Source organism: Eschscholzia californica, unplaced genomic scaffold, assembly GCF_041429995.1.
Source record: "Eschscholzia californica isolate CP2 unplaced genomic scaffold, dmEscCali1.0.p SCAF_4, whole genome shotgun sequence".
In the NCBI taxonomy this organism is placed as follows: domain Eukaryota; kingdom Viridiplantae; phylum Streptophyta; class Magnoliopsida; order Ranunculales; family Papaveraceae; genus Eschscholzia; species Eschscholzia californica.
In genome coordinates this window covers 8,586,744-8,725,881 of record NW_028238461.1, presented here as the reverse complement: position 1 = coordinate 8,725,881, position 139,138 = coordinate 8,586,744, and the positions used below count along the sequence as shown (strand labels likewise).

At 36.8% G+C, this 139,138-nt stretch overlaps 16 protein-coding genes and 1 pseudogene across 27 annotated transcripts in view; 7 read left to right on the top strand and 10 right to left on the bottom strand.

Annotated features, from left to right (window-relative positions):
* Positions 1–1,080, top strand: part of LOC147542328 (Pentatricopeptide repeat (PPR-like) superfamily protein) — a 3,956-nt gene extending 2,876 nt beyond the window's left edge. The window contains exons 2-4 of one of the 3 annotated variants that reach the window (XM_086637565.1): positions 3–63; positions 149–462; positions 787–1,080. The gene's annotated coding sequence lies outside the window, so the exon portion shown is untranslated. Of the gene's footprint in view, positions 1–2; positions 463–786 lie in introns of all 3 variants that reach the window. The other 2 variants (XM_086637563.1, XM_086637564.1) reach the window with 2 other exon arrangements.
* Positions 1,081–3,812: 2,732 nt separating this feature from the next.
* LOC147542327 (scarecrow-like protein 21 pseudogene) lies at positions 3,813–7,626 on the top strand (annotated as a pseudogene). Of its 3 annotated transcripts, none has more exons than XR_015223598.1 (3): positions 3,813–3,962; positions 4,819–6,630; positions 7,127–7,626. The product of XR_015223598.1 is annotated as a scarecrow-like protein 21 pseudogene, transcript variant X1 (transcript). The 3 variants fall into 3 exon arrangements; XR_015223599.1 differs by lacking the exon at positions 3,813–3,962 and adding an exon at positions 4,010–4,323 and having other exon boundaries at positions 4,789–6,630; XR_015223600.1 differs by lacking the exon at positions 3,813–3,962 and having other exon boundaries at positions 4,860–6,630; positions 7,253–7,429.
* A 199-nt stretch (positions 7,627–7,825) lies between these two features.
* On the bottom strand, positions 7,826–13,569 carry LOC147542326 (uncharacterized). Its single transcript, XM_086636010.1, has 8 exons — positions 12,941–13,569; positions 11,897–12,404; positions 11,123–11,809; positions 10,772–11,023; positions 10,294–10,680; positions 10,028–10,202; positions 9,771–9,929; positions 7,826–8,536 (listed from the first exon to the last, which is right to left on the bottom strand). The coding sequence occupies exons 1-8, from the start codon at positions 12,944–12,946 to the stop codon at positions 8,113–8,115; spliced, it is 2,598 nt and encodes an 865-aa protein (XP_086492136.1). The 5' UTR covers positions 12,947–13,569; the 3' UTR covers positions 7,826–8,112.
* Positions 13,570–14,335: 766 nt separating this feature from the next.
* LOC147542324 (thymidine kinase-like) lies at positions 14,336–18,636 on the bottom strand. The gene is made up of 4 exons (XM_086637783.1): positions 16,049–18,636; positions 15,508–15,652; positions 14,960–15,081; positions 14,336–14,841 (listed from the first exon to the last, which is right to left on the bottom strand). The coding sequence occupies exons 1-4, from the start codon at positions 16,345–16,347 to the stop codon at positions 14,565–14,567; spliced, it is 843 nt and encodes a 280-aa protein (XP_086493909.1). The 5' UTR covers positions 16,348–18,636; the 3' UTR covers positions 14,336–14,564.
* LOC147542325 (Tetratricopeptide repeat (TPR)-like superfamily protein) lies at positions 16,854–18,414 on the bottom strand. The gene has a single exon (XM_086637782.1). It carries the CDS (start codon positions 18,412–18,414, stop codon positions 17,074–17,076), a length of 1,341 nt encoding a protein of 446 aa, XP_086493908.1. The 3' UTR covers positions 16,854–17,073.
* Positions 18,637–20,193: 1,557 nt separating the features above from the next.
* Positions 20,194–22,820, top strand: LOC147542323 (small ribosomal subunit protein eS8-like). Its single transcript, XM_086636009.1, has 5 exons — positions 20,194–20,399; positions 20,500–20,572; positions 20,678–21,011; positions 21,987–22,156; positions 22,532–22,820. Exons 1-5 carry the CDS (start codon positions 20,396–20,398, stop codon positions 22,614–22,616), a joined length of 666 nt encoding a protein of 221 aa, XP_086492135.1. The 5' UTR covers positions 20,194–20,395; the 3' UTR covers positions 22,617–22,820.
* An 11,507-nt stretch (positions 22,821–34,327) lies between these two features.
* On the bottom strand, positions 34,328–43,152 carry LOC147542322 (putative MO25-like protein At5g47540). Its single transcript, XM_086633023.1, has 11 exons — positions 42,457–43,152; positions 40,862–41,023; positions 40,572–40,690; positions 39,962–40,036; positions 37,702–37,795; positions 37,291–37,350; positions 36,423–36,491; positions 35,848–35,946; positions 35,005–35,049; positions 34,796–34,898; positions 34,328–34,677 (listed from the first exon to the last, which is right to left on the bottom strand). Exons 1-11 carry the CDS (start codon positions 42,574–42,576, stop codon positions 34,607–34,609), a joined length of 1,017 nt encoding a protein of 338 aa, XP_086489149.1. The 5' UTR covers positions 42,577–43,152; the 3' UTR covers positions 34,328–34,606.
* Positions 43,153–51,467: 8,315 nt separating this feature from the next.
* EMB2761 (threonyl-tRNA synthetase, putative / threonine-tRNA ligase) lies at positions 51,468–57,620 on the top strand. The gene is made up of 8 exons (XM_086638598.1): positions 51,468–52,032; positions 52,694–52,840; positions 52,946–53,093; positions 54,116–54,369; positions 54,498–54,875; positions 55,620–55,928; positions 56,044–56,244; positions 57,248–57,620. The coding sequence occupies exons 1-8, from the start codon at positions 51,685–51,687 to the stop codon at positions 57,503–57,505; spliced, it is 2,043 nt and encodes a 680-aa protein (XP_086494724.1). The 5' UTR covers positions 51,468–51,684; the 3' UTR covers positions 57,506–57,620.
* Positions 57,621–57,889: 269 nt separating this feature from the next.
* On the bottom strand, positions 57,890–61,087 carry LOC147542320 (uncharacterized). Its single transcript, XM_086638599.1, has 8 exons — positions 60,767–61,087; positions 60,570–60,663; positions 59,732–59,851; positions 59,590–59,638; positions 58,956–59,055; positions 58,762–58,823; positions 58,585–58,643; positions 57,890–58,260 (listed from the first exon to the last, which is right to left on the bottom strand). Exons 1-8 carry the CDS (start codon positions 60,919–60,921, stop codon positions 58,147–58,149), a joined length of 753 nt encoding a protein of 250 aa, XP_086494725.1. The 5' UTR covers positions 60,922–61,087; the 3' UTR covers positions 57,890–58,146.
* A 2,921-nt stretch (positions 61,088–64,008) lies between these two features.
* LOC147542319 (SWIB complex BAF60b domain-containing protein) lies at positions 64,009–68,054 on the bottom strand. Of its 2 annotated transcripts, none has more exons than XM_086638597.1 (6): positions 67,409–68,054; positions 66,502–66,607; positions 66,230–66,401; positions 65,943–66,145; positions 65,365–65,512; positions 64,009–64,222 (listed from the first exon to the last, which is right to left on the bottom strand). In XM_086638597.1, the coding sequence occupies exons 1-5, from the start codon at positions 67,873–67,875 to the stop codon at positions 65,390–65,392; spliced, it is 1,071 nt and encodes a 356-aa protein (XP_086494723.1). In that variant the 5' UTR covers positions 67,876–68,054; the 3' UTR covers positions 64,009–64,222; positions 65,365–65,389. The 2 variants fall into 2 exon arrangements, with proteins under 2 accessions (XP_086494723.1, XP_086494722.1); XM_086638596.1 differs by having other exon boundaries at positions 65,387–65,512.
* A 4,918-nt stretch (positions 68,055–72,972) lies between these two features.
* On the top strand, positions 72,973–90,781 carry LOC147542318 (uncharacterized). The gene is made up of 34 exons (XM_086635294.1): positions 72,973–73,284; positions 73,432–73,568; positions 73,718–73,885; positions 74,161–74,414; positions 74,520–74,691; positions 74,806–74,844; positions 75,022–75,090; positions 75,192–75,308; positions 75,952–76,163; positions 76,299–76,454; positions 76,535–76,734; positions 76,942–77,099; positions 77,185–77,281; positions 77,679–77,770; positions 78,444–78,681; positions 79,363–79,447; positions 80,310–80,417; positions 80,706–80,845; positions 81,104–81,201; positions 81,280–81,446; positions 81,612–81,708; positions 81,847–81,945; positions 83,328–83,575; positions 83,643–83,738; positions 83,825–84,028; positions 84,231–84,378; positions 84,500–84,601; positions 86,135–86,227; positions 86,975–87,016; positions 87,564–87,674; positions 88,367–88,438; positions 88,583–88,701; positions 88,817–88,880; positions 88,949–90,781. Exons 2-34 carry the CDS (start codon positions 73,473–73,475, stop codon positions 90,377–90,379), a joined length of 5,592 nt encoding a protein of 1,863 aa, XP_086491420.1. The 5' UTR covers positions 72,973–73,284; positions 73,432–73,472; the 3' UTR covers positions 90,380–90,781.
* A 2,969-nt stretch (positions 90,782–93,750) lies between these two features.
* Positions 93,751–100,348, bottom strand: LOC147542317 (E3 ubiquitin-protein ligase UPL5-like). The gene is made up of 3 exons (XM_086638492.1): positions 98,404–100,348; positions 94,772–95,361; positions 93,751–94,232 (listed from the first exon to the last, which is right to left on the bottom strand). Exons 1-3 carry the CDS (start codon positions 99,989–99,991, stop codon positions 93,972–93,974), a joined length of 2,439 nt encoding a protein of 812 aa, XP_086494618.1. The 5' UTR covers positions 99,992–100,348; the 3' UTR covers positions 93,751–93,971.
* A 1,446-nt stretch (positions 100,349–101,794) lies between these two features.
* On the bottom strand, positions 101,795–104,756 carry LOC147542316 (alkaline ceramidase-like). 3 transcript variants are annotated; one of them, XM_086638489.1, is made up of 4 exons: positions 104,349–104,714; positions 104,218–104,254; positions 103,284–103,620; positions 101,795–102,493 (listed from the first exon to the last, which is right to left on the bottom strand). In XM_086638489.1, the coding sequence occupies exons 3-4, from the start codon at positions 103,535–103,537 to the stop codon at positions 101,977–101,979; spliced, it is 771 nt and encodes a 256-aa protein (XP_086494615.1). In that variant the 5' UTR covers positions 103,538–103,620; positions 104,218–104,254; positions 104,349–104,714; the 3' UTR covers positions 101,795–101,976. The 3 variants fall into 3 exon arrangements, with proteins under 3 accessions (XP_086494615.1, XP_086494617.1, XP_086494616.1); XM_086638491.1 differs by having other exon boundaries at positions 104,356–104,652; XM_086638490.1 differs by lacking the exon at positions 104,218–104,254 and having other exon boundaries at positions 104,323–104,756.
* Positions 104,757–106,188: 1,432 nt separating this feature from the next.
* On the bottom strand, positions 106,189–109,400 carry LOC147542315 (mitochondrial pyruvate carrier 4). The gene is made up of 5 exons (XM_086638488.1): positions 109,287–109,400; positions 108,208–108,306; positions 108,016–108,068; positions 106,809–106,882; positions 106,189–106,435 (listed from the first exon to the last, which is right to left on the bottom strand). The coding sequence occupies exons 1-5, from the start codon at positions 109,339–109,341 to the stop codon at positions 106,387–106,389; spliced, it is 330 nt and encodes a 109-aa protein (XP_086494614.1). The 5' UTR covers positions 109,342–109,400; the 3' UTR covers positions 106,189–106,386.
* Positions 109,401–110,842: 1,442 nt separating this feature from the next.
* On the bottom strand, positions 110,843–119,384 carry LOC147542314 (uncharacterized). Of its 4 annotated transcripts, XR_015224341.1 has the most exons (14): positions 119,166–119,370; positions 118,410–119,044; positions 118,126–118,286; positions 116,942–117,002; positions 116,777–116,842; positions 116,515–116,600; positions 115,401–115,467; positions 115,067–115,279; positions 114,419–114,484; positions 113,195–113,274; positions 112,732–112,856; positions 112,514–112,575; positions 111,078–111,512; positions 110,843–111,010 (listed from the first exon to the last, which is right to left on the bottom strand). XR_015224341.1 is itself a non-coding variant. In XM_086638487.1 (12 exons), exons 1-11 carry the CDS (start codon positions 119,302–119,304, stop codon positions 112,742–112,744), a joined length of 1,689 nt encoding a protein of 562 aa, XP_086494613.1. In that variant the 5' UTR covers positions 119,305–119,370; the 3' UTR covers positions 110,843–111,512; positions 112,732–112,741. The 4 variants fall into 4 exon arrangements, 1 of the variants encoding a protein (XP_086494613.1); XR_015224340.1 differs by having other exon boundaries at positions 110,843–111,512; positions 119,166–119,384; XR_015224342.1 differs by lacking the exon at positions 112,514–112,575.
* Positions 119,385–124,189: 4,805 nt separating this feature from the next.
* On the top strand, positions 124,190–126,392 carry LOC147542313 (ENTH/ANTH/VHS superfamily protein). The gene has a single exon (XM_086637647.1). It carries the CDS (start codon positions 124,468–124,470, stop codon positions 126,292–126,294), a length of 1,827 nt encoding a protein of 608 aa, XP_086493773.1. The 5' UTR covers positions 124,190–124,467; the 3' UTR covers positions 126,295–126,392.
* Positions 126,393–127,301: 909 nt separating this feature from the next.
* On the top strand, positions 127,302–134,482 carry LOC147542312 (O-fucosyltransferase 2-like). The gene is made up of 10 exons (XM_086632545.1): positions 127,302–128,111; positions 128,608–128,697; positions 128,795–128,894; positions 128,977–129,038; positions 130,081–130,169; positions 131,778–131,898; positions 131,994–132,137; positions 132,267–132,604; positions 132,751–132,991; positions 134,046–134,482. The coding sequence occupies exons 1-10, from the start codon at positions 127,488–127,490 to the stop codon at positions 134,370–134,372; spliced, it is 2,136 nt and encodes a 711-aa protein (XP_086488671.1). The 5' UTR covers positions 127,302–127,487; the 3' UTR covers positions 134,373–134,482.
* Positions 134,483–139,138: the final 4,656 nt, after the last annotated feature.

Below are 139,138 nucleotides of genomic sequence, written 5' to 3'. Positions count from 1 at the left end.
AGGTTTTGATGGTGAAAGGACAGTCTGATGATGTGGGTATTGCTCTCCAGCGAAGGGATTAATGTAGAATCTTGGTTGGTTTGTCTTTGGTGCTACTCTATTCACTATCGGTGCATACTACTCACTTAAAAGCATTAGGCCTTAACAGGACAAACTCAAGCTCGGTGAGCTCCTGAGAGCACATCTCATAAGAAAAGTTCGGCAAGGACATCATCGCCGAAGTCTTTTGTAGTCCACATAACTGAAGAACAAACGACTGAGGTTCTCTCACTAGTCAGCAGAGCACAGTTGATTGCTAATGTGGATATTGGTATTGATCTGCTCCCACCTTGCTTCAACCCACTTTGCAGTTCATGTGTATATTGGAGTTGGTGCTAGTTGACTTTTATTCATCTTTGTTGATTGGGTGAAGGAGGAAACGGAGTTTTCAGCACGATCATGCTGCAGCCAATAATATGCCAGGTGAGAAACTGAAAGGAATTTCCTTAGTTAAATAATTGGATCTTCTGCATCTATCATGGTCTGGGAAGTCTTGGAATGAGTGAAAATAGTTTGGTAGACGTCTGGCAACTTTAAGCTAGTTTTTGTTGATAAAATATCATTAGATTACATTTAAGAGCTGAGGAACTTTGTTTTGTAGTTACCTGTTGTTTCAATCTGAATATGTTTTTGTACTACGAATTTGCAGGTTTTAATGCAGTCAGTAGTTTGTGTATCGAAGACCATAAGCTCGTTTTAACGAGCAAGATATACTATTAGTCTAATACCAATAGCTAATCTTTGCAGGATACTGGCCAAGATCTCTAAAGAAGCAAAAGATACTTGCATAACTATAGGGGGGAGTTAGATGTCGATAAAGCAGCTTATAGTTATGAAAATAAGACGGCCGGTTATTATCAAGCAACCGATCCGAAACGAAGGCCGGTTAAGCGTGTTTAGTCTAATGAAGAAGTTATTTTTGTGTAAGAAACTTGAGGTATGTATTGATTTGCTTGATCTTGGTAATAAACTAGTGTTCAAAATATGGGTCATTTGTTCAAAGAGATAAAAGGTGAAAGAAGCCAACTTTTTATAGCTAAATTCTCTAGTTCAAGGGTAAAAACCAGACTGTGAAGGTTATTGGATAAGGGTTCACAGGAACGTCTCAAACCAGTTAACAGGGGGAGCAGCTCTTCAATGACTTAAGCTTACATTATTGGTGGTGAAATCCGATTTATATCTCAGCTAGGCGTAACGGAATATCTTGGAAGTGATTGAATAGTGGCTTAGTGAGAAGAAAAGTCATTGCACTTGGAATACCGGAGGTACATTTGTATTAAAATCATATTAATAGCTTAGGATAGCACGCTATATACATGTGTGGCCTATCACTTTCTAATTGGCTTAAGTACTTTATGATATTATTTGTGCCTGTACAATGTAGGCCATATCTTTCTTTTAACAACTTCGTACCTTGTTGGAGATCATTGGTTACGGCCTCGTTGTGTTAGCTAACAAGTGTAATTAGGCCGACCCTAGCTTCTTAAAGATCCAAAGTGGTTGATAAAATTGTCGCATCCTTTAGAAAGAACAAGACCTATTTTCCCTTCAACTACAACGGAATTTTCTTGTAGAATTCTAGAAAGAATGCGATGCATTAGTTAGAATAAATTTACTGGCAAAGTCTTTCAACAAAAAAAAAAAAATTACAGGCAAAGTAATTCCTCTTCATTTAAGTTCTTTGAGCTTTGGGGTTAGACTTGTCCTCTTATGTTTCTTGCCACATTCTACCTCTTTTCTTGAAATCACATTCTACTTACAGACTAACTAATTAAAACTTAGCAGGTTACATTACATCATCAAAATTGGTGTTTGTTTCCAAATAAATTATAGTTTCTTAACCTAGAACTTTTTTTTTTGATGAGAAACAAAATAAAGTACTTAAAATTCATGTGGCCGAGTTTTTTCGGGTCCGCTTCTCTGGTGGCTTCGACGAGAGTCTACCTTATTTGTTCTTAGTCAATTTTTTAACTTATTTACTTAGTAAAAATTGTTGATATAAAAATTTGTCAATCTGGTATCAATCAAAATGATGAGACCGTGATGCTGGATTTCGTTGTGATCAATCCTGCTTCTGCTACTGCTCCTTTGAACTTTGAGGGAAAATCTGCAAGGAATTTGAAAATCTCTCCGACGCTCAAGACAATCAGATTGTCCTTGCAATTTAAAGAACTGGGTATTGAGTGAAATGTGGAGTTCGTACCTTCTTCGAGACAAGTTAATTACTTTATATAGGTTTTTTTGGTTGACTGTTGGTAGGCTCCGTAATTGACAAGGGCGGGGCCACTAAGGGGCCTGTGGGGGAGCATGCCCCCACAAGCTCCTTAGTGACCTTCTTGTCTTCTTCATAAATGGAAACTAAACCTTTTTATATGGAAACCATTCACCCTATATATCCACCACATATTAACCAATTAATAGTCTAACTTAAGCCTATTTTGGAAATAAATCGATTCCTACTATTTTTCTACTTCAAACTCATACATACATTTATTAAGATCCTTAAGATAAGATCAGAAAAAGTTTTAAAGGCCCTTCTCATTCTTGTTAAAAGAGTCTCTAAGTTAAAAGTACTCGCAAGTCCTAAAATTAAAAAAACGCTCTTAAGTACGATTTTGTTTTGCTCAAAATCGATAGACTCGAGACTCAAGATTCAAAACTACCATTTTCTAGCGAAAGACAATGAAACCACATTTACCAAGTCAAAGAGAATGCGTAACAAGAAGGGCAAGATGGCGTTGTCAAAGCTTTTCTAAGATCAAACAACAACATATTAATTGAATTTTTTTCCAACGTTGTCGTTTTTTAAATATGGTAAACTTTTGTGTGACTTAAACTTTTTCCTTTAAGGCGACCCAGGAGGAATTCAACACGGTAAATTAAAATGTTATGAATAAATAAATAACGCTTTATTTAATTATGATACTTTTTTTTTACAATGAAAATGTGCCCCCAGAAAAGAAATTTTCCGGCTTCGCCACTGGTAATTGAGGCGGTTGAGATCTACTTTGTTGGATTGAAACTATTCTTTCGTAATTAGGAGATATTATGATTTTCTTTTGAGGTTATTCCCTCCCATGTTCAAGGATTCTTGAGGGATTATGTTTTGGAGTTTATAGATTCTTTAGGACATGTTTCCTTCTTGAAAGACTCTTGAAGCTCAACTGCTCAAGTTAGTTAAATATTTTAGATCATCACCGACTGAGATTTTTGATGGGAAGTCAGTAAGCTTTAGACATGCTTCATCCTCCATATTTCAGGATTGAGGTATTGGCCCTGCTGACATATACTCCCTAATCTTCACGTAAATCGGGCAGACGTGGTTGTATTTGACTGACCCATATTTTACTCAACAACCACTCGTCATAATATGTCATTAATTTCATAAAGTATACACTAGTCTGACGTCAACGAAAATATACATGTGAAGCTAGCTAATATAACAATTGGGAATCAAATACCACACTCTGTCCTTAAACTAATTAAATCATATTTCCTATTTAAAAAAAACAAATATATTTTCATTGACTTAGTTGACCATAAACGTCACTGATGAGAGTACACATCTTTGACTAAGATATTTGTGTTTGACTCTTTCATTTGTAGAGAAGTTTGGATTGGATTTCCATGTAATTGACATGAACTTGGAGTCTTCTGAATGAATTACAGTATTAAGAATTCCCATGGAGGGGCAATACTGAAATTTCAATAAACATTTGGGGTAATTGTTAATTTTAAGTATTATAAGTTCAGAACACGCGGCTCTTCCAACTGTTTTTTCTTTCTCTCAAGGAGGAATCTTCAGTTAAAAACTTTTCACTCGTCTCTATCTCTATCTGTTTTCTAATACCCAATAAAGTTTTCAACTTTGGAGCTTCAATCTCAAAATTCAGGAAAGTTTTTTTCTTTACCTTTTTCACAAGGTATGTCAACTACCCACTGATTTTATATTCACTTTTTCATTTAATTTGTTGTTGTAGTTGTTGTTCTTCAATTTGAATATGTTTGTTCTTCAATTTTACTTATGAGAAAGCAATTTGGACTTTATTTTAGTATAATTTGATAGGTTATAAGATTTGGGTATTTGTTTATTGAGGAGATCTCATAGTTTCTGAAAATGGGTCAGTGAAAGAGTTTTTAGAACTGAAGAAACTGAAGTGATAAGATAGGGGTTTCTATTTTACTGTGAAAATTGTAGTCTTGCTCTCTGAGATCTGTGGAAGGTGAAGTCTATTTGCAGTTTTCATCTAGGGTTATGTATTTCCTGAACTTTAATATCTCTGGGTATAATTTGTTTTCTATATTAGATTATAATTTTCAGAAGCTTGAGATTCAATTTATGATTTGGGGGTTTCTTTTTTTTGGGTGAATAGGGTGAAGTTGTTTAGTGAGAACCATAGGTGAACATTTTTATTCACTGTTCGACTAAATGACTCGATCAATTATCCCTCTACGAAAATAAGTAACGATATGCTCTTTTTTCGCATTAGTTGGTGGGCTAAGGGAACCCGATCTGAAAACAAGAGAAGAAGTAATAACTATAAGACCACTCCAAAATTCAGAGTTCAGGGTCTAAATTTAAAATACATCATGATAACCTAATCTTTAAAACCTTAGTTCCTCACTAAAAGGAAAAAAGAATTAGAAACATTCTTTCGGTACTAAAGCATCCATATATGTTATTATGCTATCACACTATAATCTTTTCAATTAGTTATCGAATTATACTTGGATCACTCTCTCCGTCAGCGTATTTAGCTGAAAACTTTTTGTCTGCAGATTATATCGCCTATTTGAGCACATTGAGGTAGATGTGGGTAGAAAGAGTGCATCATTAGATGCCGAAAACCAATAGCACTCCAATAAATGTGTTCTCAGTTTAAGGTAGTTGGGTAGTTTTGCTGGAAAGGGTCACCTGATATACTGTGCATTTCCAGCGGAAGGCTCATAAATCCGTAGGTTTTAATTCAATGCAGAATCAGGAAAATTCGGATATGTCAAACGGGTTGTATCATCAGTCTGTCCCAGATTACGATCTCTATTACTTATCTGATTACCTATCCTATGATGACATTGACAATAGCCAACATATTCATTTTGCCACTCAAAATTCTCTTGATCATAACCTCACCCCAGAGTCATCATCTACAAGAGGTGATTACCATTCACCATCTACTATCAGTTTTTCACCCAACGGGAGCCCGGTTTCGCAACAAGATTCTCAGGTTTACCCGTCTGATCAACGTAATTCGTCTGATAATACTTATGGATCTCCTATAAGTTCTTCGTCCATTACTAATGAAGTCATTGACCTAGCTCACAAAATGAAGGAATTGGAGACAGTGATACTAGACGATTCGGATATTGCAGAAAGCTCTGTTTATAGCAATATCCAAGCGGAAGAAAACCAATCTTCATTTGAGCAAAAGAGATCGAAACAAATGGTAGAGGTGATCGAAAAGAAGGACTTAAAGCAGGCTCTCATTCTCTGTGCCGAAGCAATATCTGAGAATGATATTTCGAGGACAGATTGGTTAATGTCTGAGTTGAGGCAGATGGTTTCAGTCTCTGGGGAGCCGATTCAGAGGTTAGGTGCATATATATTGGAAGGGCTTGTGGCGAGGCTCGCTTCCTCAGGTAGTTCCATATATAAAGCTCTTAGATGCAAAGAACCTGCAAGTTCCGATCTTCTCTCTTACATGCATATCCTGTACGAAGCTTGTCCATATTTTAAGTTTGGATATATTTCTGCTAATGGTGCTATTGTGGAAGCCTTGAAAGATGAAAACCGAATTCACATAATAGATTTTCAGATTTCTCAAGGAAGCCAGTGGGTTACCTTTCTCCAAGCTATGGCCGGTCGCCCTGGTGGGCCCCCTCATGTCCGTATCACCGGTATTGATGATTCTGTCTCAGCTTATGCCCGTAATGGAGGTTTACAAATTGTTGGTCAAAGACTATCACGATTCGCCGAATCATGTAAGGTACCTTTTGAGTTCAATATTGGCGCTCTATCTGCTAACCAGGTAGAGCTTCAAAACCTTGAAATTCGACGAGGAGAAGCTCTGGCTGTGAATTTTACAATGATGTTGCACCATATGCCAGACGAAAGTGTGGGAACTCATAATCACCGAGATCGACTTTTGAGATTGGTTAAAAGTTTGTCGCCCAAAGTGGTAACTCTCGTCGAACAAGAATCTAACACCAACACGGCTCCGTTTGTTCACCGCGTAATCGAGACACTAAGCTATTATGCAGCTGTTTTTGAGTCACTTGACGAAGCCTATCCTAGGGAACATAAGGAAAGGATCAATGTCGAGCAACACTGCCTGGCCAGGGATGTAGTCAACATCATTGCTTGCGAGGGAGGGGAGAGAATAGAACGTCATGAGCCTCTTGGTAAATGGCGATCACGATTTATGATGGCTGGTTTTACTCCATATCCGTTGAATTCTGTTGTGAACGGCGCCATTAAAAATCTCTTAGAGGAGAACTATAGCTCAAAATATAGACTCGAAGAAAGAGATGGAGCTTTATACCTTGGCTGGATGAACAAAGCATTGGTCGCTTCATGTGCTTGGAAATAAAAGTGTAGGTAAATTTTGTGTATTTCTGTTGTTGCGTACCTCGTTAGTAGTCTATAGGCAATGCTACTTGTACTTTAATATGGTGATACATGTTTCTACTTTCTACCTTAGATTTAACATTCCGTTTCTTACGAATCTCAGACATGTTCGAAGAATATTGTGCCTCATCTTCACCGAGCGAAAGAGAAAATAGTCTGATTGTTATAAATATAGAGAGTTGATTCCATAATTGCATTTGATTTTTTTCTTTGTTTACTTGTTTATGTGAAACTTGGGTACATTTTATAATGCGTTAGAAACTTTTCTACAATTTTGGAGAAAACATAAATATGAGACTATGAGTTAGGAAGTGATGTAATTTTCATATTGTAACCCTTGAGATAAAAAATTATTCGAGTATTTTTTACCGTCTACGATTCTTTTAATTGTTTAAATTTGAATATGTTTTCTTGAAAATGGGAAAACAACAGGGGCGTTGTGACGTATATTTCATTTTGCAGGATGTTCCATGTCTTCTCTCCATCTTTTTCATTCTTTAATTCAGCTTGCAAGTACTTGTTATTAAGCAAGAAACTGATATGAATCTTGAGATTTTTCGCTCTTTAATTGTGGAGAGGATTATGCAGAAGTAGTAACAAAGGGGATCCAATGAAATTTGCAAGTGAACCCGATAAACAAAAACGGTGACGAGGCGACTGTTTCCGCTTATATGTAACGGTGACGAGGCGACTGTTTCCGCTTATATGTAATGGTGTTTCTATGTGTTATTTTGGAAACTTATAGTCCTAATTTATATCTTTCTTTACTTTTCTATTTTATACATTCACAGACCAGGAGGAGAACCATGAAATCTTCTTAGTTTTTGCAGATATGGTTTTTCCAAGTAGATGTTCTATTGTTTTGGAAATTTCATTTTGACAAACAATTAGGAACTTATGAAAATATGTTGTATGATTGTTGTAAGTTAATTTTATATCAATAAAAGAACACTATTGTAAAACACCTCCGTATGCGCCTCTTGGATTTCCAAAAATAAAAACAATAGAGCATTTGTGATGTGAAGAAGAATGTGATTGCATTTCGCCACAAGTCGAACTTGGTGCATTATGGTGGTGGTGGTGGTCGGCATTAGAGTTACCGTTCATTTGGTTTCGGTGGTACCCTTTGTGGTGTTGGTGGTGATCTTTTAATGCTGGAGGTTTAGTAATGAAAATATCAATATATCTACTGCAAGCAAATATTATCACACACTCAGTCTTCAACTACTACAAGGTTAGGAAATTTACAGCAAGGACAAATATAAATATCAGAGACAGAGTAAGCTAACGATCAAAACATAAGATCCCTAACAATTATGTATTAAAATCACCGAGTCCTTCAGCAAGGGACGTTGCCTTGCTAAATTGCATATCCGAATCATTTTATTTGTAGCAAGCGATTTTACTAATCCATTGGTTCTTTGCCCAGTTTCACCTGTCACAGAGCCTTAAGGTTGAATAATCAAGGTAGAGCTCTCATCCTGGGGCTTACTCGGTCTTTCTACATCTGCACTGTTTTGTAGATCAACCGCAGTTGGTGGTCCTTCAACCATGTTACCTGAATCAAGTTCGGCAGGTTCTACAGGTTTGACAGGTTCGGCAGGTTTGGCAGGTTTGGCAGTTTGAGGTTGGTTCCGGACAGGCGGTTCAGGATTTGGTGAGTGCTGTTTCTCAATCATTTCATTATCAGGACTTGATTCTCCCACAGCTCCATGGTCAAGGTTGGCTGTATCACTGGTAGAAGGCCTAGGAGCAGGCGTATCGTGGTTATGCTTTCCCTCGTATGTAGTAATAAGCAGCTTTGGATTGCTCGATGACCTCTCCACATGTTTCTTGGCCGAGCAACCTAAGTTTGAGCATCTGTAATAATTTCTGCGTAAAAGCAAAGACACAAAAAAAAACATCATTTACCATATAATCCTAAATACATAGATAGCTAAAGAGTTACATGCATCTTTGATGCAACTCCCGTGTTCAATACCAGAAATATTGTCCCTGATATGGGCACCTGTAAACCTAGTTCCTTAGGGTACATGATTTCTTCTCACTGTTGATCTTCTTCCTTCACAACCCTAGGCTTTCCCACCTGAGCAGCTTAGGCCAAACCCACCCTGAAGGCCCACAGAACATGCAAGACAAAGGGCAACCCTATAACCCAAATCTGGAATTTCTCCCCAAGTAACATGAGAATGCACCGATTCACATCATCTTAAGGTATTAGTACCGTAGTCATGTAAATCAGATTTTCAAATGAACCAGGATATAGGGGGCACATACAAAAGGGAAGTGGAGAAACCTAAAAAGATGGTTTAGTAACCAGTTATCAGTACAAATCACATATCTTAGTAAAATACAATCATGTAATATATTATGTTAGTATCACAGTGAAAGTTTTAACATATGGAGGAAAGGGAGGATCGATGGGTGAGAGAAGGTAAAAGCATATTTGTTAATTTTTCCAAGGCTTTCTGAAATGATTAGAAAATGATACATATACAGTTTATAATTACTGAGATTCATACATCCAAGGGTTGTCAGATTTTGTGATAATGAAATCAAATATCTAGTATTTCGTTGACTTTGGTACTCTTTTATGACTAGCTATCCTTCAAAATTTAAAAGTGAACATTTGGAGCTGAAATACTAGAAAGCAATACTGGAGGATGAGCACAACCACCCAACAGGCGCTATTTGCATGAAACTAATGCTTTTTTGAAGTTTAGGGAACAGATAATCATAACTATTCTTCTCCAACGACCCCTATTTCTCCTATCTTAGACTTTGGGGTCAGAGCCCTATTGAGGCAGGTGGCTGCAAATATCTGTTGTAGTTGTAGGAGTGATATCAATACAGGCAATATATACTCCATTTTTACACAAGGCAGAAGAGGAAAAAAGTAAGCAATTTGAAACAAGAAAAAGAGTATATAATTGTTGCTGTGATGACTTGCAGGCAGTAAACATATCAGAGGAATCATTTGCTACATAGGAGGTTTCCCTTAACTGGAAGAGATGAATTATCCAATTCAAAATAATGATATAAAGAGACATTACAAAGCTATATTTTCTGGACAGGCTTATGATCATTCTAGTTAAGTGAAACATACCTTGGATTAGGATTGCCTTTAACCATTTTCCTCCCATATTTGTGCCAGCGGAACCCATCATCCACTACATCAACCTCACTCAGATTTTCAACTACTACACGTGGTTCACGGGTGGTTCTACCCATTGAAGTAACATCTAAATCATCAACATCTTTTTTCCTGCTTCCAAGTTTTTCAACAGTTTAATATTGTTTAACAAATGGAGTTATGGACGTATATGCGAAGTTTATGTAGGAACTTCGTTGAACATAAATCACCTGCGCTTAGACTGCCTATCATCATCACCCTCAACCCCGTCACTGACACTGTTGGATTGTGCACCTGCAGTTTCTATATCGTGATCACTTGCTGCTACAATGGCAAGTTCATTAGAACCAATTATCTTGATGTAGTGAGATGTTTGGGTCTGGCTATCTGCATTTGATGGGTTGTCTGCAAAAATAGGAACTTGTTAGAAAGAAAAACATAAGCAATTTTGTAATAAAAGTATCATTTGAACAGTATCAGGTGTTTCTATGCTTACCTTTTGTGTCATTTAAATGCAAAACATTATCAGATTTCTCTTCTTGGATAGAGAGAACCGCACCCCGAGGAAGCGGTTTAGGATGATTGTGCTTTCCCTTATAGATAATCTCTATAATCCTCCCATCACGAGACAGTCCTAGTTGCTTTTTCACCTGGCACTCGGGATATGTGCATCTGTAATAGCTCCGTGGGAACTCATTACCTTTAATAAGTTTCTGCCCATATTTTCGCCAGTTATATACATCATCTGGTAACCTCTCTGCTGGAATCAAAGTACTACTTCCTCCAGAAGTAGCTTGTAACCCACTATTTGTGGTTTCCCTCTGCCGCCTATCACCAGAATCAGCATCATTTGGTAAATCGTCTCTTGAAGTGACCATGTAAACTGGAAATTGTAAAAGATAGACCATAATTCATGTTAGAAACTCACACTTCCAAAATATACACGAATGTAAGTGACTGCGATTTGCACTAACCTTGGATTTGCAAAGAGGGCTCGTTTTGCTGGTGATTCGACCCTGGTGATGCAGCGCTGGCCTCAGTTTTGGATATCAGGCACCTGTTATTAGACTCTGGGTTATCGTCATCATTGACCTCCTTCCTTGTCTCAGGCAACTGGGGACCTTGACCTTCTACACCATTATCACTTGCTGAAACAAGAGAAGGATCATGGGAATTATTTGGGTTGCTATCACAAGATACTACACAGTCTCCATTTGATGCCTTCCCTGAAAAATGAAAATTACAAGAAAAGAAACCCATAAGCATTTATTCATGATATTCACCATACATATCAGACAAATGATTCTAGTGGCTTCCCTACATACCATTTTTGATGTTTGAAGAAACTCTATCAGATTCTTCTTGGATAGATAAAATAGTACCTACTACCATTTTACTACTTGGCTCGGGCTTAGGATGATCATGATTTCCTTTATAGATAGTCTCCGTAATCGTCCCATCATGAGACCGTTCCAATTGTTTTTTCACTTGGCAGTTAGGATGTGTGCACCTGTAATAGCTTCGAGGGAATTCACTTCCTGAAATACGTTTTTGCCCATACTTTCTCCAGTTATATCCATCTTCTGATAATCTTTCAGCAGCCATCAGAGGCCCTTTACGGTCAGATGGCATTGCTTGAACAATACTACCCAACACTTGTCTCCGTTGTAACTCATCAGGATCAACTTCAACAGGTACAATTGCTCTTGAGGTAACCACATGACGTGGTGAATTAGGTACATTTACGGATAGAGTCAGTATATTCGAGGTGGTCGTGGGAGTGCTAATTTTTGCCGAAGATGATTGTCCCAGTTGTGGGGACTCAGATTGACCTTGAATTTCAAGTGGCGATTTGCTTTTTCCAAGGTGATCATCATTACCTGCAACCTTACCAGCTTTCCTATTTGCCTCTAAACCTGCATCTTTATTCTCTCCATCTTTGGTGAGAGAAAGATCAGGAGCGTCTTTTGACTTAGTCTGAGCAGTTTGACTATGAGGATTAGACACCTTGACTGCATCACAAAGAAAATAATATCACTGTTGAAATTTATCCAAGTATGCAATTAAAACTAAGAAATTTCTCAGTTGAAGAGTTGTACCAATTGCCATTTCATTGTTAGTTTGTGGTGTCAGATGATTATGATTTCCCTTATATGTAGTCTCATTTGTTTGTCCATCATAAGAACGAAGCACTTGCTTCTTTGCTTCGCAGCCAGGATGTGAGCATTTATAATAGGCCCGTGAAGACTCATTTCCTTTGAGATGTTTCTCCCCATATTTTCGCCAGTTATATACATCTCCTAATGATTCTCCTGTTGCTAATGAAGGACTATTTTCTTTACGATTAACTTTTGTACCCTGAAACCTGTCATCTGGGCTCTGTCTCTTCCTCGATACACTAGAATCAATTTCCATGGGTACACTAGCTATTGAAATAACCCCATCAACAGGTGACTTTTGAGCGGCTTCAGATATTTTTTCTTTAAGAGAAGAGCCTTCTATACTATTTGTTTTCATCGGAGGTGATGTTGGACTCGTCTGAGACTTTTTTTGTTCTTGTAATTTCAGCGAATGATCATTTTTCAGGTGAATTGACCTTGCAGAAGCCTTCAATGTTAAAAATATGTTAGAAAACCACTACCCTAAAACAGGCTCAAAGCATACTTATCTTTATCGAAGATCAATACTAAATTTGAACTAGCATTTATCTACCTAATTTATCATCCCACAACGAAAATAGATCTGAACAAGAAGTGTAAAGAGGCAATTTTTCAGACTCATGATCAGGGTCGTATTTAGACCTAAAAGATATTTCTTTGATTATAGAGGAGTGATCACTGGTTAATATACACATATAAGCTTCTATTTAGTATAATTGACAATCAGTAATCAATCTGAGTGAAGAAAAAAAGTACAACATTATGAACAAATCAGCTACGAGTTTAAAGAGATCACAAAAAAAAAAAAATTGTTTCAGAAAGGACCAAACTTTTACAAAATTCATGGAAAATCAGACGACTCAATTCACTCGAATTCGATGAAATTAAGACATTAAATACATAACCCTTAAAACCCTAACTAGACAATTACTAAAGAAGGAAAAAAGTTAGGTCTGAATTAAGAGATTGAGTACGAAGACTAACTTTCATGTTAATTGAGAGAGAGAGAGAGAGAGAAAGAACAGAAGAATCAAACAAAATCCTTTCTCCGTTCAATCCACCAAATATCGTCAAATAAACTTAAGATCGGAAACTTTTAATAAGAAATCGATCAGTAATTCACAGCTCTTGATCCGGTAGCTAAGGAACCCTAGAATTTAAATTCTCTTTATAGAAAGTAATAATTTTCTTCTGCTTCTAAAACGAAACCCTAATTTTCATATGAGAGAGAGAAAGTGAAGTTGAGAACAAATTCTTTCTTCCATGATTTTTTTTTTCTTACTACTATGAGAATCAAAGAGAAAAGAGGAGTGAAGAAATCAAAGAAAATATCACAATTTGGAAAAAGAAAAAAGAAAATGGACACGTATTGTTATAGGGGTATTTTCGGTAAGTTTAAGTTTAGTTGTGTTTTTGGTAACCTATCGGAGACTAAGTGAACAAAGTTGACTAGTTCGCTTCCATTGATTTAAAAGATTCTTTGACGATATTACCCTCAGAATATTTCTTTATTGACTATTCCAACACTGGTTTACTTTTTCTGTTTTATATTTGACTGAAAAGCCCCTCTTTGTTGAAAAAGTCAGAGCTCATTGTCTCGGGTTGTGTAGATCGGGTTTCACACATGGACCCGTGAGTACAGGAAAAAGAACCCGTTTTTAACTCGTGACTAGGATTTAACCCAAACTGACCCAAACAAGTTCTTAGGATTCTTTGAGTGGGGTTTCTTCTTTGGGTTATTTAGGGGGGGCACTCTCAGTTGTTTTATCACAAAATGGGTGGGTTGATGTGTTTGTCAGAGAGGGTTCAGTGCTTACCCATTATACCTCAGTTGGAGGTCCAGTTTCAATTGTGACATTTTACCAAAACATAATGGGGCATACATTTGGGTAATTAATATATCAATGGACGAATTCTCGTGCAACATTTTCTTACAAATCGACGTAAATGTTGCTTTCAGAAATAAGATGAATCTAGTCTTGGTTTAGTCATTCATAATCATCACAATTCTCAGATCATCAAGACAAAAATGACAAAATTCAGAGCCATAAATAGTGAACAAGGAGAAACCAAGGCAATTCTAGAAATGTGGTGATCCAAAAAATAATCACAAGTTTATTGTAGTCGATAAGTCAAGAAGAAACCGAAAGGCCAACTGGTCAACCCGTATCAAGATATCAAGAAAGTTGAATTCGAAGAATTCTGCCACTCAAATCCAGAACTGGGAATCTGTACGATCTTCCTACGCACCTAAGCCCAGAACTGGGGATAGAGCGAAGGGAAACTCTATATTTTTTTTTTTTTGTTATTCCGAAGTGTTTTCCCATGAAAAGTTACTTCGAAAAAGAAAATGCTCCCTACATCTTCCATAACAAACACTTTTGTACCCAAAAACAAACTGGTAAAATGTTCCAAGTGTTAATATTTTGTATATATAATATAATATAATATATTAAAGAGGGCATCACATAAGTTATACCAGAAAAGAGGACATAACACAGACCATCTATCAAGGCCATGAAAGCTAGTAATAACACCTTCAAACAACACAGATATGAGAATCTTAAAGCTCCAATGCAATAAGTTGGGCTTTGATGACCAGATTGAACTAATTGGCCAATGGCACTCCTTCAACATACTCATCATCTAAAACCTTTTGAGATTTCAGCACAGCTCTTGTCGCTTCAATGGCTACTTGTCCATCGACATAATGTTGTCGACAAACTGGCATGTAGACATCAGCTCCACCGATCAATTCAGTTTGTGTTTCTTCAGTCTTCCTCAGGGTAAAGAAAGCACGCTTGCCGCAAAGATTGCATCGAGCAGTAAGTTTAGTTATAGAATCAGCTAGGGGCACAATATCAAGCACTGACCCAAAGGTTCTTCTACAAAAACAAAAAGAGTTCATAAGTTAAATAATGGTAATTAAAACTCGAAAGAGAGGTCATGGATACGTAACCGACAAATGATTACTCCAGAAGGGAGATTTCATATGCAAAATACCTCAAGTAATCGCCATCTAGACCTGCAACAATAACAGTCTTCCCATCATGATCAGCTGCTTTACGGCAGAAATCGTAAAGGTCTTCAAAGAATTGAGCTTCATCAATTCCTATCACATCCACCTACAAAGATATGTGGGTCCAATTAAAAACCTAATGCAACTCCATACTGTTTTAGTGTGGTTCACGAGTAACCTTCAAGACAGACCAAATTCTACAATAACCCAAGCCTAATCCCAGTTTGAAAAACTCAATAAGGCCCGAGTCCCTTTTTTCCTATGTTTCATTCACTCTTCTCTCTTCTTTTTCTTCTATATTATATGAAACTTTAAAATGGTAGTGAAAAAATGCATATATATATATATATATCTTTTACTATGTAATAGATGTTATATTTGTAATTTGTGTATATACAACTATACAAGTATGAAGTATGCATTAAATATAAACCGTAGCCAAGTTGGAAAAGTGATTCATAAGTCATTCGGCTAGTTCGCCTAGAAACAACATAATTGATTTTGTTAAATATTCCATACTAACAAAACCCACCTTATCATAAGCATCGGCTCCAAGCTTTTGTCTGAATGAAGATAGATCAGGCAAAGCCCAGCATGGCAATCTTGCCCCGTCATGAGTTACAACAGATTCGAGTCCGAATCTGGTATCCTTGTTTGATTTTATCAACACTACATTTCTGCACCCAATTAGAAGCCACAAGTTAAATTCTCTTAAATTCAAATTGGTAATTCAGATCAAAGACAGCCTATCAATGAATTGTGAGAATAGTCCCACATGGGAGAAGGGTGATAAAGCAACCAAGAATATAAGTTCAAGGTCTTCTCCACTCATTGTCAAGAATAGGGAAGGGTTTTCTTTTTCTTATCCTATCTACTTGTTGGTTCTGAGTAAATCTCATAAGGGACCTTAAAAGAACAAGTATATAGATAATCAACTTCTTGCATTCTCTTTTTCTTGCAAATTTACAACTAAGGTTTCTACACAAATTGAAAAGGAACATTTTTAACTTTACATATAAATTATAAAAAAAAAATTGGAAAAATAAAGCTTTGAACAGAGAGAAAATTCAGACCTTCCATTATCATTTTCAGATTGAATTCTCTGAAGAAGAGCAGTAGTCTTCCCTGCAAACATAGGGCCAACAATAACGTGGATTTCACCGCAAGAAATCTTCTTAGTCGGCTCCATTCGAGAACTTGAACTAGAAATTTTGAAAGAAGAGAAGTGTTTCAGGTGAAGAAAACCTGGGTTTCTGGTAGATTGATGGTTAAACAAATTTAGGGCAGAAGAAGTTTGAAGAGAAAGAAAAGGGATGATTTTGGGGAAATGAGGTGAGAGGGTAGAAAAAGCAGGAGAAAATAAAGATTTCATCTTGGATATTAATATGTATATCTCAAAGATATTTCAATGTTCGAATTTTATTTTATTTTCGTAAAGTTTCAAATTTATGAGGGAGGGAAAGATGTGGGTTTAAACCATTTTCTAGGGTTTAAGGTTTCTCCTATTTTTGGAGGGAAAGTTGGGAAGAAGAAGAGAAGGTAGACAAGAGGGGCAAAAGGTTTTGCCCTCTATTTAGGGGAGTGGGAGGATATTATTACTTCAGGAATCAGGAGTGACATTCCAGGCTTCTTACATACATATTTATTTGGTGATGAATGTACCCGAAGCCCCGGCCACCGGAAGCTCGTTTTACCCATTGGGGGGCTAGTACTTATGGCGAGCTCTATGCAAGACATCGTTTTGTATCCAGCCTGAGGGCCTCCGATTAAGTCTGTTGGTCTTAGACATTGGCTATCTAGAACGCCCAAGCACGAACATGAAGTACTCATGGGTGTCAGAGCTCAGCCTGATTCCCACCCTACATTCTACACAGAGTATAAGTTTTTCACCGCTTTAACAAAAAGGAATCTCCATAAAACTGTTACACTCACAAAAGTTCAGCCGATTGATTTTTCATCTAGTTTGCAATGTAGACATTTAAACCGTTCATTATGAATGTCGTTAAAGACTCGTACCGCGGATATGACTTCACAATTAAACCGCGTGAAACTTTTTAGTTCTCTTGTATCTTATCATGTATTTTAAAGGGAACAAAACTCATTCCTCCATGAAATCATATTCGTCTCTTAAATCAGGAACATAACCTGCATCTTTAAGAATGCAAGTTAGTTCTTCCATGATTTCGTATATATGTTCACAATTCGTATGAGATTTATCCCTAACAAGAAAGGTGTGAACTTCTTTCTGAATCTCAATCCAACTACACCCAGGCTCCTTCTTCACTCCTGAATCATTCATTTTATCTCTAATCTCTCTAACATTTTTCCACAACCCAAAAGCAGCATAAGCATTTGACAAAACAACGTATTTTCCAGCATTTTCAGGTTCCAAATCGAAAAACCTCTTAGCTGCAACTTTCAACATTTCTAGATCTCCATGAATCTTACAAGCACCAAGTAATGAACCCCATATTACAGAATGTTCTTTACAAGGTGAGTTATTCAAAAAGTTATACGCTTCCTGCAATCTTCCGTTTCGCCCTAAAAGATCCACCATTGCTGCATAATGTTTCTCTCTCGGTCTAATACCAAATTCTCTCGTCATAGACGAAAAATAACTCCAACCTTCACTTATCAAACCACCATGACTACAAGCAGAAAGAACAGCAAGAAATGTTACATAGTTTGGTCTAAACCCTTCGTTTATCATTCTATGAAAGAGCTCTAAAACTTCTTTGACTCGCCCGTGTTGGCCATACCCAGAAATCAAAGAAGTCCACATAACAACGTTTCTCTCCGTAGCCTTATCGAAAACTATATGAGCATCATTTATATTACTACATTTGAAGTACATGTCCATAAGAGCACTATTAACTACAACATTTTCACCAACTTTGCTTTTTAACATCACACTGTGAACTTGTCTCCCTTGTTCAAGAGTTGCTAACGAAGCACAAGCTCGAAAAATCGATGCAAATGTGTATTGATCAGGAATCAAACCACTCAATCTCATCTTATAATAAAGATTTAAACCCATTTCTTCCATACCCTTTTGCACATAACCAGAAATAATAGCATTCCATGAAACTAAATTTCTTTGATGAATTTTATCAAATAAGATATGGGCAGTTTCTAAATTTCCAGATTTTGAATATAATATCACTAATTTAGTCTGTAAATATTCATCAGGTGTTAAACCAAGAAGAATCATCTTTCCATGAATTCTTTTTCCTTTCTTGAATTCTTTCCTGTGAATGCATTCTTGCAATAAAAGCTTATAAGTTTGTGGGTCTAATTGGAAATTTGTACTGCACAGAACGTCTAGTGCTTCCATTAATCTACCAGAAACACAAAGACCCTTTAAAGTTTTATCCAGTTCTTGCAAGTTTTGGAGAATTGGACGTGAAAAATGGAAATATCTTAATGGCGGTAACCGCATATCGAATCGATTTCAGCTATCCAGAAGAATATCTAGCTGGAAGTTAATCCAGCATCCATGAAAACATATGATGGACATAAGGGGAACCAGTTCTTTTTTTTTTTGTTGAAAGAAGGGGAACCAGTTGAATATCATTCGCAACAAAATATTTTCTTTGTGCGTACTATTTCACCAATTGAGTCACATGTATCTAACATATTCGTACGTAACGATTTTCCACAAAGTGGTGACGAAACGTATAACTTGTACAAATCTTTACATTTTCCAATTCGATCCGGTCCCTTTCAACAAAAAAAAAAATCGATCCGGTCCATCCGTTCGTAGAGCAATATACTCGATCTCAGACATTTATGGAACACCTCTAACAGAGAAACAAATAGTCAATTTTGAAAGAACTTATTGTCAACCTCTTTAGATATGAATCTATCTGATTCAGAAGGGAAGAAGTAATATCTCAAATTCAATTCAAACAAGGGTTTGATTCACACTTCATGTTCTGAGAAATATTTACCATCCGAAAGAAGAAAAAACAGAGTCTTTGTCTAAAGAAATGTGTTGAGAAAGGGTGAATGTATAGAATCCTTCAACGAGATAGTGCTTTTTCAAATCTCTCAGAATGGAATCTGTTCCAAACATATATACCATGGTTCCTTACTTCGACAATGTGCAAATATCTAAATTTCACCCTTTTAAATTTTTTTTTTCCGACCTATTGCTGATACTAAGTAGTAGTCAAAAATTTGTATCCATTTTTCATGATATTATGCATGGATCAGATATCATGGCCAGTTTCTCAAAAAAAATTGTGGGTGATTCTATTACAATGGAATCTCCAGTTGGCCTGTTTTTATTTCTTGTTTAGAGTTATCCTTGATAATTTTGGACTAAAGGTGGATGTTTTGGAAAAACAAGAAAAATCAAAATTTTCTCTCTATTATCTCTCTCTAAGTTCGTGCAAAGGGGTGACCCCTAATTCCTTTTCTTCTTTATTATGTTCATCTCTCTCTCTCTCCTCTTTCTCTCTCCATCCCTCTCTTTGCCTTCCTCTCACTCTCTCTAAGTCAAGGGCTCTTTCGCTCGAACATAGAGAAAGAAAAAAGAGAGAAGAAAGAAGAGACAAGGAAAAGGGGAGAAAAAAGAAAGACATAGAGGAAGGAGAGTGGTGGTAGCACCAGAGAGTGATGGTGGTCTCGGTATCCAAGAGTTGATGGTAATGGTGAGAGGGGAAGATGAGTGAATAGGAAAATGAAATAATGACAAATGAAGAAGGAGGAGGAGAGAGAAGATAAAGACAAGTAGTGGGGAGGGGAGGAGGAAGAAGAAAGGGACGAAAGAAATAGTGGTCGGAGGTGGTTGCCGGAGATAGGTGGTCAAAGATGAGAAAAAAGAAGTTTTGTTGCCTTAGAAAATTTTACAAAATCTACAATTTATCTTTTAAATTTTGCATCCTAAAATAATTCACAAAACTCATAATATTTCTAAAATTTTCTGGAAATGGTACATAACCCAACAATTTCAACTCATTTGGTTGACAAGTACAACTGGACAACAAAATGAACTACCCGAATGTCTAAGTTTTTATTTCTTGTTCGAATCGTGATCCAATTGTATTTTTCAACCTAAGCAGGCTGAAATTGCTGGGTTATCTAGCATTCTCGAAATTTTGTACCCCCATAGTACTGGCCTTTAGAATGGAGATTTTAGGAAGAAGGTGAAGTGTTTGTGCACATGTAATGTGGGCGCCCTTTTAAAACACTCTCAGAAACTCTTTTTTTCTCATCAGAGGCCCAACTACAATGGGTTTGACTTTTGAGGGTTGGCTTGTCTTTAATAATTTGTCTACGGACAATTCTGTAAATCCTCAGAGTTAGGGTTTCAAGGTTTAAAGCGAACTACAATTCATCTCCTCCTCTTCCCTCTCAAAGCCCTAATCCAAATTTCAGACCAAGAGAGAGAAACTTGAGGGGTTCGATCTGCAATCATGGGTAAGTTTCCTTCATTTGCTGTCTCGAATAATCATTCCTAGTTTTTTCCCGTACTGAATCTCCTGCATTCATTTTAATGGCGAAACCCTAATTTCTGTAGGTATTTCACGAGATTCTATGCACAAGAGACGTGCAACTGGAGGAAAAAAGAAGGCGTGGAGGAAGAAGCGAAAGTAAGTATTTCACACATTTCAAATAAACCCTAATTTCGTCTACATATTCTCTCTGATTAATCTGATTTTCTTATCTTTCCTTCCTGTTTTTTGCTATAATTAAAGGTACGAGCTTGGAAGACAACCAGCAAACACGAAGCTATCGAGCAACAAGACAGTTCGAAGGGTTAGGGTTCGTGGAGGAAACGTGAAATGGAGAGCTCTTAGATTAGACACTGGAAATTACTCATGGGGAAGTGAAACTGTAACTAGAAAGACTCGTATACTTGATGTTGTCTATAATGCATCGAATAACGAGTTGGTTCGAACTCAAACTCTGGTGAAGAGCGCCATTGTTCAGGTTGATGCTGCACCATTCAAGCAATGGTATCTCCAACATTACGGTCTTGATATTGGCCGTAAGAAGAAGAATACTTCTGCTGCTAAGAAAGATGGAGAGGTATTCCTCCTTTTCTTTTTTTTATGATCAAGATTTTGGTTTTTTCATTTGAATCTGCTTTTGTCTATCTTAGTTAGTTTGATTTGAGTTTGTAGTTTAATCCAAAATTTCAATCCATGCTAGCCTGCTTGGGATGACCCTAATACCCTATGTACAATTAAAGTTTGTGGGAAGTCCTAAAATTGATTTTTATTATCAAGGTACTCGAGTTAGCTTGATGTTTAGTGTTATTGTCTGGATTCTCATTAATTGAGTCGTTAGTGTATGTGTATGGTGTAATTCTATGTTGTCGAATTCTCGAAGGTGATACTTTTGGTATGTACTTATAGGCTCTATTTAGCACCTTTTGAAGGGTGATTGGAGAACTTAGGTGTTCAGTCATTCAATTGGGTGGATGTTGTTTACAATGTATCTTTTATCAGTGGATGAAATTGATTAACTTTGTATATATATTATATGTCAGTTGCGTGATCATATGCAACTACGGAACATATCCATATAATTATAGACGTCTTACCCCGCCTCTTACTGATTTGCCCGACACAGTTTAGGTTCCCCTACCCTTCTTGCTTTTGGCCCATGACAATCTTGCTGGCATTATATACATGGTTATATTGTACAATATAAGCTAAAGTGCCAAACAAACTAGTATCCTCTTACGTGTTAGCTTCATCTTTTAGGCCATTCTTATAATCTGAAGTTGTATTTCATGCTTTTAAATGTCCTTAACTTGGTTTGTACCAAATTCGTGTACAAGTACATATTATTTACAAGAATTTTTCATTTCGTGTATCTTGTGTTTGTTTGGGTATCAGGGAGTTTTGTAGTCGTAGTTTTCGCGTTCTTCCTTATGTCAGCTCTATGTAATGTGCAAACGTTGAATTATTTGCCTTCTGAGACATGAAATAGGAAAGTAGCTGAACAAATGAATTTTATGTACTTCATTAGTCAACCTTTCTCTTTGCTATTTGATAGGAGGGTGAGACTGCAGTTGAGGAAGCAAAGAAAAGCAATCATGTAGTGAGGAAAATTGAAAAGCGTCAACAAGATCACAAGCTTGATCCACATATTGAAGAGCAGTTTAGTGGTGGACGATTGTTGGCTGCTATCTCATCGCGCCCTGGTCAATGTGGTCGTGCTGATGGGTATGTAACTAATCAATCTTTTCATATTCTTTCTATTGAGGTTTTGTGTCAACAAACACATTAAATATATCTGGCCAAAACAATATTTACTGCACAAATCTGCGTATTCATAGTTTCACACAATGTTCTGTATCTTTTGCTATGAGGTTCGCTACTTTGTAGTTTGTCTAAATAAGTTAAATGATTTGGGATCATCGTAAATGGGCGAAGTTGAAAAAGGTTATTTAATATAATTCACATGTCGATAAACATTAGAGATGACCGAAAGGAAACTACATAAGAACAAATAATCGCCAAATAAATTTGAAGCTTCAACATTGTAATACTTTCATTTTTCACTTGGATTTGATGTACAGTTACTTGTTTGTTTGACAGGTACATTTTGGAAGGTAAAGAACTTGAGTTCTACATGAAGAAGTTGCAGAAGAAGAAAGGCAAGGCCGGTGCTGGAGCTGCTTAGTTTGTTTTTCTTTTATATATTTGATAACTCTAGATGCTATTATTTTAATCAGATTTTGAGGTTATGTTTCTTATTGTAGTGTATTCGCCTCTTTCTTAAAGCCAAATTACATGGTTGAGAATTTTTTGATTGGCTAGTGTTTCTTTCACATCTTATACATTATTATCATATTTCATGTCTATTCTAGAAACTTTTTATTCTGTATTTAGAATATGTTTTGGTGTTCTCTCTCGATGGAGTATATACTAGTTATCGATTATATTATAGTTTTGTAGTTGCTTCAGACAGAACTGGTAACAAGGCTTATTATACTTGTTCAAATTACAATATTGCTATATGTAATATCTAAGTTTCTCCCTGAATATAAACAAAGTTGAATTAGTGGTGAAAAAATTGTAAATTATGAGGCCCAAAGTGATTTAGAAGAATCTGGCCCACATTCATTTCACAAAAAAACTTTTGTTTTTGCAAAGCCCTCTACATTCTCGTTACACATAATGTTTGGTTTAAATATAAATCTTGTGGAAAATAGCGCTTGCAGTAGATTGGAAAATCTCTCTCTCCTCTCTCTCCAAAGGAGCAACCGTTTTTCAGATCTGGATCTAGTCGATTTCCTCCGGCGAAGGGTCCTCCCTTCGACGGAACTTTTATGTTTTCTTTTATAGTTTCTTCCTCTCCTCTCTCTCTCTCTCATTTACAGTTTAAACCATTTTGTGGTGGTGATGCGAATGTGGCCTAGGGGAAGTTTTGGTGCTGTTGGTGATGTGGTGGTAGTGTGGTTTCAGCGGTGGAGTTCACTGATGGTGATGATTTGATGGTGAGGATAGTGTGGTGGTGGTGCGACTGAATTTCTGGACAAAATTTTGCTGATTTTCGAGAAGGTTATGTGGTGGCGGCGTGGGTTATGTGGGGCTTTTAGTGATGGTGGTAGTGTGGTGGTGGTGGTGGTGGGTTTCATGGTGTATTATGGTGATGATGATGTTTTGTGGATGGCACAGGGTGGGTTTCTTCGTCGGGACAGTGGGTGCTCGGAGTGGCGGCAGTTTTTTCTGTGGTGGCGACGGTTTTTCTGGTGATGGCAGCGGTTTTCCAGTGACGAAGGCGGTTTTCTGATGACGGAGGCGGTTTTCCGGTTACGTCAACGATTTTCCGGTGATAGCGGCGGTGGTTCTTTTACTATTATTATAGTGTTTGTCAGACCTTTAGAGTCTCTTTTCACGATCTTTAGGATCATTTGTCGACCTTTAGGGTCTTTTTTCTCGATCTTTAGGATCAATGTGTCTGTGTCTAGTCCAATTTCTTTTCTTCATGAAGCACTTTGCATTTAAAGGTATGCAACTCTCATGAGGTTTTCGAGAGAAATAAGAATTATCGTCCTTGTAAAATCGTGATTTTATCACTTACGAATGGAAATGTTTCCCTTGGCTTCAATAAATAAAGAAATATAAATCTTGTGTTCGCAAATACGAAGTTTCTCTCAAACAAGTTGAGGTGCCCAAGCCGATTCCTAGCCCAATCTCTGATTAAGTGGTTCAACAAGTTACTCGATTGACTCAGTTCAATCAAGTCGTGTCCTGTTTTTTTTTTCCTATAATAGTATAAAAGAGTCTGAACTTATAAAAAGGAAGGAACTAAGAAGTTCTGATTATCGGAGAGGATGAAAGAGAACAAGGATGGTTGACACGGTTGTTTAACTTGGTTCGAGCCTAACTACTTAGGGTTGCAGCACCTGTACTGTAGGGTTTTGTGTATCCTATACACTAACTAGTGTTGTAAGCGGAATCTCAAACATCTCATGTTTAACACTAGATTGCCTAGGATCGACATGCATAAACTAATCAATGAACTAGAGAGGGATAAATACCTTAACGCGTTTTTCCCTCGAACCATTCCAATCGCATGCAAAGATCGAGAGCTCCAACTGTAGCTCCTCTACTTGAGACACCGAGTGAATAGACTTGATCTCCCTTCCTTTCAGACTGCTAGGACTTACTAGAAGGTTGAGAAGAACTCTTCTTCTTGACTAGATTGATAGAATGGGAACTTTTTCTCTATATTCCTCTCTCTCCAATAGCTGTATATTCAGAGAGAGAGAGAGAGTTGTATATTTTTCCTTAGAGAAAAATCCACACCTTTTCTGTTCTCAACTGACCCAATATATAGACAAACCCTAATTAGAATCTCATTCAGATTAGGTTTTCTATTTTCTGGGTCACAGAAAAGATAATTACCAAAATACCCTTTTTGGGGTATTTTGATAATCCCCTTAAGTGTGGCCGGCCAGGGCAGCCCACCATGGGCCTTATGTGGCCGGCCCACTTACTCTGGTCGGCCATCTCATGGCCGGCCCAAAGAGCCTTCCTTCTATCTTGTCCCGAATCTCCATTCGGACCCTTTCGGCCTTTCCAGTTGAATCCCATCCAACTTTAGCCAGTTCCCGTCTAGTCAAATCTCTCCGATCAAGTTACCACTCTTATGTGTAACCCGTTGTAGGATCCGGTCTATGTTAGCCGCGAATCAACTCCTTGATCCACTGATCGTAGTTGGCTTCTAGCAAAGTATTACGACCCCTAATTGGACCGGACTGGATGATCTTTACGTGTGGTCATCGTTATCCTAACTGACAAATTGATCGCATTGCCACCTTGGTCGAAGGACACTCCTTCGGAAGGACATCTCCTTCAGACCGAACGGATAAATCCTTCAGTCTCCCACTTGTACTTAGAACAAGTGCAATGCTCGATTCCCATGTCGCTTAGTATCTCATCTGATACGTAACACCGTTCAGACTTTCTTGATCCAGAGAACAACTGTCAATTCAAATGATTAACTCTTAATCCATTTGAGTGCGGCCACACATTTTCCAGTTGCTTCTCCTCAAGTGGCCCGGAGATACTTATTCCTAACTTAATAGGAGGACATCATCCAGTCTTGTACTCCCACTTAACTTCATGTCTATCCTGTCTCCCCCAGTATGCTGCCTTTATAACCTCCTTTTACGGCGCGGCGTTTGACAGTACCAAAGTTCGACATTCCTTACATAAGATGAGTGGAGCACTCATGTTTACGGAATCTCTCCAATCTTGCCTATGAGAGTTTGTGACGCCTTTTTCAACTCCTTGAAAAAACTCTCATCTTTGGGTTAATCCAATGTAGATTCCCCAATCTACATCCATGTAATTGACTTAACTACCATATTCCTATAGCCCATGGAACTGCGCTATCAGTCAATTCCCATGCTAGTCTTCTTAAGTCATTGTTGTCCACGCAATGACCTGGACTAGGGACTCAATAATGAATCTATTCCACGTTCACTTAGTAGGGTTTCATTTACCAGATCACGTATCTGATAAACCTACCTAGAATTCCTTATTATTTTGGACCGTCATTAAACACTAAACCATTATTTAACGACAGAAATAACTCCTTTATTTCTTTTTATTGAATGTAGCTAATTGATTACATGAAAACCCCTTTTCATTAATCCAATTACAACTTAAAGCCATTCATCGATGCGCTTTATACCTATGCCCCTTCTATGACTCTCATACTTGGGCTGAGGCAGTGGTTTAGTTAACGGATCGGCAACGTTGTCGTCCGTATCGACTTTGCAAATGACCACATCCTTTCGCTCAGTGATTTCCCTAATCACGTGGTACTTCCTTAGGATATGTTTGGATTTCTGGTGTGCCCTTGGTTCCTTAGCCTGGGCGATAGCTCCATTGTTGTCACAATATAGAGTAACCCCATTTTCTATGCTAGGAACTACACCAAGTTCGGAGATAAACTTCTTTATCCAAACTCCTTCCTTAGCTGCTTCCGAAGCGGCAAGGTATTCTGCTTCTGTGGTAGAGTCTGCTACAGTAGTCTGCTTTGAGCTTTTCCAGCTTACTGCTCCTCCGTTTAGGCAAAAGACATAACCCGACTGCAATCGGAAATCATCTCTGTCCGTTTGGAAGCTCGCATCCACATGGCCTTCCGCGATTAGTTCGTCTTTCCCGCCATACACTAAGAAGTGATCCTTAGTCCTTCTCAAGTACTTCAGGATATTTTCGGCTGCGGTCCAGTGTTTCTCACCTGGATTAGATTGGTAACGACTACACATGCTCAGAGCATATGAGACGTCTGGGCGAGTGCAGACCATGGCGTACATGATAGATCCTATTGCCGAAGCATAAGGCACCTTCTTCATGTGTGCTAGCTCATCAGGATCTCGGGGACACTGAGTCTTGCTAAGCATCGTACCATGTGTCATGGGTAGGAATCCTCTCTTAGAGTCTTCCATCTTGAACCTCCCAAGAACCTTATCTATATAAGTCTCTTGACTAAGTCCAATCATCCTCCTCGATCTATCTCTATAGATCTTGATGCCCAATATGTATTCTGCATCTCCTAGGTCTTTCATTGAAAAACACTTCCTAAGCCACTCTTTCACGGAGTCAAGCATAGGAATGTCGTTTCCAACGATCAGTATGTCATCCACATACAGGACCAAGAAAACTAGGTTGCTCCCACTAACCTTCTTGTATACACAAGATTCCTCTTCATTCTTCAGAAAACCAAACTCTTTGATTTTCTCATCGAATCGAAGATTCCAGCTCCGACTTGCTTGCTTCAACCCGTAGATGGACCTTTGAAGCTTGCAAACCTTTCCAGCATTCCCGGAATTCTCAAAACCCTCAGGCTGTGTCATGTACACATCCTCTTCCAGTTTACCGTTCAGGAAGGCGGTTTTGACATCCATTTGCCAAATCTCATAATCGTAATGAGCTGCAATTGCTAGAATAATCCTAATGGACTTAAGCATCGCGACAGGGGAAAAGGTTTCTTCGTAGTCTATACCGTGGACTTGTCTGTAACCTTTTGCCACGAGTCTAGCTTTGAAAACGCTCACGTTTCCATCCTTGTCTGTTTTCATCTTGAAAATCCATTTGCATCCTATGGGTTTTACTCCATCAGGCAAATCAACCAAGTTCCAAACTTGATTCTCAGACATGGATTCCATTTCGAATTTCATGGCTCCCAGCCATTTTTCGGAGTATGGGCTCGTCATAGCTTCTTTGTAGGTGCTGGGTTCATTATCCTCTACCAACAACAACTCTTGCCGTTGAGATAACTCAATCAGCCTTGCGGACCTACGCGGGGCTTGAACAACAGGTGAGACACTCTCAACTCCTTGAGGGTTCTCCTGCAAATCACATTCGCTCTGCGCGGGAGGATCTCCGAGATCTACCATCTCATCCCCTCTTTCCTCTTCTATCGGCTCATAATAGTTAGGAATCGCGACTTCTGACATCGGTGCAACGGTGCCAGTTTGTTGCTCAGATCGAACCTCTTCGATCTCTATATTTCTCCCACTTGTCTTCTTGGAAAGGAACTCCTTTTCAAGGAAGACACCATCACGAGCAACAAACCCTTTGTTCTCTGATGGGTTGTAGAAGTAATACCCCTTTGTCACTTTCGGATAACCGACGAAGAAACACTTGTCTGATCTTGGTGCTACTTTATCTCCTTGTAAACGCTTTACATAAACATCGCAACCCCAGACTTTGAGAAAAGACAACTTTGGAACCTTTCCAGTCCATATCTCATATGGCGTCTTTTCTACAGCTTTTGACGGAGCTCGGTTAAGTGTGAAAGCAGCCGTTTCTAGAGCATACCCCCAGAAAGTGTTAGGAAGATCGGCTAAGTTCATCATCGATCGAACCATGTCCATCAATGTTCGATTCCTCCTCTCGGACACACCGTTCATCTGAGGTGTTCCTGGAGGAGTGAGTTGTGAAACTATTCCACAACTCCGAAGATGATCCTCAAACTCTTGACTCAAATACTCACCACCTCGATCCGATCGAATGGCTTTTATTTTCTTGTCAAGCTGATTCTCTACTTCATTCTGGAATTGTTTGAACACTTCAAACGATTCCGACTTATGCCTCATTAGATACACGTAACCATATCTAGTGAAGTCATCAGTGAACGTTATGAAGTAGCCATAGTTACCTCTCGCAAGTGTACTCATAGGTCCGCATACATCCGTATGTATCAGTCCTAAAGGTTCACTCACCCGATCTCCTTTCCCCTCGAAGGACGATCTTGTCATCTTGCCCACTAAGCATGGCTCACATGTATCGTATGATTCCAAATCACACGATCCCAGAAGTCCATCTGCATGAAGCTTCTGCATGCGTTTCATGTTAATGTGACTCAAACGACAATGCCAGAGATAGCTTTGGTTAGAATCATGAGTACGAAGCCGTTTCGTGTCTATGTTCAGGATTTCGTCTTCTATGTTCACAACATAAAGACCATTACGCAGCTTAGCACTGGTATAGAACATCTCACCCTTGTATAAAGAACAACTCTTGTCCTTTATTACAGCGTGATATCCCTCTTTGTCTAACACCGACGCAGAGATGATGTTCCTTGATATAGTCGGTACGTAATAGCAATTACGTAGCACTAATATCAACCCAGTCTCTAAACTGAGCTCGAAAGTTCCTACAGCCACAGCAGCAACTCTTGCCTTATTTGCGACTCGTAGAACCATCTCGCTCTTTGTCAGATACCTGACCTCCTTGAGCTCATCTAATTCTGAAATTATATGTGCTCCACATCCGGTATCATATACCCATGAGGGAGAGTCAGCCATATCTGCCAAATTGACCTCTATAACATAGGCACCGACTTCCACTTCCCTTTCTGGTAGCTCTATTACGCTTTCTTTCTTTGAAGCATCGAGAACTCTTCTCTGATCTTCCTCCCAATCTGGAAAGTCGTATAGATCTCTATCTAAACGTGAACTAATACTATTTGCCATCTCTACTCTACAGAAACAAAATAAGGATTTTGCTAAGTACTACATTCAATATTTACGCAAAAACACTTTTTCCCATATTATTCAATGAAAAACGTCCCCCTTTTGAATAATACGATTCCAAGACCCCATTCCTGTGAAGCTAAGCGTACTTTGGCACTGCCCTTAACTTCACCCTCCTGGGTGAGTAACTCCTTACTGATCATATCTCATATGACTCTTGGTTGATGAATAACACTTATGTGTTAAATTCATCCTTTTGCCTCGAAGTCCAAAACCCTTTTGCTGACTCGTTGAGAATAACCATTTAGACATGTAGACCTCTTCATAGGTCTACCCGTATTGTCCCGAGGTAAAAGATGGCACCCTGCTTTGGCATGACCCACCATCGATGAACAAGGGCGCAACATGTGTCTTAATCTGGGTAGGCATTACTCAAAATTCTTTTTGGGGACTCTTACGTTTTTGTTTGCATGCATTACTGTGAACTCTAACATAATCATACACCACACAAAACGTAAATAAGTAAATGCGCGCGATAAAATAAATCAAGCAGATATGATCCTAGTATGGCCCCTAACCTAAAAGATCTAATCTTCTTAGGTTATTTGCTTGTTTAGCCTCCGTTCGCCTGGATCTCCATCCTCGAACATCCATTGAATTCTCCCACTCGAACCACGATCTCATCCTTTGGCTCTTCAATGGACTCTATTGTACCCTTAACTCTAATTACAAGACTCAACGATTCGCAGATCGTATAAAACTTGAAATTAAATTAATTACATCGGGCACCCATCCGTGCTTAAAAACAAGATAGAACAATTCTATGGCCATACTAGAACCCGCATTCACATCCATACATACATAATAATATGACATTCATAAAACACCCAACTATGTATGAGATTCGCTTACTTAGGTCGAATCTAGGTTTGCTATGTTCTAGATAGCTTTTCGGGAGATACTACCGACATCTCTATGTCTAACGTGCCTTAAGTCTAATTATCTCATAATTCTGACTGATGGCTCGTTTTGTTTTGTCCTAAAAGATTTTGAAATCGTTTTGGAAAAACTCCGATTCAGGCTTTGGTTGGCCCGGGTCGCTTTCGGAAAAAATATGGTCAAAGTTGGAAGAAGAAAATAGAAACCTCCCACTTAAGTCAAGGCCCAAAAGACCCGAGTCTAACTCCAAAGACTTAAGTCAAACTTGGTCAAGGGACCCTTTGACTAGACCCAGTCAAGTTTCGGTCAAGGTCCAAACCAAGGTCGGACCCGGATTGGCACGTTCCAGACCGTGCCAAGTCCCTCGGGTGGTCGCGTCCTGGCCCTAGGCCAGACGCTTCCTAGCCCCGCAGATGCGTCCTAGACGCTCTGCCCAAGTCTATGCTTCTCGGACTCCCAGTCCGAGACAGCCTCTGGTCTCACCAGACGCGTCCCAGACGCGTTCTGGAAGGTCCAGTCCTGGTCGCGTCCGGATTCTCAATCCGAGACGCGTCCGGACTTCTCTCTGTGGTCGCGTCTGGAAGACGCGACCTCAGGTGCCAGACGCGGATCCTTCGGGATCCCTGTCCGAGAAGCTCTCGGACTCCCAATCCGAGACGCTCTCGGACGCGTCTTTCTGTCCGAGAATAGCTCGGACGCGTCCTAATCCGAGACGCTCTCGGATTCCCAGTCCGAGAAGGACTGGGACGCGTCCTGGTCAGTCCGGTCTCCTGGACAGCACCATCTTCCATCTATTTTTCGATTTCTTCCATCTTTTTGCTGCTGTTTTTGATGAATCTTCATCCAAAAACCAGCAATTTGAAAACTCTTTTAAAAAAAAAACCATCCTCTTTAAAATTTTATTTTGAAAACTCTTTTCAAAAACACCAAATTTTAAAGTCCTCCCATTGAAACTCTTTCAATTTTCTATCCGATTAAGTCTAAATCTAATTTAAACTAATCAATTTCATGTCTAAATCCCTATTTAAACATAAAATCATCTAATCAATCAAGCTCGAATCTAATTCGACTAGTCAGAGATAGTTTTATGCAACCGGCTCGTGATGCCACTGTAGGGTTTTGTGTATCCTATACACTAACTAGTGTTGTAAGCGGAATCTCAAACATCTCATGTTTAACACTAGATTGCCCAGGATCGACATGCATAAACTAATCAATGAACTAGAGAGGGATAACTACCTTAACGCGTTTTTCCCTCGAACCATTCAAATCGCATGCAAAGATCGAGAGCTCCAACTGTAGCTCCTCTACTTGAGACACCGAGTGAATAGACTTGATCTCCCTTCCTTTCAGACTGCTAGGACTTACTAGAAGGTTGAGAAGAACTCTTCTTCTTGACTAGATTGATAGAATGGGAACTTTTTCTCTATATTCCTCTCTCCTCCAATAGCTGTATATTCAGAGAGAGAGAGAGCTGTATATTTTTCCTTAGAGAAAAATCCACACCTTTTCTGTTCTCAACTGACCCAATATATAGACAAACCCTAATTAGAATCTCATTCAGATTAGGTTTTCTATTTTCTGGGTCACAGAAAAGATAATTACCAAAATACCCTTTTTGGGGTATTTTGATAATCCCCTTAAGTGTGGCCGGCCAGGGCAGCCCACCATGGGCCTTATGTGGCCGACCCACTTACTCTGGTCGGCCATCTCATGGCCGGCCCAAAGAGCCTTCCTTCTATCTTGTCCCGAATCTCCATTCGGACCCTTTCAGCCTTTCCAGTTGAATCCCATCCAACTTTAGCCAGTTCCCGTCTAGTCAAATCTCTCCGATCAAGTTACCACTCTTATGTGTAACCCGTTGTAGGATCCGGTCTATGTTAGCCGCGAATCAACTCCTTGATCCGCTGATCGTAGTTGGCTTCTAGCAAAGCATTACGACCCCTAATTGGACCGGACTGGATGATCTTTACGTGTGGTCATCGTTATCCTAACTGACAAATTGATCGCATTGCCACCTTGGTCGAAGGACACTCCTTCGGAAGGACATCTCCTTCAGACCGAACGGATAAATCCTTCATGTTCTTCTAGCTCGCGTCACGGTGCAACCTCCTCTGAAGTAGCATAAACCTTCCCAATTGGGTATGGGATAATAAGGTTTTGCTTGTCGCTGTTATATTGGATTATATTCGAGTTAGAATAATGGAAAGGATGAATAAGAAAAGAAGCAAAGGTGAAAAATGGAATCATTTCCTATGCCCGAAGATCAATATTGAACTTGAATATCAATCGCAAATTCGTGGGGGTTATCCCTGCTGGAGGGCTCATGTTTGAGGTTTACTCGTTCTCTACTCACTCTGTCAAGCTTATAGATGTCACATGTAGTTGCGGTAGGTGGTCAGTCGATGGTATCCCTTGTCAACATCTGATGTTGTGCACCAAGAATCATGATGGTGATACGAGTTGCTTCTTCGATTCTATTTTCACTAGATAGACGTTTGTCAAAATTTATTAATACTATGTCTACCCAATACCAAACTGTTTCGAGAGAATGGAGTACAATGATGAACAAGAACTCTACCTCTATTAACAAAGAGATAACAAGGCCAAAGACTGTTAGGAGAGTGAGCTCCGGAAACATACAGTAAATTTGATGGTTTGCAGCAGGTGTAAAAAACCGTCTTACCATAATAGTGCCTCGTGCACAACAACAATGTAGTAAAAGAATGACTTACACTCGTACAACAATAACTTTTTTTTTTTGATGAAGAATACAACAATTACTTATGTTAGTAGAAACTTAAATTTGCTACAAAGATCTATCAGATACAAAGTATATGCAAATAAGGAAATTTATCCTTCTTGCGGCCGCAAAAGCGTGGTCTCATTTAAGCCGGTAGATCTTCACAACATCATCACCGCTCATCACAGTAGGCTAACCGATCCTATATAAAGCAACAATTCTAATCAATCATGAAGGTTCAATTTCTAAACCCAGACTTTGAATTCATTTCTTTAACTGCAAAACAACCAACTGAGCAGAGAGGTTTTTGAATTTTTTACAAGTTCTATCCCAGAATCACGAAAATTAATTCATTTTTCGATTCGCTGAATCTTCACATCTGATTGATAAAATAAAACTCATGTTTAGACATCATTTGACTCTTGTTCATACACTCTCAAGTTTAGGGTTCTAACCAGAGGATCCAAGAATGAAATTTCTTTTCTATCTAAGGATTAGGTTTGGGATTTCGAAAAAAGAAGTTCTGCAAAACAAGGATTCGACTTGTGATTTCTTCACTTTTTTTTTGATGAAAGCTGTGATTTCTTCACTTCGGGTTGTGATTCTTTTTCCTTAATAAAGGTTCCGTACCTTCTACGAAATTGAAATGCAGTGGAAACTGAAAACCTTTTTCCTTAAGGTCATTTGGGCAACTGTGCTCAACACAAGGATAGGTTGGATAGTAGTAGAAGAAAAGAAAGATTAGACTAAGTTACTCTCAGCAAAATTATTGCCTATTTCAAACCAACTTTAGTTACACTAGACATTGATCCAATGATTCTAGACCCTAAATTCATCCTCTTAATCTATTTTTTCTTTTTTTTTTTGAGAAATCAACTAATTTAAACCTTAATGAAAGAAGCCTAAAACTCGACAATATAAAAGAGACCCAAAACCCGACAAATTTATTAAAATATTTACTTATATATTGCTTAAATTACATGAAATAAATTTTGATAACAAACTGCTTTCACCGAAACTCGATCCCACGACCTCATGGGCTTAACCAAACAGCGGTGGATGTTCATCCTCCTAATTAAAACTCTTTCTAAATATATAAATTCTATTGAAATCCAAGATAGAATAACATATATTTAAAATTTAGAGAGAATTTAAAATCTAGTTACACAAAAAAGTGCTTTAGTCTTTAAAATTTTTTGACATGAATAATAATTTTATGAACCTTTGTTTCATTGTACTTATTTTGAATATTGTTGACTCAAGCAAGAATAAACATTATGAGAATCTGCTATTGTATATAGATCTGACTAAACCTACATGCTGCTTACCAAAACCTATATGGCGCTTTTGCCGGAAGCATTGGAGGGGGAAAGAGAGATCAAATGCTAGTCTTAAACAAGAGATTTAACAATCTGATGACATGTACAACTAAAATAAAAAGAGATTCATCGGTATATGTAAATTATTTTCTAAGCTTCTCCACAGAGCTACCTATTCTTTCGGTTTGAGGGCAACAATCTCCTTCACAACTTGAGCTTTGTCGGCCTCAAACTGTTCATCCTCTGAGGAAAGTAGAAGAAGAAAAATAAGCAGCCGATCAGTTCCAATACAAGTCTAAACAAAAACAAAACGAAAGTTTTGTTTTCTAACTTTGATAATGTAAATAAATCGACATATTACCTTTGTCCATCTTGAAGTCAGCAAAAAACCGGAGAAGCTTGTTTCTATTCGCAAAAAGTATGCTTACAATCTCAGGAGTCTTCTTTTGGTTAGCAACAAACAACTGCCAAAAAGATCATAAAAACAGATCAAGAATGGAACCAGAATCACTTAACCTGAAACAAAAAGGGGTTGCTTAACAAATTAATGGAGCGGAGAAAGATACTGACCTTGAACACATGAAATGCTTCTAACTGAATGTTCTTGCTTGTTTCCTGCGAAGACAATCAATTTAACAATATAAAGATCCAAATGCAGAATAAAATGATTGACAGCCCGTGATTCGAGTGCTCCATTCATTATCTAAGGATGTAACTAGGCAAGTAACACGCATATTGTGCCCCATTCAGCCTAGTTTTCACATTTTCTTTGGGTCTGCCTGACCACCTCAGTACTCCCCACCTTTACCAACTTAGGTACCAAGCCATGCAAAGGCTCAGCAATAAGCCACTTTATAACCCTGGTATATAAAATATTTCCATGTGGGGACTAAGTTCAAGGCACGTGGCCTTCCAGCTCACATAAATCTTTATAACCTCAACGAAGTTTATGATGTACAAAATGCAGTGCGTCATAGGAGGTGACATTTGACTCTTGGTGAAAGAACTTGTTGACCAGCTGGAGTTTGAGTCTGACATGTATCTAGCTAGACCTACGGTTCTCTTCCTTGGCATAGAAATGTATCTCATGGAAGTGTATTCATTTGCACGAGTTCCATGGAATTGATTCCGTGGGGGAAGCACAAGAGTGTATTCCGGTGAACTTGAAACTGAAAGCGCTAAAAACCAATACCTCTTGCCACTGTTTTAAGCTAATGGGCAATCTGTGGATATAAACTTGCAACGAAACAGCAGAAACTAGCCCTATCTCTTTACAAATTACAACCCACATATTTCCGTAGAAATGCTATTACACACGACCTGATAAGCTAATAGCTCAAGGAAATGACTCAAACCATGCACATTCATTAGCTAGTAAACTGTATAAGAAACTTTTGGGGTTTAATGACATACTCTGAGAAGGTTCATCAAGATCCTCAAGTTATCCTTGGAACTCACATACCGCATCATTACGGCAGAATTGGAACGATCCAGTAACATGTCCCCCAAGAGCTGAAAATAAATACAGGTATCAGAAAAGGGAGTCTTTAAGGTGTAAAAGTTACCAGAACTGAGACCCATAATATCTGCTTTGATCACAGATTATGCTTCAGTACAAATAGATGTTCTTTCAGGTCAGTTTTTAACATTCTCTTTGGCAGAATTAGCTCAAACAGATAGATCTGGGAATTCTAACTAATAAGAACTTCTCCTAAGGTTGGACGGCTTCTCAACATCTCGATTACGAGGCATTGTCATTTCAAATAGCAAACTGGTATACACACTCAATAGGATAGAATATAGATATGATTAATTTATATTATATATCTTTACCAAATTCGCAGTAAAATAACCAGATTAAATTAAGGAACTATAAATGATAGACAGAAGCTTTTACAACGTTCTGCGAGGTCCACTTTGTTATATGACAATCTCTAGTAGACGTGATCCCCCTGATACTATTATAATATGGAATATCAAAGTCATACCTTCACGCCTTGCCTCCTAGTGATGTAATTGGAAGATTCCAGTAACTTCGAGTTATACTCGGCAAAAAACTGGAACAAGAAAATGATGGTTGAAAATTGAAAGATATCATAGCCAGACGGGAAAACTATATCAAATGCAAAAACATGGCAAAAAAATGTTGCAATATATTTCAATCCTCAACAACCAAAGGTAAGAATGTAAGATAAGTAGTATGCAAAAATAAACCATCACACTATCAGTGATTAACGATTTAGTGAGCCGACAGGAACCACACATTTCTCATGAAGTTAGTTTGCTCCTGAAAGAATAAAAAGCAGCTCCAACTCAAACTAAGCTAGCATTTATTTTATAAAATCTAAAATCCGAATCGATTTTGTTATGCATGAGTTTTTATGCTCATTTATCTGTATACTTGAGTTAGATCTTAAAACAAGACTCCATCTCAAGTATACAAACCTTTAGCCATAAAATATTTCTGGATTTGAAAAGAAGACTTGTTTTAATTTTTAAGATACGATTCTACTAAAGAGATAAAAATAGGATAAACTAATGTAAATATGTAAAATACACATAAACATTAATCATTTGCAGATGCAGATGCAGATGCAGATTTTATTTTATTTTGTAAAAAAAACACTACCTAAAGAATTGAGGCACTAATTTACTTGATGGCCTACTTGCCATAAGATTGTAACACTAACAAAAGAAACTAAATAAACATCGTGTCAAAAATATAGCTCAAGACTCTAGAATATACTTTTAGTTTTATACCGAGGAAATAATAAATGTTAAGGCTTACCACTAATACAAGTCATCAAGCCACACACATTAAACTGCTGAAAGAATAACTAAAAAACAAGCACTTACCCAGTCATAGTTTTTAGTAAGAAACTCCGCCACAGTAGATTTATGCCTGGTCAAAAGCTCCTGCAATAAGTGAGAAAACAGGATATTCAGAATTTTTAAAATTTTACATGGATAAAATTCTTTAGTGTACCATTATAGTGCCCTTTAACCTGAATATTGCTACAAAGGGCACTAAAGGTTGGTAATACTTCATTAGTATAATTATTATTGGAGAAACAAACAGTACATCACGTTTTAAAAAACAAACGTTCCCATATTTCGACACAAGTTGTAAGAAGAGAATTTGGTAAAAGGACAAAGATAACCAATTAAAAAAAAAAACTAAGAAACGTTTTCAAAAAAGAAAAGGGTGGAAGTGAACATATCTTGAACTTGAATGATTAATTATGAAATACATCCAGAAAAGTTAACCTTAAAAGTTGCAGAGGCATCTGAGGCGATGTCAAAATTTGGAAGCTGTATAAAATCGAAAAACCTCTTCATGTGCTCCGACTCTAAGACATACCTGTGAATAAAATCAGCCGACCAAAATACAAACTGTTTGACTAAGGGGAAAATGGGTAAAGAGAAGCAAAAACAGTATTAGAGAACTTAACATATAGTCAGCAAAAACTAAAAAAGGAAGAGCTGACACTGATGTGAATAGATGCAATCCACCACTGGTGTATCTAGCAGGTTTTACTACTCAACTGTTGTATATCAATTACATACATCAATTGGCACAGAAACTACAGTCATACCCACAGGCCACCCTTAAATACAAGCAAACATTAGCCACAAGAAAAGTAAATGGCACTTTAATCCTCGTCAACTGTTCCACAAATCCTGGCAAGTACGCAAAATCACCTTGTTTTATTCCACTATACTATTCAAGTTAAGAGTCACCAATTATTTCTTTGTCCCACTCTTGGGTAAAGGAATCGCAAAATGCTTTGGTTTTTAGTAAGCACCACAATCACCAATTAGAAGTTTAAAGGCCACACATTCTATTACAATCAAGGAATGAAACTTCGGTTTAAGTGGAAAATTCGGTAGACATGGAAATAGAAATATTTCGATCGTTTCGACAGAAATATTCGAAATGTATTTCCATGACAAGGCATTGTTAAGAGAAACTTGGTTAAATTTCGGAAGGCATGGAAATGGAAATATTTCGGTAATTTCAACCGAGATATTTCGAAATTTAATTCCTTGTTTACAATATACTTTTATGCAATAATTCTTGGATAGGTCATAGGTATTGGCATATAGCTCTAGTTGTATCAAACTATTTCGACCTTTTAACAGATACATGTGTGTATCGATGTTAAACATATTCCGCAAACCCAAAAGCATGTTTCATTCCTCCTTTTGTAACTTAATTTGCTCTGAAAACTATTAATAGCACCCATATCTTATTGCGCCTTCTATCACCTAATGTGCTCTAATATAGAAGAATGAACAACGGGATGAGTGAAAAATTAGTATGAGTAGACGTTTCATTGACCTATTACCATATAATTCTACTAGACTGAACTTATTTGGTTCGTCATAAATGAAAGTTCCTAAATTTTGACGAGGCTTATACATTACATGACAGTAAAAAAGCAGATGAACCAAATGTTTTTTTGTACCTTCACTATAGTAAAAGCATCTGCCTCAATTTTCACTTAAGCTTAAGAACCAATTTGACCTATGTTGTTTTGAAGCCTGCCACGACTTTAAAAGTCTTTATTTGTTAATTCTTAGTTCTTACATATTAGCTCCTTTAGTAACCATAGTGAGCTTTGGAGTTTGGTCAGTCACATACCTATACTTTATCGAACTAGAACCTATCTTTTGTTTAAAATATATACCACGCTAACAGCCGAATTCTATATGAGCTGTACATAACTATGTACATATATCCTTACATAAAACAGGACGAACTTTTTTGGGGAATCATCTGATTTATCTTCTAATATAGGCATCCCTTATATTTTCATCTCTGATCTCTTCATGATCTTTAATAACTTATCTCTCTTCCACCTTTCACGGTTATCTCCCACCTTTCACGGTTATCTCCCACCCTACTTAGTAATCTATCTCTCTTCCTCGTATTGGGTAACTTCCCACCATTTTCTCCCACTATTTTCTTTTTCTCCATGGTTACCTCTTTCTAAATTAACTATCCATCTCTGCTACTAAAATTTGGATGGGTTATTTATCAACATTTGATAGTTGAGATCACACATTATGAGAGGAAATCATGCGATGAGAAACAATGTGGAGATATTGTCCCACCTAACCGCTTCAAGCTACTTGGGTTACTATATGATGCGTGCTCCTAAAATCTCTCTCTTTCTCTAATTTTCTCTCCTAATTTAAATTTTAGTTCTTTTTTTATATTTCTTCAGTCTTCACTTGAATAGGTACGGGTTACACCTAGTGGTTGTGTGTGAGACTATATATATATATATATATATATATAATGTGGTCGACCTGCCTCCTAGTTTAGACTCATTTACAGTCTACCCTCAGTTTTCCTTTTAGTTGTTGACAACCTTAACCTTGCCTTTAACATATGCACAATGATCAGAAGAATTTGTAAAGCAATGGGTCTAGAGTTAATTTTGAGTTAAGTTATTGGACCATAAGGCCTTGGAACTTTGGACTCATTAGTTCAACTATCAAAACCCAATGATAATGGTACCTAGCAATTGTCTGGTGGCGTATGCACTCCCTTAACATTGCCCCATAGTGTAAAGCAAGGTCAGTGTCTTCATACCTACAGAAAGAGAAGAAGTAATACAAATAAATAAATAAATAATATCGGCATACACGTATAAATAATCCATCAAGAACAATAAGCTGAATGGAAGCCTCCAATATTGCTAAAAGTCAATTTAATGTTTATTTTAAAAATTCAATGGCCGCATCTAATAGTAAATTAAAATCCAAGTACAAAATTCCATTATCTCCCTTCACATTTACAACAAACATCTTAGAGCACATGAAGAATGAGGTCGCCTTCATTTGTTTTTTTAACTAATTTGAAAGACAAACAAAAGAAACTTTTACTTCGTCAGTAATCACGGTTGAAGTTTTTCGTTGAAAATTCACACTATCCCGATGTATATTTTCTCATCTTAAAGTGTGATCCCGAAGCCAAAAAAAAAGTTCCAAAATTTAGAGTAAGAGTAGCAAATAAAGGAAGATTTTAGAAACAACAATATTAGAATCAACTAAGAAGTTCAATAACTTAACCAGCACAAAATGGGAAATTTTAGATAACAAAAGATCTCAACTTCCAAGTAGCATACCCTGATATCAGAATATCCATAAGATCCTTGTTTGCCTCCAAATAATCACAAGCAATCAACTTGAACTGAACCAGTTGCCTTTGCAAATTTGCAACCACTTGAGTTGCATCTTTTCGGGCCTACAAAAGATGATTGTTATCCTCATATGCATCATGAAAGACAAGAAAGCTTCAAAGTAGAACATTCCAACTTAAAACAACCCTAGATCCTCAGGGCAATCACCACATCCTAAATATAATAAGTGTATTAGCTGGTGCAATCAACCAAAGCCGCTGCCCCTTCATCCTTACCTCCAAGTTCAGTTTTGGTAGACAAACAATAAGCATACGAAGTGTGTTTGCTCTAAAAAATTCCTGCGTAAGCTGCGTACAAGCTTCTGCAACAGGCTCTGTTTCACTATTTCCATAGAGAATACACTTCAGCTCCCGGAGCAGTTTACTTAACTCTGCCATCTGGAAGAAGGTCAAAGCATTGAAATAAGAAAATCTAAAAAAGACATAATTAACAGATTAGCACTCAGGGTAGCTCTACTGAACTAATAAGGTGCATTTTGTACAGCTAGAGTCGTGAACAATCTGTCTCAAGTCTCAAGAAACATATCAAAACAGAAAAACACTTTAAGCTGGTTGCAGCAAAAGCACTACGACTAAGAAGTACAAAACCTAAGAAGGTAAAACAAGGAAACAAATAATTGAACTATTCAATATGATATTTAAAAACTTCTCTTTTATTCATCACCATATCTTCCGAGTTGATTTGCCAACTGATGAAAAGCAAAAACTGGAGCTAACCAAACAATGGGAGATGGTTCTAACTCATCAACGTTCTTACTACGATTACCTTTCCTACTTTAATTTTTGAAAATCAAAGAAGTGCTTATTTAGAAGATCAGAAGAGCTCTATGAGTGAGGCCTGATGGTTTCCCGAACTCCTTCCTTAATAAGGGGGGTAGTTTTATAACAAAATTCGACCCCCCACCCTCGATGAATATGGCTATGCTACGCTCTGACTAAATTTGAATTCTAGAGTGGATAGATCCATTTCATTTGGGCAAGAGGGAGGTAGAAGTCATTGGACTACGGATTTGTCAGTTGGATCAAGAAAGGAAGTTATGCGATTAAGTTCCAAAACGGCAAGTCGTTGACCTACGCTTACATGGAGGATCCTGATCTCCGAGATCTTTCATGTGCGCGTTATCGATGGAGTCCAGCAGTATGAATCCAATTCACATAAAAAATTGAATTCTTACTAACGTACTATAAACAAGCACCTACTATCCCATTTCGGTATCAAAACTGCAATCGCTGTTTCTATTTTCATTAAACACTGACTCAATTTGACTTTGCACGCATGGATGTAGTGTCACACCCCTACCACCTATTTTTAAAATCTTCATCTTAACAAACAAGAAAGGAAGCATGAAAAAGTAATCGTATTACAAGAAATCATTACTTGGTATGTAAAATGATGGCAAAGAGACCATCAGGTAATAAAAAAATCGACAATAGGCACCACTATTCATGGGCTTCAACATTAACAACATATATTGAATTTTTCAGAATCCCCTTGAAAATCAAAAGTAGAACAAAGAAGCAAATAATATCTAAAATATTTTCCAGTCTCTCAATTTAACACAAAAAAATCGTCAAAATTCATAATCGCAACTGTTTTCTACCAAAAAAACACATACCCAAACTCCAATTTCATATAAAGAATCAAACTTTGTAACTTTTCCATTGATTTCACAACAAAAATCAGCAGAAAAATATTGAAATCAAAAACCGATTAACTGATAAAAAAGTTTAAAAGTGAAATTAACTGGTAGAATTGTAGATAATTAAGAAAAATAAAAGAGATCTATATATGAATAGAAAAAAGTATAGACCTTTTCTTCACGCTTAGTTTCACGGGTAGTGGAATTAGCATCAACGAAGATGAGAAGCTCCCGAGTTTGACGAACAACCTCTGCGGGTGTTTTTGGTTTCGACTTGAATAGACTCTTCATTCTGATGAAATTCTCCCGATTCTACCACTATACCTAACGAAATTGAGTGGTCTAACTTTCTCTCTCTTAGGGTTTTGTAATTTTCCAGATAGGATGGATGGCTCTTCCGAACGAGGAAGGGAAGATTTCCTCTGGGGGTTCTGAGAGAGAGAGAGAGATCGGATAACTAACACGCACCTAACTCTGCTTATTATTCTTCTTGGGGTTCTTTTTACTATACAAACCAATGTTTTTACTTGTTTACAGTGTCTAATTACAACCCTCATGCACCTTAACAAAAAAAAAAAAAAAAAATACAACCCTCATGCTATGCCCGACCACTCTCTCAGCTGAATCCCGATTGAGTGACGTGGCTGGTCAAGATTTAGAGAGAAAAGTGTTTACTGGGTGATGTGGCCGTTAAGATCTAGAGAGAGAAAGTTAAACACTTTCTCTACTTCACCAGCACGGGATTCAGTTGAGAGACTAATCAGACAATAATATTATTTTCCTTCTAATTAAATTAGACTTGAAAGACCTAACAAAACGTTTGTCTAGTTTCTAAATAACGCGACATTAAGAAAAACTATACCTAATAGTAAGTACGAAGCCAATTCGAGAGAGAGAGGTTTTTCCTTAACGTCTTTTTGTACTTTTGAGTAAGAGAACGATAGTTGGAATAAGATATTTGATAAATAAAATTTAGATGTTGAATTTAAATATAAATTTCAAAATAAATGGAGGGATTGACTTTTTTATGTTTGAACCTTGATCCTTTATAAATTTTAATAGTGGAGTAGTTTTTGGATTTTGTAAAGCAATATTTTTGTATACCTTCTTTTAATAAAATATTAGTCTAAAGTTAGCTTTTAAGATTATAGGGTAAAATTATTCCATTAAATTTGCAAAAGACAAAAGAAGAAAAAAAGTGTGATAGAGTCATTCGAATTTTAAAATAAAAGATTTTGGACACATAAAAATAAAATACAATAAATAGACATTTATTTTGTAGTTGTCTATTTCCATCGCACACAAGGTAGAAAATGGGCTGATTTTCATTCAATAAAAATAAATATGAAATGTTCAATCGTTCGATCATCTAATGAGTTGACTAACGTTAATTTTGGTTCTTGACAAAAGGTTAGTTCAACATTTTCAAATGGATCATATATATTTTAAGTTTGCACGGATATTGGTTGTCTTTGCCTTCTCTTTCTATATTTCTTCATTTTTCTATTAATAGCTTCTCCTTCTTTTTTTTTTGAGTAAAAGCAAATTACAATAAAACATAACGGTTACACTGTTTAGTCCAACACGGACGACAAGGACTGAAATGCAACACTAGTTAACAACAATGAAGAACTAAATCACAAGGGCTAACGAATGGATCTAGGTCAAAGAAGCCAGCAGCACACCTGCCTGATTGTTGCGACGTGGGAAATGAGAGAGAGAGTTACTCGTAGATGACGCGCACGCGTTCTAAGATCGATGATCTCGTTTGAGAGTCTCCAATGGATCTCCGGGTCTACAGCCGAAATCAAGTCCAATAAAACCCTCGTATCCCCCACTGCTATATAAGCTACTAGATTGAGCTCCTCTGCCAACTCCAGCGAATAGTTTTTCCTTCTATCTCAGTTAGTCTGTCCTACTGTCACATACTTAGTTTGGTTGTGGACATCCAAAATATAGTCTTCGGGAAGTAAAGACTTAGTCAATTAAAATTGACTTACGAGATTTTTCTTTAACGTCTTTTTGTACTTTTGAGTAAGAGAACGATAGTTGAATTAAGATATTTGGTAAATAAAATTTAGATGTTTAATTTAAATATAAATTTCAAAGTAAATGGAGGGATTGACTTTTTTTATGTTTGAACCTTGATCCTTTATAAATTTTAATAGTGGAGTAGTTTTAGGATTTTGTAAAGCAATATTTTTGTGTATCTTCTTTTAATAAAAGATTAGTCTAAAGTTAGCTTTTAAGATTATAGGGTAAAATTATTCAATTAAATTTGAAAAAGACTAAAGAAAAAAAAAGTGTAACTGAGTCATTCGATTTTAAAATAAAAGATTTTGGACACGTAAAAAAAATACAATAAATAGACATTTATTTTGTAGTTGTCTATTTCCTTCGCACACAAGGTAGAAAATGGACTGATTTTCATTTAATAAAAATAAATGTGACATGTTCAATCGTTTGAGCATCCAATGAGTTGACTAACGTTAATTTTGGTTCTTGACAAAAGGTTAATTCAACATTTTCATTTTCAAATGGATCATATATATTTTAAGTTTGCGCGGATATTGGTTGTCTTTGCCTTCTCTTTCTATATTTCTTCATTTTTCTATTAATAGTTTTTTTTGCATTAGTAAGCGGGTTAAAGGGCCCGACCCTGTATTAATAGTTTCTCCTTCTATCTCATTTAGTCTGTCCTCCCTTGCTACTCTCACTGTCTCACATACTTAGTTTGGTTGTGGGCATCCAAAATATAGTCTTTGGGAAGTAAAATCCTGATCAATTAAAATTGACTTACGAGGCATTTTTATTTTCAGTCCTAATGTAAATCTGATTACATTTTTATTATCTAGTCTATATCTTCATGTTCACCTCATCTCCACAATCACAGCTTCCAACCACTACCACCACAACTTGCGATCACCACTACCATTATAAACAATCGTCAACCACAACTACCAAAATTATTTCTCTCTTTTCATCTTCTTTTTCTTCTTCTTCTGAGCAGATCTGTTAGGGTTTTTAGAAACAGAAAATATAAGAAAAATGGTGTCGGTGGGTGTCACTGGTCGGAAGTGACGGTGGCGGTCGGAAGTTGTTTTGATGACAGTGAAGAGAATAGGAAGATCAGGAGAATAGGAGTTATATTATAATGAGATATATTTTTGGGTAAAAAATAAAGATGTTCCCTGAATCAATTTTGATTGAAGGGTGTTTGATTTTTGCACTTATTAAGTGTGTTTCATTTATTAAGTTTGAACCGACAATTTTAAGTCGTTTGTTGTTTCACTTAACAAGTGAAATTCACTTTTAAGTGGTGGCAAAGTCAGTCCAAAATATTAGGTCCAGCTTGGACCTAATTTCTTGCATTTTTTGAAAAAGACATTTTTACTCTTCTCCAAATATAATCATAAATAAAAAAAAAATCTTAAATTATTAATAAGTAGGAAATTTCTTTATGACTTTAACGACTCTTCTCCTTCGTCACCTTTTGTTTTACTTAAATTTTTTTCATCTCTTCCCTTCAGTAATCACAGACTACTCGAACTTCATGGTGTAACATTATCCCTTTCTCCTAAATAATTCTTAATTATTTGTGATTTATCTATGTTTTCCACACAAAATATCAATAAATCTTACTTGTTATTTTAACTAAAATCATGAGTTTGATGAATTATTAAGTAGTAGCACTTACAAGTGCAAAAAAATAAATACATTTAAAATGGAAGAATTACCTTGAAAGTCCAAAAAAATGACCACCTTTATTTAGTTTTGGGATAAGCTTTTGAGTTATTTTGCGAAATGATAAGTACTAGGTGATGAGTTTGGAACATGAAGATGTTCTATTTTGAGTTTAAGACATGAACTAACTTTGAGTAACTCGACCATCCGAAAATAACGACGTGAATGTTAGTTAACTCAGATGAAAAAACATAAGATGCTCCCAGACATTAAATTTTTGCACCTTTATGCCCCAATATCAATTTTCAAAATTTAGATGCTATAACAATAGTTTTGCAATTTCAAAATTAAAATTTTATTTACATTAATAAAATATATTTATATAAGCCGACAAATGAAACCATCTTCGTATTTAACGAGTGGAAAATGTTTCAAGTAGAAATTTCATAAATAGTTTCACTTGAAGCTTTAAAACCCTCGAGGGTTCTAAAACCCTTGATCGTGGGTTCTGAATATTTTGTTAGTAAAAAAATCGTTTGATGTCCCAGATACTAATTCTTTAAATTTTTAATGCTCCAAACACAATTTCTTAAATTTAGATGCCCCTAACACTAGTCTTGCCATTTATTTTCAAAATGATCTGAATAAGATAAAGCTAGGATGCGACTTTGGAAAATAACGTTTGTTTATGGGGAGTCCAAGATTTTGGTTGCGAAAAATCTTGGGTGCCCACCAGTTTGTCACTCTTTCCTCTCACTATTCTTGCAAAGGGAAGGGTTCTCCCTCCCAGAATCTCCTTCGCCTGAGTTGAAAAAAATGTTCGGGGCATCTTACGTTTTTTTTTTTACTAAAGTTAACTAAAGTTTACGTCATTATTTTTGGACGGTAAAGTTAATTCATGCTAAATAACATCTTCATGCTCCAGCCTCGTCAACTGGTACTGGTGTCCCCTTCCGTAAAACAACTCTAAGCATTTCTGTCATTTTCTTTTTATTGTGGAAAATATATTGACAATCAAATATCTTATGTGGACACAATTTTCCGGCAGGTGCAAGTCAACTATGATTGGCTTAATTGACTTATATTTAATAGGGGACACAAATATAAGACCTTAAATATTAAAACAATAATTAATCTGAGGACCATAAACACCATTCTTTTTTCTTTCTTCTCCTTCTTCTTTCATGACTACTAGAAACAAGATATAACTTCTATCACCTCACTGTTTTATTTCTCAACTCTAGATATATGAAGATAAAACTCTCGATCTCCACTTGATGAAGTTTTTTCAAGGAATTCTATAATAGGAATTAATGATATTGATGAGGTAAAATCCTACGGAGTAATATTTTTTTTTATAAGATTTTTATTTGTATTATCATTTTTGTAGTTTGGAATAATCAAATAAGATTTTTTATTTTACAAAATTATGGTGAAAAAGATGGTAACCTAAATTTTGTGAAAAACATACGGATATTCACTATTTTTTTTTTTACGATTTTGCCATGAAATTATAGGCAAATTTCATGTAATTTGTCATGAAAGTATAGGTAAATTTCTTGTAATTTCTCACGAAATGCGAGCAAATCCCCTCCTAGAGACCGAAATCATCTAGGGCTTCTAAATTTTCAAGAAGTAGTCGATTTTCCATGAATTGGTTCGTTTTCAAGAGTCCCCAAACCCTAAATATCGAGCTCATCTCTTCCACATTGATGCTTTTGTTAAACAAACTATCCTTTGATCAAGTTCAACAACAAAAAAAAAAGCTATCCTTTGATCCTTCAACAATAATACATTTGAATGAAATTTACTTTTTTTGTTAGTATACTTTGGTTTTCTTGATTTTACCATGTTAAACAACCTCTCGTCACAATTTATCTCTCTAAGATTTAGTTGTTGACGAAGATGAAGGTGCTCTATAGAGTTTGTGGGAGAGACTTTTTTTTTGTTGAACAATGTGGGAGAGACTTAGGGGGGGTAGTGGATTGGGACTTTCACAGAATTTCATAGACAAAATGTTCCGTAGACATTTCAAGACATTTCAAAACATTTCGGATGACTTTTTATAGACAACATGTCTTCATAGACATTTTCAAGACATTGAGTTTGTAGACAAAATGTCTTTATAGACATTTCAAGACATTTGATCCATAGACAAAATGTCCTGGGGATAGACATTTATTATTTTAATATTATTATTATTGTTTAATCACATGAAATAATATATGTAGACATCTGTGAATATTTGTGGACATTTGTGGACATTTGGTAGACATTTATTATTTTAATATTATTATTATTGTTTAATCACATGAAATAATATATTTATACTAACATTTCAAATATATATTTTTCGACTTTCGTAAACATCTGTGAATATTTGTGGGCATTAGTGGACATTTGGTAGACATTTATTATTTTAATATTATTATTGTTGTTTGATCACATGAAATAATATATTTATACCAACATTTCAAATATATATTTTTCGACTTTCGTAAACATCTGTGAATATTGGTGGACATTTGGTAGACATTTGGTAGACATTTATTATTTTAATATTATTATTGTTGTTTGATCACATGATGGACTTCAAATGTCTCTTGTTTTTTGAAAGACATTTTGGCTTCCAAAATTGTCCCAAATCCTTCACAAAATCCATCAAACTATGAAGTCCACCAAAGTCTGGGACATTTTGGAAGACAATCGAATGCCTCGGACTTTCATAGACTCTCAAATGTCTGGATTTGAATGCCTAAGACTTTCGTGGATTCTCAAATGTCTGGATTTGAATGCCTCAGACTTTCGTGGACTCTCAAATGTCCGGATTTGAATGCCTCGGACTTTCGCGGACTCTCAAATGTCCGCGAAAGTCTCAATCCAATACCCCCGTTAAAATAAAAAATTCTAATTTTTAGAGGACACCAGGGACTTATGTTAGCCTACAATCTCGGACAAATTGTTTTTTTTTTTTTTTTGAAGCCATGTGAACCATTACATTCATAAGTGATAAAATCACAATGTTACATGGAAGATCATTCTAATTTCTCTCCTCTGAAAACTTCATGAGAGTTACATACCTTTAAATGCAAAGTACGAAGAGAAAGAAAATGGACAAGACACTGACTCGATAAAATGAACGATACAAACACAAACAAAAGACCCTAAAGGCCGAGAATGAAAAGACCCTAAAGGTCGACAAGCGCATAACTGAGGCTGAAATAACCTAGCCGAGCGAGCCGCCTCCGCCATAACCAGGAAGTCGTCGCCACCACTGAGGATCCGCCAATTATTATACTTAGTATATGGAGATACTAAATACTCTCTCTTGTATTGTACTAATATATTAAAATATAGAAATATCACTCGCTAGTAACTGGAAATAAATTAAAAGAAACACCGCCGTTGTCGTAGGAACAACCGTCGTTGTCGCCGGAAAACCGTTTCCGTCACCGGAAAACCGTCGCCGTCACCGGAACACCGCCATTGTCGTCGGAAAACCGCCACCGTTACCGGAATACCGCCACCATCACATCACCACTGATATCACGTCACCACCACCACCACCATCATGAAAGCACCACCACGGAAGCTACCCACAACCCTCTTCTCCACCACACCCGCCACCGTCATAAAGCACCACCACAGAAAACCCACAACCCTCTTCTCCTTCACCACCCACCATCAGCATCTAAACCACCACCACCATCACGTCACCACCACACCCCCAATAAACCAGTCGCTCCACCAATAAATCCGAACCTGACGCCGCCATTAAGAAGAGGGAATCGAGTGAAGAGATACCCATTAATCGATCTTGAAAATTTGTTGGATCCGATTTCGCAGCATTCCTAAACCTATAGCGATGAATCTAGAAAACCCTAGGAACTAATAAAACTACTAATAGGCTAGTAAAATCAGGATCCGGCGAAGGGAGAACCCTTCGCCGGAGAGCCACAGATCAAGAAGACGGAGAGAAAACCAGATGTGGTTCTTGGAGAGAGAAAACGGTTCTAATCGGACAAATTGTTATTCATATTAGATTTCTAACTTTTTCACATGTCCTTCATAAAAAAAAAAAAAAAAAACTTTTGGGTGCTTCTAAAGGCACCAGGCCAAAAGGCTGTTAGCATCCAACTCTATTAGCACCGGACCCAACTGCTCTTTTCTCTGTTAGCACCGTCCAACTATGTAGGCACCGGTCAAAGTGGAGTTAACCCTAACCCCTCCATCCATCTCTCACAAAATCTGAAAATTGGGAATTCCAAACTTTCTCTCTCCTTTCAAAATCGACATTAGTGCATGTACATACCACAATAGAAATATAGCAGCGCAAAAAAAAAAAGATAACCCGAAACAAAATTATCAAGCAAAGAAGCATATGCTATATGTCTTCTCCACACATCCACTGCCTCAACCATTGAGTGGTTAACAAATTCATACTCAGTTCAACAAAAAAAAGAAAAAAACAAATTCATACTCAGAAAAACATAACGAAAACTTGTCGAAGTAAAACAAATTCAATTGATTATAACATACTTATCACAGGAATGTTTCTGCAACTATTCTTATTCGCTATCATGGTAAGGAGAGAAAATCCAGATGTTAATGGCAATTCCACTTCTGTCAAGACGATATCGATATGATGGGATCTTCCCTTGAGCATTTGCCATGCCTTTGAACCATCAGATACAGCTTTGACGGCTCGGAGAAACACAACATTCATGTTAATAATTTTCATTCTAACCAAGAGAACCTATTCTTTCATGAATAAACATATATTAAAAAGCATCAAGAAGAAGATTAAACATCCAATCGATAACTTTTTTTTACCTAAAATGGGTATGCACAAATCCTCAAATCTTGAATTGAAATTTCCTGGTTTATGCACCAGCAGGTTCTTGATCGACCACCGTAATTCAAGCCAAAATGTTGGGGGATTTCATTAATAGGCTTTTCCTGTATAATCTCTGTATAACTTTTTCTCTCTACCTTTGTGTGTCTGTATGTATTGATTTATTTAAAATTTGGATTACAGAATGCTTATCGGTTATGCCTATCCTGCCTTTGAATGCTATAAAGTTGTTGAAAAGAACAAAATTGAGATCGAACAACTTCGCTTTTGGTGTCAATATTGGTCTCCTCTCTCTCCCAAACTATCTTATTAATCTTTTATGGTTCTTATAATCTAGAATTAGTCTTCCTTAATCATGTTTGATACTAATTTGATTCGTTTAAATAACATATAAAGCAGATTGTTTCATTCTTAATCAAACTATGTCATAATAATGACTTTAACAAGGTTTCTTTAAAACTCCAATTGTATCATTCAATATTGGAATTCTTTTTGTTTTGGAAGAAGAAGATGGAAGAACCAAATGCAGGTGAACGTCACCCACATTAAAAACAGGTGCTTATAGAGAACTCGGATCAATGACCATTGACCTGAGTCAATAAAATTTCCGGATGCTAACATCCTTTTGACCCGGTGCCTTTAGAAGCACCCAAAACTTTTTCATATGTCCCTTTGACATTGTTGTTCACATAACATATTTGATTGTCCTTCAATTGGCCACCCTTATTCATTCTTCAAAACTTGTAGCCGGGTGAACCACAGGGTATTTCTACAGAAAGAGATAGGGTAGAGAGAGAAAGAGATAACAGAAAAGAAGAGAGAGAGAGCTAGAGAACAGAGAAGAGTATAACTGTATAACCATGGTGGTTGTTCAACGAATGCCGGCTTCTCACTCTCTATCCATTCCATCTCTTAGCTTCTCAAATTCTAAAACCATTCATTCTTTTGTTAAACCCTTTTTGTTTCTCCCTTTACCTCTAAAAACCTTCATTACAATTTCTACAAGAAACTCAATAAACAAAATTAGGGCTTTTGAGAGTAAGAATCTAAACAATAGAGAAATATCAACTCCTCCTTCAGCTGTTGCTACTCAGTTAACCGAGACTTCAATTGAAGCTAAAGATAACTCACAGAATCAAAATTCAGTTGAAAAAGTTGTTCTTCCTACAAATGATTCGTCGGAAACGTTGTTACGAATTCGTCACACTGTAAGCTTGAATTCTTTTTTATAATATTAGTTTTGATTGAATGAGAGATTTAGTAGTGAAAAAAATGAAAGAAAAGATCAAAGTTAACTCATTTAATGGATTCCATGTACTTGATGTATTTGAAAGTAAAGCTCAAATTTCATGAATTTGTCTGATAAGTGTGAAAATAGTCCCACCCACATGGGAGAAGGACGATCTAGCAATCAAGAATAGAATGTCTGGGTCTCTCCACTCATTGACAATTGGTTTTGAGTTGGATGACCACAAACTTAACATGATATCAGAGCTAGGCCCGATAGGTTTAAAAACCACACGTGCATGTTAAGCTCAAAAAACGCCACACATGAGGGGGCATGTCAGAATAGTCCCACATGGGAGAAATGCTATCTAGCAACCAAGAATATAATGCCTAGGTCCTCTGTACTCATTGCCAATTGGTTTTTTAGTTGGATGGTCACAAACTTAACAATAAGTTGCATGTAGTTTGATTTTATATTGCGCAAATATAAGATAACTTTAATCAAAATTGATCTTCATTTGCTTGGTCTTATATCTAATGGGGTTTGAAGTAGAAATTCAACATGTATTTTCATGCATCATCATTAACAAAGTAGATTGTGTTGGATTTTTTTTTTTGACTTGAGTTCATTTATTCTTATAGTGTGCACATGTAATGGCAATGGCTGTTCAGAAGATTTTTCCAGATGCAAAGGTGACAATCGGCCCGTGGATCGACAATGGGTTTTATTACGATTTCGATATGGAGCCTTTAACAGACAGAGATTTGAAGAGGATTAAAAAGGAGATGGCAAGTAAAACCTCTATACAGTTTCTCTTGTAATTGTGATTGAGGAAAATGTTTATTAGTTTTGGTTTTCAAGGGTATGCAACTTGTTTCTTTCCTTGTATGTAGGATCGCATTATCAGCCGAAATCTACCATTAGTAAGAGAAGAAGTTGATAGAGAGGAAGCGGAAAAGAGAATAAAAACCATAAATGAACCTTACAAAATGGAGATTCTCGAAAGCATCAAAAGCGACCCCATTACAATCTATCACATTGGTCAGTTGATGCAGTTCCTTATTTTATTCCGTTTCACTTCTTGGCAGTTGCATTTTTCCTAGTGTTCTACCTCAAGGCTCAAGGGCAAGGTTTACTGTATTTCATCTGCCTCCATTTATAGTTAAATGGTTATTTGTCGTTGTGGCAATATTATAGGTAAAAGATGTTAACTCTTAAGGATGAATAGGCTACATCCTCTTTGCTCAGTACAAAGATTGAAAGTGGAAAAATAGAGATACACACATATTGCACAACAACATTACAATTATACTACAAGATTCCAGCTATATGGACATGGTTTCTTTTTCGACAACCTTATTTATTGTTTTAGTACGTACTACGTAATGTAAGCAATCATGGCCACAGACAAAAAAACCTGTCGTATACTTTTGGTAAGCTTATTTTGCATAGACTAATTCTGAGGAAACCGCAAAAACTGTTTGCGTCACATTCCTAGGCAAAACATCCCTACTAGGTTCGCATTTGGCCCAAAAAAGCGGCATCATCTGCAGTAACAAGCTGGGCAAACTGATAATAAAGAGTCTATGAGTCTTGTAAGTTGTAACCAAAAAAGAAAGAAGGTCTAGTTACGTAAAGCTCCTGCAGTCTATTGTTTATGCTGCAATTGTTTGCAGAACAATCTGCAGCAAATTTAGCTTCTCCATTAGTATGACTGTATGAGCAGTTTCCTGAGTTGATGAAGGAAATGCCAGTTAGTTTTCATAAAGTTGCTTTGCTTTTGCCGGCAATGAGCCTATCATTTCGTTAAGTGTTTTTATCTTCGTCTGAGTTATATTGTATATAAGCTTCTTTTACCATGTTATCTTCCTTTCAAGTTATATTGCATATAAGATTCTTTTTTTGCTTATCTGTGGTTAATGTGAAACTGCTGTCCAATGTAGTTGTGGAGGATGTCCAATTTGTGTTTTGATGGATAATTCGTCATTTAGATACACATGTGGAAACATCCAGGTTTCTTCATTTGGAACTATGCATTTCTAACTTATCATGTGTTTGTCCAGGTAATGAATGGTGGGACCTATGTGCTGGACCCCATGTCGATTCTACTGGAAATATAAACAAAAAAGCTATTGAACTTGAGTCAGTTGCTGGGGCTTATTGGAGAGGGGATGAGAAAAAACCAATGCTGCAAAGGATCTATGGCACAGCTTGGGAGACGGAAGAACAGTTGAAAGCTTACCTCCACTTTAAAGAGGAGGCAAAGCGTCGAGATCATAGACGTCTTGGTCAGGATCTCGATCTCTTTTCTATACAGGTAGCACTAATTGGAAGTATATTTGGTGTTTCTCTAAATTATAATCATTTCATATATTTCTTTTATCATACAATTTGTAAGGGGACTACATTTTGTACAAACTCAAGCCTCTAGATGGTTTATTGCAGGAAGAAGCTGGCGGTGGATTAGTGTTTTGGCATCCAAAGGGTGCAATTGTGAGACACATTATAGAAGATTTATGGAAAACCATACATTTGCAACGTGGTTATGATCTGCTTTACACTCCACACGTGGGGAAGGCAGATCTTTGGAAGATCAGTGGTCACTTAGACTTCTACAAAGAAAACATGTATGATCAGATTGAAGTTGAGGACGAACTCTACCAACTTCGACCGATGAATTGCCCATACCATATTCTCGTCTATAAAAGGAAGCGCCACTCTTACAGAGATTTTCCAATTAGAGTTGCAGAGTTGGGAACAGTATATAGATATGAGTTATCTGGAAGTTTACACGGTCTCTTCCGCGTACGAGGTTTCACCCAGGTATGTTATCATGCTTCTACTCTATAATATGGTTACTGGATATCCTTATTCAGTTCTCATTCTTGACGGATCATGTATTGTTTCTCTTTTCCTATTGACATTCTTCCACTCTTCTGGGATTTGAATAACTTGAGTTTTACACGTATAGAACTTTAGCTAGATATTCCCTTACGGTTTTCTAGATCTTGACCCCTAAAATATATTAGGACAATTAGTTCCACTGAGTTATTATATAACTAGGTTTCCACCCCTAAGCAACTGACTCCAATTATGTTACTGTCATGTGGTATAGTATTTTTGTTTAATTAGATTTTTGTCTAATACCTTTTTAAAATGGAAAAATATACCAACAAGATTGTAATCAAGTACCCATTGTAGATATGGTAGGCTATTGAAGGGTGAAAACTTATTGTGTATTTGGTTACGATCTTCTGGATACTTTTGTCTATTTTGAAAAAGTATTTAAATAAAAAATATAATTAAATAAAAAGTGTTGTACCACATGACTAAAACTTAACCGAAATCAATTCATTAGGGATAAAAACATAATTAAATAAAAAATCGGGGTGAACCCCCAATTGACCTAATATGTTTGGAGTCTAGACCTAAAAAACCATTTCGCTCATTACTCCTTTGCTTGATATTAAAAAAGTATCTGATGCATTAGTAACGTCCTGTATCTCCTGCTGGGCGCTAAAAAACACAATCGTTATTGACTATATAGATTTATGCATGTAAATACAGGACGATGCACACATATTCTGTTTAGAAGATCAAATTGAGAGTGAGATAAGGGGTGTCCTGGATCTAACAGAGGAGCTCTTGCTTCAATTTGGTTTCGACAAGTATGAAGTGAACCTCTCAACAAGGCCGGAAAAGGCTGTGGGAAGTGATGATATATGGGAAAAGGCAACATCAGCTCTCAAAGATGCCTTGGACTATAAAGGTTGGAACTACCAAATTGATGATGGTGGGGGTGCATTTTATGGTCCGAAGATTGATCTCAAAATAGAGGATGCACTTGGAAGAAAATGGCAATGTTCAACTGTACAGGCAAGTTATATACCTCAACTAAAATCACCATGCGGAATGTTTTAGGTAATAATGTGCTAATGTAATGCGTATTATATATTATTAATTTGGTATTTCATGTATGGGATGTTTTCAGGTTGATTTCAATTTGCCACAGAGATTCGACATTACTTATGTGGACTCAAACTCGGAGAAGAAACAACCTATAATGATTCACCGAGCAGTACTTGGATCCTTGGAACGCTTCTTTGGGGTCCTCATAGAGCACTATGCAGGTGACTTTCCACTATGGCTTTGTCCGATCCAAGCTCGTATTCTGCCAGTTACCGACACCCAGGTGCGTACTGCTAAACAAATCTGACGTCTTTGTCTCCAATTTCTTCAATTTTGCTCAGTAAAGTTATAAATTGGAGTCTGGAGTTTATAGAAAGAAAAGGAAGATAACAAGTGCCATGACCCACCGAAGCTAAGTGGTGAGGGACAGAATCGGCTAACCCACAATCCCAATTCTCGAGTCAGGATCAACTCGGGTTCGACCTCCCTACGAACTATTACATATAAACAATAGCTGCAGTGCTGATCTTGAAGTTTTTGAACATCAAGTTGCTATTTTTACAGCTGCAGCATGATTGCTGCATTTACAGCGGCTGTTGTATAATAAGCTGCTGTTTTTATCGCTGCTTTAAAATAACTATTTTTATCTTTCTATTTCCTCAACATGAGAAAGAAAAATCTCTCTTTGCGACCTCTCTCTCTCTCTCTCTACTCTCTTAAGTGGGGACAGTCCTTTACTCGGGGGGTCGGCTTGGGAGCGGCTCAATCTATACCCCACTTTCGATCCGAACCACGAGTTATAAAGGTGGATCGTCCCATTCCATCTTCTTAAGAAAGAAAACAAGTTGTCTCACAAACAAGAATGCCCCTAACTCAAAAGTAAATAGTACTGCTGTTTAAAAACGACCATCACAATAGAAATAATGAATGTTTCTTTAGTAACCGTATCTCGTTGTTATCTTGTTTTAGTCATTCAAAGTGTTCCCTTTTTTGCCATGTAGCCCGTAATTGTCATTGTAATAACCGTACTTCTTACCATTGTAATAATCGTTTTTCTGTTATAATTTTATGTTTTCCAGTAGAATTAAGGAGTAGAATTAAGAAAAAGAAATAGACCACTACAACGGTTGTTTCTCACTCTTTCTAGACAATCTTTTTTATGTTCTCTTGACCAGTTCTCCGTAGTACATAGTTTGGACTGCGGATATAAACAATTGTATTTGTCGTTTCTTTCCGATAGGCAAGTAACTTTGCCGTTATTTAAACCAACGTATACGTATTTTCAGCTGGAATACTGCAATGAGGTGGCGAAACGACTAAAAGCTAGCAACATCCGAGCTGAAGTTTGCCATGGCGAACGCTTACCAAAGCTCATACGGAATGCAGAAAAGCAAAAGATCCCATTAATGGCTGTGGTTGGACCCAAAGAAGTTGAAGCTGAATCTGTGACAGTTAGATCTAGGTTTGCTGGAGAATTGGGAACCATGACAGTTGATGATTTTATCAATAGGATTAAAACTGCCATTGATACCAAAAGATTTTAGTTGAAAATGTCAGAATCTGTAAATTGTATGAAATCATGGTCATCTTATTTGTTTGTTTTTGACTATTTGTATACGTTATAGAGAAAATGAGAAATTAAAGAAACATTTATAGCCACTGTCAAACCAAATAAATAGCTGGAACACTTCAGTTTCATCTTTTGTGGTTTGTTTGGTAAGAAGAATTTGTGTTCGAGAAACTTCGACTTAACCTTAAACTATTAATCTTTACTATATCTTCATCAAATTTTTTCCTCTTCAACTCCTTCTTCTTTAACAAAGTTTACTATAGTCTATTGTCCGTCACTATTAGTTGAATATGACTAGTGCGAAGAAAGTCAAACAATCTATTCTGTTTAGATTTCAAGTTTGTGCTTTAACCAAAACTTACAACAAATCATCAAAACTATAATATAAAAACCTTTGTAAACAAAAAAAACAACATAACTTAGAGATCTACAAACCCCTTGACCCGATGATTTTAGACCCTAAACCATCCTCCATTACAAATTACAAGTGGAATTCACTAACACTACACTACTTCAATGAATTCAACCTTATCACTTCATGAAAAATTCTTGTAATCTCAACACCTTCAAGAGGAAGAATATTTTTTTTTTTTTTTTGCTTTGCAACAGATTCCTTCAGTTCAGCTTTTTTATCAGTTTTCTGAGGACTCCTTCAGCACGCTTCTCAAACTTGGGCAGAATCCATTCATGCTGGAATATGTCAAGACTGTCTTTCTCTGCACTTAAATTCTGTTAACCAGAAACAGAAAAGAACCAAATCAATCATGCCATTACAGATTGAAGCAAATTAATATGCTCGTAAAATGAGAGAAAAGAATTTTGACAGTATGTTGCACTATTGGCCAAATGGAATCATGAGCACTCTATCCCTAATAATTATTGTGGTATCAGGATACACTCAAATGTTTGTCGGGTACGGGGATACTCTCATCGCACGAGAATCACTTCAATGGGTGTAATCTTCAAGGTACACTTGGAACCTTAAACCCTGAAATACTGTGGGTCCATTTTACAAAAGTTAATATCAAAATCACCTAACAGAGGGTTAGGTACCTTGGTAGGATCAGCGCCGAACCCACTCATCTGCATCATCTTCTGTGTGTCATCAGTAGCTGCAAAACCGAAGGCATATCAACTTCGATTGAACTTCGAAATAGAAGTTCAAGTGTCACAAATCTTAAGTTGTCAATATGAAAGAATCAACATTTTGACTTAACATAGAGTACATACCATTCTCTTCTCCAAGAATAAGGCTGAAAAGACCCCTCAACCCAAACAGGTTCAAGAAATACCTAGCATGTAAAATAGTGGTTACGAGTTAATACTTAAGCATCAGAAGTGCTTGATTATATAAATAAACTCAAACTGAAACAATACTTGACGAAAAAGACAAAGCGAAAAAAACAGGATATAACAAAGATTACCATGAACGGCTGCTAACGTAGCTAACATCAACAGTACTCAAGTCAATTCCATTTTGTAACATTGATCTGAATCTCTGAGTAAGTGGAAAGGGTATCTTGGCTGAAAAGAAAAGATTATCCAGTGAAAAGAACATCAATAAGAGCAACAGGATAAACTCAAAATAATGCATTGAACAGAGAAGACAGAAACATAGGTTGTCAGTTACGAAAAGTGAGGAAGAGAGGATGGAGAACCCACGATAAAATACAGAAGAACATAAACACATATCATACAAAATTATATCATAGAATAATTTTTTAACTAGTTGATAAGTAAAAGAAAACTAAAACAAAGCCCTCAATGTCCTCAACCGGCGTATCCTGAGGTATGCAGATTTAATCTGCGACATAAAATATTATTATTGGACATATAACATTATATTATACATTATTGCATATTATTATTTGGATGACCAAACACCAAAGCATACTATGGCAATTCAAAAAGGAGACTAAATAAGAAAGGTGTGTGAGTGTGTCGAGCTATAAGATAGAGCCTTGGACAACATAGAATCTCAAACGAAATGATCCTCTTGCAATTATAGAATCACAACACAGAAGTTATGTATTTAACAGCAAGGTAGAGGGGACATACCTGCTACGAAACCAGAGAAGAAAAAGTTAACCCATGCAAAAGTGAGTGTCTGGAAATAAATGATAAGATAGGATTAGACGCTAAGAATCACACTTGAGAAACAAAACCAGATAGCAGTGGTAGTTTACAGTGAATGAAGTACCTGAGGAATAATCATGGAGAGGTTCTTCTTCATCATATCCATTGCCATGTTTGGATCAGATAACATCTGTGCCTGAGGATTTTGAGCTTCTCCTGCAGGAATATGGAGCAACCCATTTTCCTGCCATTACAGTAGCAAATAATTTTACTGGTTAGAATAAAACATCTCTAAACACTGAAATCATATCAGATGAAAGAGCGTTCGTCGAGCAATTATAAAATATGATCCTCACTTCCTCAGAGCTGGTCAAGGTTAAGAACTGATGTGAATCAGTTTTTGACGCTTTAGGTGTTTTAATCAAATTAGATTCTATTTTTGATTAGGCATTACTTTTTATTTTCTGCAAACTACGTACGTGCTGTTAGGAGGTATTTTTAGAGGGCGGGTAGTAAGTTTTATGTAGTTTAGTACTTCAGGAGTTTTTCGATGAAGTCATTACCCTAAAACCCAGACTGATCATGGTGCTAAGAGACTATAACACAGATTTCGAAGACAATCCAATAGTGTAATTGGATATCACCACTGCATTTCAAGATCACCCTAGAAGAACTAGGCCGACTTTTGTACAAGCCCAAAATTAAGAGAAAAAATTACACCCAAAGAAAGACAACTCCCAATATCAAGTACAACAAGTCCCAAGTAATGAAATTTCGGTTTCAGTGGAAATTTCTATAGGCATGGAAATAAAGATATTCTGGTCCTCTGGACCGAAACATTTTCGAAACTTAATTCCTTGATAATAACACCAAAAATATAATTAATGAAAACATCTAACAAAACATTAATGAAAACAATAATTCAACAATAATGAATAAATATACAAGAAAAAGGAAAAAACCTGGTTACTGAAATATGCTCTCCGAGCCCTAAAAGACTTGAAAGGGATGAAATTAGCAGCAGCACGTAAATTCCTAGCCCTAATGATAACCTGCCTAAAAACATAAACATACCCAAAAATCAAAATTGAAACTTGGGAAAGTAGAATGGAGGATAAATACAACTAAATTTTAGGGTTTGGAGATTAGAATACTAAACCCTTCTTTGACCATCTTAGCGTCGGATAATTGAGAAGAAGAACGCATGAGTTTTGAGACAAAGTAACGGAGGATTCCAATAAGTACCATGACTACTGATAGAGGGATTAGAACCCAATCCCTAATTGCTGTATCTAACACTAGATCTTCCCCCATTAACTTTAATTACTACCTCTTTTCTCTCTCTCTCTCTCTCTCTCTCTCTCTCTCTCTCTCTCTCTCTCTAAAACTCCAACTTCACTCTGCTTTCTTCTACGGAAATCGTAAGTGGATAAAGGATGTCATTTTTATCTTACACGCTGTTTACACCAACATAGTACTCGAAAAAAAAAGAGTTAATTCCTATATGGCCCCCTACTTTGTGACCAGCTTCCTTTATAACCCCCTATTTTCTGTAAATTCAAATTTGGCCCCCTATTTTCATGTAAATGCCATAACTACCCCCTCCCATTAATATAATTTTAAAATAAATTTAGTTAGGAAATATCTCTCTCCACCTTACTTCCACCTCACATCCCTCTCCACCACACATGTCTCTCCACCTCATCTCTCTCTCTCCACCTCACCTCTTTCTTCTCCGACGAAGGTCGCCGGTCGGAAAATTTTCCGGTCGGCAACCTTCATCGGAGAAGAAAGAGGTGAGGTGGAGAGACATGTGTGGTAGAGGTGGAAGTGAGGTGGAGAGAAATATTTCCTAACTAAATTTATTCTAAAATTATATTAATGGGAGGGGTAGTTATGACATTTACATGAAAATAGGGGGTCAAATTTGAATTTACAGAAAGTAGGGGGCCATAAAGGAAGCTGGTCACAAAGTAGGGGGCCATATAGGAATTAACTCAAAAAAAAATGTTATTTCGGGAAGATTGAGCTTTTTTTTTTTTTGTTGAAGAGGGAAGATTGAGCTTGAGGCATGGAAATAATTCTTTTGAGTTTGAGAAGCAGACTAACTTTGAGTGACGTTATCATCCAAATTCTAACGACGTCTAATAACTCTTAATGTTAGTTTAACTAACATCTACCCATCCATGTGTCAAGTCTACTAACCGTAGATGATATTGCACAACGACATTTTCTAACGAGTAAGATAAGATAACGTTAGGGATAATAATCTAGTTAGATTTAAGGGTCAAGCTTAGTTAAAATTAGTCTATGCCACAAACTAATAGAACAAAAACATTTTCATTTCCCAACTTAGGAGGAAATTTGATCAAAACGTATGGGTAACATATAGATTTTTTTTTTTGTTTTTTGTTGAGAAGGGTAACATATAGATTATGGTCTGAAGAAGAGTTGCAGTGTGTAGACGATTTAGCTCTAATTTTAAAAATACTAACTTGACTTTCCCTTATTTAATGTGATCCGTATTTAGGTTATAATGGTCCCAATCGACAATACGTCACGAAGCAGTGCAACCAAATCGGAAGAGAAACTAGCAAAGCGATTTTCTTTTTATGAAAAGCATTAAGAATTGATGGAGGATTATTTGTACAAAGAATTTCTTATTACTTTTCTTCTTATTATTACTTTTTGTCCTTATACTTGTATGTAAATTTTTATAATTGTTACAAAGAGAAATTTTGTTTGAGCGAGGGAAACAACATATTTATCCTCTTTCATTTTTTCAGGAATTATTGAAAGAAAACGAGAACTAAAAGGCTTTCTATTTGTTTCTGCTAAGAAAATGTTGTAAAAGGAAAATAGAATATGAATTTGATTGCTTTTTTTTTAATATTGACAATATAGTCATTACAAAGGCATTGATACATCGACACGATGTGATGAGCACCATGGAAAAAAACATATAATTTTACTCTGTCGACTTTGAGTGATTATGTAGGAATGAGCAAGTCCTGCTCTATCCACTTTCAGTGATTATGTGTAGGAATGAGCAAGTCTTTGTGCCAGGTAAACAAAGAGGGGGAAAAATAGAGGTTCAAGTCATCCTATCTCTCTCCCTTCCTCTTTCTCTCCCAGCCCTCTCTGTTCTAACAAAGTTGCCCTTCACTGCAACTTCCTCTCGATCTCGGGGTATCTGGTTTCTAGACGAAAACGAAGCCTTGTGAAAATTTTCATCAGAGAAAACACACAGGAATTAATAGTGGTTAAGGTGTATGGTAATTTTGTAAATAGATGGGTGTATATGGCTTATTTCCATTGACTTAATTGCATCAAGGAGGATGCAAGCTGAAACATTTTGGATGTGCCTTCATCTTCAACTTTAAAACTTCCCTTCTAAGGTTTAAAGGAGCCTCAGTCACTCACAAATTCTCCTCAAATTTGCCTTGAGGAAGCAACCTTTAACACTTATAGGGGTGTCTTTAAAACTCCCTCAAGATAAAGAATGATAAATGGTCTCAAATATTTTACAGAAGTTGGTGGAATGATGATGACAATGTTAGAGTAAGGTTGGGGAACCCAATTTTAGATACAATTAGGTCAAAACATTAAGGAGAAGAGAGCAATGTATGTCATGCTTGCTTTGTCCATCATGGTTGTCTTCTTGTTCATGCTCAACCCCAATAAAATAAAAGGAGAGAATCCCCTCACCCCACAAAAAAAACATATCAAGTCTGAAAAAGAGATAATACTATTACTCTAAATAGGATCTCGGCTGAGTCGGCTCATGACTTTAGATCCTATTTAGAGTAATAGTATAAAAGTCTGAAAGAAATGCTTGTTGCATACCCATATATCGTATACGAATTCAACTAAAGGACGTTGTTTCTCACTGTGGCTCTTAATAACTATGCAGTTGCGCTCACAAACTAGTTGCAGACTTCTCTCAAGCTCTGGTAGACCACGTCAATCATAAGTAACCCATTTCCTGAGTAACTCGCCAAAACTACCAATCCAGAAGACTAGAAGAATAACAATGCGAATCACTCAATAGTTAATGCCGAAAAAGTGGCCCATCATAGTAGGGTATTTATCAATCCTGGCTCTTCATGGTACTTTTGTTTCCGAACTTGGAACTAAGGAAAAAAATGTAGAACCATAGAACCTACAGTGCATATACTGATATATATATATATATCTTTGCCAAGTCACTCTGGAGTAACTCGACTTACTCAGGATCGGGCCTAGCCAATTGCACGTCGACTACGAAACCCAACTACTTAGCTTACCAGACCATCTAAAGCAACTCAATCACATATCCTAGAACATGTATCTCCTAGAATATTTTTGTTCCTTGATGAAGGTTAGGAATTTGTATTGACAATGCAATATATAATGCAAAGATAGCAAACAAGGGACATAATTAACAGCGTAACTTTTTCTTACAACTAACCCACAATACATCTTCATTTTGCTCATGAAGCAAATGAAGCTAGATAAAGGTTCTGTAGACATCGTAATGTATAACAAAATAAAGCATACTAGACTAATGGTTTACCTACAAGTATCTGGTTTACTGTGTCAGACCCTGACTATATGGCATTAAGTAGCTGTGTATCTGCAAAAAAGCGAAGAAAAATTCCATCATTCAAAATGCACAAGATGCAGAAGAAAGAAAAGATAAAGAAAATGAATCTGGTAAGAACGTGAGTATAAATCAAATGACGTTGAAGTCATTCTAGTAGAGTAGAAGTAACAAAGAAATGTAGATATTGGCAGTAATTCATAGGTACTTGACTAAAGTGGTATTGGTTTGTTTTCTTTTCATTGTCAGAATCCGAAGCGTCTGACTCAATCAAATGAATCCGAAATCAGCTCAAACCAACCAGTCAAATGAATCAGACGTCACGAGGCAGACAAAACGAAACATTTTGCAATCTGACTCGAGTCAATTCAGGCCTCAGGTCAGATTTCAATTCTGATTTAGGAAAAAAAAAATCAGATATTACATAAAGCTTGGTTTGGTATTGCTGTGACATTTTTTTTCTATTGAGTGATTTCAGTTGTGCACTTTTCGACAATAAATCTCCAGCGGAATCAAGATGTTTCCTAGAGCCTTAAAAGAGTTGCTTACGAATAAACAATTCTTATTTCTGAAACTTTGAATGAATATATTAAGAAGAAAATATGTACAAAGAGAGGCAAGACAAATGGGGGGTTTGTTTTATCATTCAAGCCTCCCATTAACTGCCATATCTAGAAAAGATACATCAGTGAACTCCTTGAGGTTCCTAGACGACCCAAACTCAACCTTAGTCTCAATATTCATGATCTTTCATAGGATTTATGGAGTGTCTTTCCCTATCTTATAAATTAATAAAAACTACAAATGGTAGTTGTGGGCCTTGTGGCTGAAGTTGGGGAGGCAGGGGAGAGGAAAATATGCAACGGAGACTAGACATGATCTCTTGACTCATACATGCTGAAATTTCGTATGATACATCCGAGTACTTCAATTATACTCCATATCACGAAAATAAATAAAGCCAGACAGACCCAAAGTGTGAATCCTATGAATAAGGACTAACTATATAAGCAAGTATTCAAATTGTAGATGTCAGGCCGATCAAAACAGAGAGGACTAGGTGTGTGTGTGTGTGTGTATATATATATATATGCAAAACTATGTGGTGGATTTCAGAATTAACTGAAAGATAAAAATTAGAAGGAATTTTAGCAATTACAAAACGAAGTTGTTACATTTCATAGGGTCAGACTGAACCTGTCAAGACTGCTTCGAGAAATGACGCCCCACCATCTCTGTTACTCCCAGAGCAGAAATTTTTTCACATCCAAAGAGTTCCTGAAGCTTTCCATCACATATTACAACCATTGGATTCATAGGGTCCTAAGATGAGATAAAGGCATTAGAATTTTGTACAAGATATAACCATAGCGAATTCAACAACTCAAAAATGAACAAACTATAAAATTTGGGAGATTTTAGTTAAATAAATAAATGTTCCATTTTTCTCCATATCTGTCTCCTCTAATTTTGTCTGGTGATGAAAGAGTTATGCACCGAAGTACCAAACTACAGATTTAGGTAGGAAGTTCTTCTGATTTTGGAATTTCCTCCAACTCTAAATCCATCCTAACAAACAACCCCATAAAAGTTAAACCAGCAAGACGTTTATTGCATTTTGCAAATACTGCACCTAGAATGTCATACTTGGTTTATGCGTAATCATGGAACATAGAGGGAGAAGAGAACACAGTAAACTTAAACTTACAAACAAATGCTACAGTACAACCAAACAATCTAATTGTGTACCAACCTCAAGATGATGAACTTGTATGTACTCCCAGACACGTCTTAAAGCCTCTGACTGGGGCATCTCTGTACTTTCAGAATCAATGAATTTGGCAAGTTCTTCAGATATACCCACAGGAGACGAACAACTATTACCACCTTCATTACTTTCAGTGACAGACTCCACTTCTACTTTTGCCCGTTTTTTATCTCGACTTGATTCTTCTTCTGTGAAAATGAGAAAATATACAACTTTAACCAGATAAAAAGGAGGTTTTCAAAGACTAAAAACCCTTAATACAACATACATACGTGAGGGTTCGAGACGTATAATATGCTTCGATAGTAACTTGTTCATCTTAAACATATCAGTACAATCTGTCTCAAACACCAAACGGAGCTCGTCGTTGCAAATTATCTTTCTTTTGTTACTTGGATCCTGAAGGTTGTGTTTCCTTATATATGCCCACAGTTGCTTTACTATCTGAACCAACAATAAAAAAATATCCAAAAGACCTGATATTCATAAATAAGAACAAATATATTCCTTGGGTAAAATAAAATAGGTTGATTAGAATGACAACCTCGGTCCTTGTCATTGTTGGTTCACCAACAATGGCCTGAAGCTCAGGTGAAACACCACAGGCTTTATTAAGACCCCCTGGACCACCTCTTCTCTTAGCCGGAGTACTGCAATAAAATAGATCATAGTGTACAAGAGCATCAGGTCAAAGAACATATTACGTATCTTCTTTACCACCACATATATTATAATTAACTGTCAAGACCCAAGCGTAAATGTGGCATCCCATGCAAGCATTTCAAGTTTCCGAATTCTCTTGAGCCAAATCGTTGATCTTCAATTAAGATACCAATCGATCGACAACAAATGGGGAACAATAAAGCGAGATTAACCCCCTACTTGACACTTTGAGCTTAACCTACTGTTTGCTTTCCAACTTTTTCAAAATCGAAAGACACACATCTCCATGAAATGTTGTTTATGAACTATGAGCTCATCCCGGGATGTCAAGTAGCGCATAGTGTATCACTGAATGAACAAAACCCTAAATGTAGACATCTAGAATCCCCAACAACTAAGAAGCAAAGACACATTTTACTAATATTGTTTGCTGAATAAGAACACCCAATTAAGCATCAAATTTGAAGACAAATAAGAAAGAGTAACCGAACAAAACCCAAATACTCAGTGGGAAATTAGGCATAGTAAGTAAAAGAAAGTAATCAGTTAAACAACAAACATACATGTGAAAAGTTAAATAGGAAAATTAGGTTAACAATAGAACCAACAACGCACCAACCAAAACATGTCACTAAAACCCAAAAGAGCAAAATTAAAAAAAAAATAACATCAAAAACCTAATTTTCCAACACCAACAAAAAAATCAAAATCACGAAAACCGAGAAAACCCTAAAATTGATTTTGCCGAGTTGAAACAGAAAGAGAGGGAGAGGGGAAAACCTAATTACCTTGGTTTAGTCCCGTCAGGTGCAACATTCTTCTGAGTCCGATGGTGTGACCGTGACTGCGAGGAAGTCAGTTGCTGATGTTGTTGCAGGTTTGGGTGGTGCGGTTCAGGGCGACCGAAGTTAAGCTCTTCATGATGATGATGATGATGATGGCGTTGTTGATGTTGAAGGGCAAAATGAGAAGGGATCTGAGAGTGATGGGTATTATTCTGAAATTGAGGATGATTTTGAAGGTCGAAATGTTGTTGTTGTTGTTGTTTTGGTGGTGGTGGTGGTGATGGTGGTTGAGGAGAAGAACCAAAAAGAAGTTCGATTTGGTCTCTAATGAAACCAACTTTATCAGAAAGGTCTAACCCTAATTTTGCTTCCAGATGTTGAACAACTCCGTTAAAAGATGTAAAAGCATTAGGATCAGAGTGACGAAAAAGACTCTCAACACTATTAGCTAGGTCTTGGTCTGAAACCATTTTTAAACAAACAAGAACAAGAGATGCATATAATAACAGAATAAACTGAAAAAATTGCTTCTCTCTCTATCTCTCTCTTCCTCTCTCTCTATCTCTCTCTCTCTCTCTTTCTCTCTCTCTCTCTCTCTTCTTTCTCTCTGTGTCTGTCTCTCTCCTTCTCTCTCTACCTTATATCATTCGAAATGACGTTATTACCCTTTATAGGTTTAAAAATGTAATTAAATTGTTATTGACCTTTATACCCTGATCTTATCTTCAATGTATTGAAACTTTTGAGGTATTAGCGAGGGTAAAATGAAGAGTTTGAAAACAAACAAGAAAGGTGATTAGTGGGAATAGTTTCTTGAAGAAATGGACAAAAACAGAGAAGTAATTTGCTATTGTACTTCATGGGATAAGAATGTGAGTACACAACCATGGTAATCTCAACCCTTAGTTTCTCGGGAGAGTGTTTGGAGCTTGGTTTATAAGTGATCGCTCTTTTAGGTTGACTCGATCTTTCCCAAAGTGGGAGATTGCGATAATCCCACATAGCTCGCGAGAATGGAAGACTGTGATAGTCCCACATCGCTAGCGAGAATGGGCCAGAGGTGAAATCTCAAACAAAGTGTCGAGGTCTTTCGGGTGGACTCGTGGAGGGTCTGCCAAAACCCAATACCCTAGGGGATTCGCTTGTTCAAAGGTATTAATATGAGGAGAGAGGTAAGTTATGTTGTTGTTTTTCTTTTTTAGTTTCTTTTCATTTTTACCTCCAATTAATGACAATTTAGATTTAGTTCTCAGTGTAGAAATTGATAACAATATTCAAAGAGAGGAAGAAGATGTGAGGAACACTCTAATGAAGGCAAGGGTTTTCATTAGTTGAAATAGGTTTACAAGATTACAAATATATAGTAAAGATAAAAGATTAAAAGACCCGTAAAGGGCAAATTACTAAACAACCTCTAACTATTATATATATTAGAGTTAATTCCTATATGACCCCCTACTTTGTGACCAGCTTCCTTTATGGCCCCCTTTTTTTCGTAAATTCAAATATGACCCCCTATTTTCATGGAAATGTCTTAACTACCCTTCATTTAAATCTTTTTTCAAAAAAAAAAAAAAAAAACAAACATAATTCCACCTCACTTCCCTCTCCACCACTTATCTCTCTCCACCTCACCTCTCTTTCCCAATCATCTTTCTCTCTCTCCAACTCACCTTTTTCTCTCTCCACCTCTCCTCTCTCTCTCTCCACCTCACTCTATCTCTCTCCACCTCACTCTATCTCTCTCCACCTCACTCTATCTTCTCCGATGAAGGTCGCCGGCCGGAAAATTTTCCGGCCGGCGACCTTCAACCTAAAAAAAAAAAAAAAAAAAATTTTTTTTTTTATCTCTCATCTCCCTCTCTCTCTAAAAACTCCGGCGAAGGGGGTTCCCTTCGCCGGAGTACGGGTCTGTTGAAGAACAGACCCGATCTGGTCTGTTCTTCAACAGACCAGATCGGTCTGTTTCCCTTCGCCGGAGTTTTTAGAGAAAGAGGGAGATGAGAGATAAAAAAAAAAAAAAAAAAAATTTTTTAGGTTGAAGGTCACCGGCCGGAAAATTTTCCGGCCGCCGACCTTCATGGGAGAAGATAGAGTGAGGTGGAGAGAGATAGAGTGAGGTGGTGAGAGAGAGAGAGAGGAGAGGTGGAGAGAGAAAAAAGGTGAGTTGGAGAGAGAGAAAGATGATTGGGAAAGAGAGGTGAGGTGGAGAGAGATAAGTGGTGGAGAGAGATAAGTGGTGGAGAGGGAAGTGAGGTGGGATTATGTTTGTTTTTTTTTATTTTATTTTGAAAAAAAATTTAAAGGAAGGGTAGTTAGGACATTTCCATGAAAATAGGGGGTCATATTTGAATTTACGAAAAAAAGGGGGCCATAAAGGAAGCTGGTCACAAAGTAGGGGGCCATATAGGAATTAACTCTATATATTATTCTAACACCCTTCCTCAAACTCACGATGCGGTGTTGAAAAGCATCGAGAGTTTGCTAGCTAAGAAACGAAAACGTGGAACCGAGTGTGACTTGGTGAACAAGTCAGTAATCTGCATAGTGGATAAGACAAACGACAAACTGATGGTGCCTTAAGTGAAATGATGCCGAGTAAAGTGACAATCAATCTCAATGTGTTTGGTGCGTTCGTGAAAAACTGAATTATGAGCAATATGGATAGCACTTTGATTGTCACAACACATAGGAGTAGGCTCTGGAATGGAAACACACATGTTTGCAAGTAACTCACATAACCAAACTATCTCAGCAAATTCCGTACACCTGCGAGTTGAGGTTGGAGATTGTGTCCCACATAGCTGGCGAGAATGGAAGATTGGGAATCGGGATAGTCCCATATCATTAGCCAGAGTGTCCAGAACCTGGACTAGAGGTGAACGTTCAAGCTTAGTTTGAGCTTGAGAATATCTGCAGCATTAATCTACCCATATGATCTTAACAAAAAAAATCTGCCAATATGGCTCCCATGAGATGGGATTTATAATGTCGCCACACCTGTCGGCTCTTGTATGTCACTTCTCAACTTCTTTCTTTCAAAATCAAACCCTAATTGATGGATGGCTCTAAATCTGAATTTGGATCTAGTTATCTGGAAATTTGCCCCAATTGAGAAGTTCATTTAACATTTGAAGCTATTTAAATCCATAATGTGAGTATCTACTACTCTGATAGATTTATGTTTTCTTGTCCAGTAGAAGCTTCAGGGTTAAACTCTATTCATATGCTAAAATCACCAAATTTTAATTTCATTGTTCACCTAGACATGAATCTTTTCTTATTGGAAAAAGCTTCAGCTTTACAATCTGCTCTTATTCTCTTCCTAGTTTTCCTTCACTTTTTCATATTCTTGTCCGAATACTATACTTTTACTTTTCTTTTCCACCTTATCTCACTCACACACATGTACTTTTGGTTTAATCTGAAAAAGTTGATGTATGCATGATGTTGATGTTAGAGGAACTTCTATAGACACACCAAAGTAATAAACATACTACAAATGTCTGAAATTTTCACGGTATCGTCTATCCTGAACTCTTCGGTAGGTGGTCGAAGTAAGAAACTTGTTGTGTTAATACTCTTGAGATTCTCTCTGCCTCTTTATATATGTTTACATATTTGAATCTTAATTGTCTCACTCACCGAACTCCTCTTTCTCAGGTACTAGTTTTTGTCACAATTCTTCTAGTTCATATATGAATTGTTAACTAAGATCTTATAATGTTATTATCTACTCTATTTCTCATCTATGTGAATGGAGTTCTCCTACATTTGGTAAATTTTCCTTTCATTTCTTACATTATGTTCATACACAAAAGATGAAGCATTTTCATCAACCAAAAGACCTTCACTTTCAATCCTAACTCAAGAACAGTTGAAATCACTATTACTATTTCATGGCCTTTGCCCCATTCTTATTATTCTTCATCAGACCTCAAGAAGTTGAATCAATCTAGCCCAGTTAGTACATTTGTAAGTGGAGAATTTGTATTGCATTTTACAGATACTAATTTGTAAGTGTATATTGAACAGAACCAGTTGCAGTTTATTAGATTGATAATATTATTTTACCTGAACCAGTCCTGTTATCATTTTGGGTCGTCCGGGATCCAGCCTGGTCTTGGCGTGGATAAGCAGAGGTTGGCCCTGCCTAGTGGTCAGACAGGCCTGGGATGGGATGGGCTGGGTTGAGATTTCGGGCTCCCCTTCAAACGGTTCACATGTCTATAAATTTGGTTTTTAATTTTTTATTTCTGTTGAAACAATAAAACAAACAAAGGATTAAATGAAAGTCCGATATGTGATTTGATGAATGAAACTCCACTAATAAGTGCATTTGAAGTTATAAAATCCGCAATCTAGGGCATTAAAAATGACAATAATGTCTTATGATGAATAGTATATAAGTCGATCCATAGTACATTTTCATGGCCTATATAGTATTCAGATGTGTAGCCAATTACATAGATGTACATTAATATATATATCAGATTAACTCTAACGGGGATTCTATAAGATATTTGGAAGAGATTTCTTCAACTCTCCCATGAGGATTGGCATATCTTTGGCGTCAAAGTCATGTCGTAAAAGGTGGCTATAAAGTTGGAGACCATGATTGACATGAATTATATGGAGAAGAGCGGGAGCACGAGTTTATTTGTCTTCCTATCACATAGGATAGTGTTTACGAATTTTGAAGAGTGAGAACTAGAACATGGTCATGTTCAAATAAATTAAGGAGTTAATTATTTGATTCGACAGTATAACTCTGAATTCAAATAAAAGATCTCAAAGAAAAATGATGACATATTATCTTACATGATCTTCAGACATATACATTAAGCAACCAAAAAATCTGATATTACACACTTGTTCAAGGACGAGTGGGAGATTAAAGGACACACCCTTATTCAAGATGACAATATAAGCTGATAGTCGATGGATCGATTAACGACGATAATCAGTTCAGTTACTTTGGATGGTCATAGTGTTTAACTAGAAAAAAAAACTACCATCTGCAATAGAACTTGTGTTAATCTTAATTGGGTCCTCTAGGTGTTACACTCCATGAGAGTCCGACTAGATATCAGAACATATGTGTTATGACCAAGGTGGTCATGGGCACAGGTCATGCCCTGACCAAGGGGTTGTTTTTCACTTAGACTTACCCCCCCCCCCCCCCCCCCCCGAAGGGTTCCCTTCATCGGGTCCTCCTTCCCTTCATCGGGACCTCCTTCGTCTTAGACAAAGGAGATGAGTTTGAGAGAAATCCTAAATCCCCTCCTGGAAGTTTTTGTGGTTGCGGGGGAATGAAATTTTTCGTCGTCAAGGGAGTGAGAGAGATTTAGACTTAGGCAAAAGAGAGAAACATCGGAAAAAAAAATAAAAGTCATAACTAACGATTGTTTACTAGCGACCCTTACCGATATGAAAAAGAAATGATAGTGGAGATCGAAGAAAACTAACGAGAAATAAGAAAAAGACAAATAAATCCCGGGGCCCGAATTTTTTTTGCCTTTTCCTAAAGGGATGGCCCAAAAAAATGGGACTATAGGGCCAAGGGCATAGGAAAACCCCATTTAAAATGTCAACAGTAGTGTTGATGGATCGATCAACAATGGTAAATGTACAAGTGACAGATGGAAACAAAGAGAGGAAAGCACCAACCGTTAAATACAGTTAACAAAAGACGCGCTTTCTTGGCCCCTCACTGTCCGCGTTTCCACCTGCCAAACGATTTTCTCTCTCTCTCTCTCCTCTCCGTCTCCTGAAAAAAAAAACCCCAACCATTTCAAAGACAACAAAAAACAAATAGTTCAATAACAAACGAAATCCACTTTCATCCATCATAATCATGAATCTGTAATTTTCATCAGGTTTGCATTTCTAAATCCCATTTCTCTATTTCCATTTTGGGTTTCGATTTATTTGTATCATTATAGTCTTATAGAATGTGATTGAAGATGATAATTGATGATGATCTTTACTAATACATTTCAATTGTTTGATGAATTTCCTTAAAGAATTCTTCTTCTTTAAGTATTCTTTCTACGTTTAACACAAAATGGAGAAGCTCTCGAGATTCGAAGGTGTTGTTGTCTCTGACCCAAAGCTTCAAAGCCAATTTACTCAGGTCGAACTTCGTGGTCTTAAATCTAAAGTAAGTATTTGCTGCTATTCTTTTGCTGATTTGGGGACATTTTATTTGATTGATTTGAGATAATAATTTGTTTCTTTGGTTGGTTGGTTGAGGTTTAAGGAATGTATGTGTGATCTATGAAATTGGGTTGCAATTGTTTTTTTTTACAGTTCATTTCGCTTGGTCAATCTGGTAAAGTCAAGGTAGGAGCTTTGGCTCCTGTACTTGTAGACTTAAAGGGTTTACATCGTATGTTCACCGAGGAGGAGATCTTACAGATATTAGGTGAATCATTTGCCGATTTGAAAGAGGAGATCGACTTTGAAGCTTTCCTTTTGGTAAGTCTTGCATAAATTATTAGGTCATGTTGGGATGACGGGTTTGGGATATTCGTTGGGGTGGGTGAGTCTCATAACTCATCTCCCCAAAATCGGATACTGGGTTTGCTTTTTTCCCATTTTCAGGGAACACCTGTTTAACCGGAAAGGCCAATTGAACACCAGTTGGAATCACATTCCCAAAACATTATTAGTTTTCAAGATTTTTGTAGAAAAAAGAATTCATTAGTAAAAAGGGAAAGGAAGTGAATCAACCAACTTAATTGGATTTTCAGGTATATTCGAATCTGCAAACTCAAGCTACAGCCAGAAGAAATGAAAGAGGTGCTTCAAAGGTTGGGAGATCGACGACATTTCTTAAGGCTACCACTACCACATTTCTACACAACATTAGTGAATCAGAGAGAGCTTCTTATGTCGCCCATATCAACAACTACCTTAGAGAAGATAAATTCCTGAAGCAGTTTCTCCCATTAGATGCATCCGATAATAGTCTTTTCGATCTTGTGAAAGATGGAGTTCTTCTCTGGTATATATATTGAGCTAAACACCTTCTTCATTTAACGTTTATCTTCTCCATCGCTAATGTAATTCGGTTATATTACTTCTTGATATATTTTATGGTCTTTTGCAGTAAATTAATTAATGTTGCAGTGCCTGGGACGGTCGACGAACGAGCTATTAATACCAAAAGGAAACTCAACCCGTGGGAGAGAAATGAGAATCATACACTCTGCCTCAATTCTGCAAAAGCTATTGGTTGTACTGTCGTTAACATTGGAACGCAGGACTTAATTGAAGCAAGGGTGAGAAATAACAAGTCATATCCATCTATAAAGCTCTGATAGAATATCATTTATTCTTTCCTTGTTAAGGGATTGAGGAAGGACTAAAAATTCTTGAATGTGTTTCTTTTGTAGCCTCATCTAGTACTTGGGTTGATTTCTCAAATTATAAAGGTGATTACTTTAACCATCTTATGCGATATTCTTAAGATCTTTTCAAGGATATAGAAATCAAACAGGAAGAAAATGAAGATCAAGTTTGGACATTGACAATGAATAATTTCACTTTTTTGCATTCATCTGTTTCCGACTTAGTTTAATAAATGTATATGTATTTGGTGACGATATCAGATTCAACTACTGGCAGACCTCAACTTAAAAAAGACGCCTCAGTTGGTGGAGCTGGTCAGTGATAGCAAGGTAGGTTGAGACCCATTTATTTTGTACTTTTTGGTGTTTGGATATTTTATCTTTTACTTGGTATTCCGGATTATTATCTTCTCACTGTCTCTTATTTGCAGGATGTCGAGGAGCTCATGGGGTTAGCCCCAGAAAAGTTACTGCTAAAATGGATGAATTTCCATCTACGTAAAGCAGGCTATAAGAAACCCATCACTAATTTTTCTTCTGATCTTAAGGTAGGAGAATTTCTGAGATGTACTTTCTCTAAGTTGGTTTGATAGGTAATAATTTGGGGGGCAATATTCGGTAGTAAGAATACTTCGAGATTGATATTATGGTTGCGATATAGCAGCTTCATAGGTGGAAAAGTCCCATAGCTTTAAAAAAGAAACATGTCTAAAAAATTGAATTCTGCCAGAAGTAATGGCGTAACAGTAGAAGTAGGATCCTCCAGAAAGCATCCACTCCCTTGCTAAGCCAAATTGTTCCCAGTATCCAGGATATGTTTGAAGCATGTAAAGCTGAATTCAACAACCATTATCAAATTCAGGGATCAGGGTACACAATTCAGGACATGAAATTAGAAATTTATGCTCTTTTGCCACTAGAGATCATGCTCTCGATTTGATTTTATCTTCTTAATTTGGATTCTGGGCTTTTGGCATTATTTTGATTTCTACATCCAAGGATAGAGTCCAATAGATAATCGAAGCTAGGTCTAAAGGCGACTTCATGATGAAAATATACACAAGTTATTTTATGCTCTATTTGACATATTATGCCGATATTATATATTTTTTTTGTTTAACTCATTGATCAATTACATGTTTCCCACAATTCCGTTTGACGACATCTTCTTTATGTGTGGTGTACCTGCAGGATGGAGAGGCATATGCTTACTTGCTTAATGTTCTTGCTCCTGAACACTGTACCCCAGACACATTAGATACTAAGGATCCAACTCAAAGGGCAGAACTGATTCTGAACCATGCAGAGAAAATGGATTGTAAAAGATATATAACACCTAAGGACATTGTGGAGGGATCAACAAATTTGAATCTCGCTTTTGTTGCACATATTTTCCATCACAGGTAGTAATTCCCATTTCCTTTTCCTGCTTAGCGAACTAAGGCACTAAGCCCAGTGTTCTCTTCTTGTTGCTTCTTTTCCGATCTGCAGTTATGGAAGGTTTATGTCGTTTTGAACCTATAATGTTTATTGCCCAGGAATGGTCTCTCAGAGGACAGCAACAAGATTTCCTATGCAGAAATGATGACAGATGATGAAGCAGTATCAAGAGAAGAGAGATGCTTTAGACTGTGGATCAATAGTCTTGGAACCGAAACATATGTCAATAACTTGTTTGAGGATGTCAGAACTGGGTTAGTTGTATTTGTCGGATGTTTTGAAGAATTTGGAGATTCCAGCTATCTTGCTTAATCTATTAATTTTATTCGTGCAGATGGGTTCTTTTGGAAGTGCTTGACAAGGTTTCTCCCGGATCTGTTCAATGGAAGCAAGCAACAAAGCCTCCCCTCAAGATGCCATTTAGAAAAGTAGAAAATTGCAACCAAGTTGTGAGAATTGGGAAGGAGTTGAATTTCTCCCTAGTTAATATAGCTGGAAATGATATTGTTCAAGGAAATAAGAAGCTTATACTTGGTATGTGTATTTGAAATAACAACCGTTTTTTTGTAAATATTCCAACCTACGATTGAGAATCACTTTATGTTCTAGAGTTGAGATTTTAAAAATCTTGAGCTTAATTGAAACTTATACGATGGTTACAATAAATCTTAATTAATCGTGTCACACTAAATCTGCAAAAGGCGAACTGTTTCAGTTTTACTGAATTGCATAAATTTTCAGCTTATTTATGGCAGTTGATGAGGTTCAATATGCTTCAACTCTTGAAAAACTTGAGATTCTTCTCCGAAGGAAAAGAGTTAACTGATGTAGATATTCTAAACTGGGCAAACTCTAAGGTGAAGAGTGTCGGAAGAACTTCTCATATGGAAAGCTTCAAGGTAAAAATAAATCTTGGTTTTGTTAATTATTTTTAGAAAGTAAACCTTTGTTTGTGTTCACGAGTTACTTTGAACTTTTATTTAGGACAAAAGTCTATCAAATGGGATATTCTTCCTTGAGCTTCTTAGTGCTGTGGAGCCGAGGGTAGTCAACTGGAATATTGTTACGAAGGGGGAAACTGGTATACTTTACTGCTCTTTTTTTTTCATCTGGTGAGGTAATTGTGGAAATAGAAACTTCATTTTGCATTGGCAAGAAAGGATAGATTTGGTCTTGAATATTGCAGCAATATTAACTAGTTTAGGATTGCTTGTTTTATGGATGAAGTACACCGCAGAATATATTTCAAAGTTGCACTTTTTTTTTGTGGTACCATCTGTTTCCTTAGCAGATCTGTAAAGCAATTTAAAGATGCTTTGTCTTAAAGCTGATTGTAAATAAAATCAATGTCATAAGAACTTGAGAAAAATTAAAATACCTCACACCAAACACCAAACACCAAACCAAGTTTTATGTTCTCTATAGACACTGAATATAGTAGTACCTCTTCTCCTTACTTCGTTATTTGGAAATGGCAGATGAGGATAAGAAGTTGAATGCGACATACATCATCAGTGTTGCACGAAAGCTTGGTTGTTCCATTTTCTTGTTGCCTGAGGACATGATAGAGGTATGATTGCCATAAGCTTTTTATTATATTATGTTTTAGAACTTTTTGAACATCACCTTTTATCACAATCAATGTCACCCTTATCTCTTTTGATTTGTTTAATAACTACAATGAGTTCTTCTAATGACATGCATATTGGGTTCTGTTGAACATTTAGATAACACCATTATCTCGTCTAAAGTCTAATAAAAGAATGACTATAGCACGATCGGCTTTCTTGGATTACCATTATGCAGTCTCATTTAAGTTGGTATATATGATAAGGAAGAACAAACTTTATAAAAGAAATACACAAAATAGTAAGGGCCAAAGAACAAAAAGCACTGGAGGCCGTGAACAGCTTGAATGAAGATAAACCCCGGAAAGCAGATCCCTCAGAGTTGTTGATTTACGTGCACTAGAACTACAAGAAGCCTTAGATATCAGTAGTGATATGACTTCAGGGTTTCCCTTTACAAACGAGCTGTGCCCAGCTTGGCCAAAATATGAACCAAGCCAGGCTGTTTCCGGGCCGACTTGGCCTGTTAGGAACCTCTAGTCGAATCACGTAGGGTTCCTAATCATCCAGCTCAACGAAGCGGACACAATACCATCTTGTTATATAGTCTAAACATTTACCTTAAGATCTTGGAATATTGTTTCTAATGTGCTCTTTGTTAATGGAGCATTGCAGGTAAATCAGAAGATGATTCTTACTCTAGCAGCCAGCATCATGTACTGGAGCCTCCAGCAGCGCGTGGAACCGTTAGAGCCTTCATCTCCTGCTGCCGATGCTTCGTTAACGTCGCCAAATGCATTGTCCCCATTATCTGAAGAAGTAAGCCCTCTTTCAAGAGATGTCTTAAACATGACAATAGATGAGGAGGCTTCAGATGCCACCACACCCTTATCAGAAACCGAAAACAACAATAGTCATCTTAATGAATGAAATTTCATAAGATTTTCCTTTCTAAATTCTAGAAAAGAATTCGACATCTATTTTTGCAGTTAAAGCATTTACCAATTCTTTGTATTATCTCCTTATGATCGTTAAATTTTGCAGAGTTGCATGAAATTGCACTTGTAGTCTTTTAGTTATAAGAGAACTTGTATAAAATCTAACACTATTATTTATTACTATTTGAGAACAGAGTAGACTTGAAAGTTTTTTAAATGTTTGGGTGTTATAGGATGGTGCGGACCAGCCTTTCGGGCTGCTAGTGATACTGTCCGCTTTGGCACACCTGGGCCTCACGGTTTTAAAAGGCCTCACTAGGGAAGGGTGCTTAACCTCTTAAGAGGAGCACCACACTCCTGTCTCCCACCACTGTGGGATTGCTTTACAACATTGGGGAGCTTTTGTTTTTTAGGTGTATTTTATTTTGACAGATCCACAGGCACCCAGTTTTTAACTAGTAAATCTTTTGGCTCCCTAGTTTATCTAATAGAACTTTTGGCCCTCTAAACATCATGTTCGGCCCCTTGATCGTTGAATATTTATTTCTCTCTAGAGTTTGCCTTTACTTTTTGATTTTATTTTCCGTACCTCATTTTTTTCTCTTAGGGATGCATTATACATTTTAGTATTGTCATTTATATTTTATATTAAATAGAGTTCTTACGTGGGGATTACATGTTTCAACAAAATAAGAACCAAACCCTACTTAATTCTCCTCAGTCGAGAGGAATGCCCATTAAGTAAATCAACTGAGTCCGACATAAAAACAAATAGGCCGAAAGTTAAGAAACAATCCCATTAAAGGTAAATAGCCACCAATATTACAAAGTAAAGTACATGAGTAGGATGTGCCTTCGCCGGATCGAAGAGGAATTCTCTTCCATCAGGCGACCCTTTACATTTGGTACCCAATGAACCTTTCTCGAAGTCGAATTGAAAACCTTTCGGTTCGGTGAACTTTCGTTGATATAAGAAGGAAACCCTACTTTTTACCACAAGACTCTCAACTCGTTTCTCTCTCAGACCTCTTGCTCCGTGACAAAAAAAGTCTTCCTTTCCACCATCATTCCAATTTTAACCATATTCCTAATCGTACACCCAATCTAATTTATTCTGAACACCCACTGGAGAAATTCAACGAAGGATTTAGGCAGAGGGGGAGATTCATAGAGAGAGAAAGAGAATTTAAGAGAGTCGAAAGGCTAACAAGCTAAAATATCCTTGAACACGAGGCTGATAGATCGTAGTAATGAACTTACTCTCAATGGCTTAAGACACAATGATGGTTTTAGTGACAATTATCCAAGACAAGACAAAATCTAGGGCTAAGTGTTTAGTTGACCATGGAAAGATATGCAAAGATCTTGCCCACACCTGCCCTATCACTACATATTGGTTTAATTTCGCCTTGTAGTGATTGGGCACAACTTTACTTCATCCAAATCCGATATCATTGCATCATTTATATCAGCGACTTAATCATATGCTTAATCAACGACTACAACAACTACAACACCCATGACTTGCTAAACTGAATACCCTATAAAAGGTTTGAATTCACGATATATATACTGATGTTGATGTTGGGCTCATAAACTGTAGAGGAAGAAAGGAGGCATCTGTAGTCCGTGAAAGCTTTTACGAGAAAGATTGTGACAAACTTAGCCATCTCATCTTGCTCGCTTCACTTTCTGTTCAAGAATCGGTAGTGTAAGTTTCCCGGTTGTGAAAAATATTAACAACAACATGATTTAAGATCACTAACTGAAACATTAGCAGAAGATGGAGAAAGTAATTAGTTGGAGGGAGAGAGAGAGTAGAGGTTAGAAATTACTTAACGGAAATGTATTAGTGGGGGCAGATTTTCCAGTTGGACAAATATGTGGGTTAAACCTCCAATGGCTCAATAATTGGGTTAAAAATGAAATTAACCATTCTCTTCCTTCATCGGGGAAACCGGAAATCCATTTGTATTTGCGTGAGTTTGTCCAAATGAAGCAACAGAATCAGCTCAATTTCGTCTCACTTGAAGAAAAATCTTAGATATAATTGCGAATCTCTCTATAGATTCTCTCATAAACTCCTCTTTTCTCTATGCATCACTTTCTCTCTCTACAATCTGAGAGAAGAACGAACAGGTTTCCTTCCCGCTCTTCTTACCTCTGAAAAGAACTCAAAATCGAATTTTAGGGCTTTTTCTTTTATGTTTCTCAGAGTAAGATTCTGTGTGTTTGTTTTACTTATATGAAATTTGATGTTTTTCACATCGCGTGTTTAATTAGGGATTCTCAATTTAGTCTTTCTGATGGTTTAGTGGTCTAAGTTACTGTAATTGTTATCTAAAGTTTGATTTCATCTTCTTTCTCACTCATTATATGCTTTTTCCCTTACTGTAGATTTTGGTGATACAATGACATCTTCAATGGATGAGGCGGATTCTCTATCACATTTGACAAACTACGATTTTTTAGACATCAAGGACGTCGTATTAGAGGTTTGTTAGTTCATTTGTTTGAATACCGATTTTGTGTTATTTTGAAGATCTTTTAGTTTTCTAACTACTCCTGTATAGCAGGATGCTCATAGTGATATAGATGCCGAAAGAAGTGAATTTATATTTAATGATGATGAAGAATTTGAAGAATATGCAGAGGTTGAAGATGAAAACGAATCCGATGAAGAGGCAGATTTGTTTTCTTCCATTTGTGCTATATGTGATAATGGTGGTGAAATTTTATGGTAAGCTACATCCTCTCCTTGTTTGGTGGTTATCTTTTCTATTAATCCGTTCATTTTCGATGGCTTCTTTTACTGCTTCTCTTGTGCAAGCAATATAAAGCACTGATAACTATTATATAATTTTTATGGATCTTAAGTTTTAATTTTTTTTCTTTTTTAATTTAGTTGTGAAGGGAGGTGTTTGAGATCCTTTCACGCAACCGCAAAAGATGGGGAAGAAACGCATTGTAAATCTCTTGGCCTTTCTAACTATCAAGTGCAAGTATGGGCTTCCTTCCTTTGAGATTCTGTTCATTCCATTTTCTACTTAATCCCTCCCTGAAAAAACACCAAGTGTCTTTATACCCTTCATGTTTGGTTATTTATATGATTGTATTTAAATATTGTGGATTATTTGCAGGCGATGCAATACTTTTTATGTAAAAATTGTCAACACAAACAACACCAATGCTTTGCTTGTGGAAAGCTGGGCTCTTCTGATAAATCTTCTGGTGCTGAGGTACGAATGTATGACATAAAAGGGGGCGTCTATCATTCATAATTAGCTATCCATATTTGTAGCAATGTGTTCATTGCTCTTTTGCCTAGAGTTTGTTGTCCAAATCCTTTGTTACTAATTCATGGTGTTTATCGCATGTGATCCAGTATACAGTTATGCTGGCGATTATGTTTTTCTGTTTTTGTTTAGTTACTTTTGTTGCATGCAAATTGCAATTGACATTATTATGCCTTTCCCAGAATGAAACTTGTTTCCTTTGTGACATGGAAATTCCTTGCTAATGTTTGTGTTCAATGTGACAATGGCGCAATAGAAAAAAACCCGTAGGATCTAATAAGTAACAAATATGACAAATACTATGTGGACAATTGTATTCCTGCACTAACCTTTCCCACAATGCATTTGACACCTCATACTTGAGGCAGACGCTGATACCTGTACCGGTGTGCATGTTACGTAGCTTATTTTTTCTTCAACTTTGGAGTCTGTGTCCACACTTGTATTCTATTGGTTTCTCAATCTAGGCACGATATCGAAGAAGGTAAGGGACTTGTACTCTCGTTAGTAAGGAAAGAAAACCTAGTGCAAGTTCCAAGTAGAGGCTGAACATATTCTTTTGGCAAAGAAAACCTTTTTTTCTATTTAGAAATTAGAATACCAAAAAGTTGACTGCTAAAAGTAACATTCCCTTGGGTTGTTAAAATCTAATTTTAAGTAACTAAAAGCTCACTCGTCAACTATAGGGGTAAGGACACGCCCTAAGCAACGCAATACAATAAATAAGAAAAGGAATCCGGTCCTGCAACTGTCTTTAATAATGAAGCCCTCCAAATTCAATTATTCCTTATTACTCTTAAATACCTGCAAGGCTGCACCAGACAATAGAACATGAGTTGCCTGGTTGAAGTTCAACTCAAGGTAAATATATTATGTATTCCCCATTAATCATTAATAAATGCCATAACTGTATATGATATCTGTCACCACCGAGGTGCCGATTTTTTTACCTTGCGCATCTTATTTTACATTCTAGTGTTTTTTGGGTAACATAATTAGTTGTAGTTAAATTTGGGCTATAATTTTTTTAATTGAAGAGGTAATGTACATTCTTCCCTGTTTCAGTAAGGTATGCACTCATAGAATTTGAGCGGTTAATCTCAATTTATGTCTCGGTTTTTGTGTAATAAAATTTAGCACCCTATCTTTGTAATCATCCAGGTCGATTGATCACAAATACCATAACTGTATATGATATCTGTCGAACAATCTTTTCTCTACTTGTTACCTTCCTTTCCAGTATTTTGTTTTTCCACAAGTAGAATGTAAATTTTGAATTTTTTAGATGCAATTGTGCAAGTCACGATTAACCAATTTAATATCAGGTCTTCCGTTGTGTTTCCGCAACATGCGGCTACTTCTACCATCCAAAATGTGTTGCAAAACTGCTCTATTCTGAGAATGAAGCTGAATTAGTAGAGTGCCAGAAAAAGATATCTGCTGGAGATTCATTTACTTGTCCTGTCCATAAATGTCTAGTCTGTAAAGAGGGGGAAAATAAAGGCGTGCGGGAGTTGCAATTTGCAGTTTGCAGGCGATGTCCAACGGCATATCACAGGAAATGCTTGCCTAGGTACTAATTTTTTTTCCTCTTGAACTGCAAACTATTTTGGGTGCTAAGAGTTTGCTGCATAAATCAGGAAAATCAAATTTCAAGATTCGGAGGACGAAGAAGGTGAACTGAAGAGGGCTTGGAATGGTCTCTTGCCCAACAATCATATACTGATTTATTGCTTGTAAGTTTTTATTTCGTGAGGTCACGTTTCTTATTCTTGTTTTCAAAAGTTTTTGACTTCAATTGATTGGAAACATGTTTGACCAGGAAGCATAATATCGATAGAACTCTGAGAACACCTATAAGAAACCACATTACTTTTTCCGAAATTGAAGAAAAAACAAAAGTTCAATTAAAAAGGAAGAGACTTTTATCTGAAGTCTATTTGGACGAAAAGACAAATATATCTTCTCCTCTGACGGAAAGAGCAAGTACTTCTTGGTCTTCAATAGACAATGAAACCAAAAGAAGGTAAGTTGCTCCCTGACTTGTCTATTCTTGGAGAGTCATTCCTTGTATATATGGACTTAGTATGATATTTTGTTACCTTATAGTGATTTGATAAAAATAATACACGATTAGGTTTAACTTATAGGTTTTCCTAAGTGTCGGAGGCCTTAGATAGTGCCGGTTACCTGCCCTTACTGACGACTCTTAAACCCTTGTAATGCAGAATGTTGACTTTAAAATGTAAAGCATCATCATCTATAACCTTAAAGGAGGTTATAAGAAGTCATAAAGTGCCATCAACACATGCGGTGTCCTCAAAATATGTCGTTGGCAAGACCACGACTCTGGGAAAGGTGGAGAGTCTTGTTGAGGTATATCTTCTCCTTCATTGTCTCTGAAATTTATTATTTTATTGTTACTTTTGTCAATTTTTTCTAAAGTTAAAATTAATGGTTGTAATACTAAACCTTATACATATATATGTACCTGAAGGCTATTCGAACAGCTCTACAGAAGTCAGAAGAAGGTTTTGATGTTGAGGATGTTAAAGCTGTTTGTGATCCCGTGACTCTGAACAAGATAATGAAGTGGAGGGTATTTGCCTCTCTCAACCCTTCCTTCTATAACAATACTGTAGACAAGTTTTGGATCAATATCATCGTTACTTCTTATATGAATATTACTACGTTTAATGACTTGGTTGCTCTCATGTTCGACGAACTTTCGTCCAAAATCCTAGACTTATATTGAGCTATAAATGTTATTACCAATCGAAATACAGATAAAAAACTTATTGTATGGTAATGCATGTAACTTTTGGAAGTACACCCCGATAACTTTCTGGTAGTACTAGTAAAGACGGTGAGCAAAAAACGGTTTTAGGATATGTTTTTTGGCTTGAATGAGCAGGGACTTGCTATTACTTGGCGAAACCTAGCTTTAGCATTTAGGTACTTGTGACTTGTCAATGTAACCAAGTAGAGAAATTCTAGGTAAGAAAGGAAATGATAGGTCAAAATTCAAATGGTCGATAGGGATGGAAAATCGAATAAGCACTTTTTTTTATTCTTTACAAGGTTGAGCGGCTTAAAAATGCCAGATCAATGCTGTCAAAGGTTAATGAGAATTATTTAATAGAAAATCATTTAGATTGCCTAAAGTCAAAATTTGCAATTTGTATATCCATATGCAAAATATCTCAGCCATAACACGCTCTCGTGATATAATCAATCCCTATCTTAAAGGTCATTTTAGTATCAAATGAGTTTCAAGGTGCACGACTGTTAAATAGATAATATTTGGTGTTATATTAAGGTATTAAATTTCGGTTTTGGTGTAGATTTCGGTCCGCATGGAATCTGGAATAGCGGAATCTTTTTGGAAATGTTTTTGTTAGCATGGAAATAATTACAAGTTCATGAAAATGTTGCATAAATGAGTGAGACATTATGGAAAGTTCTGATAGATCACAAACTTTGAAATCCATGAAAAATATGTTGTGCATTGTAAAAATAATTATGGATGGGTGGAGATGAAAGGTAGCACTCTTTTATGCTCCTATACAAATTTATAGGAGGTTGTAAAAGAATTTATATGAAGTAATGTAATGAATTCACTAGCAAAATCAATAGCATTATGATAATCCCGTAAAAATGATTCGGAATCAGTGATCTAGCATTCAATAAGGTAAGTAAATTATTATATTTCTTAAGCACGAAACTACATCAAAATGTTCAATTTCCTGTCATGGCCATCGAAACCAAATTGTTTTGGCTGAAATATTTTTTATTTTAATACCACTACCCTATCCATTGGAATTTAATTTGTAGACACCTTTTCTGTCTTCAAATCATGGCTATTTCATCCTTTCGATGCTTTGGATTAGTATGTCTTTCTTTTGGCGTTGCACATTTGATGTGATGAATGAGTAACAAGAACGTCATATAAGACGAAAAGTTGTTGCGTATGAAAGAAATTATATATATATATATATATATATATATATATATATATTATATATGTATGTATTCTTTTTTGAACAAGTAAATCATATTTATTTTATGATTACAAATTCGGCAGTTTTATGTGCTCCCATGCTGTGCTTAACGATTATCCTTGTTTCTGTAGAACAAGCTGAAAGTTTATCTTGCACCTTTTCTCCATGATATTCGCTATACATCTTTTGGACGTCATTTCACAAAAGTGGATAAACTTAAGGAGGTAGGTTACCACTATGTTCTATTGTGGATAAAATTTATCTTGCATGTTTTCTCCATGATATCCGCTATATTTCTTTCAATGCATCAGTCAGTTTCTTGTGCTTTATGTCTTTTTTAATCAAAAAGAAGGTCTATCTTGAGTTTTTGGCAGTATGCCAGAAAAATTCAGTTATTTTAAAGAGGTGAAGCAAAATCATTGGACCTGATATTTACGGTTTGCTGGCTTGATAGTAACAGAATGAAGTATACAGCGAAAAGTAAGGAAGTTTCTTCATGGGTCCCCTACTCTGTAAATCATTTTTTTAAAACTCTTTCTAAAACTTTTGTTTTCTGTTCTTGGTGACAGAATGTTGAGTGTGAGAAATGCGAGTTCCAAGACAGTGGTGATTTGTGAAAATCTATATCAACCATATCGAACTATCTAATTTTGTCCACTTTTATCAGTAGTATCTAAAACTGCTTAGCGAATGATTTTTATTGTGGGAGAAACAACACTCCTGCGCTTACTTATGTGGGAAGTGGTTAATTCTTGCTCAGAATTTAGCATTTCATTGCTATTTTAGTCATATTGCGTGAGAAACGACTTCCAAATTTAAATTTGTCAAATTTGGGAGGAAGTTTTTTCTCAATGGTTGCTACTTATGTAACTGAGTGGACTAACTAATCATTTTCTAAATATATTGATGTAATTAAACTATGAGTTATTAATCTAAAGGTACCAACACTAATTTCATATTTCCATGTGCAGATTGTTGACATACTTTATCCGTATGTTGAGAATGGTGATACGGTGAGAATGTGAAATTTCTTTCCTTTTTCCTATATTTCTTTGCTAAAGACTGGATAGTTAAGTCAGTTTGGCTTTTGAACTCGCAAATCACGACAGCGTTTGTCTAGTTTCTTCAATATTTTTTTTGAGATCGTCCGACTCATGATTACACCTGTGATAGTATATGACCCAATCTTATCTGTGGATGCATTACAAGCTATAACTTTTATTAATACTATTAGAGTATTTGGAAACTTGGGTTTGGAGATTTTTGGTACTTACTGTTTAACTGATGAGCTTAGATCGTATAAGTTTAGGGTATAACTCATAATGGATGCATACTAATAACTGTAGAAGTGCTCGAGGAGCTTTAACTTAGCAAAATAGTTTGACCAGTCACAAAATACATATAATGGCACTTGAAGTAGAGGGAAGATATAACTGGAATCTTGTATTTTTAGAGTTTTTATTGCGTTGCAATTTGACATAAACATGTGATGGAAAGATTTGGCAACTGCTTATATTTTCGTTCTGATGAAGTATTATGCCATTTTCCCCTTTTGATCAGATAGTCGATTTTTGTTGTGGGCCTAACGATTTTAGTTGCTTCATGAAAGAAAAGCTCGAGGAAATTGGGAAGAGTTGCTTATTTAAAAACTATGATGTTATTCAGCCCAAGGTACGTAAAATTCAATTCATTTGCTTGTCTTTCACTAGAAGAGAGGTTGTTTCATTAGTCACTTGCGGGGAAAGGGGTTCTTTGATTGGACTGACAGCTACTACTTAGGCCTGCAGATACTTCTATTTTGAAACAGGGTAATATATCGACGAAGCCCGCCAAACAAAAGACAAGTTACAACCTCTTATCAAAACAGAAATTTGAACAGAAAAACAAATGATCGCTCTAAAAAGAAATCAAAATGAGGTTACATACAAAAAGGAATAGCCCCCCACCAATCTATCAAGTCCCTAAGAGCCACATTTACAAAACAGATTCCCTTGAGCACTTCATAGCAGAATGAATCCTTTGATTTGTTGATTGTTTTTGTGATATTACTCTTCTTGTCTGAGAACGTCATCTGTTTCTTTCCAACCGAATCCCTAGAGAATTGCTTCTGCCACCACCATATATAGTCCATATAGATATGGCCCAAGCTAGATCTCTCAATGGACAAAAGTTTACTGAGTTGCACTTTTTAGGGCTATATCGCCTTTTCTTATCTGCCTTCATTTTCTATCGGGATTTTCTTATAGCCATTTAGGCATTTTTCGTCAGTTTTGAGTGAACAGGATTTCTCCTGCCAGTATAACTTGCCTCTGTCAGTTTATCCAGTGATAATGTAGTCGATGCTTCTGGATCCTTGTTTGCAGAATGATTTTTGTTTCGAGAGGAGAGACTGGATGACTATTCGTACAAAGGAGCTACCAACTGGATCTAGATTGGTGAGAAGAAAGGAGCTTTCTTTACATTCTATTGTTTTTATATGAGTAATTTTATCTGGAAAGGAGGAAAGATATCCGGGAAAAAAATTCCTGTAACTCAAAACTTCTCCGCGTCTTGACATTCTGGTTGTTGTTTTGGAGTAGATCATTGGACTCAGTCCTCCTTTTGGAGTTCGAGCAGCTCTGGCAAACAAATTTATTGACAAGGCTCTTGAGTTCAGGCCGAAGCTCGTGATTCTTATTGCTCCAGAGGAGATGGAAAGGTATTCTCTCACATATTCTCTCACATATTCTCTCACATATTCTCTCTCTCTCTCTCTCTCTCTCTCTCTCTCTCATTTGCTCTCCCTCTCTGATTTGCTTTGTGTTATAATTTAGACTAGATAAAAAGGAAGATGCATATGATCTGGTTTGGGAGGACAATAATAAATTCTCCAGAAAGGTAACATTACTTGTGCCCAGCAATTTCTTTCTCTTTCATGTACGTTAACATCTTTGACTTCTTTGCAGTCCTTCTACTTACCTGGATCTGTTGACGATCAAATGGATCAGTGGAACTTAAAACCGCCAATTCTCTATATTTGGAGTCGCCCTGATTGGTCTGTAAAGCACCAGGAGATAGCTTTGAAGGAGGGTCATATATCTACAGAGGAAAAGGAGTTGCATGTGGAAGAACAAAAGAATGATGTAGAGTTCTCAGCTAACTCGACTAATATATCTCATGTCCATGATTGCTATGATGACATTCCAGAGCTAAGAAACGAGTGTAGTGATGAGTCCAACTCAATAGGCAATCTGCCTGGACAAAAGAACGAATCAGAAAGTGATAATCAAGTTAAAATTGCATCTGAAGAGCAAACAGAAAGTTCTCTGGCGAGTCACGATATGAAAGTCAATCAGAGCAGGCATAGAGATGATTTGAACATAAGTCGGGACAGTCATGTCGATGATCTTAAATCAAAACATACCAGGACCGGAGATGATCCCAGTGTCAGCCCGAGCAGGCATGGAGAGAATATTAAGGTTAACAAGAGCCGGGAAGGAGACAGCGATATGGATGTTCACATTAGTCATGATCGTAGTGAAAAGAGATCTCTTGATAATCTGAATCACAGGCAAGAGAAAGGAAAGAAATCAAGATCCAAAGTTGAAGCACCTCGCAAGATCCGAAAAGATGGTATTAGGTTCCAAATGCATAATTTAAACCATTCGAGGGTGAGGTCCATATCTAAAAGCGCAGGTTCCCGAAACCTGATTCAAGACCGCCGATCTGAAGCATCTAGATATCTGCCTGGCAGAGGACAAGTTGAAGAAGGGATCCAAATCACAACTAGAAACTCTAATGATCTTGATGATATAAGGAGAAGGTACATTCAAGACAGTGAAGATCATGTTGCAAATGGTTCTGAAAGAAGCTCAAGAGGATCTAGTCTTGTTCAAGAGTACGGAGGCATCCCTAGTTCAGAAGAGCGGTTTCCAGGGAACAGAAACTATACGACTAGTTTCAGTAGGGGATATTGTCCGAACGAGATGGATCCGCTACACAGAAGAGACATAGATTCGCGTAAAGAACTTCTCCGACTTTATGGTCAGCAAGAGGTAAATCCTTCTGAACTTTGTCGGCTTTATGGTGGACCAGCTTCAGATGCAGCTCAAAGAAGCATGAGCCATCTACCTAGTCAGGATAAAGGTTCTGGAAACAATGGTCTACCAGCATCTTCTTCTCTTTTTGGCCACACAATCCCGGCATCATCCTATGGGAGGGCAACATCAGCAGTCCAGCACTATACTTCTTTCGGAGTCAATACCCCTCCAATGAGTAGGACCGACAATTTTGAGCGACCAAGGAACCAGTATCCTCCTGCACCACCACTACCTGGATTTCGTTATGACTCAGCCGCCTTTCCACCTGGAGCCCCATACCGACGCCCATTTCAGTAGAACTGGCTCAGGCACAAGCTGAGGCTTGGCCGAGTAATAGCGAAAGTTATCACTGTCTTACTGGAGATTGTGGTGGTTAGCCCTTTAGGGCTAGTTCTGATACACCTTCTGAGATATGAAAATGAATTGATAGAAAACCTTATCTAGTGAAAACATGAATATCCGACAAAGTGATAGGTGGAGTTTTTCCTTTTGCAGTGGACTTCTAAAGTGGGAATCGCTACACCAAATTTTATCTTGGGGTTCTTAATTTATATTGGGATGTTTTATATACATAAAAACTATATGTCGCCGAAGCAATTAATTTTTTGACTGCAGAGACCCCTCATTCTCTGTATATAACTATACATATATGGATGCGAAACAGGAGACAACTGATTTATAAAATTAAAGTTTCATACCTATCTTTGAATGCAATATATTGTAGTTCCAAAAAAAGAAGGATCTGGTACAAGCTCTAATGCAAGCTTTGTAAGTGATTTATAGCCTGGTTAATTTCCTAGAATATATGGATGCTTAACTTGATACATGAAGTTTTATGGCTTCATCCACTATTCAACTCCCGTATCGTTAGAGTCTGTGTCAAGCCTCGACAGAGGATCTTAATGTGTAGAGGCTTGACATCAGACTTTATATGTTTATATAGGTTTGGTCGGCAATGGCAAAGGACTTGGTTGATTTGATGCGGTGTGGTCGTTCGTAAGAGGATCATATGTGAATGAGTGTGCATCTTCTAACAGTAACAGTTCACGTATAAAAGTGGATCTTTGGCGTTGTCTGTCTTTTGCGCAAGTGTCGTTTTGTTTGGGCAGGGCAGAACTTGAGGTGCGAGCTGCCTTCTGCAGACCTTCTCGCTTTGTCTTGCTGATCAGAGCAAGGCTCGGGGGCAAAAATGACTTGGATTCACCTCTTCGCTTGCCTCGAGACGGTGCCAAGCTGACTTATGCAGACTTCCCTGCTCTGTTTTAAGACTTAAGCAAGGTTTATGGCAAGGCTGAATAGTATCCACATTTTGCTTACCTCTGGGCCAAGGGGGTTCAAGCTTCCAAGGAGACTCATGTCGACCTCCCAAATGAAGTTGGATTCAGGTGGCAAAACTCCATCGGATCTGTTGTGACGAAACCAAGTAAACCAAGAAAAGTAATCGAATAGTAAACAATGACACATAACACAACACAAATTTACATGGTTCGGTTAGTGACACCACCTCCACGACGAACAACGCGTGATGATTTCTACTATGATCAGAAAACAAGTTACAAAAGGGATTTGTGACAACTTCGACAACAGGATATCCCTAGGGTTTTAGTTTATGTAGCCACTTACCCACCGTCTCACCGACTCGTGAGAATTCGGACTTTGTTGAGAGAGATGCAAACGACATACTTGTCCATCAAAAATCATATACTGAGGAAGTCCTCAAGTGTTGTAACATGGACAAGGCTTATCCTCTCAGTACTCCAATGGTTGTTAGATCACTCGATGCTATGAGAGATTCATTTCGTCCAAAAGAAGAGGATGAAGCGCTCCTTGGTTCTGAAGTACAATATTTGAGTGTTGTTGGTGCTTTATCATATTTAACTCAATGTAGTAGACTTGATATTGCTTTTGCAGTAAATTTATTAGCCAGATTTTGTTCAACACTGACCAAGGGATACTAATCAGGTGTAAAATACATTCTTCGTTATCTAAGGGGAACGACTGATATGGATTATCCGATCCGAATAATTCATCTGGAAATTCACAAGTCGAAGGATATATAGATGCAGGATATCTCTCAGATCCGCATAAAGGCATCTCACAGACTGGATATATTTTTACAAGTGATGGTACTACCTTCTCTTGGCGATCAAGTAAACAAAGTATGTCAACAACTTCATGAAACCACTCATAAATTATTGCTCTCTACAAAGTCACCAGAGAATGTGCATGGTTAAGATCAGTTGTAAGCCATATAAGAAGTTCATGTGATCTCCCTCCAATCACAAACTCATCTACAGTCATCTGTGAAGATAATTTGGCATGCATTGTTCGAATTAAAGAAGGATATGTTAAAGGCAACATAACTAAGCATATCTCACCAAAATTATATATTCTACTCTCGTCATGTGAGAACTATGCTGACCTATTCGCCAAATCTTTGCCTACTACAATTTTTAGAAAGTTAGTATATGGGATCGGGGTGCGACAAATGCAGTCTTATTGCCGATTGCAAAAACTTAAATCAAATATAATCAGGAGTAGATCTTCAGGAGGAGAAGAATTTTATAAAAAGACCCAATGTTACTGGACGGACTTCTACGCATTGTACTCTTTATTCCTTCGTTCAACTTTTCTCCTCAGGGTTCTACTGACAAGGTTTTAACGAGACACTTTGTGTGTGTCCAACAATGTTCTAAGTCTTCAGTGATGGTACTATTTTTCCCTTTCAATTTTTCTGGTAAGGTTTTTAATGAGACAACTATCTTACAACGGTGGACATCCAAGGGGAGTGTTGCCCCAATAACCAGATTAAAGAAGAACTTGTTTATTTGTGTTCTTTATAAATGAATTGTTCCATTAAAGTATGTTTGACAAATTAGTTACTAATAATTGAATTTTCTTATGAAAGTATTCGATTTTAATTTTACTGTGATTTTAGGGATGATTGGAGTGGTGGTACAGTGGTTGTGGTAGTTGCAGTGGTGTTGGTGTAGGTGGTTGTGAGGTTGTGGTCAAGGTGATGGTGGTTATGGTAGTTTTGTATTAGTGGTGGAGATATAGTAGTAGTTGGGGTGGTGATATAGGTAGCAATGGTGTTGGAAATATGATGGTGGTTTAAGGATGGTTGACATGCTGTGGTTGAAGTGTGATGATGGTGGCGGTGGTTGAGGTGGGGTGGCATGGTGGTGGCCGTAGAGGTAAGGAGTTGCTGGTTGTGGTGGAAGTATGGTGGTGAAAATTTCATATCTTGTTTTGCTTCCCCATGTCAAGGAAACAATAATTGTTGGAAACAGTAAGGAGCAAAGACTTTTTTTTTTTTTAATTCCTTTATCGAAGTTCATTGAAAACGTAGAAATTATTTTACAATAGGCCACATGGTTAAAAGTAAGGAGGTCATGAGAAAGAGCCCTAACAACACAATGGGTCTAATCTTGAAGAACATAGAAAGAAGAAACCACATTAGATTCACAAGCATTCGATCTAAAACGACAAACTGAACGATGAAACGAACAATCCAAATCCACTAAAACATAACCTTAATTGTAGTGTAGATGAATGTATCTATAAGGCGAACCCGACTAATCAGCTTTTTAGTTTTCTTCTCCACAGAGATTCAACATCAGACCTTAAAAACAAGAAGAAGGCAAAGCAAAGTAACTAAAGACATAAACACATGAAAAAGTACATACCTTAACAGCATCGAAGTTATATTAAACTCCTACTTAGACCCATTAGTCTCATTCTACCGTTTTCGATATTTTTAAGATGAAGATGGAGAAGTAAAGCGTCATTATAGCACCATTGAAAAATTAAAAGTTAAGATCCTAAGGATTTATTTATTCTGGTTAATGACCTTCATAAGCAACAAAAAGGGTTGGTAACTATTCTTTCAGGAAGTACCAAAGCTGCAGCTAATGTGTTCTTGAGTGATGATTTGAAGACGATCCCGCATGGTTTCTTCTGAAGGATAGCACGGAAGAGATAAACTGTAGAAGCAAGTATTCGATGATGGTAGGCGATCTTGGGAGTCTATCTTGGATATGGACAAGGGAGATCCCAGTCCACAAAAACCCTCTATTGGTAGGTATTTCACTGCAGTCCAAAAGAAGAGAAGTAATCTTTGCTGCTCCGTCGACATATCTTCCACAATCTGTAACAGTAAAATATAACTCAGGAAATCGAAATTATATTCGAAGAACATTAAACACAAGCTAATATAGAAGCTTAGAATTGTTGTCTAGGTCTATACTTCAAAAAATAATAAATGATGGTCTCACAACACTAAAGCCAACAGCTAATGTGATGCCAAAATTAAAGAGCATTTGCAAAATATTGCCAGAATGGGCACATAAGCTGTAGAATCACTAGAATTTGCGTACTTATAGTCTTATATCTTCTTATCTGGCACATGCATGAGAACGTAGAAGCTTGCCATTTTTACAAAGTAAAATAGCTTCATTAACGTACACAAATTTGTCACAAAGATCTGAATGACAACGTCGATCACTTTGTAAAATCGAATAGCTAAGTTGGAGCTACAATTGACTGACTAGAGAAACCATGGGAGCTATATATAGTACCTGACCATCCCTTCCTTTCGCCCATGAGCTATCGGAGGGAATCCATTTTTCCTTATTAGACAGTACTAAAACTTTATGAACTCATAAAACTGAGGTTAAAAGATCATACCTTCCAAAACCAGCTGATTTCATGATCTGTTTCAGCGTAGCCATTGTACCCAGTGTGTCCCTTCCATTCCTCTACGCAAATAGCTCTATCGCTTCCATACAGCATGAGATCAAGGTCTTCAAGTTCTAAACCTTGGAAAAAGTCCTTATAGAGTGTTTGGTCTTCAAGCATATCTGAGAAACCACGGGCAAAACTGCCAACCTGCTCAGTGATGGAAGTCACAAAGCGTTGCTGAATAAGAAGACGCACATACTCTTCCCTATTTCTGCTGTTTACAGCAATGTCCATTCCTCCTGGGCAGAGATCCACAATTTTCCTGAATCCTTGTTCTTCGAATTCTGTGACAAAGGTCAGAGAAAGAGCATCTGAATCCAAAAGGTGTGCATCCATTTCCAAGATTTTCTTGCAGCTCGTATAAAAGCATGGATCCGCGTCCTTAATATCTTCCAAAGAAACGGCTTTTCCAGCTAATTGCAAGAAAAACCCACGCTCAAATGCAATTCCTACTTGAATTTTGTGCATCAGTGCTAATCCAATGACCCGGCCGCAAAAGGCAAAATAATCAAGTTGGATTTGATCAACATTAGATGCTGCAATAAAAAAGAACATGAACTATAAATAAACGGTCCTTATTCTCCCGAAAGAGCATCAAAGTATATAAAGAATATTAATTCACGGCATAAATCATGGATTGATATGAAACAAGCAAGACAATAGTTATTATACTCAGAACTAAACCATTCCAAATAAAAAAAAGTTGTAAAAAAGATGTCCAAATAATCGTCAGCTTGCCCTTGCCCCGGGGCAGTACATTGTTTTTTGGTATTCATTAGTTCTCGTTTTCAAAAGAAATATAAAATGTAGAAAATTGTAATGCTTAGACTCCAAGAACTCCTAATAGTGACATTGGTCATCATTTTCCAACAAATGATTTATTCATTAGTTCTGACTTTGGCTATATATATATATTGTAATGCTTAGACTCTAAGAACTCCTAATAGTGACTTCGCCGCAACTAATTAATAGATGCTTACGGTTCTGACTTTGGCAACAACATAGACAAATAAAGAGAACATAAGCATGGCAGCAACTAATTTTGTGTTTCTCGTTTGGTTATTTTTGTTGTGTTCTCTTCTCATGTCTCCTTTGTTGGAAAGTAACTTAATTGTTTTTCATGTTTCTTTGTCATTAATCTACTTTTCTGGAAAATAAGTCCATGTTTGTGGTGTATGGTGACTATTTAGGTTTAGACATATCGTGGGAGCTATTTCCTAACTAAATAACATATATACATCAGTTTTACAAGGAGAACTTATCGCTTCAGTTCGTGTTAAGGTATGGGTACAAGGTGCGCCACCATCAGCGGTGAGTAAGGGCTTACCTCTTTGCTAGCTCTTTTGGGTACTAGGATGTTTTGACCTCTTTTCCTAGACATTATATTGTCTATAGCGTATGCAAATTAGACACTTACACTCTAACAACTGTATTTCCATAAGAACCTGGAATCTTAAACATTTTAACTAGACAGTCTTGAGTTACATACTCAACTAAATAATCTTACATATTGCTACAAAACATTTGAGCATACTAAGGTAAAATATATTGGTATTGCCAAATCTAGTATACTTGATTGTGGAAGTACCAAAAAAATGAGACACTAGCTGCAGTATGAAAAGGGGAGTCAACTTTTTGCAACTCTCATATAGATTCAGGTTTAGAAACATAAAATATCTTGACAATTTAATAACTTCTTGATCAATCAACTAGTTAGAGACCTCGTTAAACGAAAAAATTTAGCTGGTCCTATCTGTACTAAATTATAGAGGTGAAACTATAGTTAGAGACATATGCCTCATCTTATCTTACAAGGAAGAGCATGTGTTACTATTTTTGCTGAAGATGCGTATGCCTCATTAGTCATTACAACATTTCGCCTTGAGGTGCACCTCGACTGAATTTCATTTACTGTTACAGTATGATATCTTAGAACATTGTTGTATTCAACATGGATACTCCTATTTTTTATTATTATTATTATTATTATTATTATTATTATTATTATTATTATTATTATTATTGTTATTATTATTACTTCAAATACTCGGACAATCAGATCTCTTGTTCGATGCACAAATACTTTTAACGATACTTGCAGTCATTTAAATCAGTACAACGTCAGATTTCGTACATAAATATGGATACCAATACACGTAGTCATTTATGTTTGTATCCACAGATTGCCATTTTTTTCATAGTGGTATTAGATACCAATACACGTAGTTATGTCCATGTTATGTGAACGCATATGCGGAAGCTTAATATGGAAGTTCATACGTGATCAGGTTTCCAACTGAAACCAAACAACCGCTTACTATTCTTCAAAAAAAAAAACAACCGCTTACTAAGAAAAACATTTATTAAGATACTCAAAAGTTATCTTCATAAATTCCCAGATTCTCCATTCCAATTTTTTTTGCATAAAATCTCCATTCTAATTTGGTAAAGACTAAGCTCTACCATTCAACTAAAACCTATTTATTGGGGAAAGACATCCTTCTCCACGAAGAGTACTACAAACTATTTTAACTCGATCTAAGAGTACTACAACAATTGGACATTATCTAAAATAACAACTTATTGTTATTCTCTGTAAATTTTGGATAACGTCAATCACCATCTAACTTAGGTTTTATCACTACCAATAGATTTTTTATAATGTGCACTTAACATCATAAATCTAGCAGATCGGTATCTTCAAGTGAATGAACCAACCTTGAACCTTAGCATGACACTGACTTCCTTTAACTTCTCAACTTTTACGACCAATAACGCATATGCCAAAAAAAAAATCGAGCTGGTTGCAAGAAAGCATGCATAGAAACACAATTTTTACTTTAGTGCATTAATGGTAACGCAATCACCCGCCAGCGAAAGCCAAAATCATCACGGTGGCCACCTGACCACATTATGCTGCAGGAATTTAAAATTTGAGAACTAACAATTCTCATTCCCCTAAAAGAGTTTCGTAGCATAATATAGAATATCAAGTTTTTTTTGTAAAGTTTGCTCTGTAAAAATAGTGGTGAGGAGTTAAGAAAGCTAGAAGAAGACTGCTACATATTGCATTTCAAGTGTTACTTATAAACCAAAATAATATACAGAAATCAATGATTGATGAAATAAGCAAGAATGAAAACACATTAGTTAAAACTTCTTATAATATGATATCATCACAATAACAATGTGAAGTCGAAACATGGATATGCAGATAAGATGTAGGAGTAGGAACACAGGTAATTTGATAATTCCCTGATGACACTCTCAAAATAACAGCTCAATGACTAGCTGAAGAAGTCATAAAGCATAAGCATCCGAATCTCTCTTACCCACCTTCAGTAGTCTGCTGAAGTTGTTATGAGATGTAATGAAACTAATGAACCCTGACACTCTAAGTTGGAGGTTGACAACAAAAACAGAAAATGACTACTTTTCTTTTTTTGTTTATGCATAAATGCGCAGTATTAAGTGACTCGACGACCAAGTTAAAGGAAACTCAAATGATAGAACTAATTGCAAGTAAAAGTATGAATAAGACGGTAATATACATAAAAGAATGGAAGCAAGCAAATTACCTGCAACTGGAAAAAACCTTCTTTTATCCTCTGGACATGCCTGAAACAGGCAATTTTGAGGATTAAAAATCGCTTTGCAGACCAAAGAAAACCACTCTCTCAAGACACCGGGGCCTGTGGCTTCCTCATTTTTGAATGCCATGAAAATCCCAACATGCAATGAACTGGGATAAGCACGAGTTATATACTCGAATGATTCTGGTAATAAATCTGACCTGTCAATCAGCATTTCATACATCTCTTCATCTTCATCGTCCAATTGAGGAAACAGGGACATCAACAAATGTCTCCTTGTTTCAAAATCAGTGGTATCCTTGAGCTCAAGAATCCAAAAGTGGTCGCGACTGTACCCTGAAGACATAATAAGAGTTTTTAAAGGTGCCCATCTAGACTTCATTACTAGTAGAATTCTTTCCTTCGCACCTTCATAAAGTCCAGAAATGCTATACAAGTCCTTCAAAATATCAAGATACTTCAACCAAGTATCTCGATTAGTATCAACTACACCTGGATCTCTATCAGTCAAAGTATTTACATGCTTAAAGCACTCATTAATCTTGTCCAGCAACTCCACGAAAACAACATGAAGTGAACCAATCTCAACCAAAGGTATATCCGCTAAACATATCGGAAGTTGTCGACCCACTTGATCCTCAATTGCCAAGCGCAGTTGAAGTAAGAATACGGATAAATCATGGACATCATCGAGACACAAAGTTCCATCCATGTGCTGGGATGAATTGATAGACGATTCTAACCCGAAACACACTTTATGTCCCAGTTCAGAAACAAATGGAAAAAACTCGCGAATTATAACAGATGGCTTAGCATAGTTTAAATATCTAGACCGATGTGCAACTCCAATGGTTTCCAACAATGAGGCAAGTTGGTTTCGAAAAGAGGAGTACAACTTAGTATCATGAGTGTTTCTAATTAGCAATTTACAAAACTCTAATACTAGTATAATATAATAATTCCGTTTTTCGCAAGTATGCCCTAAAAGGTGCTTAATTGCCAATAAACCACATTGTTTCGAAGAAGAAAATGAAGAAAGCAACATCTTGACAAGTGCTTTCGGCGCCCCACCGGATATAAATATCTTATGAAAAGCAAGACTCCTATCACTATCTTCGTCCGGGATCATTTCTACGAATCTCACAATACAAGAAAACACAGTTTGACACATATGAGGTAATTCACCTTCACAAGCCTTGTTAATAGCAGTTACTAATTCTTCCACAATTTCCCAAACTTGGGGATGCTCTTTACGAATCCGTCCAACTAATTGAACTCCCACATCATTCTCAATTAAACAATCAGATAAAGTTTGACGAAACCCTAGTTCTTTACCTTTATAAAGCAAACGTTGGATATCAACAGGAATTCCAGTCATTCTACTAATCTGTTGATGAACTGATTCAACTAAATCATCATTTTTAGCATGAATCACAATTGAATTACCTGATGAAATCCGGACGAAGAATTGTAGTGAAGTTGAAGATCGAGCATCAGAGTTATTATCATCGGAATCATCTAATTTTCTCTTTGAAGATAAACGATCATGGGTTGGATCAACTCGATTATCCATTGGGTGGCCGTTCCTCTTTTCAGACGGCCGATACAAACGATGAAACAAACGAAAATAAGAAACCCTAGAATCAGTATTTGAAGGCTGAACATTTGACAAACAAGGAAGAAAATTAAATTTGGGTTTTGGGGGGATTGTGTTGGACTGGGACGCCCTAACTAAGTGACTGTTAAAATTTCAAATTTTTCCATATTTATACTATCATTAGATAAGGACAAAGATGTAAAGGGCTTATTCCTATTTAGATCCCTTATACAACCTAACATACCATTTTAGCACCTATATGTTGACTAACTATAATTTTGATCCCTGGGCTATAGTTATCGTTTTTTCATCTTGTCTTTCACCACAACTATCATCATCGTCACCTTTGGCACATCAGTCCTCATTAAAATCATAAATAAGTTAAAAAATCGACCATCTCCATGAGAAAAAATAGAAAGTAAGCTATGTGACCAAATTATCTTTTTGTTGACTTTTTTTATTTATAAACAACTATTTTGCCGAAGGAGAAATTTGTCCCTATAAATTTTTGTTTTGGTGAAAACTTATCATTAAGTTTTTTTTTTCTTTTCTTCCACTCCTTTAGTGTTTTCGTAATTGACAATTAGTTGCAAGAGATTTGCAACTGGTTTGTAAAAGGTTGCAACTAATTGCAAGAGGATTACAAAAGCGTTCCAAAATATTGCAAACGGGTTGCGAAAAATATTATATTTTTAACCAAACAAAATATAACTTGTCTTGTTAATTAAAAAATTTTAAATTGAGCTATTTGGGTCAATATCATTTCTGATATTTTTTTATTTTATTAATGAAAAAGTAATACTACTACAACTAGAAATACTTCTGTGTGCAGTTGACAAATGAAGAATTAAAATCACTGGTAATTCTGATGAACCATGGTATCATTGACGAAGAATTGGATAAGAATGGACGAGTACGAAGATGTTGATAAGGGAAATTTGGTCAAAACGCACTCCAATGTTTTGGTTCAAAAGAATCACTCAAGTTTCTTTAGTCTTCAACTCTTTAGGTATTTGCGTAATTTGCGACAATTTGCAGGAGATTTCCAACAACTTTCAATATGTTTCCAGCAGCTTGCAAGAGCTTTGCAACAACTTGCAACATCTTTAGAAGAGTTTGGCAAAAACTTGCAAGAAGGTTGCAAAACTTTTTGAGTTTCTAACCAAACAAAATACAAATATTTGAATTTTTAACCAAACAAAATATAAATTTTAGACTTTTAACCAAAATAAATATAACTTGTATTTTTAACTTAAAAAATTTAAAATCAGATTTTCGGCCCAATTTCCTAGTGTGCGTTGATAATTGATCAAATCTTCCTAAAGAGCAAGATAACTTGTCTGTCTTCAATCTTTAGTCCTCCCGTTAGAGTAGAGTTATTGCAGGATACTTTGTGAAATTTACCTATGATAAACAAAAATAATTGGTTGGATTGCGAAAACTCGTTGAGAGATGCTCTTTACAGCTCCCTCTTCAGTGTTAAAGAGCAGGCTGTTTCGAGGTTTATCCGTTATCCTGCAGTTACTGCTACTTAGAGAGAGAGAGAGAGAGATAACGGTCGACTTGTGTACGCGAAGTTATAACGGTCGACTTGTGTACGCAAAGTTTGAACATAAGGAGAAAGTGTCAAATCGTTGGGGTGTAACAGAGGTATAATCCTTTTTTGTTTTTCCTAAGACTATTAACCCTAACTACCATTTATAACAGCTGAGATGAAAGTTTGTTTCACCTGCTCTGTCTCTCTCAGTTCCCCACAATCAAAGAAGAATTCAGTACAAATGCAAGAACATGCTACTTTTACACAAAATATTTCAGTCAAAACTCAAATCCATGAACATCAATGTTAGATTATCATTTACATCTCTACTTTCATCAAAAGAGAAAAACGAAATTGCATTTCTAATTTCTCCTCACCTTCAACAATCTCCTCGCTGTTCCAAACTTGTCACATATTTTGTTTCTCACTCCTCCTTCCTAGGCTTTTGAATCGTAACATAAGGCAATACTCCCATGAAGTGAACAACTTTTGGTGCCCACCCAAGTTGTTGAGCACGACAGAACATGAGGAACGTATTTGCAAAGTAAGAGTTGAACCCCATGAGGACGTGCCAGAAAGCATGACCCTGTGGGTTAATGTACCAACCGGAGATCTCTTTACAGAAAAATCGATCAGAGAGCCAACATAAACTAGCCAGACTTATGGTAAAAACATATAACTTCGCGAGACGCTTTGCTGAAGCATCTGCGGTGTAGATATAGTACTTGTACATACGAGGAATGCAGAGAAGACACAGGATCACATAATGAAATTTGAAGCCAATCTCGAACCGCACCTGAGAATGGACAACAGCAAAGATAGCACCATACAGGAACAAAAATGTTGGCATTGTGCTCCTGTAGTGCCAATCAGGGGAGTAGAGGATATAGATGTAGAGAAGCATTTCCCATACCATTGGTGTTTCATCACTTTGTTGTTGTCTGTAACAAGATTTTTTGACAGGTACATCATATCAATCAGCAACATACTACTTTAAAAACTAAACAAAGAACCAACATGAGAGAGAGAGAGAGACAGACAGAGAGATTAATAACTAAACAAAGAACCAACATGAAAGAGAGAGATAGGGACAGAGAAGGCTAGAAGCTTCGTTGTAACGGGATTCTCGATTTATCATCAGATTCCTATGTATGAGGTATGAGAGGAGAGGACCTAGACATTATATTCTTGGTTACTAGATCACCCATTTCCTATGTGCTACGATTCTCACACGCCCCCTCAAGTGAGACGTTCTTTGAGCCTAACACATGTCCCTTTTCCTTTCTGGGTGGTGTGGAACACGTATGGCGGGTTTTAAACCTATCAACGTGCAGGCCTACCTCTGATAGGCTGATAAATTTGTGTCATCGAACTCAAAACCAATTGAAAATGAAACAAAAGGACCTAGACATTATATTCTTGGTTACTAGAACAATAATCTTCTATTATATTTGCTTTTGGATTGAATATCAGTAGGTCTTAGAACCGAAGTTGAAGGTCAGATTCAAGCGGACATGTATTATTTAACTATCCATTAACGACTGACATTATATATAAATGAGGAAGAGAGTTTCGAGTCAAAGATATTCTCTAGTCTCTCCACCTTTTTCCTTAATTCTTTTAATTTTCATGAGTTTGGTCTACATTTATCTTTTAACTGATTGGAGTAGTAAACTATAAGGAGAAAAAAAAATGAGGAGAAGAGAGAACGAATAGAGCAACGATACTTACACGAGTTGTAGAGTTGCATGGAATAAGCCACTCCCGAGAACCAGTATCATATTCGATATGTGAAGAACACTAAACCTTTTCTCGAAACGCTGTCTTAAGGCATTTATAAGACCAATGAATGCCAAAAGTACACCTGGGATGTTTGAGATAGTGTTGTAAAATTCAGCAATATAAGAAGAATGAGCGTAATTCTTCTCACACCACTCCGTTGTTGATGTAACAGGACCCCAGAAGCTCGATATTTTGTCCGCCATTCTCCAATATAAAAGGCTCAAATTGTACAAATGTGGTACTATTAAGGTGGTCTTAAATCCAAAGAGTACATCAAATCATGTGCCTGCAGAAATAACAGTAACACATTAATAATATGAAACACGATAAACCATTAAAACAAACAAATTGCAGCATCATGCAACGATTTCTACAACACTACTATCATCTTGACATTTTAAACAATTTAGAGATAGAAACCAACAAATAAATCATAAGACATTTTTATCTTTTACAGACGAAACCATAGTGATCAAAGGTAGCATATTCACTCCTTAATAAAATCCAAAGTATGAACAATCGGTTCCAACCCTCACTGGTCCAAAGAGGATTTGAACTAACAACGAGTGTGAATCGACTCAATGCTTGACCACCTGAGCTACCAAAATATTGAAGAATTTGCACAAATTCATTAGATCCAATGTCAATAATGTGTACCCAAGTATGATCAAATAGAACAATTATAACATCTTGTTCATGGGAAACCTATCATAATGAAAGAGAAATGTATTTCTGTAAATCTGATGAGAATGAACTTCGATTCAGCTAGCTAGGAGTTAATGCAAATTCGAAAAAATCTTATAGAATGGATCTCAAAATGCAAATCCAGCAATCCAAACTCATCCTTCAAGAGCTAAAAAAGAGGGGTCATATAGATTCTTACCTAATAAGGTACATTTGATCCATGAACCTTCTTCCACCTGATGAACAATTAAAACAAACTTTAATTCTCAAAACAATATATTGAAACCCTAGGAAATTGAAGCACTGAATCAAAGGTAGAATTGAACAAACCTTCAACCTTGGATGCTAAGAAGATCCCTATTATTCTCTCTTTCTTTCTCTCTCTAACTTTCCCTCTGTTTCTCTTTCTAAATTGTTTCGATATAATGATTGATGAATAGTGATGATGAAATTATCTTGATTAGTCGAACCCGATTGAAATGGGAAAATGTTTTGAAAGAAACAGAAAATTTTAATTTCTTCTCTCCTTTCTATATTCTTTCCATCAACTTATGTTTTTTCCTACAATTAAAACTAGGGTTTCCCCCGTATCTCCAATAAGGATGATTGATCCGGCGTTCATGACATAAACCGTGGATTTAGATTCCTCGAGATTTTCAATGCAGTACTTAAAAAGAAAACATTCAATGTGGGGGTACATTTCTACCCTTATGGCTTGCACTTGGTATCGCCTTTGTTAGGGGTTGGGAAAAAAAATCAGAGAACCCGAAATTCGTCATGGACACCTGAGTCCATTAGAACCCATCAACAGTCCGAGAGCCAAATATTAATCATCTTTTACCAGCCTACAAGTCTAGAAATTGATCTGGATAGCATGTGTCAGATTTCCACATAAAGCACGAGTGAATTTTCGATAAGACCAACAAAAAGGTGGACCCAGAAGAGCTTAGCATCCGAGTCCTAGATGGGGAGGTCGGCAAGAGTCTTTTAGGTGTCTGAAACTCTGTCCTGACATAAAGGCAAACAGATAAATGGATCTGAGTAGACCTTGCCACCTGAGCCTTGAATAAGGGAAGTCTTGTTCATCCTGAATGAAATATAAGTTACCTGGAAGGCCAGACATCGCTGAATATCTGCTTTCCATAATGCAAGATACAATCACGATCATAAAAATTATATTAACGTTCAAACCACATTGCTATCATCAAGCTGGTGTTTAACCACCTCAAAATCACAGTTCGTGATTGACCAACGACATGCAAACCTATATAAGCGTCACAAGTATTTCCTGAAAATGGATCCCATTTTTATTCCTTGATTCATTAAACTCTTGATGTGCACAGTAAACTGTGTCGAGCATTGGAGTGTCTTTCGGGGCACCACCCCGCATCAAGTCTCCACTAACAGCAAGCAAGAATGATAGAATCGAAGGTACGAGGGTGACATTCTTAGGGATATCCGAGAATCTATTTTCGACATCATCACTTCGATAATAGAGGAATGGGTTTTTACTTCAGCAACCCAAGACATCCGTTACTACAAATTCGACTATTTTCAAAACATTCAACCACACAAATCCGTTGTCACAATGTCAAAAGATGGTGATTGAGTAGAAAAAAATTGCTCGTTTGAGAGAAGAAAATAAACAAGACGCAGATGCACTGGGCAAAATGCAAATGACCCTTCTGAAATTACAAAGGGTGTTGGACAAGATAAGTAGGCAGATGGAGAGGTTGAGACAAGGAGAGAAGTAGAGAACCCCTCTCCTTCAGTCTCTTTATACATTTACACAAATACTCTCTTTACATACTTGTGGACGTTTATTATTTTTAATGTCTTTCAATATAGGTGTGAACGTGTTCTTATTTTGAAAAACATTTTCTTTACATATTGACTCAAATGTACATAAAACTAAAATGTCTCTAAATGTTTGTAGACACTGTGTTCCAAACAAATGGTCCAGACATTTGATGACATTTGAGATGTTCGAAACCAGTGCCTCTGACATTGGCGGACATTTGAGATGTTCCAAACCAATGTCCCCTACATTGAGGACATTTCAAATGTCCCAAACAAATATCCCTATCACTGGCCTCCCTAACAAGGAAACAAACTGAAAGTGGTCTGAACAAAACTTGGGTATGTGAAGATTACTCTAATTAGATGAGCATTGATGAAAGAAAGTTTTGGATAATCCAACCATATAACTGTTAGCTGCAAATCTAGAACTCATTTTTTATGAAAACCAGAATGCAGCATTCAAGCACAATTATCTCAAGAAAGAATGCAAATTCAGTTGAAAATAAAAGAGAAATAACTTCAATATTTTCACCATTATTTTTTTTTAAAGAAACGAGATTTTTCGCCATTATTCTTTAGCAACAACAGCCTCTTCTTCCTCGGAGAAGTAGTCATGCCTGAAACATACAAAGGAACCCTCTGTTAAATGATGATGGAAATCTAGTAGAAGAAGAAAATAGAAAATTATGTAGATGATCAGTAAGTCATTTAGTCAGAGAATCTTGTTCTCTACTCAAATGAGAAAGACGCTATCAAGCTTCGTCGGGCCCGGGACTCTGCTCTGGCTTGGGGTTTAGACTTAGCCCGAAACATATCTCTCTCCTGAGTAACTTGGGTTTCATACATTTAAGCTTGCAATACTTCTTCCTCTCTGTTTTAAACCTTATCCGAAAGGAGTGAACTGGAGCTGAGTTCACCAAATCAGGTTAATAGCCCCGAGTTGCTCTCGAGTCTCAACAGACAGTGATCAAAACAAAAGGATTGCAATACCTGATCTTGCGAGAAAGCTGATAAAGTCCAGTTCCAGCCATTGCAACATTAACACTGAAAAGATTCCAGTTTTTCTGAATTCAAAGTAAGAAACAACCAACTATGAGAATCAAGTGCCATCCATACAGAGCAAAGTGGGTGCCCTTTTCAGAATGAATTTTATAAGGAAGGGAAGTATAAATATCAAAATAGAATGAAATACAAAAGGCCGAATTTGGAAGTGTTGAATCATATACAACTCGTTTTTCTTACCAATAGTGCAAAAGATAAACTGTGTTCATATGATAATAGAAAATAGAGAACTTGAGGAGGGAGATAAGTTTACAACTCTTCTTTCCAAGTGCTTATAATGGGTTATGAACTATCTTGCTCTATTTTCTTCCTTAAAGATCTTAAAATTCAGCATAGTCGAGTTCATTAAGACAGCAGGAGAATAAATATTAATGACCTAACTCTTCAACTTAGCAAGTCATGTCAATTATAACTCAATATTATACAAAGTCCAAGTAGGTAGTCGATTGTTCGTCCATTGATATGCAATTGTTGATGGTCCTTCAAGTCATTTGCAAGGAATATTGCAATAGATGGACAAAATTCCAACCATAGATATGTTGAAAAGAAGAGGTATGCCGATCCCCATCAGATGCATCCGATGTAAGGAGGAAAAGGAGAACAGCGATCTATTACTTCGCTGTATCAAGGCACGACCAATATGGAATTTTTTGTAAGCAAATCAGAAAACATATGGTGTCTGCCAAAGACGATCAAACAGGTTTTAATTCAATGGCATTCCCTCAGAGTTAGGAAAGATTTATGGACACTAATCCCTTTGGCAGTTTGGCATTCATGTGGTTAGTATGGAAGGATAGAAATGAGAGAATTTTCAAAGAATCCAACCCTACCAGTGTTCTGGAAGTGTAGGACATCCTAGCCCAACTATTCCACTGGAGCAGGAACTCGTCTTCGGCTAAGAACAAGTCATACGATGACTTTATTTCTAAATCCTCTGTATTTTGTTTTCTTTTATATCTCCATTGTACATTCGTTTCAATCAATATTAATTCACATGTTTCTAAAAAAAAGATGGATAAAAGCATCAAATACTTAAACTACTTTACCGGAAACAGAGATATTATAAACTCAAATGTAAAATCTTGCGAAGGTAAGGAACATGTTATCAAAGAAAATGTAATCGCTTTCCCCTTACCGGTGTAATTACTGTGCTATAGCGTGACCAGATAACTCCTGTGCATGCAACAGCTGGAAACACGAGACAAAGATGAAAAAAACATTGATATCAGCGATCTGTTATCCATTCCCTACAAGTTAACTACATTGTTGTTAACAAGCTAATGAAAAATTAGAAATGAAAGAAAAAACTATAGACTCGTGTAAATACCTATTTGCTGAGGATATGAGATTTTTTCTGGCGGTTTGGCGAAGTCAGCAATATTTGCTATGCTAATACCCCACTTGAAAGTTGGAGCCCAGAAGTGAACTGAAGTTGCAAAGTAGTAAGTCTTAATAAACGGGAAGGTATAGCAAAAGAACATGGATAACTAGAAGTATAAACAATAACCATCTAAAATGGGAGCAAAAACTGCAGTTAAATTTAACCATAGAGCATAAAGGAAACCTATAGCACACGAACAAAGATACCCCGCCGTATAAATTGTAAACATTGAACGAAAAAGCATGAAAATTTTGACTCGTGAGCCATGAATCATTTCAGTGGAAAAGCTACTTATCCATGATGTGTCGACTCTAATACATCGGGTGGGTTCTCGTGAACCAATAAAATTCTCCTTCTTTTTGGTGCTAATTGATAACACATACTGGTTCAGTGAGACCACAATTGTATCAGTACTTGCTCAACCACAACCCATTCTTGCAAACAGAGAAATTTGCTGACACCGAACCGGCTCAGGATTTGGAGGAACTATTCGCAAATTCGAGCCGTCGGTTTAGCTTTTTTAGGGCTTCCAGGGGAATTGGCCATTGCCCATTTCATAGTCCGAGTTGTCTCGCCCTCACTTTCGAATTATCAATTCGAAGTACGCTTTTAGTGGTTCGACGAGACCACAATTGTATCAGTAGTTCCTCAATCACAACCCATTCTTGCAAACAGGAGAAAACAAAATCCGTATGAAATGAGGTTTCAATTTCATGGGGATAAGTGGTTTTTCTTGCATAGTGAATTACACCAAGGACTACTAAATCAAGGAATTATCACTAAATATAGCCAAATTTTCTGTAACAATTCGTCTATCTATAAGAATTAGGTCGAGATAGGAAGAATAGTCGGATAATGAAAACAAAATCAAATAAAATTTATAACAAAACCCCACAAGATGTAGATCTTCATTCAATATGAAACAATGGTGGTTAAGAAGAACAAGATTGAAGTAAATAAAGATAAAATTGAAAGATGGGGAGATAAATCAAGAAAGATAAAAGGAGAGAGAGAAATCGACTAACTAGTTTTAGGTCCTGCCGGGTGGTTCCATAGCGCTTGAAGCTTCGATGTCGCCATTAATCTCTTTCTTTCTCTCTCTATCTGTACCTGGTCGTCACCTACCACCAATACTGCGAAAGGGCAAATTGTGCTTTCCTCAACAAAACAAAGAAAATACAAGAGCCCCGAATAGGAAAAGCGGAAAAATTAAGGTGCTTAAGTGTAAATACTGATTGACTTAAAGCTTAACCCAATAATGTGTTACCGATTTTTTTTTTTTGTTGCAAATGTGTTACAGAATCAGTTATCATTAAAAAAAAAAAAAAATTCCCACATGACCATCTGAATATTTTTGATACATTAAGAGACTAAGTGAGATGTTGGTCGTGAATCAGGGAGTCATTTAGAAAATAACGCTACAAAAATATAGTTTGCCTATGGATACTGAAATTTTTGGGGAATGAAGATATTCGGAGGATGATTCATACTCTAATTCCTTATTCGGGCATTTCTAATACAAAACAATTTTATGTGTTATCTCTTTCCTTAAATGACACTATTGAGATCCTCAATCCGAAAGGCATCTCCAATACTACATTCTATCCTAAATGCTGAATATTCTTGAATAAGAGAACTTGCATCTATCAAATATACGGGATAATCTCAAACAAGAATTCCAATATCTCAAGACTACGAAATAATAGTTTCAATCCAAGACGGTGGATCTAAACTGCCTTATCTCAATCACTCAACACAGGAGCCCTAAAAAGTCTAAAAGGTAAATAAACTCGCCTTAAACAAGGCACGAGCACAAACGAACCAACGATCACAACTACAGTTTCAACATCGAATACCATCACTCAAAGGTTCAACTCCATAACCCGGATCACTCAATATTCATTACTTTAACTACATGAACACCCTAATTTGCTTGAGCATCGGAGAGGTTTCCGAGTGCTTTGCAAGTTTTGTCTCCCAATTCGTGATGAGCAGCTTCAAATTCAACAAAACAATCTCTTATCAGTTCGAGATTCAACAAAACAGTCTCTCATCCTGAACGAGAGCGGAAGGACAAATTTTAACATCATGAGATTGATGCTAGGGGGGTGACTCCAACAAAAAACCATTATCTTTAAGGAACCAGAGTTACAAACTCTATTCCTAGTAGAATCCATCTTTACTCTACACTAAGAAGACTACTCTGAGATTATCAATATCTTCAAAAAGTCAGAAGATCAAAGACGCATCTGCCAGACGAGGAGGCCCAGATACTATGAAAATCGTCCTTGAAACTGGAACGAAAAGTCATCGAACGTTTGCCCAGTTAAAGAAATCGTTGTCCTAGAACCACAAGACCAAATAATGGAAGAAATGGGTGAAGAAAATGCGAAAGAGGCCAGCCCAAACTCCGCAACCAAACCGATTACGAAGGTAAACACGGAAAACAACAAAATCATGAAAGAAGCAGAGCTCGATCCTACAGAAGAGGTGGACAAAACCGCTGATAAAATTCTACCGGTTCAAATTGGAGATCCGCTGATAGCTCAACTATCGGAATTCAAAAAATTTCAAGAAATCGTACCTTCAACCCACATACAAAATTTTATAAAATCCATGGCTTGCCTCTCTTTATCATGAGGGAAAATATAGTTTGTTTAAATTCAAGAAAATGACGACGATCGTGACAATAGAACATCAAGAAGACAACATACTCTTCTTCTTCACTCAAACATTGGCAATCTAGAAACTATTGAGAGGAATAATTTTTTCCAATCCTTGAGTTGTAAAGAGAGTCCTGCATTGACGAGAATCACAAAAGAAAATCTCTTCACAACATCTTTCATAACTTATTTCCATCTAAATATAAAATCGACTAGAAATTATTTTGGGGAACAGTAAGCAAACTAATAGGATGAGTTTCCATAATCTAGGCGAAAATGGAATATTTGATTGAGGTTTCCTCTCTAGAGAGAAAAAGAACAGCTTTTGTTTTTCAACAGTTCCCCTCTCTTTTCTCTTACAACTGAATTCCCTGGTTGAAAGCCGCTCGAAAAACATACTTTTGTTTAAGATTTTTCTCAGCTTTCTTTAATATATGACATAATATCATCAGCATCGCAGTGAAATCACCGACAAAATTAATAACTGTTACCAAAACTTTTTAAGTCAATCCACCGAAGTCGTGGCTCATCTTTTCTTTGACAGAAACTACTCAACAATATCGGACCTCAAAATTCTTTTAGCTAAACCTGCAACCATATAAAGAAATGATCAGAATAGATATCCAAGTGAATATAAGGATTATTAGATGCTTCCATAAACGAAGGCAATAGATTATTATGTTTAATCTCAAATGTGGCTCAATGTTTTGAAAAACGATTTAACACCACAATGTGGCTTGCTTTCACAAGGCATGGCAGCATTTCTTTATAAGGAAAACGACATCAATTATGTAAAAACATGACATGACATAACATAGTCTTTCTACTTCACTGCAATAATGTAAAGTCCCAAGTGTTTAATAAACAAAATTGTTAATCTAACAACATAAAAAAATACTTCTAATGCACTCATTTTACTCAGTACAGCTCAAGGCATCAGGTAACTGCCTCGCCTACGCCTCAAAATTTAATTAAAACACTGAGAATAGTCACACTTGAAAAGAGGGTACCATAGTAACCAAGAACATAATATCTAGGTCTCTTTCACTCATTGCCAATTGGTTTTGAGTTAAATTGTCACAAACTTAAGATGGTACCAGAGTTAAGCCCACACATTATAACCCAACCACTCCACGTCACCCAAAAGAAAAAGATACGTGTTAGGGTAAAAGAATGTTAGATGTGGGGGGGGGGGGGGGGGGGGGGGGGGATGTCAGAATAGTCCGACATCGAAAAAGAATATAATGTGTAAGTCCTCTCCCCTAATTTCCAATTGCTTTTGAGTTGTTGGGAAAATAAGATGTCAATAGGTCAAATAGTTTCTAAAGGAAGAAAAATGAAGGAGATTACCCCTTATTTATGTTACCAATTAGATTATCTTAATCTAAAGAACTTAATTCCTAATTCTTAATTCCTTCTTTAAAATTCTAAAGAGATGCATGCATTATCAGTATGCACGAGTAGACAATTCCTCTTTCTTTTACTTCATTTTTTCATAACACAAATTTTTTGCACAGTGCAAGTTGTGACTTGTGAGGTCATTTTTTCTAAGCATATTTGAGACAGAAATAACATGAATGACTACTTACATGTGACAACAGTGGAGCACACTCTGCTAGGATAACAAGAAAATGCTCTCGGCAGAGCCAACCTAGAGAGTTGGACATAAAATTTTGTTACAGCATGTTCAAGAACCGTCTGGAATTTTTTTCTTCTTCACTCGACAAAAAAAAATAGGCAGTAGCAGTATATTGAAGTAGAGTAAATGTTAATATGAAAGCCCAAATAAGTCATGAGAATATTATACCTTAGGCATTCTATTTATAGCCTACTTCTTTCATCAAATGGCGATAACTGCGCCCACGTACAATTCGTTGCCAGAAGCACTGGAGTGACTGTGGGAAGGTCATTTGCGTACGTTCCTGGACAAGCCTGCAGTCCCACAGAGGAAACAACTTGCAAATATCATAAGATGGTCCTACAATATAAAATCCAGAGACTGGGACGAAGTCCCAATTTTCTATTGGTCTTGGTTAAACGGACATGTCAATATTATTTTAGGCTTAAACTCCCTATGCAAACCTGTAAAAACCACGTAATATGCAATATCCATTTGTGAACTTCTGCCGACCTTACTTTATACAAACATGTGGAAACCTTGCATATGGAGCTGAAGCCTAAAAAAATTGAGGATTTACAAAAGAAAATTTGGCCCAAAGAGTTTTGGCTTTTTCCCCATTTAAACTTATTACTTGTTATGAGTCGCTCACCATCTGACAAGACACCTATGAATTGCTCGCGAAATAGGACGAACAAAGGATGGATCTCTTTGTGCATAGAGTAACCCAACCTGAAAAAGAATAAACACAAAATGAATTTGAATGAAGTCATCAAATTATTAATAATCAGTCTAAGGGTATGTCTAGTAGGAAAAATTTGTAAATTGGAGAAGACACAAATTCATTGATCTGTAAATGGATTTATGTAATATTTTCATGCATATTTTGTCACCACATTTCATAAGGCTATAATTGGTATTTCTGCGAGCCCTTCTGAGAATGCTTTTGGGGCACTGACAAAGAGTATGTGTTAGCACCATGAGTCACGCTTTTGGAGGGACCTCTGTGAGGCTTACGAGTTCACTCTTGAGTATTGATAGCAATTATGCAACCACTTTTTTTCACAGCTTTTGCCCAACTTCATTTTTGCCAGCGCTAGCGCAGTCGCTTCAGCAGTGTTACCTAAAGTGTCTAACGGAAGAGTGAAAAGTTTATTAGGAGCTTCATGGAATGTGCCTGAAAAACGGCACAGAAAATGCCCTCTAAAGCTTGCCAAACGAATCTACAACAATGCCATTGTACATTATCGAGAAAACATCATTGAAGGTGCCCACAAAAAAATTGCCAAGAGAGCCCACCAGGCACCAAAGTGTTGCAGGAAGTGCCCAAAAGCAACATCAAGAATGTCAACGGAAGTTCCTAATAAAGCGTAGTCCAAAGTTTTCTCCAGAAGTTACCGCAAATCCGCAATAGCTTCTCTAAATTGCTCGAGTTTGCTAAATGTGCCTCTAAAGCATCATCGGAACGGCGCAAAGATGTGCCAGAATTGCCCACAAAAGTGAGTCTGGAAATGACATAATGACCATTAAAGAAAGTGCCATTTAATGATCGACAAGATCTACCCGAAGCGTCACGAAAGTGCAAAGAGTCGCCGTAAGTACCGCAAAGCGTCATCCGAACTAGATCATATATATATACACGAGAGTATAACCCGTGCCACGTGGGCATGGACAGTTCTATATATCACCTTTAAACATAAGATTGGAAGGTGTAATCTTAGCCATTGAAGAGGATGATATATTCTAAAAAAGATACCCTCCTCCCTTGTATTATAGATATATACTCATAAATCAGCTAACTTGTGTGCCCCATTTACAAATTCTTCATACCAAACAGATTATACGAAGTTTATCATGCACGGGAGGAGTTAAATACCTCCATCATTGCAGTAGTACAAGGATCATCCAGAATCTCAAGGCTACAATCAGCAAGATAATTAACCTACACAAGAAAAACAACAACTAGTTGGTCACGTTATGTGGAAAAACAGAGATAGGAAGTCCCAATAGGCAGCTTGTCTGGTACATTAGCTTTAGGTAAATAATCAAATAGTTCAAATATTATTTGGAGAAAATACTTTTGCCTCTCTACAGTTGTATAAACGAGCATTGTGAAGGATAAGTATTTTATGCATAACAATAACCTCTAAACTCTGATGTTGACAACTCGTTTTCAAGGATCCAATACCGGCAAACAGCTCAGATATAATAGCTCATGCTTAAATCCAACAGCCACCAAATGAAATACCTTAGACGACAATCAACTAATGAACTTTTTTTCTTTAATGGCATCGTCATATAGGAGATCTGAAATCTTTTTACGGCCCTAAGGGCCAAATAACATATTTTGCAAACCATGCCTTCGACATGCACAATGCAACAGGATGGATCTAGGTTGGCGGTGTCAATAGGCAATAATACAAGTTAGCTGCTGCTAGCATGAAAGTTGCATCTAGGTAAACAAAAAGACACGGCACTTATCAAATAATGTATGAGATAACCAAACTAAAAGAAGACGCATTACCCCAAATTCAGCATGGACTAGAGATTGGAGAAAATCAAGTAGTTGAAGCTTCGCCCACTTCAAACGTACATCTGGATTGTCACTACGTGGAGGATGTCTCCAAGGAGCACCAAAGCGCAATCGATCTTTCGAGATTCTGCCATTTTGTGCATCAACAGCAAATTTTTGCAAAATAAGCAATGCTGATTCCATGGCCGGGTTGACCACAGTCACCTACATAATTTAACCATTAATATTCTTTCCTTTTCTCTTCTACCGGGCACTGGTTCTCCTTATGCATCCATATGTAATTCCTAACTAGATACGAAAAATGTAGACAACATAAGGAACTTACCTGCAAATATGCTAAGTATGCATCCAAGATGTCCTCAAAGGAATTCCCACTGCCACCGTCCATGAAACTACCAGGAAAGGAATATGGAAGCTTCAATTTTACAAGGTCAGTACTCCTCATTGACACAACTTGACTAGTATAGAGGAAACTCTTTTAATTTGAAACAACAAGTACAAGGCACTCAAGTGGCATGTAATTAAAACAAATTTAAGCTCTGAGCAATTGTTTGTGTTTCCCTGTTTTTGTCAGGATATAGGAAACATGGCTGAGTTGCATGTTCTCCAAAGAAGAAGAAGCTCTTTCGGGGAACAAAGTTGCCTTCTATGATTTAAACTGCAAGTGGCTATGGTACTGATGAAGCTTGGATCTTTCAGCGGCCTTGTGTTGAAACTTGAAAGTTTCACTTGACGGCTTCTATCAAATAACTTTTCACATGCTTTAACCTTCACTTATTTTGTTTTTTTATTGGGCTAACTAAGCTTTTTCTACAGAACAAAAAATATTATCGTGCAGGGGGGTTTCAAATTCAAATTCATGTAAGGGGAATCCACAAACAAGACACTAAATAATAAACAAGTGCAGTTAGAATAGAACTTAGAAGTGGTTAAGATATCCTCTAAAACAAAAATGAATGCAACAACGGCCTCAGCAAATTGAGGATGCTTAACGGACTCCTGCACCAGCTGGACATACGCAGTGAAGAAGCTACTCTAGAATAGGATTTCTTGATTCACGCGGAATTAGAATTTCTTAACAAGAGCAACCTAGTAGCATATCATCTAAAAAATATGGTATTAAGGCATACAAAGTCTAGAATGGAGATAAAGAATAGGAAAGTAAAAGGTAAAATATAGTTCAAAGGGACTGTCGAGAGAGCAAGCAGTGATATTTGTTAAAACAGGCTTACAAAGAGATATACTTCAAAATGTTAGTACTTATCCTTCCCAAATATGGTTGGTTCAAGTACAAAAGTCCATACCATATAAGCTATCACCATAAATAGGAGAGCATCAGACATTTAATTGCTTATGACAGTCTATAAGCTGAAAATCCAAGCTCTCTGAAGACTTCCACCAACACATGATATGATTATCAAAAACTAAATAATACTTACTTCTGGTAATAGTTACTTTGCTTTAGCGCATAAAGCTCAGAGAGATGCCGCGTGTTCGTCCCAAGCACCTCGGTTATCAGTTTCCACTACAACTTCAACAAACATGATGTTAGAACATTTTCTAGATATACTACGGCAAAAGTATGAATGACAAAAACTGAGAAATCCAACAAATTAAACAACCATTTGGAGTAACTGAACCAAATATTTAACATTTCGAGAAGAAGATAGATTAAAAGGCAGATCTTGAAAGACTACTCACCTCTGATTCACTGAAGTAATCAGTAACCATATGCATTTTAGCTTCTTGAAGTGTCCATCCAAATGTCTATATGTTGAATGAAGTTTGGAGAAGATCAAATGCATATCAAATCTCAGTAAAAAAGCACCAAATTACAGGATGGAAAAATAAGTCCAGGTAGTGTACCTCACGGGAGATGAATAGATCTGGAAATCCAAAATCCATATAGGCTCGGTATGAGTAGTAGCTGGATAACATTAGGAAATACTATATTTACTTTCAAATGCAAAACAACAGCTAATTGAAACACAAACGCTAGCAAAATTGCGAGAAAGAACAGTTCTTGATTTGTAGGCATTCTTTCGAACAGATTTGAAAAGGTTTATCTGGATTAGAGAACACAAATGCATCATAAAATTCTGAACGCATTTGGATTTAGGCTATGGAAAAGTCAAATCATGCTATTAGGCTTTCAAGGATTGGCACTTCTTCGTCTGGAATTCCAGTCAAATGGATTTTAAAGGTATAAGTACCTTTAAAGGTGAAATTTTTTGTTTGGTCAGCTTGTCTGAAGAGGATCACAACAATAAACAACTTAAAGAGATTTAGAGGTATTTTGGTTAATCAATGCATTTTATCCAAAAAGAAGGAAGAATCGGTTAACCATTTACGTCTAGACTGTGAGATTACATGGGCATTATGGAACTTTTTTTGTTAATGCAACAAAGACCAAGTGGGTGTCTCCAAGATCGGTTAGTGACTTCATTAGGTCATGGAGTACTACCATAATGGCGAAGAATCGGAAGAAACTTTGATTATTATTACCTCATGCAACAATATGGATTATATGGAAAGCCAGAAATCATGTAACTTTCAAAGTCCAAAGAGTCAAGTAAACTTTCTATCTTATCACTTTTATTTTTCAGGCCCAAGAGGAAAATTTTGGTATCTAGATCTTTCTTTTAGGGATTTTACTTTGGATGGGATGGTTATTTTCCAAACCTTGTAAAGCTCATAGAAATGTAGCCTCCTCTATATATCATATATATTTATTATATATAAATTTTTAGAAGCATGCCAGATAATAAAATAAATCAAGTTTTTCATTGCAATGGGTCTCGAATTTAACTCGGCAACCAATAGCTTTCCCCATCATTTCTCGCTAATCCCACATTTGTATCTTGAAAGAATCTCAAATGTCACACCCATCTCAAATTACGGCATAAATTAATCACTACTAGTAGTCTAGTACTTATTTCACATTGGAGTAAATTCGACCATCAATAAAATAAGTAGTACATACAATATAGCAACTGCCATACTGACTCGGAAGATAAAAAAATATCAGCAGTGGGGAAGACGAAACGTACCTATCTGAGGTTATTAGTACGACGGGTAAGCACCTCTCGTTCACACCCAATGCTATTAACCTCCATAAGAAACTGTCATGATACATTGATGCACAAACAGTTGAATCATCCACTAAGATTGCATTCTTCAAAACCTCAATATTGTTTATGACCAACTTTGGCTGCTCAATCAAACAAACAACATATTTAACTAACAAACTTGATCAAATTTTACTACTTTTTCTATAAGATTTGGTAACAAAAAAAAAAACCCAAATTGGACCTACAAAAAAATTACTCCATACCTGAAAGTAATCAACTTCGGCAGCAGCCGACAACATTTCAATCAGCAAACAAGGCCAATCAGTAGAAGAATTAGCTAATGGTCTTGAAAACCCGCCAGTCCTATTCAATTCTGCAATAGCATTAGCCCTCCATTTCTGATTGAGATTAACAACTTCCTTAGCTAATTTCAAAGATAACATTGCTTCTCTAAAATAAGCTTTTTCTTCAAGAGTAACAATCTTTCCTTTATCATTATTAACCTTTACAATTGAATCAATTTCATCAATTTTAGATCTAGATGATATTGCAAAAACTGCTCTATCCCATAACACAGAAGTTGAAATTTTATTATCAATAGAAGTGGTGGTGGTGGTGTTTTGAAGGATACGGCGGAGGGCGGTGTTGAGTCCGTGCCATTTATTGAGAGTAGAGAAGACTTGATGAGAACCAATTGCACCAAGACGAACTCCTTTCTCTATCATTTCTTCAAGACAAAACTCCAGCTGAGAACGAAGAGAGTTGAGGGTTGGTTTTGAAGTAGTTGAATAAGATGCCCATGGTGAGATTTTCTCGTTGTTGTCTTCAAGGGAGAGATTATTACCAAAATCAATGTAACCAGTGACGTGAGGGCCTTTGTTCCAATCATCCAGAAGACCTAGAAGTTAGAGAGAGAGAGAGAGAGAGAGAGAGAGGTGTTAGTAGAGAGAGAAAGTGGGAATTAGAGTGAGAAAGTAATACTAACAGTTAGAGAGAGAAAAAGGAAGAAGGGGGTTTACGATTGAGGATGAGAGTTGATTTGCCGACACCACGAGGGCCATGGAGGATGAGAGGTTGAGGAACCCTATGATGCTGGACGTGATTGTTGAGTACTGTTTCTAGTAATGGTCTTGGTATTATCTTCCATGGCTTCTTCATTTGCTTGCTTCTTTTTCTTCGATTTCTCTCTCTCTATTTCCTCTTTCTCTCTCCTTAAGAATCACTGTTTTGAACCCCAAAACAGCAATTCTCTTTTTCCTTTTTAGCCCCCTAATTTGTGATCTGCTTTCTTTTTGGTTCTCTGTTTTTTATTTACTAAAAAATAACCCACTTTTCATAAGACCGTCAGTCGACTTTAACGGAATATTTTTCATTTCCTTTATTACCCTTCCTCTAATATTAATTCTCATTATTTTTACTGTAATCTCCGACATCTCATGAGTGGTCACGGACAGCCGGTAAACTTCCGACGACCTTAGTGATTTTTTTATTTGTTGTTGTTCTTCCTCTTCTTCTTCTCTATTTTTCTCTCTCTCTCTCTAACCTCCTTATCTCTCCATTTTATTGCAGATTATGACTGCATAAACTAAATTATACTAGTTAATATGTTAAATTAGTAATTGGATTGTAATGAATTTCAGTTTTTGCAACAATAATTTAAACTAGGGTAACTATTTTTGTCACATTTTCGGACATAAATCAAGAATCGATTTCAATGGCTAGCGAGTCGATTGGAAGTGGATGTGGTTCGTCCTACACAAAGTGATCGAAAAAGCGAAATCTCGAAAAATTAAAGAAAATGATATTTTTTTATGCTTAACAGAGCTCGAAACGACCATTCGACAAAGACAAATGTGTTATGGTCGTCTAAGTCAATCATATGAAAAAAGAGTTCAAATATCCCAAAATGACTCAGAATATGGTGGAGATGACGACCTGTCTGAAGAACAAGACAATGTCACTCCAAGTTATGCTAACATAAGCCTTAATCCAAGAGACTGGTGGATCGATGTGCATGGGAGCCTCGCACACATCTCTTTGACAGAAGTATGTTCTCAACCTATGCTTTAAAAAGCAGCGCCTAGGCGCCGGTTGACTAGCGCACGAAGCCCTAATCGATTCCACAACTCGATTACTTCGGCGCCTCTAGCCACCTAGCAACGAAACAACTAGCCGCCGATAACATCAGCTTGGCAAGTTGCCCATATTCTTTTAACCTATTTTGAGAGAGGTTTTTTGGGCAACTCTTGTGCCAACGGAACTTTACCCTCTAGCTTCTCCTTCTTCACTAGACTTCTTTATAAACTTTCAAGCTTTGAAACCACCATTCAACTTGTAAATTCAAGCTTCTCTTTCTCTCTCCAAGTAATTTCAACCTTCTCCTTCTTTTTCTAAGTAAGTTAAAGCTTCTCATTCCTTTTCTAAGTAAGTCCAGCCTTCTCCTTCTTGAATTATTTCAAGCTTCAAACTTCTTCAAAGATTTCAAGTAAGTTTCTTTCGCTAACACTATTTTTTCTTCTCTTTCTCTGATCTCTAACTAACTAAGAAGTAAGTTCTTCTTCTTCTGTTTCTCATCTTCTTCATCACAAATTGATATAATGTGAGTTTGTGGAGTGATTTTGCTTTATAATAGTACAATAATGTGCATAATTGCCTTTTTTTTATATAGTTTTGTATTATTTTTATGGGTTCATTCCGTTTTGGCCCCCGATTTGTGACCAACTCGCCGTTTTGGCCCCTATAAGTGTCCGGCAGTTCGTTTTGGCCCCAATTTCCTGTTTGGCCCCAACATATTTTTGTAAGCTTCTCCATTATACCCTTATGGCAATTCTGTAAATTAAATGTATTTTCTTTCTTTTTGTCCACCTCACTAAGCAATTGCCACGTCATATTCGTCCACATAAGGTCGCCGGAAAATGTCGTCCGCGACATCATTTCCGGCGACCACCATTTTTTTTTTTAACTTCTTCTTCTCCAACCATCTCCTTCTTCTTCTCCAACCATCTCCTTCTTCTTCTCCAACCATCTCCTTCCTTCTTCTTCTCTCTCTCTCCTTCCTCTTCTCTCTCTCTCTCTCTCCTTTTTCTTCTTTCTCTCCTTCTTCTTCTCTCTCTCCTTCTTCTTCTCTCTCTCCTTCTTCTTCTCTCTCTCTTCCCCTCTTCTCTTTCTCTCCCCCTCTTCTCTCTCTGTTAGGTTTCCGGCGAAGGGAAACCCTTCGCCGGAAACCGTCTGGATCTGGGGAAAACCCCAGATCCAGATGAAGAGGAACCCTGGATCTGGGGTTTTCCCCAGATCCAGACGGTTTCCGGCGAAGGGTTTCCCTTCGCCGGAAACCTAACAGAGAAAGAAGAGGGGGAGAGAGAGAGAAGAGGGGAAGAGAGAGAGAAGAAGAAGGAGAGAGAGAGAGAAGAGGAAGGAGAGAGAGAGAAGAAGAAGGAAGGAGATGGTTGGAGAAGAAGAAGGAGATGGTTGGAGAAGAAGAAGTTAAAAAAAAAAAAATGGTGGTCGCCGGAAATGATGTCGCCGGCGACATTTTCCGGCGACCTTATGTGGACGAATATGACGTGGCAATTGCTTAGTGAGGTGGACAAAGAGAAAGAAAATACATTTAATTTACAGAATTGCCATAAGGGTATAATGGAGAAGCTTACAAAAATATGTTGGGGCCAAACAGGAAATTGGGGCCAAAACGAACTGCCGGACACTTATAGGGGCCAAAACGGCGAGTTGGTCACAAATCGGGGGCCAAAACAGAATTAACCCTATTTTTATAGATCAAATATGTCTTTAGTTGTTGTATTGTATAATTATATATATATATATATTATTTATTATATATTAACGGATGAAATCCGACCGGTCCCAATGACATCCCGCATGGTAGCTAGGCCAGGGTTGGCCTAGAATTACTACTCGAAAAATATATAAAAAAATCTTGGGCCATGTGGGTTCTCCATAATAATTATGCCCCATTCCTTTCGCCAATTTAGCTCTTAATACAGGATCATTCAAGTCAGGTTTCTTTGTTATTGGGATAGGCGAATTCGTATACGTTTAGATAACACCTTCTATTATATAATTAGAAAGTAAGAATAATTAGAAAGCAACCTTTCACAAAGCTCAAGCTTACTTTCTAAGCAAACGTGGGCTTGGGCTCGAAAGCAACAAGCAAGGGGATTGAGCTTTAGAAAGATTGCAGCTAGCGCGCCTTTTTTGAAGCCAGCTGAAAAACGGATGCGTGCTACTAGCGCGTCTTGCTTCTCTCCATGTTTTCGATTTTGCAAACACAGTTCTCAACATATCAAGATCTTCAAGATGATGAAGAAGTCCAAACAATCAACATGTCCAAATGGAGGGAGACACTTTCGAAAAACATTTTGGAATTCAAGGTTGAAGGAAGAGGGGATGTGGAACTATTATGTTCCTCCGGGAAAAATATCGTAGTACATTGACTGATGTTCCACTTCCAATGGTTGACTAGGTTTTTCAAATGCCAACTTGCCTGGAACCCCAAATCAGGGTTTTACATTTCGGCGAGCTTCCTCTCTAGTTTACTGGTTTTTCACATGTCGGCTTGGCCAAAACCCCGAATTACTGAAATTCCATTTCCAACTGTATTCTCTAGGCCCCAATATTATCTTATGGGCCTTGAAAATGCAGCCCACATTGGCCTGCTCTTCAATAAAGGCTGAATATGGGGTTATGGCCCACATAGTGGTTGAGTTAACTTGGCTAAAAAGTTATAAGCTGGGTTTTTCTTTAGAAGCACCTCTCCTTGTCCACTGCAATAATCTCAACATTAATTTTACAATCGATCCAATGTTACACACTCATAACGAAACATTCCGCTATAGATTTTTAGTTTGTTAACGAACAAGTTGCATCACGGACATTGAAGGTTCACTACTTGGTGAATCTCTCTTTGTCTAGATTTGCGAAATTAAACCCCAAGCTCTTCGTTGATAGACGACATTCCTCTTGAAATGGAATCTCTGTGTAAATGTATAATATATTCAATGTCATATAAGAATTGATTGACTTGGCCAATGTAAAATAGAGAAGATTTGCAAATCATAGCAGGTTTATGTAACTAGAGGACACAAACAAGAAAGTGTCAAACTTAACCTAACATTTTTCCTGTTGCCAATGAAAGTAAAGCCACATTGGAAGTCTCAAGAGTGAGGTCAACTACACTAGAGAAATAATTGGCGGCACGTCCTAAATTATCAGATTAACAAGTTAGACATTACAGAATCTTATCTTAGTTAACTATATAAAATTTGACCTTTTTATGGTATTTTTATCCTACACCAAGAACAAAACTTGCATTGTTACTGATATTTTTTGCCAATTAGGTACCGAGTGGAACAAAATGGTCCAATAGACGATTATAAAATAATAGTTGTAAAAATAAAAAACGAAATGGTCGAATAAAATTTGGTCGTGGGTTTCAGCATCCAAAATAGACTTTGAAAGTAAAGACTTGATCAATCAAGACTGACTTAGGGAAATTTTAATTTTTAGTCCAATAAATAAATTTCATTGTGTTATGACGAAATCAGAGAACCAAAAAAATTAATAGAGACAGTAAACAATCACATAGAACGCAAAGAGATTTACGTGATTTGGTTTTTTTACCGTTAAACCATGGTAGTGGTGCTCGATGGTCGAGAGTGATGGTAGTCGTCGGAAGTTGTGGTCGTGACGGTGGAAATAAAGATGAAGATCAGAAGGTAAAATGCAATGAAGTCTATCTTGATTGGATAAGTCTTTATTCCAGGTAAACTGCCACTCATAATAGTGGTTATTTTCGAGACTCCTACAAAAATATAAAATGGAATAGGCACAACTTTAAGTAGAAAACACAACATTTACTACAATGATGATGACTTGGTCAATCTCTTTTCCTTTCTTTTCTTTCATTAACAACCTCTCAAAAAACTAAAAGTTTCACAAACACTTTAACAAAGAACCGTTCAAATAGGTCCTCCCCACATCTTTGTATCACAAACTCAAACCAACCCCGGAATCTTCTCTCCACTCCTAGATCTCTCTCTCCCTCTCTCTTTCTCTCTGTCCCTTTGCAAAAATGTAATTCCTATCATAGAAGAAAAAAGATTGCAAAAAAAAAAAACCAAAAAAAGAAAAAAACAATTTTGTAGTTTAATCAAAGTTCTTGGAGGAGGACAGAAGAAGATATTCTAGTTCCATTTTATATACATCCTCATCCTTCTTATTTCCTTCCTTGATCTTTAATTTCTTATAGATAGAGTTGGATTTGAAAATTCAAATTTTGGGTAGTGGAAAATCAAATTCTTAACAATGCCAAGCAAGCTAAGGAAGGCAATAGGAGTGGTGAAGGATACAACAAGCATAAGTATTGCTAAAGTATCTTCTAATAATTCATCAAATATCGAAATTGCCGTTCTAAAAGCGACGACCCATGATGAAGTTCCGGTTGATGAACGATACGTAAATGAAGTCCTCCTCCTCACATCTTCAAACAAAATTATGGCAGCATCTTGTGCACAAGCTATAGCTAGACGAATCGGTAGAACACGAAATTGGATTGTCGCTCTTAAAACGTTAATGCTAGTTTTACGTATATTTCAAGATGGTGATCCTTATTTTCCTAGAGAAGTCCTTCATATAATGAAAAGAGGTGCTAAAATTCTCAATCTTTCGAGCTTTCGTGACGATAAAAATCCAAGTCCTTGGGATTATACTGCTTTTGTTCGAACTTATGCACTTTATCTCGACGAACGACTAAATTGTTTCCTTCTCGGTAAGCTTCAAAGGCGAGCAGTGGTTAAACAAAGAGAATCACAAAGATTTAACAGAGCTAGTACTAAGAAATTTAATGAAAATGTTGGTAATATGAAACCATCAATGTTGCTTGATAAGATATCTTTTTGGCAAAAATTGCTCGATCGGGCTGTGGCAACTAGGCCTACAGGTGCAGCAAAGACTAACACATTGATTCAAATCGCTCTCTATGCTGTAGTAAGAGAAACTTTTGATCTTTATAGAGATATATCAGATGGACTTGCTCTTCTTCTTGATAGTTTCTTTCATTTGCAATATCAATCTTGTGTCGACGCATTACAAACTTGTATTAAAGCTTCAAAACAGTTTGAAGAACTTTGTGGGTTTTATACTTTATGTAAAACCATTGGAGTTGGAAGAATTTCAGAATATCCAAGTGTTCAAAAGATTTCTGATGAATTGTTAGATACATTACAAGAATTCTTGAAAGATCAATCTTCATTTCCAGCTAGTAATGGTAATAGATCACCATTAAGGATTCCACCATTACTTCTACCTTCGAATCAACACAATGACGATAATAATGGGTCGAGTTTGAATCAAAATGAAGCGTCAGAACAATCTGAAACTTCTGACCAACCACAATGGTTATCATCCGAAGAACAAGATTCAGATATTGGGTCTGAATTATACTGTCACCAACGAGCATTTTCTTCGTTAGAAGATCTTTTTAGTGCAACTGATGCCGGAACTAGTTCTTGTTATTCGATTGATCGACAAACTCAAGAAGACGATTTGGTAAGTAATTGGAATATGGAAGGGTCAATTAGTCCTTCATTATCACTTGAGCAAAGAAATAGTTCTTCAATGGACCTATCTCGAATGTTTGAAGAACAAACCCAAGGAGAAACATCTATATCAGGATGTTCGCCCGAGATTTCAAGAGATGGATGGGAGCTTGAGTTAGCTGAATGTGCAAGCAACATTTCTTCAGCACCATTAGGTTCAAATACTTCGAATGGGTTTCAATCATCACTCTTAGATGATTTATATAATCCTCAAGCTCCATTGGAATACCAGTCAAATATGAGTTATAGCAACCCATTTCTAAGTTCTTTGGACGAGCCGATTAGTACTACTTCTACTGTGACTTCTTCTAGCCCTGATTTTGATCCTTTTTCGTCTTCAATTCCTACATTTCAAGCAACTCCTACATTTTCAGTAATGAATCCAAACGACATAGAAAACGACCCGTTTTTGTCAAGTACTAGTACAACCAAGGATCAATTCTCAAATGGGTCTTTGAATCAGCAAAATTTGTTACTTGAACAACAACTATGGTTGCAGAATCAAAACAAGATTATAGCAAGGCGTATATCTTGAGTTTCCGTTGTTGAAAAAGAATTGCAATCTTGTTAACAGTCATTTAGCTAACAATTCTTGTAAAACTATGTGATTAATGAACTGGTTTTGTTTTCTTTCGTTCTTTGTTCATTGCTTTTTAAGTATAATTATCATTAAAGGAGTGTGGTTGGTTTTTAGATGAATGATCACTTTTATTTTATCGCTTTGATCATGAGAGCTTACAATACAATTGTGAAACCAAATTTAGTTCCCTAATACTGTGAGAATAGTCTGACATGGTATGAGAGTTTGACCCACGCGTGATAGACTGATAGGCTAAAAGCCGCACATGCTCCACATCACCGAAAAGAAGAACAAAACATGTTTTAGGCTAAAAGAACGCCACATGTGAGGGGGCGTGGGGGGTTTGAGTTTGTGTTTTTAATGAAAGAATTTGATTAATTCAATTAAAAATGTAAAGCTTCTACATTTCAGTTTAAAATTTTCTTTTGAAAACACCATTTAATGGAGCTCATCTTGTAGAGAAAAATAAGAACATCAAGATCAAAAGTTAAAAGAGAGAAGCTCAAGGGACTAAACCAGAAATATATAAGAAAAAACAAAAAAGTAGAATTGGAAAATTTAAATTTGACTTTCTAATCAATGGATCAAAAAACACAAATGAGAGTCATTTCGACATTTATACAAACTTAAGAGGCCACGCTAGAAGCTGGTCTAACTTTTGGGAGTCAATCTGAAAATAACCCAAAATAAGTCAAAAAGGTTTGGACCTTAGAGCAACACACCTTTAGTACTAGACAAGTCAACTTTGATCTTGTGATCTTGGTGATACAAACCAAACCAACCGTTATAGATGCACTCCTAGATACTCCATCTTCTCATTTTCTCAAACTATTTCAACCTTCTCCATCTTTTCCTTTCAAGTTTCTCCTAAAACCATTTTCTACCCGAGACTTATCCCGAAACGATTCGGAATCCTTAATCCAAGGGTTATTAAACAACCTCGAAAGACACAATATTAAGATATGAAGAGTAACCCTTAAGATCCGATTTCATCATATGTTAGAGTTGGAGTACCAATTCATATTTCTTTATTTACACTCTCCACTTCCTTAGGCTTCGGTTTCTTGTCCTAACCATCATTCTTTCGTCTCTCTCTCTACTTTCTCTCTCTAAAAAAAACACAAAAGAGCTGGAAGAAGCTCAAATCCATGGCTTCTTCTTCTTCTTTTACAACTAATGATTATAATACAACAGATGTTTTATTAGTTGAAGAAGAAGTTCCTGAGAAATTAGAAGAAGAAGAAAATCTTTTAAAATTCCCTGATATTCTTCCACGTATAAGAATTCCAGATCGATCTGAAAGTAATAATAATAATAATAACAATGCTTGGTCAAGTGCTTTCATAGCTAGGTCACATTCAACTACTCCAAGAAGCAGACAAAGTTCACCAAGAACTTCACCTGATTTTCGTGATCTTGGGTTTGGTTCAAATCATGGATCTCCTCAATTACCAACACGATTTTCTAATACCCATAGATCTAATTCTAATTTCAAACCTTGGTGGAGTAATTTTAAAGTTTTGGGGTTCTTATTATCAAATCACAGGAAACAACCACAACAATCACAAAGGGGAGGAAAGAGGAAAACGGGAGGGGGAAGAGTTTGGTATCGTAAGAAGAGAATTAGGGGTTTAGTTTTTGTAATTTTATTGATTGGGTTCTTTTTTTTAATGAATTGGTGGATGCTTTCAAGGCTTCAATATGATGATGATGATGATTCTGGTGTTAGTCCTAAAGTTGGATTCTCAAATGTCAATTCTTCTTCTGTTCGGGTAAGTACTAAACATTGATTTTACTCGAAAAATCGTATTTTTGAGCTGAAATGATAAGAATCCTAGTTCTATAGAGGAAATTATCATTTTTTTTTACACAAAAGGTGATTTGAGTGCTTAGTTTTTGGAATGTTGGAGAAATATTTTTATCGAATTCGAATTCTCAATTTATTTACTGGGAATATTAGTCATTGTTGAGGCATCATGATTACATATTTGGAACCAGAAGAAATATTATCAGCTCATTGAGGATATATAGTGACCTAGGAAGTGAGGAAGAAAATCGAAATGTTGTTGCCCCATTTTGGTATTGTGGGTGGTTATTTAATAAGCTACAAAGTTATAATCAATTCATTTCTTTATATGCCTTCGAACCATAATTGGCATTTTGTAATGAATAGGAGGATCTCTTAATGATTGGGTTCATGAAACATTTTTAACACTAGGCGAAGCATTTGTAATGATATGATTTGATTATTTTCATGATATTTTTTAGGGAGAGTGGAGTAAATTTGCTAAAGGGAAAAGGCCTCAGAGAGTTATTTTCTCTAGAATGTTGGCATTGGCTGCTCATGCCTTAGCAGAGGTAAGTATTAGATGTGAAGTTTTAGTGGTAAATTTTTTCTTTGATGGATTGGAAATTTGGAATGTTTATTAACTCTTCGCTATATGGTTACATTCAGGGCGAGAGCAAACCTGAGCCCAAGGATTTGTGGGAGGAGTTCTTGATACCTGCTTCTGCTTGGACACCTTGTGCTGACCAGCGCAATTGGCAGCCTTGCGGTAACGAATCACACACTAGCAGTTTCTCTCACTTCTTCAAATATTGTTGGTCCTTAACTATCTTATACACTTTTTATTGTAGAAGGACGGAATGGATACATAATTGTAAGTGCAAATGGTGGCATGAATCAGCAAAGAGTAGCAGTAAGTAATGGTTTGAAATATATTTCTGCTCTTATAATTTGGATAACGTTTTTCTGTTAGTCATGGTTAAGTTTGTGGATATCCAACTTTAAAAGAATTCGCAATGAGGTCATAGACTCTATTAGGGGTGGGAAAAAGATCCGGAAGACCGCTATCCGACCCGTTCGACCGAGATAAAAAGTGTCCATGAACACCCGATGGTCATAACGGTCAGTGTCCGACCGGCCCGAAAGAATTGGCGGACGGTCACGGTCAAAATTCTATGTTGAAGGACCGACCGCTGACCGACCGGTACGAGTGACCGGATAGGTTGACCGACTAAACTGTCCTCATTTTTAGAAGTTGACCATTGAATTTTATAGACATATGAATATATGATGATCGTTGGCTATAGTCATATAGTCCTCTGGAAGACCAAACATTAGTGCATGACTTAATTATATCTTGTCAAATGATGATCAACTGTGTTTTTTCTTTTTTATATTTACTTTTGATTTCTTGGGCTAAACATCTTCATTTGTAAGTAATTTTGTTTGTGGTAATAAAAATAAAGTTCTGAATTAAGTAAATTTGTTGGAAAGTCCGGACCGAGACCGTCCGGTGTCCGACTGGACCGGTAAAATAAACGGTCTTGGACGGTCAATGGACAAAGAATTCTTGAGAGTGACCGTCCGAGTCCGCCCGAGTAAATAGGTGGTCGCCAACAGTTTATGTCCGAGTCGACCGGTTCGATGAAGTTAGAGTCCGATACCGACCGGTCCGAACCGATTCCCACCCCTAGACTCTATATTGTTGGTCATGAGATTCCCTTTTGTCTATGTGGGATTATTGTCGCACACGCCCTCACGTGTGCCAGTTGTAACCATATCCACAACTTTTGGTCATGAGATTCCCTTTTGTCCATTTGTAACCATATCCCACATCTTTGCTAATTATTGTGCTGCAGTATTTTTTGAAGTTGCCTATCCTTCATTTGAAATTGAGAATTTGATTGCAGATAGAATCTTACCACATCTAAATTGTATATTATTCTTGGTAACAGGTATGCAATGCTGTTACTCTTGCTCGATTACTTAATTCAACTCTTGTTCTTCCGAAATTTTTGTTTAGTAGTGTTTGGAGAGATGTAAGGTAACATTTCTTGCAGTTCTTATGTGTTTGTCAACTTCTCGTATCTTGTTTTATCTCTTTTTAATTAAACTAGTCACACCATTTACTTTTAAGCTTGTTTAGTTCATTGGTTGTTTCATTGAGGTCATGGGCAAAAGCAAAGGTGGGTTGGGTGGGCAGAAGCCCAGATACTCTCATTTAATACTTCAAAGAAGTTGATCATATCCTACATAATAGTTAAGTCAGCTAAGATGGTGGGATGCCTAGGTTAGCAACATTTGTGAGATCCTAAGGCACGTTTGGTTTGTAAATTTTTCCAAGAGGAAATGTTCTGTTTATCTAATTGTTTCGATGAAACAAAAAGGGAAATTTGTTATTTGGACCCCCTTACTCCAGTGTTGAACCTTGGACTCCCTTTTTTGAAAAAAAATGTTAAATATAACAGTTCCAAAACTCATGATAGGGAAAAAAAAAACTATTTTACCCTTATTCCATGTTGCTGTTTGGACCCCTTTTTATATAATTGACTTGCTGTTTGGACCCCCTTATTCCAGTGTTGCACTTTGGACTCCCTTTTCAAAAAAAAATGTTAAATGAAAATTAAAGGTTCTCTAAAGTTGGATTTTGTAAATTTGGGGGCTTCTAATTTTGGAGTACTTAAAATTGGGGTTTAGAAAATTTATGGTTTTCGAAAATTAAGGTTTGTAAATTAGCCATCCTCTTCATTTTGGGTATTAGGGTTTCTGCGGTTGTGTTGTTAAATGGAGGAAGAAGATTAGTTGAATAGAAAAAAAAAGACGGGTCGAGTCGGTCCAAACGGTCATATAGACCAAAAATTTTGACCCGCCATGTCCGTACACGTGGCAACAATCAACTAGTTGAGTTAAATAAACTAGGTGGTCCAAACTGCAAGATTGATTATGTAAGGGTAAAGTGGGAAATTTTTTAAGTGTAACTTTAGAGACGGAATATTCCCAGATCAAAAGGGAGTCCAAAGTGCAACATTGGAATAAGGGGGTCCAAACAACAAATCTCCCAAACAAAAACAACACAAATAGAATTCTATGTGCACTAATTTCACGACTATAAGGTTTTAACTCTTGTGCATTTCAATATGTTACTCATATATCAAAATTCTAATTTTTTTAGTTTTTGTACTATGATTCTTAATATTAGCAAAAGCACCCATACTATTTTTTTCAAAACCAAATATATTTAAATGCCAAAGTAGAAATAGCTCCAACGCTACAATGATTTGTATTGCGTAGGAGACTCAGGATTTTAACCACTCTCGTGTCTGAATAAATAATTTTTAAGTTCAAATGAGATCTAATACACGATTATGAACAGATTGATTTATTATATAAAATTGTGTCTTTGCATGATATTGTTTAGGTGCATGAATTTATATATAATCAGGTGAAATTAACCAGATATTAAATGGACTGTTGAATAAGAAAATACGTGAACTCTTTATGCAAGTAGTTAGTTTTATTCGTATCGATTTTCAGCCCGTCCATTCTTTAATTCCTGGTTCCACCCCTTATTGAGGCTATCATTTGACCTTTAAATATCCTTTATGTTGTAATAAATGGAAAGTGACAACAGTTCTTGTGTAATTTCTTATAGCCAATTCAGTGATATCTACCAAGAAGAGCATTTTATCAACTACTTGGAGCCTGATATCCGGATAGTGAAGGAACTTCCTGTGGAACTACAATCATTAGATTTAGAAGCTATTGGTAGTGTAGTAAGTAGTTCCTATTGACCAATCTCAATATTTCTTCTAATTAATGCAACCTGGTTTCCATAATACGGCAATTTTTCTTTTTAAAATCTCGACAGGTGACTGATTCAGATATTATGAAAGAAGCCAAGCCAAGTTTTTATCTGAAGCATATTCTCCCAATCCTACTTCAGAATAGAGTTGTTCATTTGGTTGGCTTTGGAAATCGCCTAGCTTTTGACCCATTACCATTTGAATTGCAGGTATATTGGTTTTGTTATCGAGATCACTTGATCTATAATCCAAGATTAGTATATGGAGCATGTTTTGTAGTATCTTACTTGTTTTTATTGTTTAAGCATTTCACTTCCTAATTGAGGAACTTCATCTAGAGACTCCGATGCAGATGTAACTTCCACGCATTGCGATTCATTCCCAAAATCCAAGAAATGGGTGGCTTGCTTGTTCAGAGGATGCGTCAAAATAAGTCTAATTGGGGCCCGCTGGATCATTATCTGGTGAGCTCATTTGCCGAAGGTTCACATATCGAGGGAAAAATAGATCATTCAACAAAAAAATCTAGATATTTAGCGCTACACTTGAGGTTTGAAATTGATATGGCAGCTCACTCTATGTGCGACTTTGGTGGTGGTGTAGAGGAGAAGGAAGAACTAGAAGCATATCGTTCAATTCATTTCCCCGCACTGACACATCTTATGAAAACAACAAAGTATGTGGCATATGGTTATCATTTATAACTCCTTAATACTTAATAAGTTTATTGATTTAATTGAAATGAATTTGTAATTTAGAAATTTAAAACTTATCATTTTCTCTGTATCTTCTGAAAATAATAGGTTATTTTTTTTTTTTCAGGCTACCTTCTGCTACATTTTTAAGATCAGAAGGCAAATGTCCTCTAACTCCTGAAGAAGCAGTGCTCATGCTCGCAGCTCTTGGTTTCAATCGAAAGACACGTATCTTCCTTGCAGGGGCCCATATTTATGGGGGAAAGTCGCGATTAGCTGCTCTAACCAACTTGTACCCAAATCTGGTTACTAAGGAGAATCTGCTTTCGCCTTCTGAGATTGAACCATTTTTAAACTTCTCATCTCAGGTAATGACTCAGTTTCAATGTTTTTGTAAGATGACTCATATTAAGTAACTGTAAATTGTAGATAGCTGTCATATTATCGTTACTTTCTCTCAAATATTTCACTTCGAAGGCTCGAGCGAGTAAACTCTTTAGTAGAATCTTCAACAAGGTCGACAATGGTCCTCATAATCAAATAAGCAACTAGGGGTGAAATAATCATTTGAACATATAATTAAACGAAAACTAACTTTGAAGTAGTTAATACTTCCAATAAACTCAATTCATGCTGAAAAATAAAAACAATCAGAAGGAACTTCTCCGTAATGGGATTGACCAGGCCCTTCTACCGGAGGGGTTTCCCTTTACTCAACATCTTTCTAATAGTTATTTTTGGTTGAATGGAGAAATTAAGTAAAAGGACAAACTTATGCAAACAAAACCGAAATATTTATCTTCGAGTAAAGCAGTAATCGGAGAATAAAGTAGAAATTTTCTACAAGAATAAAGTAGGGATCTGAGATTTTGAAAGCTTGATATTGTTAACCAACCTTAGGGGAGTCCTCCAGGATATTAGTGTACATCGTAAAGCTTTCGAAATCTGCAAGTGTCTGAGAAAAAATCTCTATTTGGAATAAAGAAAAGAGAGGTTTAGGCTAGATCGTGGTCTTATTAGCTAGGGTATACAATGAAACTACAAAATAAGCAAAAGGTTCAGAAAAACATTATATTTTTACTATGCCTTGAACCCTATTAACGATTATATAACATGGATATTCCTTGTTACTATTTTTTCCTAGTCTACATGATTATGGTGTCGGATACTTTGAATCGCGTGTTTGATACTCACAGCAGTTCGGTACTCGTGTTGGATATCCTTTCAGTAAGTATAATATGAGATTTTTCTTGTAATCGTACACAATAGTAAAAGTAAAAGTTGATATACGTGTGAGTGGACGACTTCATCTCTGTTTTGCCCTTTTTAATCCGCATCTATAATACCGGTTTCCTACACCTATATCCATGTTATATAGCTGTATGTTTGATTGAAGTTGATTTAATCGGGTTTTTTTGGCAGTTAGCAGCGTTGGATTTCATAGGCTGTGCTGCTGCTGATGCCTTTGCCATGACAGATTCAGGAAGTCAGTTGTCATCATTAGTAACAGGTTATCGAATATACTTCGGAGGAGGGAAAATGCCAACAATAAGACCAAACAAGCGTCGTCTCGCCAGTATCTTCACGAAGAATTCGACTATCGAATGGCGAGAATTTGAAGAGAGAGTAAGAAAAGCAGTCAAGGAGAGTAAGCAAGTTCAAGAAAGACCTATTGCAAGAAGTATTTATAGGCATCCAAGATGTCTGGAGTGTATGTGCATTAATACTACTGATCTACTTTTAACATAAACTACATAGTTGTCGATTATCAATATTTATTTTTCACTCTCCCCCTTTGAGCTAATGGGAGTTCTGTTTTAATGATAACATATTTGAAGAAAGAAAATTTGTTCTATTCCCTCATCTCTCTTCACAAAATTCCAGACTTGCTTACTGGTTTTGCTATTATCATTATGAAACTGAAATTTAGGGTATTTTTTTTAGTTGACTATAGAATTGAGATAAAACCAAAGGGCAAAGTTCACAAGACTTGTTATGAAGAAATTTAGAATATAATGAATTACTTACACTGTCTTTTGTTGTTTTGTTGATCTGGAATTGGGAGAGTTTTTCTCATGGAGGTTTGGATCTTAATACCCATATTCAAATGACAAGGTTTCTAGAATCTGGCGTTCTACAATTGGTCTTGAAAGTGGAAGTTTACTGCTTCCTCTTATCCATTTCTTAATTCTCTCATAGAAATTCTATTTGGTCAGGCAACACTTGGCCTCGAACAAGACGTATTGCTGGCCTCATGTGCAAAAGTTGCTTTGTCGGACCATTCAGACTACTTTACGTGGGAAATTGTTAAAACTGTCTTGAATATGCATAGATATTCAATCCGGTTTGCAACCCCCACGAAACCAGACTCCGCACGAGGTTTCTTGTCCGGCCCGTTTAGTTTATGTTTGCCCAATAGATCGGGGGATTATCTTTAGGGTTGGCAAAATAGGGTTGATCTTCGTTGCCCGTAAGACAAGACTTCTATTTATAATTGGTATCTATGTATCTTTCGGTATTAGAAAGAGATGTGGTGGAATTAGGGTTTTTAGTAAGCTACACATAAATTGAAACTGTAGAGATATCTTTAGTAACTTGTCCTTCACTTATAGTGGAAATCATCACGTCATTTTTCACCTTGGAGATGTTTTAGTTCTCTAGTCTGTCAAACTCGGTTGACTCGCTCTCTTCACCATCATTTCTTTCCTTAACGAATTTTCTTTAGTGGCTTCCTTATCTCTCGTCCTATGTTTCGCCTTTTTCTCTATTTTCATTTGTTTCGCTTACTATGATACTTAAACTTCTCTTTCTAACATTACTCTTAAAGTTCAAATGAACATTAACATACCAAATTTCAAATCAGTCCGACTTGATGATCTCCGCAATTCAGATTCTTGTGGGTTTATTTGCGATAATTTCATAACCCATGATCGCCTGACATAACTCATGTGCACCTGGCCCAACATGGCAACATCTATGAACTTGTTACAGACCCATGTAGAATACATGTAGCTTATATTTCTTTTTTTTTTAAAGAAACTGCAATATCATTAAACTTTACTTAAGTTACATATGTAGCTTATATTTCTTTTTTTTTAAAGAAACTGCAATATCATTAAACTTTACTTAAGTTACATATGAGATTGTTGCAGCTGGAAGAGTCTTGCTTAAACAACCATGATCTAGACGTTTTATGCGTTCTCGACCATTTAGCAAGTTTGTCCGCTTTTATATTAACGGATCGATTAACATACATAAACTTTACATTAACAAGAGAAGTAGTAAGACTCCTAATTTTATCCAAAACATGAACCGCTGTCCAGTGTAAGTGATATGTTCTTCGATCATTTTGGTTCAACATGCTAATAACATTCTTGGTGTCTCCACAAAAAAGCACACTTCGTTTTCCTTTATCGATGGCCCATCGAACTACCCACAAAAGTGCCATCGACTCTCCTTCATCTATTGATCGACATCGGATGGCCTTTGATTCTCCGGCAATGCTTTTACCTGTATTATCAAATACAACAAAGGCAATTCCAGCATCTTCAGTAGTCCGTTTAAAAGATGCATCAAACTTTATACATATATCGAATAAATGATATTCCGAAGGGTGTGAATTCAAAGTTGAACTCTCTATCGGTTTCATTTTTATCATTTGTGCTATCATCCATTTGGCTTGATGTAGAACTCTTTCAATTGAGGGATTAATATTTTGAAAGACTTTTGAGCATCTTTCCTTCCAACAATACCATATGGCAATCATTAATTTCGACTTGAGAGATATATCAGTTGGTGGAACATCGCTTTTTATCCCTCCTAGTTGAGTAATCCAGTCTTTGAAAGAGCTTCCTTCCATTCTATCTGTATGAAGGCCATTGCTTATCTCATATATGATCCCTCTCGTAAAAGGGCATCCTAATACGAAATGTCGCCATGTTTCGTTCGTTTCATTGCACAAAGGGCATAATATAGATGGCAAATTCATAAAAGGACTCAAAATATCATAAAACGGGACTATATTGAGACTTAGCTTCCACATAAAAATTTTGATTCTAGGGGTTACCTCGAGTTTCCATAAATCATTCCAATAATTTTTATCATTAAGTTCAACTGTTTGATAACAAGTAAGGTGTTCGTAAAGAGATGAAACCGAAAAAGTGCCATTTTGTATAAGAGTCCATTTAAGTGAATCTTGAGTGTGTTGACCATTCAGAGGGATAGATAGGATTAAATCACAGGTATGCTCATCAAATAATTCATGCAACAATTCTACATTCCAATGATTTTGATCATATCTAAGTTGATTAACATAATAAAAATTAGTATGCTCAGGAACTACATTCAAAGCTAATTTTCCAGGAATCCAATTATCACACCAAATATGAATGCGACTCCCGTCTCCCACTTCCCACATAGACAAGTCCTTGACCAGAGAAATTCTCCTATGAATACCTTTCCAGAGCCAGGATGAGTTGGTCACTCTAGCTCTTTCAATGGTAGTTCTAGGGTAATATTTATACTTGACAAAGTTACACCAAAGTGAGTCTGTATGTGTTTGAAGCCTCCAAACCATCTTTGAAATCAAAGCAGTATTAAAATGAGTCAAGTTTTTGAAGCCTAATCCTCCTAAGCTTTTTGGTTTCTCTAAGGTCGACCACGCCTTAAGATGAAGAGTTTTTTTGTTGTCCTTCTTGCCCTACCAGAAATCCCTTTCTAGGGATACAATGTCATTCTTAATCTTTTTAGGGATTTCGAATATCGACATCTGGTAAATCGGAGCAGCAGTAATAGCTGAATTAATTAATTCAGCTTTTCCCGCCTGAGAAAGAAGCAGACTTTTCCATTTGCTGAGTTTATGACCTATGGCGTCCACTATGAAAGAGAAGGCCTTTATCTTAGATTTGGCCAAAAAAAGACTAGTGCCTAGGTATTTTTCCGTCTCAGTCATACGTTTGACTTTGAGAATATTTGAAATGATTTTACTATGTCTATGATGAGTATTAGCACTAAAAAAGACACTAGACTTTTGAAAATTAAGCATCTGACCTGAAGCATTTCCAAAATTTCTAAGCAAATGAAGTAAATTATGAGCTTCTGTAATGCCTACTTTCATGAATATAAAACAATCATCAGCAAACAACAAATGATGAATCACCGGAGACAAGCTATTAGTTTTGAATCCTGTAATATCACCATCCACATGGGCTTTGTCTAAGAGTCTGCTAAGGGCCTCCATACAAATAATGAAGAGATACGGAGAAAGCGGGTCTCCTTGTCTAAGTCCCCTAGTCGGTTTAAAATAGGGTCCGGGAGTTCCATTCAATAACACAGACATACTGGATGTTGAAAATGCATTGGTGTATTAATTTACAAAAGTTTTCAGAGAACCCCAGATTAGATAAAATCTCAAGAAGGAAATTCCATTCTACCCTATCAAAGGCCTTTGACATGTCAAGTTTTAGGCCCATATATTTATGTTTTCCTTTCTTAGCATGCATCGAGTGAACAATCTCCTGAGCAATGACTATATTATCAGAAATATGCCGTTTGGGAACAAAAGCTGACTGATACGGAGAAATGTACAAATCCAACAAATTCTTCAGTCTATTAGCTAAAATCTTAGATATAACTTTGTACGTGGTATTACAAAGTCCAATGGGCCTATAGTCTGAAGGGGTTTGAGGTATTTTAGTCTTGGGTATCAAAGCTAAAAAAGTCTCATTTATCATGGGGCACATAGTCTGGGTTCTAAAAAAACTTTGCTCACATAGCCACATCCACATCTCCGAGCTCAGAGGAGAATATATCTGGTCTGTTTTTCCCTGTTGTGTTTAATACGGAAAATGAAACTTTAGTTGCAATCCCTACTGTGGAGGAAATTTATGAGACCATTTTCTCCTTGAAAGCTGACAAAGCTCCTGGACCTGACGGGTATTCTCCTATTTTTTTCCAATGTAGCTTATATTTCAATCCTTCAAGTTTGACATTATCACATGGAAACCTAATTTTACTCCTTTTAATCCTGACTAGGGGTGGGAAATTTGCCCATGAACCCGAACCCGCCCACGGGCACCCGAGCCCAACGAGGACCATTGACACCCGTGCCCGTCTCGGGCACAACCCGTCAAGTTTTGGTGGGCGGGTATGGGTTAAAACCTCCACCCGCACACCCGTCCATGCCCACACCCACTTAAGGTCACCCAATGATAACCAACCCAATTACATCAACTTTTTGGGTTGATGAAGCCCAATTGTCCTTGTTGCTACGCCCAACTAAGATGGTAAACATTATGTTTGAGGGCAACCACACGAACCTAATCCATTGGCAACCACACGAACCTAATCCATTAGCAACCACACGAACCCAATCCATTGCTTTGCAATGATCCAAGAGAATTCCTAGTAGGTTACTGAAGTAGTGTTTGGCTTTAAGGGAGGAAGAAGTGGAATCACTTTATATTATATCTCATGAGAATTCTTCATTACTTTCGATGCAAGATTAAATTCCAAAA

What these genes read in the sequence shown, in the direction of transcription:
- LOC147542326 (XM_086636010.1), bottom strand. An exon ending in GATAGGCAGTCTAAGCGCAG is followed by an intron (nt 9,930 to 10,027) that starts GTGATTTATGTT and finishes ACTTGGAAGCAG; the next exon opens with GAAAAAAGATGTTGATGATT. An exon ending in AAAGGCAATCCTAATCCAAG is followed by an intron (nt 8,537 to 9,770) that starts GTATGTTTCACT and finishes GCTTTTACGCAG; the next exon opens with AAATTATTACAGATGCTCAA.
- LOC147542324 (XM_086637783.1), bottom strand. Translation starts at nt 16,347, where the DNA reads ATGAAATCTTTATTTTCTCCTGCTTTTTCTACCCTCTCACCTCATTTC. An exon ending in TCTGAAAATGATAATGGAAG is followed by an intron (nt 15,653 to 16,048) that starts GTCTGAATTTTC and finishes AATTGGGTGCAG; the next exon opens with AAATGTAGTGTTGATAAAAT. An exon ending in CTAGATGGCGATTACTTGAG is followed by an intron (nt 14,842 to 14,959) that starts GTATTTTGCATA and finishes TTGTTTTTGTAG; the next exon opens with AAGAACCTTTGGGTCAGTGC.
- LOC147542325 (XM_086637782.1), bottom strand. Translation starts at nt 18,414, where the DNA reads ATGCGGTTACCGCCATTAAGATATTTCCATTTTTCACGTCCAATTCTC.
- LOC147542323 (XM_086636009.1), top strand. An exon ending in GCGTGGAGGAAGAAGCGAAA is followed by an intron (nt 20,573 to 20,677) that starts GTAAGTATTTCA and finishes CTATAATTAAAG; the next exon opens with GTACGAGCTTGGAAGACAAC. An exon ending in CAATGTGGTCGTGCTGATGG is followed by an intron (nt 22,157 to 22,531) that starts GTATGTAACTAA and finishes TTTGTTTGACAG; the next exon opens with GTACATTTTGGAAGGTAAAG.
- LOC147542322 (XM_086633023.1), bottom strand. Translation starts at nt 42,576, where the DNA reads ATGAAGAGTCTATTCAAGTCGAAACCAAAAACACCCGCAGAGGTTGTT. An exon ending in TACCAAAACTGAACTTGGAG is followed by an intron (nt 40,691 to 40,861) that starts GTAAGGATGAAG and finishes CATCTTTTGTAG; the next exon opens with GCCCGAAAAGATGCAACTCA. An exon ending in TCTTGATGAACCTTCTCAGA is followed by an intron (nt 35,050 to 35,847) that starts GTATGTCATTAA and finishes TTGTCTTCGCAG; the next exon opens with GAAACAAGCAAGAACATTCA.
- EMB2761 (XM_086638598.1), top strand. Translation starts at nt 51,685, where the DNA reads ATGGTGGTTGTTCAACGAATGCCGGCTTCTCACTCTCTATCCATTCCA. An exon ending in GGCAATGTTCAACTGTACAG is followed by an intron (nt 55,929 to 56,043) that starts GCAAGTTATATA and finishes GGATGTTTTCAG; the next exon opens with GTTGATTTCAATTTGCCACA. An exon ending in TGCCAGTTACCGACACCCAG is followed by an intron (nt 56,245 to 57,247) that starts GTGCGTACTGCT and finishes ACGTATTTTCAG; the next exon opens with CTGGAATACTGCAATGAGGT.
- LOC147542320 (XM_086638599.1), bottom strand. Translation starts at nt 60,921, where the DNA reads ATGGGGGAAGATCTAGTGTTAGATACAGCAATTAGGGATTGGGTTCTA. An exon ending in TACGTTAGCAGCCGTTCATG is followed by an intron (nt 58,824 to 58,955) that starts GTAATCTTTGTT and finishes TTTACATGCTAG; the next exon opens with GTATTTCTTGAACCTGTTTG. An exon ending in TATTCTTGGAGAAGAGAATG is followed by an intron (nt 58,644 to 58,761) that starts GTATGTACTCTA and finishes TCGGTTTTGCAG; the next exon opens with CTACTGATGACACACAGAAG.
- LOC147542319 (XM_086638597.1), bottom strand. Translation starts at nt 67,875, where the DNA reads ATGGTTTCAGACCAAGACCTAGCTAATAGTGTTGAGAGTCTTTTTCGT. An exon ending in TATACGTCTCGAACCCTCAC is followed by an intron (nt 66,146 to 66,229) that starts GTATGTATGTTG and finishes TCATTTTCACAG; the next exon opens with AAGAAGAATCAAGTCGAGAT. An exon ending in TACAAGTTCATCATCTTGAG is followed by an intron (nt 65,513 to 65,942) that starts GTTGGTACACAA and finishes ATCTCATCTTAG; the next exon opens with GACCCTATGAATCCAATGGT.
- LOC147542318 (XM_086635294.1), top strand. Translation starts at nt 73,473, where the DNA reads ATGGAGAAGCTCTCGAGATTCGAAGGTGTTGTTGTCTCTGACCCAAAG. An exon ending in GCACATATTTTCCATCACAG is followed by an intron (nt 76,164 to 76,298) that starts GTAGTAATTCCC and finishes TTTATTGCCCAG; the next exon opens with GAATGGTCTCTCAGAGGACA. An exon ending in AATGGTGGTGAAATTTTATG is followed by an intron (nt 81,447 to 81,611) that starts GTAAGCTACATC and finishes TTTTTAATTTAG; the next exon opens with TTGTGAAGGGAGGTGTTTGA.
- LOC147542317 (XM_086638492.1), bottom strand. Translation starts at nt 99,991, where the DNA reads ATGGATAATCGAGTTGATCCAACCCATGATCGTTTATCTTCAAAGAGA. An exon ending in AAGGTTTTTTCCAGTTGCAG is followed by an intron (nt 95,362 to 98,403) that starts GTAATTTGCTTG and finishes TTTTTATTGCAG; the next exon opens with CATCTAATGTTGATCAAATC. An exon ending in AAATCAGCTGGTTTTGGAAG is followed by an intron (nt 94,233 to 94,771) that starts GTATGATCTTTT and finishes TTACTGTTACAG; the next exon opens with ATTGTGGAAGATATGTCGAC.
- LOC147542316 (XM_086638490.1), bottom strand. Translation starts at nt 103,537, where the DNA reads ATGGCGGACAAAATATCGAGCTTCTGGGGTCCTGTTACATCAACAACG. An exon ending in CATGCAACTCTACAACTCGT is followed by an intron (nt 102,494 to 103,283) that starts GTAAGTATCGTT and finishes ATCTTGTTACAG; the next exon opens with ACAACAACAAAGTGATGAAA.
- LOC147542315 (XM_086638488.1), bottom strand. Translation starts at nt 109,341, where the DNA reads ATGGCGACATCGAAGCTTCAAGCGCTATGGAACCACCCGGCAGGACCT. An exon ending in CTCATATCCTCAGCAAATAG is followed by an intron (nt 108,069 to 108,207) that starts GTATTTACACGA and finishes TCGTGTTTCCAG; the next exon opens with CTGTTGCATGCACAGGAGTT. An exon ending in CAGCTTTCTCGCAAGATCAG is followed by an intron (nt 106,436 to 106,808) that starts GTATTGCAATCC and finishes TGTATGTTTCAG; the next exon opens with GCATGACTACTTCTCCGAGG.
- LOC147542314 (XM_086638487.1), bottom strand. Translation starts at nt 119,304, where the DNA reads ATGAAGAAGCCATGGAAGATAATACCAAGACCATTACTAGAAACAGTA. An exon ending in ATCTATTCATCTCCCGTGAG is followed by an intron (nt 116,843 to 116,941) that starts GTACACTACCTG and finishes TTCAACATATAG; the next exon opens with ACATTTGGATGGACACTTCA. An exon ending in TAGTCCATGCTGAATTTGGG is followed by an intron (nt 114,485 to 115,066) that starts GTAATGCGTCTT and finishes TTTCTTGTGTAG; the next exon opens with GTTAATTATCTTGCTGATTG.
- LOC147542313 (XM_086637647.1), top strand. Translation starts at nt 124,468, where the DNA reads ATGCCAAGCAAGCTAAGGAAGGCAATAGGAGTGGTGAAGGATACAACA.
- LOC147542312 (XM_086632545.1), top strand. Translation starts at nt 127,488, where the DNA reads ATGGCTTCTTCTTCTTCTTTTACAACTAATGATTATAATACAACAGAT. An exon ending in CTGCTCATGCCTTAGCAGAG is followed by an intron (nt 128,698 to 128,794) that starts GTAAGTATTAGA and finishes GGTTACATTCAG; the next exon opens with GGCGAGAGCAAACCTGAGCC. An exon ending in TAGAAGCTATTGGTAGTGTA is followed by an intron (nt 131,899 to 131,993) that starts GTAAGTAGTTCC and finishes AAATCTCGACAG; the next exon opens with GTGACTGATTCAGATATTAT.